The sequence below is a fragment of the Callospermophilus lateralis genome, chromosome 3 (assembly GCF_048772815.1).
Source record: "Callospermophilus lateralis isolate mCalLat2 chromosome 3, mCalLat2.hap1, whole genome shotgun sequence".
NCBI lineage: Eukaryota > Metazoa > Chordata > Mammalia > Rodentia > Sciuridae > Callospermophilus > Callospermophilus lateralis.
In genome coordinates, this window is record NC_135307.1 from 187,038,065 (window position 1) to 187,181,108 (window position 143,044).

General features: G+C 46.5%; 4 protein-coding genes and 1 pseudogene across 4 annotated transcripts; 1 reads left to right on the forward strand and 4 right to left on the reverse strand.

Annotated features, from left to right (window-relative positions):
• Positions 1-17,579: 17,579 nt before the first annotated feature.
• On the reverse strand, positions 17,580-17,948 carry LOC143394486 (mitochondrial import inner membrane translocase subunit TIM16 pseudogene; annotated as a pseudogene).
• A 46,767-nt stretch (positions 17,949-64,715) lies between these two features.
• On the reverse strand, positions 64,716-69,574 carry Fam209a (family with sequence similarity 209 member A). The gene is made up of 2 exons (XM_076851924.1): positions 65,852-69,574; positions 64,716-65,028 (listed from the first exon to the last, which is right to left on the reverse strand). Exons 1-2 carry the CDS (start codon positions 66,098-66,100, stop codon positions 64,765-64,767), a joined length of 513 nt encoding a protein of 170 aa, XP_076708039.1. The 5' UTR covers positions 66,101-69,574; the 3' UTR covers positions 64,716-64,764.
• An 80-nt stretch (positions 69,575-69,654) lies between these two features.
• On the reverse strand, positions 69,655-116,568 carry Rtf2 (replication termination factor 2). The gene is made up of 9 exons (XM_076851923.1): positions 116,445-116,568; positions 109,919-110,013; positions 109,150-109,243; positions 106,686-106,825; positions 103,623-103,701; positions 77,854-77,967; positions 71,541-71,595; positions 71,332-71,424; positions 69,655-70,372 (listed from the first exon to the last, which is right to left on the reverse strand). The coding sequence occupies exons 1-9, from the start codon at positions 116,511-116,513 to the stop codon at positions 70,206-70,208; spliced, it is 906 nt and encodes a 301-aa protein (XP_076708038.1). The 5' UTR covers positions 116,514-116,568; the 3' UTR covers positions 69,655-70,205.
• On the forward strand, positions 91,642-98,410 carry LOC143394487 (putative beta-1,3-galactosyl-O-glycosyl-glycoprotein beta-1,6-N-acetylglucosaminyltransferase 7). Its single transcript, XM_076849150.1, has 3 exons — positions 91,642-92,608; positions 93,759-93,854; positions 98,184-98,410. The coding sequence occupies exons 1-3, from the start codon at positions 91,642-91,644 to the stop codon at positions 98,408-98,410; spliced, it is 1,290 nt and encodes a 429-aa protein (XP_076705265.1).
• An 8,986-nt stretch (positions 116,569-125,554) lies between the features above and the next one.
• On the reverse strand, positions 125,555-141,620 carry Cass4 (Cas scaffold protein family member 4). The gene is made up of 6 exons (XM_076849489.1): positions 141,555-141,620; positions 140,671-141,093; positions 134,948-135,049; positions 132,147-132,227; positions 130,201-131,505; positions 125,555-125,965 (listed from the first exon to the last, which is right to left on the reverse strand). The coding sequence occupies exons 1-6, from the start codon at positions 141,618-141,620 to the stop codon at positions 125,555-125,557; spliced, it is 2,388 nt and encodes a 795-aa protein (XP_076705604.1).
• Positions 141,621-143,044: the final 1,424 nt, after the last annotated feature.

Here is a 143,044-nt window from a genome sequence, read left to right on the forward strand (position 1 = left end):
GCGCACACGGGGCACAGGGTTTTCTTTGCCTCAGAATCAAATATGGCTGAAAGGGCTCTGGGAACTCCAGCCTGCTCTAGAGAGGCAGCAGGCAGAGGGCAAGGGGAGGCCAGGGCCTCACAGGGTGAACTCTAGGAATCAGGAAGTCTCAATGCCTCAAGGTCCTTTCTTCTGTAGGGCTGCCGTGAAGGTGGTGAAGGTGGGCAGCTGTTGTCTGCCTTTCCTGCAAGGTCCTCACTCCTGTCCATTCTCCAGTGGCTGAGACCACGGTGAGGAGCCAGGTCTGGTGCAAATCCTGATGCTGCTGTATCTTGAGCCAAGTGCTTCCCTGTCAGTGGCTCCGTGTTCACGTCGGCAGCATGGAGACCACAGCAGTGCCCATCTCACCGAGAGCAGCTCTGAATGAGAAGGTGTGTGGAGTGTGGAAGCAACACCTGGCTTCAGATGGCCTCACTTACTGTGCAGCAAGTGTTCCAAACCTAATGCTCCATAATACCTGCACGTGCTTATTGTGTTGTCACAACTACACTGTTACAAATGTGCTACACATACTAGTTCCTCTTGCCGCTGAGGGTTTTCTCTCTCATAAGAGGCCACTCTCTCTGTCCCAGGCTGAATCACTTATTTCTTTTTAATATTTATGTTTTAGTTTTCGGTGGACACAATATCTTCATTTTATTACATGCCAGGCCAGCACGCTACCACTTGAGCCACATCCCCAGCCCCCTGAATCTTATTTCTCAGGTGAACCACTGACTCACAAACCAACCCCCCACCTCCAGGGTTCAGGCCCCACCCTCATACTCAGCCACCTCCCTGCACTCTCCTCTGCCCAGGTCACCTACTGGGTTCATCAGGTCATCAGCAAATGAGAAGAGCTGGAGGACCTTCCTTCCTTCTTCACTCAAGTCTCAGGGCCTCTGCTGGGCTGTCAACAGGCAGGAAGCCTGCCCTCTCTAAACTTCAGTCTAGACCAGGAGGCACTCATTCATCCCCTCCACAGTGTTCCAGGCTCTGTTGTGGGTGCTGGGGAGACAGCATGAACAAAAGTGACACAATCCCCAAATGCACAAAGCCTCTGTTGGCCTGTGGGAAGTGTTAGCCAGGTGTGGTGGCCATGCCTGGAATCCCTAGCCACTCAGGAGGCTGAAGCAGGAGGATTGCAGGCTGGAGGCCAGTATGGGCAACTTAGATGCTATCTGAAAATAAAAATTTAAAAAGGACTGGGGATGTAGCTTAGTGGTGGAGCAACCCTGGGTTCAATCCTCATACAAAAATGAAGAAAGTATTAAACTATTAAAATAGAAGCCTGGAAAGAAGAAAGGGAAGGAGAAGGGAGGAAGGGCGGGGAAGAGGAAAGAAATGGAGAAGAACAAAGGCTGAGCAGCAGCTATGCCGACCCCTCGGGGCTGTGCATGAGTATAATGAGGCCTGTTGAAGGCTGACCTAGTCTAGGGGTCAGAGCAGACTTTGGAACCTAGGAGGACAGAAAGAGGAGACCCTAAGACAAAGCTGAGGTCTGGACACAAGGAGCCATCATTGCAGGGAGTTGGGGCTGAGATGCACTCACTCAGTACCCATGTGCTGTCCCCATGGAGCAGTGGCCCAAAGAGGACGTTTAGAAAATGAAATGCTGTTCCAGCCTCCGATGATCTCACCAGGTAGTGGATTTCCTCACGCGTTCAGCAGGTAGCTTGCCAGAACCTCTCACGTGCCAGGGGACAGTGGCAGCACAGAGGTCAAGTCCCTTCCCTGGAGAAGTGCAAAGTTCTTGAGGAGGCAGACTAGGAACACTTTGTACATGCAATCATAATAAGGTCAGGTACATGGAACGGAGGACCAGAGGGGCTGGGAGACAACGGGGACAGGGGCTTTTTGAAAGAGCCACCCAGGCAAATGAGGTGATCCTTGAGCAAAGACCCGAATGAAGCACTCGTTTAAAATCCAAGTGCAAAAGGAAATAAAATGGAAAAAAAAAACAGTTTTCCCACACCCCCATTCCTGGAGATTGACAAGTGTTTTTGTTCATAATCTGTATGATATATACTATGATAAAGCAGATTGCACATGAAATCCATCCTATTAAACTAACGGCCTTTCAATAACAGTAGTGGACTCTTTGTGGACTTTACCTCCTGCACTTTGCTTTCCTTTTTTCTTTTGGTGCTGGGGAGGAGCAACAATGTGCTCCTTTGCATTAGTTGTAGGGTAGCAGCAGTCCTTCATGCAATTGCACGTGTACTTTTGCATCTTTTATTCTTGCTTTTCTCCTTGGTTTCCTTCTTCCTTCCTTCCTTTCTTCTTCTCTTCCCTTTCCTCCTCTTATTCTTGTTCTTCTGCCTCACCCACCTCCACCATACCTTACCACTGGTTTCAGTTTTTTTTTTTAATAGGATCTCACTAAGTCACTGAGGCTGGCCTTGAATTTGTAATTCTCCTGCCTCAGCCTCACCAGCTTCTGGGATTACAGGCTCTCGCCACTGCACCGGGCTCAATGGTTTTCAATTTCACTAACATTTACAATCGTTGCCAATGGAATTTTTTTTTTTTTTTGGCTTTTATTTGGCTTTTCCCATAAGCTTAATAGCTGTGTTGCTGCTTGTTATGTGCCTTGTAGTGTTCTAAGAACTGTGCATGTATTATCTCCTTTAGTGTACACATAAACCCTAGATGGGAGCTCTTACTGTTTCCATTTCATATTTGGGGGATTCCAGGAACAGTTTCATCATTCAGCCTTCAAGAGCCAGACTGGTGGCAGAAAGGGGGAGTGAGACACTGGGTATGAACATGTTTTTGGAGGCTAAGCACACACCCTAACAACTTGAGTCAGGCTGTCTGTTAAAATAGCCTGCGCAGCACAGTGCCCAGGCTGCCAGAGCTAGTCCAGGGGCAGCCTCCTGGAGCCTGCAAGATGCAGGAGTGCTTTTTGTAGGAAAGGTCCAGAAGTGGGCCAGGTGGCCAGAGCCAAGGGCAGCACAGTCTAGCCTCTAAAAATGTCCTACTCACTTAACACTCCCAACAGCAGTCCAGGGAAAGTGCCAGATCTGAGTGTCATAGACAGGACTGTATCATCCCTTAATTTTTGCCAATAAGATAGCCCACCCTGAAAGAAAATGTCACATTTGATTGGCACTGTTCCTTCACTGGTCATGGGGGCTATTCTTCTCTTCTATTTATGCTTCTTGCTCGATTTTCTTTCAGCTTATCTTCTCTTTGATTTTTCCCCCAACTACTTTCATCAATTTTCACTGGTATCTAGGATGTTAATGCCTCTGGTATGGGTAGGGGACCTGAGATGTCTAAGGTATTTCTTCCTAAATGGGGAAATGACAGCCAATCTGCCAACTGCAGATTGAAATGTCACCTGCATTCATAGAATAAATTGACCTCCCTTGTACCTGTGTCTTTTTGCTGACCATCTTATCTGCTTTCTTGCTTCTAGTCCTGTTGTGCTACTCCTGAGTCAATTTCTTTGCCAATGTCAAACTCCACCTTGGCCTCATCTCCCTGATCCAATCTTCCAGAAAAAGTGTGAGAATCCAGATGTCCTGTCCTTCCTACCCTCAAAGCATGCACACATCTTGCTCCAATTTTGGGTGGAATTTCTCAGAATGTTCAGATGTAAAGACCCGATGTCTTTTACCGGTGCGGCTGTGAGGCTGTGAGGAGGTCATGTTTTGGTCTAGGAAGGGTGGTGGGTCTAGAATGTCCAGCACCTCAGGCAGAGCTGGGGGATTAAATCAGTAGCTCCCAAAGGAGGTCATTTACCCTCCAGGGGACAAATGGCAAGGTCTGGAGGTATTTTCTGCAATCAAGACTAGGGAAGGTGCTCCTGGCATCTAGCATGTAGATAATCCCAAACTGGAAACAACCCAAGTGTCTACTAATAGTAGGATTAATATGTAAATTCTGGTATCTCTATATAATGGAGCTCCACACAATAAAGAAGAATGAACTACTGCTGTGTGACAGAGCATTTATGAGCCTTACAGATATACTATTAAGCAAAATAGGTCAAGAACAGGTGACATTCAGGCTGAGGGTTTAACTCAGTGGTGCAGTGCTTGCCTAGCATGCAAAGCCCTGGTTTAATCCCCAGCACCACAAAAATAAATAAAATAAAAACAAAACAGGTACCAGGCACAGTGGCATATGCTGTAATCCCAGCAACTCAGGAGGCTGATGCAGAAAGACTGTGCAAGTTCAAGGCCAGCCTCAGCAATTTGACAAGGCCCTAAGCAACTTAGCAAGACCCTGTCTTAAAATTTAAAATTTTTAAAAAAGGACTGAGGATTGACTCAGTGGTTAAGTGCCCCTGGGTTCAATCCCTGGTGAAAAAAAAAAACAGGCGAGTTTAACCAGCATTGGTGAAAGTCAGGATGGTGGTTAACTCAGCTGCACGGGCAAATGGTATGGAAAGAGCAGAAAGTTCTAGATCTTCATCTGGGTAGTGCTGATGAGAACATATTGACTCTGCATGTTGGTTGAGCTTCACACGAAGGTACGGGCACTTTACTATAGGTACCTTATATCTTAATTTTCAAAAGTGAAAAAATAAAATGCTTGATGCCCAGGAAGAAAATAATTAAATCAAGTGTAGAAATCATGAAGAAATGAACTGGCCTTGTGCAGTTTTTGTTTTAAAAAGGTCTAGGTGGATGTATAGGGATAACTTCTGTCAAGTGTGTTTTCTGATGATATGTTTTTTAAGTCTGTCCCCTGCTGGCCCTGAGACAGCTGAATATGCGTGTGCGGAAGAATGAACTCAGACCCTTCTCTCACTCACACACAAACGCCAACTCAAAATGGATTCAAGACTTAAATAGAAATCCTGAAATGTAAAATCTAGAAGAAAACATGGAGAAAAGCTCCATGACCCTGGTCTGGACAATGAGTCTTTGAAGATGAGCCCCAAAGGCAAGGGACAGATGTAAAAATAGGCAATGAGCCTAGGTGCAGTGGTGCAGGCCTATAAAACCAGCCTCTCAGGAGCCTGAGGCAGAAGGATTGGGAGTTCAAAGCCCAGGTGGCCCAAGGCCACCAGGCTGGTCCCCCCAATCCCCACCTCTGGAGAGCCACCAGCACCAGCCTGGAAGCTCCATAGGCACTGTGACCTCGGCTGGCTTGTCCCTTAGCACTGGGGTCCACAAAGCCAGCCTCAGCTAGGCCAAGGCTCTTTTTTTTTTTTTTTTTTAAGAATCTTTTAATATTTATTTTTTAGGTATCGGCAGACACAACATCTTTGTTGGTATGTGGTGCTGAGGATCGAACCCGGGCCGCACGCATGCCAGGCGAGCGCGCACTACCGCTTGAGCCACATCCCCAGCCCAAGGCCAAGGCTCTTATCAAGGCCCCAAGCAACTCAGCAAGACCCTAACTGTAAATAAAATATTAAAAAGGGCTGGGGATATGGCTCAGTGGTTAAGCACCCCTGGGTTCAAATCCCAGTACCAAAAAAAAAAAAAAAAATAGACAATGAGATTACATCAAACTGAAAAGCATCTGTACAGCCAAGAAAACAATCCACAGAACCAAGAGACGCTATGGAATGGGAGGAAAGGTTGGCCTTTTACTGTCTGAAGCATCAAAGTGGAAAAGGAGCTCAACCCCACCGCAAGGCAGCACACAACCAGGGAAGAGCCGGCCCAGGATCTGGGGGGGCGTTTCTCCCCAGAAGACATACAAATGACCAACAGGTGCGAGGAAAAATCAGACTTTGTTTTCACAGTCTCTGCACAGAAGCTCACAGTGTTTTAAGAGTTCCACCCAGTGTCAGGCACATAGGAGGTACAAAGACTTTGTTTTATGAATGAAAACTTTCCTTTTCTCCAAGATATAGAATCCCTGAGAGCCGAGGACGTGTTCCATCCCCTGTGTGCTCCCTGCTTACAGAACTCACCGGGAGAGGCCCTGTCATAAGTGCTGGTTGGCTATAGAAGCTCTGGCTCTATGGAATGCCCCCTGAGTCTGGTCTTAGTTCCTCACCTATAAAAGGGAGTCAAGGAGGCTGAGCAGGGCCACATAACTCGCCCAAGGCCACAGGCCAAATGCAGACCAGAGCTTCCAATTTGGACAAACCAGGGCTGGCTGAGACTGGAGCCTCCAGGGAGAGAAAGACCCAGCCATGCTGAGGAACAGGAAGGGGAGGTTTGGAAAGAGGTGTGTGAGGGAAAGGAGACCAGGAAGAGCCCAGGAGGCTGAGGAGGGGACTGCAAAGGCCCAGGGCCACCAGGCTGGTCCCCCCCACCCCCACCCCTGGAGAGCCATCAGCACCAGACTAGAAGCTCCATAGGCACGGTGAACTGGGCTGGCTTGTCCCTTAGCACTGGGGTCCACGAAACTCTTCCAAGGGCCCTGAGGTCACAACTGTTTCCTAACAGCATCAGATGTCACTTGCCTCTTGCACTCAACACAGTGGAATTTTCCAGAGGCTGCCTGGAGCGTGACATCACGGCGTACTGAAGGCAGAGACAGATGTGAGCCTACAATTGCCTTCCATTAAGCCGCTGGACATGAAAGGATTTTACAAAAACTTTTTTTTTTTTTAAATTTTACAGGCCAGAGAAGTTTGTTTGTTGATACCATTCTGCATAAAGTCATAGGGAGGGGACCACGGAGCAGGCTGGCACTTCAGCAGAACCCCCAGGACTTTCTCTCTGGCTTCCTTCTTTTTCTGATCCTTTCCCTTCACAGGTTTTAGAAACCTGTCCAGCTCTCGGCTCTCAGAGTGCTTAGTGTGCGTTCCCCTGACTTGCTTGTTCAGGACAGTCCCAGGCCATCGTGGCAGCCCCTGCAGCACTGTGGGCTCCCCCAGTTCTGCCCTGTGACACTTGTGCTGCCCGGGACATCTGTGAGGCTTTGCATTTTGAAGTCCCCACTCCCTACTGTCCAGAATACCACCCTTAGTGAAGACTCACATTTACGTGGCCAAAGAAACAACTCTGTTTTCTAACAAGCCTGAGAACGGGTATGGGTACCTTTCCTCTCTCCCTCTGTGTTCCCATTTTGGTAAATTACAAGAAGATGGCAGTTCCGGCAAAACTATTCTTGTTAAATTTTTTTCATAATTCTTGAAAAATGTGGTTATCTCTTATAAAATAAAATATCTTTTGAGGTTAATATTTAATGGGCTTATTGTCACTTTCAAATAAAAATTTGTTCAATATCTCGGTAAATTTTAATACAGTAAATATTGATAATCCACATAGTCAAAAGCTTTTTGAGGATTTCAATCACGTTTTAAAATGTAAAGAGGTCCTGGGCGGGGGCGCAGCTCAGTGGTAAATGGCTTGCCTGGTATGCAGGAGGAGGTCCTAGGTTTGATCCCCAGGAGAATGAAAGGAAGGGAGAGAGGAAGGAAAAGAAGTCCTTGACCAAAACCTTGTGAACCACTCTCCTTTGGTGCCCTTGGTAAGTACTAGCTACTAGGCAGCCGCTCATTTACTGCAGGATTAAGTGGATAGATGAAGGAATACACAACTGAATCAATAATGATGTACTTGAGTACATTTTGGGATATAGGATCTACTGCTCTAAAGGAAGAGAGGCCGCTTCCCTTCTGCACCTACAGTTTTTTTCTCTGTAAATGGGGCACTAATAGGTCTGCCAGTAGGATGTCCTGCTTAGCTGGTCACTGGGGTGCATACCTGTGGTCCCAGCTATTGGGGAGGCAGAGGAAGGAGGGTTGAGAGTTCAAGGCTAGCCTTGGGCCACTTAACCAAACCCCAACTTTAAAAAAAAAAAAAAGAAAGAGAGAGAAAGAAAGAATGCTGTATTCAATTTAACATCACTTAGGGGCTGGGGATGTGGCTCAAGCAGTAGTGCACTCGCCTGGCATGCGTGTGGACCGGTTCGATTCTCAGCACCACATACAAACAAAGATGTTGTGTCCACTGAAAATTAAAGAATGAATATTAAAAAAATTCTCTCTCTCTCTAAAAAAAAAAAAAAAAGAAAGAAAGAAAAAAAACACACACACATACTTTCAACAAATAATAATTGTATGAAAAAAAAAATTTAACAGCACTTAGCAAAGTACCTGTCTGGAGCCAGCCTGGAAGCATTGGCTCATGAATACAATGGAAGTCCTCAGCCCAGGGATGCCTCGCTGTTTTGCATCTCTGTGGCAACCTGGGGGAGGTGTGTGGGTGGCATTCTGCTGTCTGTCCTTCTGAATTCGAATGTCTCCCTTGGGACTAGGGGGGATGACTAGCAGGTGGGGGAGGTGGTGGCCAGTGAGGACCTTGACCTTTACCAGAGAGTGAGGTGTCCAGGGTCTCTGTGCTTCTGCAGAGTGGGCCCCTGAGCAGGCCGGATTGGTCCCCTCTGTCAGTCACTTGTGTCACCTCAGACTGGCCCCTCAAGCTAAAGAGACAAAGGGGGTGCGGTGAGGGAGTCTCAGGGGCCCAGCCTACTCCTAGGGTCAGCTTTGCAGAGGGGGCGATGCTGAAATCCAAGGGTCCTGGAGGAAGCCGAGGGAGGGGTGGGAGCACAAGCAGAGCTGGAACTCCAGAGGTGGGGGGAGCTCCTTCATTAGTCCACAGGCATCTGCCCCTTTATCTCCAGTGCTTCACAAAGCGTCCCCGCCTTGGTAAATAAGATGCTTTCCTCAGGCTTGGGGGCAGGTGATGGTGGGAGAGACAGTTCCTCCTTCAGGCAGCAGATACACTCTGAGCACCTACTGCCTTCAGGTCGGCCTGGGGAGCTGTGGGGGAAGGAGCAACACAGCCCTGCTCTCTCAGAGCTTAGTGCAGGGGTGAGGTTGGGGGGACTGATAACCACAAAGGCCCACGTGTCTGGGAGTGGGGGGGAGGCCTCTCTGTCGATAATGCCCCACCGCACACCTGAGGGACCTCAGGCAAACAGGTTTATAGCCTGGCCCCTCAGGGCCAGGCAGGTAGCTCAAGTGTGACCATCTTCAACCAGGTGCTAAGCCAATTGCCTTAGGACTCAACTATTACCCTTCTTGGTTGAGACACCTTTTAATATAGCCTGTGGCCCAAGCAAAACCCACCTGCAGGCTGTTCAGGACCTGGGGAATTCTCTGCTGTGAGATTTCATGGATCCAGTTGCCCACAGAATCCACAGGCCTTGCGGAATCACACAGGTACATTCTCCAGGAGGTTAAGCTGGGTTAAAGAGTCTGTAGCTCCAGCCAGTTCAACCAGACACCCCCAGCAGGGTAGAGGAGGGATGTTGCCCCACGGTCACCTACACCCAGTGCTTGAGTGGGTGCATCAGAACAAATAGGAGCCCCTTGGCTTCTCCTTCCAGGAACCACGCCCGGTACCTCTGAGCCCCTTGTCTGTTCGCTGTTTTTATGAAGGGGTCTTTGCTATCTGACCTCCACAGCCTTCCTGGCCATTCTTCTGCTTGACAATAGCCGCGGGTCTTCCTTAGCAGCTGCTCAGTCTGTCAGTGGAAATGAGTCCGTGGGGAGCACCTGTGGTGGATGGTTGTTTTTTTTTGGTCCTAGGGATTGAACCCACCCGTGCTTTACCTCTGAGCTACTCCCCCAGTCCTTTTTTAAATTTCCAGACACAGTCTTGCTAACTTGCTGAGGGTCTCGAAAAGTTGCCCAGGCTGGCCTCAAACTTGTGATCTTCCTGCCTCAGCCTCCTGAGTCACTGGGACTGCAGGTGTGCGCCTCTGCACCTGGTCAGGGAGACAGCCTTTCCTGTATTTCTCAACCACTTGTATCTCTTCTTCAGCCAACCACCTGTCCATGCGCCTTGCCCACGTCTCCACTGGACTGTCTGTCTCGTTTCCCTTTTAGGTTTGGGTCTAGAACTCTTGTGGAACTGCAGAATGTGCTTGGGGTCTGAGGGGAAGCCTGTGTTACTGTTTCCAGATAGAGAGACCTCAGCGGATTGCCCCCACAGCATTCGGTTTAGAACCCTCCCATCTGGAGTGGTCTGTGCTGGACCCTGCCCTGCTGTCAGCTCAGCAGTCTGTGGCAGCACTAGAACCAGTGGTGTGCACCTGCGCTGCTGCGTTCTGGTCACCTCCTCTTGGCTGCATCCTCCAGAAGAGCTTTAGGGTCTATTTGATTTTCTCCACCCCCACCCCCCAGCTCTGGCCTTAGCTAGGAATAGAATCACAGAATCACTCTGAAGTCCTAAGATCTTTATGCTAATGGAGTAGGACCAGGTCACTCGCAGGTCTGGAGGGGATGGTAACTAGCCAGCTCCCTGACACAAAGCCTCAGGCGAGAAAAATAAAATTCCAGACAGGTGACCCAGAGGATGGCCACAAGGGCATAGAGTCCCTGAATGGCTCACCAGAAGCCCTGGCCTGGAGCTGCTTCTGCTCTGGGCGGGGGTGTGGCGGTTCCAGGCTCCAGCACCCAGGGTGGGGTGCAATTTATCTCCAGTTACAGAGTTGTTGGTTATCAGTGCCGATAGGAATCCTTGGAGGAGGTAGCTGGTTCACATATTGATCATTGTTAGGTACTTTGAGAAACTACAGTAGCTTGCATCAACAAGTCTCCATGGTGCACTCGTGGCCTGTCCCCGAGCTCACACCCTGGCCAGGGCGCAAAGCCTGAACACAGGAGCAGAGGGGAGCATAGTCCCAGCCCTGGGCCGGAGGCCACAGAAAGGAGTGCGAGGGGAGGCGGGAGCGGGGTCAGAGCTGGCGCGACTTACACAGGCTTCTGAAAGCGTCACTCGGCTGATATGTGGGCAGCCGCGACTTGCAGTTACTTTGTATATTTAGAAGTTTATTCACTTACCATCTGTCTCTTCCACTGGAATGGGACTTGGGAACCATGGGCCCCATCTGTCCCTAAGGTCCTGGATGATACCCACTGTGAGATGGGCCCTCATTATCGGTGGATGAAAGAACTCAAGAAAGTGGGCTGGGCAGGAAGATTCAATCTCAGGGGCCACTGCATTCCACAGGTAGGCAGCAGCCTCAAACTTCAATGACCCCAGGTTTTTATAAGCGGGTGGTGCAGTCCCCCTGGGTCTGGGGGTGAGGCTGGGATTTCTGTTTCTTCTGAGCTCACAGGTGGTCTGGGGGAACCCACTCAAGGATCTGAATTGGTACCCAGCCTTGAAGGCATTTGTTTAAATATGTGCAGCATTTGCCAGTTTTTCAAAGCTCTTTAGGTCTGGGGCTGGCCTGGTTTCATAATACCACGGTGATGAGGGAGTGGTTCTTACATGGAAGAGATTATCATTAGTTCTGTTGGGAGTGATAACCACGCTGGGACAAGGTAGTTAGAAGAACAGGTGAGCAAAAAAGTGTTTGCATGTTAAGGGTACACAGGGAGGGTGTTTCTAGGTGAGGCTGGGTGTGTTCTGAGACCCTGGGTGGGGAGAATTGGAGGGATAAACCATAAGGGCTAGGAATGCTGGTGGCACTCATGAGGGTCCATGGGGGAGGGGGCAGGGTACAGTCCTCTCCACTTTCAGATGCACTTAAACATTCAATAATAATAATAATAATAGCCTGGTTTTCAAGAGGCACAGGAGGTAGCTCAGCCAGAGTTGAGCAGGACCAAGGCTTGTAATGGCCACCAGCTTCTTCTATTAGATCAGTGTATGGGGCGGGGGTTCTGGGGATGGAACCCAGGGGTGCTTTACCACTGAGCCACATCCCCAACCCTTTGATTATTTTATTTTGAGACAGGGCTTCACTAAGTAGATCTTGAACTTGAGATCCTCCTGCCTCAGCCTTCCCAGGGGCTGAGACCACAGCAGCACAGCCACGCCCGGCCGATTAGCATTGTCATTATTTAAAAAGCTGGTGGCAGTGGGGCCTCTGTGCACCCGGCCTAGAGGGGACTTACTGATCCTGGGTCAGATCAGTCGACATCTTCTTTTTGTCGGTTACCCTCTTCTTCCTTCCTTCCTTTTTTCTTCTCTCTCTTCTTTTTGGTGGAGTAGTGGTTTGATTTCTTTCTCCTCCTGCAGACCCACCCCATGCAAAACCATCCAGCTGGACTGCTGAGAACTCATGAACACTTTCTATTCACAGCAACATCCACGCACAGAGGAGCCAGGATAGGCTCGGGAACCACTGTTTATGGAGGCTGCCTGGAAGGAGGCCGGTAGGAGGATGGGTGGGGACCTGCATCTTTCCCCCTTTGCGACCTTCAGTTGGACTTTGGTTTTAATGCCAGGTACTTTTTAAAACTACCTAGTGATGGGTACATATATTTTTGTTCTAAAATACTCTTAAATTACAACTGATAGCACTTCTCTCTCTCTCTCTCTCCCTCTCTCTTTCCCTCTCCCCCCCCCAGAGGTGAACATGCTGCTGAGGCCAAGGAGACCCTCCCTGGGGTCTCAGCACAGCTCCTTGCTCTCAGACACCCTCCTGGGATAAGCAGGGGAGCCACCTATCTTCTCCCCAGACGTAACCACAATAAAGAAGGCCGTAGGCATCCTTGGAGTCTTTTTTTGTACACCATGATCCTCCACATACAGCTTTTAGAAGAACATTTTATTCTTTGCCTTTTTACATAAAACTACCATCTAGCAACATTCTTTGCCATTCCTCTGCATTGTTATCTGTCCCCAGATTGATCGATCGATCGATCGATCTCTCTTTCTCTTTTATTAGCCTCCCACCCACCCACCCCAGAGCTTTATCAAGGTATAACTGACAAATAAAAACTGCGTCTGTCACAGTGTGCTCCAGAAGTTTGCTGTGCGTGCACACCCGCTGGGTGATTGAATCCAACGACTGAGAAGGTCCATGACTTCACGTGCTTATGATTCTTCTGTGGTGAGAACGTTCAGGATCTATCAGGGCAATGTCCAAACACCCCGTGGTTGGTGTTGGCCACAGTCATCTCCCCAAGCTGCAGACCTAGAACGCACACACCTGCCCAGCTGAAACTTGGTACCCTTGACCATCTCCGCTCCCACCCCAGCTACATCTCATTTCTTAACATCTGCGGAAGAGTTCATCCTGGGGGATTTAGATCATTCAAAAAATCTAAACGGCAATCTTCTGCTGGGGTAGAACACCAGAATGTGCAAGTTTGTTATTCTAGTAACAGAAAATACCCAAGAAGAACCTAGAACTTGCATCTTATTAGCTGGCAGAGAATCTTTGAGGCATTCCCTGGGGACACTGGTGAAGGGAAGGCCCGGGGGCCTGCACTGCCCAGGCAGGAGACCAGGAGTCAAACAAGCTGGCACATAAGCTGCACCCCAGCAGTCCCAGTGCACAGCGGGTTCCTCTCCACCTCCTGGTCTGGCTGGTTGTGGAAAGCGGCTTCTTGTCAACTTTTAGATAGAAGAGCTCACAGGCTCCTGGTTACAAGGAGGCACAGGATCCCTGCAGAAATAAACCTGAATGTGCAGCAACACGTGCCAGCCACTAGACTTCCAAACACCCTCGGAGCCACTGAGAGACTTGCCTGTCCAAGGTGGAAGCCCTCTGGCATGTCATTATGAGCAAGTCTATGCCTTGCCCAGGCACCAGACAGTAGGTTGAGGATCTTCCTGTCAATCTACAAGTATCCATTGAGCACCTACTATGTGCTCTGTTGCAGGACAGTGAACAAAGCAGATTTGGCGTCTGCTCTCTGGAAGTTTCTGGTCTAGTGGGGGAGACAGAGGCAATCAAACGTACTATAGCATTTCAAAGGCCAGCCAGAGAGGGAGGAGGGAAGCTATTTTAAGAGAAATCTCACATGCCCAACTACGCCCCTTGAACTTGAAGGAATTCGCCCACCCTCCAGCAGTGTGATTTTGGATGAGATAACCAGCTGCTCAGGACCTTATCTGAAAAGTAATAAGAATCACAGCTCTTCTTCTTGCCAGCCCTAGCGATGCACCATTTCCCACAAACCCCAAACTACCAGGACCCCATAGACTGGACCTTCCATTGCTGGTCCCTAGGCTGGGCACTGCTCCAGAGCAAACACTGGCACCCATCTGGGCTCTTGTTCCCTGATCCTGCGGCAAATCCTAACTCAGAGCTTTATCTCAGGGAAGTGGGAGTAGGAACAGCGGGAAATCAGACTCTGTTTGTACTGTTTAACCTTATTTACTATAAACATATGGCCTTTTGGTAATGATACTCATTTCTAAAAATTAATGACCTGGTATTGGTGCAAGGATAACCAGAAAATTTAATGGAATAGAACAAGTCATTCACTGTTCCATCTCATCTGTTCGGTGGTTTGGTAAATAGTAAAGGTACCGTGTCCCATTAGTGGAGAGAGGCGGAAGGATCAGTGGGTGATGGTGAGGACAGGTGTGCTTGTTTCAAATAAGTACAAAGATGGCCTAGAGTTAAGGCCCAAAGTCCAGTAAAAATACACCAGGAATTTTTAAAGTTCAGTCGTAGAAATGACCTTCACACCAAGACACCAAGAGAAGAAAAAGGTTGGCAAAATTGGCCACATGAAAGTTTCACATATGAAATATGAAGAATGCTGTACTCCCTCACCCCACCTGGCATCCCAAGGAAGACATTATGGCAAGTCATCATCGCAGCAAGCAGAACTTGGCTTTTCCTTCAGTGTGTATTTTGATTATTTTATTTCCCTTGTAGGGATGCGTGGATTATATGGAAGTATGCTCCACATCAGTGCTGAGTGCAAGTCTGTCATCTCGGCATTTTAATAAGGGCTAGCAGTGTAGTTCAGTGGTAGAACTGTTGTTAGCATGCGAGAGGACCTGTGTTGAGGGCCACAGCCGAGTCGGGATGACACATGGCATTTTTGCCAGAAGTAATGGTTGAGAGGTGACGCCAGGGAGCCATTAAGATGATGACTTTTGAGTTCTCGCAGAGTTCCCTTTGAGTTCCGGGATTCCTGAAGAGTTCACGTTGCTTGGTGAAGTTCTGGTGGTGAGAGTTCCCGTTGGTGTGTGGTGTGTTCCTGGAGGAGCCATGTGGGTGGCGTTTGGGAGAGTTCCCGGGGAGTGTGCTGGTGGAGTTCAGAAATAAAGTTTGTTCCTGCTTGAGTGGCTCATGATTTGTGCCCAGCCAGACTGCGGCAGACCTGGTTCAATCCCCAGCACAGCAAAAAAATAAAATAGGTATCATTGCTAGCCCATGTGTACCTCCTTCCTCTCCCTGCCCTAGGCCCCATCCAGAGCTCCAGCTCCATCTGGGGTGAAGTAGGTAGCTCCCCGGCAGCAGCTACCAACGACTGCAACTGCGCAGGCAGCATCCAGCCTGGTGCTAACTTCCCCCAGGGTTACCCTTGATGTGCACCAGACCAGACCAGACCCGATTCACACCCCCATTTGACAGATGTGATAATTGAGGCATAAAGAATCCCCTAAGGGTCTAGGCTGTGGGACACTTAAGTTCCGATGGCTCCCCAGGTGAGCTGTTGCGCATATGGATTCGGGGCTGAGAATAACAATAGACAACATCAACCCAACAAAGGGCTGAAATACAGATTGTGCCCCAGAAAGGGCCCTGCCCCTTTCCTGCTGGGCAGCAGCCCTTTGACCCTCTTTGGTGTTCTCCCTAAACTCTAGAAGGGCAGTTCTCCAAGGGCGGCTCCCTCTGGCAGGTGCAATCTGCATAGCCAGGGAGGACATTAGAAATGCAAATTTTCAGGTTCCACCCAGAACTCCTGAATCAGGAACTGGTAATGGGGCCCTGACCGTGCCATCAGCCCGGAGATGGTCGCTGTTGGAGCTCACGTGCATCAGACTCAAGCTGTGCGGTTCTCTTCCTCACCCGGCTCCTAGCACACGTCTCCTGACTGCTTATTAAAGTGTCCTGTGAGACGAGCCAGCAGTGAAGTGCTCCATGTAACTCCTTAAACATACCCCTGCTAAAAGCCACTGTGCAGTGGTGTCTGGGGTCTCCTGCACACGGGAGGTGGTCTCTGGAATGGGACCTATAAGCCAGGCAACACTGAGGGCGGGCTTCCTAGCTCAGCACATCAAGGGCTGGAGTCAGAAGTGGCTGTGGGGACGCGGGCTGGAGCCGTCTGCCTGTCAGCGCTGCAGCGCTGCCCGTGCTAATGCACTTGGATGACATACAAGGAAATAATTTTTTTAATTATAAAAAAGAGACATGCATGGCCTGTAAAACCAATGAGAATAGGGCAGAAAAATTGACTTCTTCCCTCCTCCTGATTTTTACGTATTTTAAAAAATGTTTTTCGAAGTGTCTTCCCCACCCCTCGGCCCAGTACCCCTCCCACCTCTCTTCCCTATTTAGTGGTAGTCTTCTTCTCGTGCTCTTCCTCCCTATCCCATTTTGCGCCAGAAGGCTCCTGCACCAAGGTATCCAGGAGTGTCCTCAGCCTGCCAGGCTTCAGGAGTGACTTAAGGTCAGGAAAGTTCAAATATGCTTCCAGGCTTCCAATAAGGATGAGCCCCAGGGCTTGGTTCAAGTCCAAACAAACCCAAGACCAGGGCCCTAACCCTGCCCAAGACCTTCCCTGGCATCCTTGGGCCCTGCCCACTCACCCCCAGGAGCGCGCAGTCTGCCATTGCGGATCCCTCCCGCTAGGGCACCACCTTCTACCCCATCCTGCAGTGGTTCCTGTCACTTCTCTGTCCCTTTCCGTGCACACCTAGCTCCTCTGCATCCTCAGCCTTTCAGAACCTGCGATGCAACCGATGCAGCGACCGCAAGGAAGACCGCGTCCTGGTCAGGTGGGTGGACTCAGGAGGCCTTTGGTGAACAGGAAGCATTCAAACCGCCATCCTGTTCCTTTCACAACAGTGAGGGGAGGACCTGGGCAGGGGGGGGGGGGGCTTCTGTGAATTCCACAGACACTTATTAGGCAACTGTTGCATGCCAGGAACTCTTGTTGTAAGAATCTGGGGTGAGAGGGACAATACCTCTCAAACATGGGTCTTCTTGACTGCCCTTTCTAGAAGGGCCTCCCTGCAGCACGGTCATTAACAGGTCATCATCTTGTTGATCTGTTTGTGCCCATTTACTCTCCCAATCATGATTTCCATTTCCTCTCATTCTCACTAATTTGTTCAAATCTCACTAATGACGACTGTCATCTGATTGCTTTAGCTGACCTTTCCCCTGACCACTAGTTGACCGAACCTCCATAAGTTTACAAGTCACTTGGGTTTTCTTTGCTGTGAATTGCTCACTTTGGTCCATTTTTTTCTTTTATTAACCATACGATTTATTTATTTATTTATTTAGTCATACATGTATGACAGCCGAATGCATTTTGACATATAATTCACACATGGAATGTACATGCATCAATCATATTGTCTGTTCTATTCTGCTGCCCTTCCTATTCCCCCTACGCCTCCCTTCCTCTCCCCTCCTTTCTCTCTATCCAACCTAATGTGACACACTTTTTTTTCTTTTTCTCGTCACAACATCTTATATGTCTTCTGCATAACAATGAGGGTCTCCTTCCATCTTCCATGAATCCCCCTTCTCCCTCTTTTCCCCTCCCACCTCTCTTCCCTATTTAGTGGTAGTCTTCTTCTCGTGCTCTTCCTCCCCATCAGAGAAGACATTCGGCATTTGTTTTTTAGGGATTGGCTAACTTCAGTGTGGTTTTTATTTATTTTTTGTTGTTGTTTTTGTTTTGTTTTGTTTAATGCGGAAAAGCTTTTTTACCAAGCCCTAAGTTAAGAGGTGGCAGGGAGACGGGAGCTGCAGGGTCACGTTCTGGACGACTGCCCTTCCTCTCTCTCCTGGGCCTGGATCCCCAGTTCCTCATCCAGGCGCTCCTTTGACCGACAACCTTGGACTGTAGGTAGAAGGAGCCGCCCACGGGTTTATCATTCACCTTAAAAAGATGTTCCTAGTTCTTCTGGACCTCCTGGGGACTCAGTTTGGAGACGCTGAGAATCTGCTAGGCTTCCTGAAGGCCGAGTCCAGCGGGGTTGGATGCAGCTGCAGACAGGTGCCCAGCTCGTCCCCGGGTATCAGCTGTGGCCCGCTGGCTGCAAACTCCTGCCACAGGGAGCAAAGGCTCTGCCTCCCACCTGCACGCGCATCGCAGTGATCTGTGCCCGGGTCCTGGCCATTGCAGCGGCTCTGCCTCGGGGTCGCAGACTTCAGTTTCCTGGCCCTGCAGGCAGCCGGTCGGGGTGTGTGTATGTGTGTGTGTGTATGCGTGTGTGTGCGTGTGTGTGTGTGTGTGTGTGTGTTTCCTGCTCTCTATTATTCTACAGCTTGGGCAGAATAGCATCTCTTTCTATTTTCCGCTTTCTTAAAATGGGTCCTCACTTTGTTGCCCAGGTTTGAACTGGATGCTTACGTGGAATGTTCATCAAATGCCTTTTTAAAAAATCAAATGTCCTCAGGGCAAAGGCCACCTCTGATCTGCATCTCCAGTGCCTGGTGGGTTCCAGAACTGGTGGTTGAGAAATCCCCAAGTCGCCAGCCACTGTCCCCCAGGTACACACACTTGCTGCACATGCTGATCCTCCAGCGGGCTCCGAGGAGGCCCAGGAAGCTCTCAGCGGCGCAGCGACTGGGCCGGGGTTGCCAGGTAAGGTGCAGGTGTCCAGTTAAATTTGGATTTCAGGTAAACAGCACAGGCTTTTTTTTTTTTTTTTTTTTTGTACAAGTAGGTTTGTGACTTTCATGGGGTGCACTTAAACTGAGAAACAAAATCCATTTGTTATCAGAAAATCAAATTTACGACATCCGTCAATCTCGTCTGCTGTAGATGAATGTTCACCATGAACTCATCAAGGCTTTCAACCCGACTTCCAGTTTACAGGAAACACAGGGAGCCGGCTAGAGGCATCATCAGGGAACCATGAGGTGAGCAGTCATGTGGCACATTCCAAAGATCTGCTGATGAGGTGGAGGAGGGGACAGTTCTGGACGGGAGACGGACAGGACATGACCAGCAGATGCAGTGTGCGAATTCTTGCTGGATGCTGGACACGGGGCGCGGCCAGCAGTAAAACCTTTCTTCAGAACTCTCCAGAGCGTCCGTGGGACCCCAACCGGCCTGGGGATGAGGGGCGCTGTAGGAAGTTCCCTTTGGACGCTCACTGCTGATGAATACTAGCAACTTTACAAAACCCTCAGAAATCACCTCAGGAAGTGAATGATACCTGGGGGCAGAGACACGGTTTTCTTTTTTTTTTTTTTTTCTTTTTGACTTTTGATCTTTTTGTGCTATTGCAGGTTGCTTGATTTGCATCGTGAACATATCTTATTTTTCTAATTAAAACCCAACTATTTCATTAAAAATAAGACCCAGGCACTCAGCACCTTCCTGAGGGGCTCCCTTGGTCCCTTCCTCTTTGATTTCCCAGTAACTCTGGAGTCCACGAATATGGAGGCCCTTCTCCTCCTTATTTCAGGAAGCCCCACCGCAGGCCTGACCGTGGGCTGAGAGGGAACTAGCCTGCCCACTTCTTTATATGTATATATGAGTTGTGGATGGACACAGTACTTTTATTATTTTTATTTTTATGAGGTGCTGAGGATCGAACCCAGTGCCTCATGCGTGCTAGGCAAGCGCTCTGCCTCTGAGCCCCAGCCCCAGCCCTGAGCCTGTCCACTTCTAATGGGACACTTTAATTGGATAAACATCAGCACAGGAGTCCCAGTGCAGGGGACCAGGGCCTGACCCAGGAAGAGGGAGGAGGCTCTTTCCTGGGCCCTCTTTGCCCCTCTCAGCGCCACACACTCTTTTCCCAGTGGCCCATTTGGAGGTCTGGTCAAACTGGGGAGGAGATGGCGGCCAGCGACTGCTCTCCCCAAACCGCAGGATGATTACGAAAGAGGAGGAACCTCAACACAAGTTAGAGTCAAGTCCCTCCGCAGTGCCACTCTTAGGGGAAAGACGACTGGGTGAGGGGACACGGAAGCTGCTCTCGTGGACCTTCTCCAGGGTCTCACCTCAGCCTTGGGCACCCCACCTGTCAAATGGGGACTCCAAGGCACCCAGTGTCATGCGGTCGATGTGGCAGTAAGTGAAATGCCATGTGCAGGAGGGAAGCCAGGCCTGGGATCTGAGTGCACCATCGCTGTCAATGGCCCGTCTCTGTGGCCAAGCTGTGTGCCTCACAGGCCTGTCAGGGAAGGACACAGCTAAGAGAAAGCTGCCAAAGGATGCCTGGGCTCGACAGGATGGCTCTGACGAGAAGAGAAAAAGAGAAATGTGTCGATGAGGGTGTGCAGAAATTAGACTCCTGTTGGTTGCTGGCAGGAAGGTAACATGGTGCAGCTGCTGTGGAAACAGCTAGCCGTGGAGTCACCATGTCACCCAGCAATTCCACTCCAAGGTACAGAGCAAAAATGAATGCTCAAATAGAAACTTGAATGTGAATACTGGTAGCAGCACCATTCACAATAGCCAACAACCCAACCGCCATCCACATAAAAATATAGTACATGCCCACAGTGGAGTACTATGCAGCCATGAAAAGAGAAGCAGTGTGAGTACAAGGCTGTGGAAACCTGGGCTAAGCAGAAGAAGCAGCCGTAGAGCACCTGCTACACCATCTCATTCACATGAAATTTCCAGAATGGGCGATCCAAAGTGCTCTCAGTGGGGACCAGATTTCCTTTAGGGTGGTGAAAGTGCCTTGGAAGTAGATGCAGATGATGTTCCATCAGACGGTGAGGGCACTAAATGAGACTGAAATGTATTCTTTTAGTGGTTAAAATAGCACTTTTGTGATTGATATGTGAACCGTATTTCACAAAAGCCTCTATCCCAGTGTTGAAGTCCTCGGACGCATAGCCGCACTTCACAGGAAGCAAGGAGTAAAATCGCGAAGGGAAACTGCAGTTTCAGCTCAGCGTTTGTGCGGGAGGCCAGGTGGCATCCTGGTTGTGTGGGAACAGGGGTCCCCTCCTCCCTGGGTGACAGGGTGCTCAGTGAGTCCCAGTGCCAGCCCCACCCTTGCTTCGTGCTTGGAATATTCACCTTTGAGTGTCAGACTTCCTTCCAGGTCCCGTGTCCAAGTCCTGGTGGCCACTGCTCTCAACTTTCTGCTCTGGACTCACTGGGTACATTTTACGCTTTCATTTCTTTGCCACATTTGTCCTGTCTTTTCAATGTCCGGTTAATGTCATTTTTCCATTTACTTATCTATTGCAAGGCTGGGGATTGAACCCAAGGGTTGCCTGCCCCTGAGCGACAGCCGGCTCTAATGTCATCTTTTGAATCATCAGTTTCTCCATCCTGTGAGCGGATGCCTTTTGCCATCTAGGGTACCCCCCTGGAGGTGTCCGATTTTGCTTTCTCGGAGGCCCTTTTACTTGTTGATTCAACCTTGGAGAGCTCGGTGTCACCCTGAGAGGGGACATGTTTCTGATGAAGTGGGAGCACAGTGTCCTGCTCCCTGTGCCACCACACCCTAGGGGCAGAGTCTTGGTGGGGGTTCAGGCAGCCTAGGGAGCCCGTGGGAGCCCTCGGGTGGTCCTGCCAGCCCAGTGCCAGCCACATCCGGGAGCTTCTGGCTGTTCCTGTTCTCTCGCTGGAGGTGGGGACCTCCCAGAGTAGCCACCCCTCTTCCTTTCCCTCTCCCACCTGTGCACCCTGCAGCTCCACTGTGCAGGGCCAGCTGGGCCAGCGGAGCCTCTCTTCACGTGGGGAGTCTCTCAGGGGCCCCAGCCCTGGGACTCCGTGGCCTTCGTCCTGCACTAGTTACCTGGCCTCTGCCTGTTCCCACACATCAAAAATGGAAATGACACTGTCACTCAGCCTCTGGGGTTTGAGGAGGGGGAAGGGAGAAGCCAGGCCAAAGGGCCTGGGGCCTGGAGCTCAGCCAGGGCCTCCTTTGTGGTGTCCAGGGTCTGCATGTCCCGGTGGCATGGGCCTCGTGTGCTACCCCTCAGATGGCATGGCCTGCGAGCCAGTGCTGTTCAGGCAGAAGGGACCAACAGACAACCAAAAGGACAAAAGACCCCGCCCCCTCCAGCACCCGCCTCACTGGAAGCCCCCGATAAGTCAGTGAGCCAAATGTCCTGTGGCCAGGGTGCCGAGGCCAGTGGGCAGGGGAGGGCCTGGGTGCTGGAGCGGCATCTCCCCCAGGATCTTGAGTCTCCGCCACGGGCAGGGCTTCCTTGATTTGCGGACTGTCCCGTGGGCCTCTGTCAGCACCCCTGCTGCCCTCCGCCGCGGGGTCAGCGGGCAGGGACTTCTCCACAGGCCCACCGCCACCTCCGTCCCTGCACGTCACAGACCGCGGGGGAAACATCACCTGCCGCGGCACTGACACCCAGAACATGGGAGGGGCTGTGTCCCTGTCAGAGCGTCACTGGAGACCCCTGGGCGCTGCCCGTGTCTCCCGGCTCCCCGCTTCACTTCGCCCTTAAAGACACGTTGAAGGACACAAGTGGGTCGTGGGCGAAGAATGGGGGGCTCCTAGGCCTCAGGAAAGCACATCTATTGGAGGCCATAGCAAGTGCTGCTGTCCCTGGTTAATGTCCTCATCATCCAAGGGACCAGGGGCATTGTCCTGGGGGAAAGGGCCGAGTCAGCAGAGACTGAAAGATGTGATGTCCCCAGTTCCTGGTAGGGTGGCCAGGGGGATCCCCAGGAAGCCTCAGGCAGTGACACTGGTCTGCTGCTGTGGCAAAACAAGGTGGCCTGGCCCCAGCTTGGCCATTAGCACCGCATTTACTTACAGTGGAATTGAATGGGTCTCAGAACCCCCGCGGGAGCCTGCTGTGGTCTGTTTGTTTGAGTGCCCTGTGTGTGGTTTTCTTTTTTTAAAAAAATAAAATGGCCTGAATGACATGTAAATATCATCTTCTTTTTAAGATCAAAGAGGTGACAGAGTGAAGTCTCCGAGCAGCATTCCTAATGGCAACACAGTCTGGCTCTGTCCTGCCAGCCCCTGCCCAGCTCATCCTTGTCCCTTGTGTGAGATTGAACCCCCCTGCTCCTCCTCTGAGCACCCAGAGGCATCCCACTGTGTGGACCTCTTCCCCTCAGAGGACCCTGGGGTCGGTCCAGTTTTTTCTGCTCTTACACAGAGAGACAAGGGGAGCATCCTCTTGAGCATGCACACCTGTCCCTGTGCACACCTGTCCCTGTGCACACCTGTCCCTGAACATGTCTGTCCTCATAAGGATGAAGATCCAGGAACTGTCAACTCTGTAGTCATGGGTCTACACAGATTTCAAATCTCGGTTAAAAACTTGCAGGAAGGGGCTGGGGCTGTGCTCAGTGGCAGAGCGCTTGCCTAGCACATGAGGCTCTGGGTTCCATCCTCAGCACCACATAAAAATAAATAAATAAAATAAATGTTTAAAAAAGAATGCTTAAAAAAAAAAAAACACAGGAAGAGTTGAAGTCTTAATACCAGGACACATATAACCTGGCTCTCAGTGTGTGTGTGTGTGTGTGTGTGTGTGTGTGTGTGTGTGTGAGAGGCGGGGGGGGGGGAGGGGGGGGAGGAGATTTCCTCTTGGAAGTGGGAGACCTGAACAGAAGACAGGTCTAAGTGTTCCTGGAGAACTGCTGAGAAGAGGCAGCATCTAACCAGCCCAGAAAACCCTATCTGACTGGGTGGTAATGGGTGAGGGCCCAGCCCAAGTGGGGTAATTACAGGGGAAAAACCCTGGGGTCCCCAGCCCACGAACCGGACCTGAGAGAGCCCAGGGGAGCAGTCTCTCCATTTTCTGGCTCTCCAGGCTGCAAGCGGACAGGCTGTAGCTCAGGGACAGTGAGGCACTTTCCGTTCCTCCACTTCAAGTCTGCAAGGAGCCCAGGCTTTATAAGCAGGTGACAATGGCAGTGAAGACAATGGCCAAGGCATGCTGGGGCAGCTCCCCTCGGTTACAGAGTGAACTGCTGGCTGGAGGGTCAGGGCCTCGGCCTTTCCAGAGCATGTCCCAGGGTGAGCGGAGCCTGGCCATGTCAGGTGCACACAGACACAGAAATGTAGGGCCAGTTGTTGTCACCATAGTCACTGGAGTGCTACAGAACACCAGTAGCTACTGCACCCCTGTACCTGCTAACCGCCCTCTCTCCATTGACCCCAGCCTCTCACACCCACTAATCAGCTCTATTTTGATAAGATCAACTCCCCCGGACAGGGGGATTAAACAAGGGGTGCTCTACCACTGAGCTACATCACCAGCCCTTTTTATGTTTATTTTAAGGCAGGATCTCACTAAGTTGCCAAGGCTGGCCTCAACTTGGCAGTCCTCCCGCCTCAGCCTCCTGGTTCCCTGGGATCACAGGTGTGTGCTACTGCACTGGCTGTGACATTGACTTTTTAAACTTCCACATGTGAGGACATTTGTTTTTGTCCGTTCTTCTGTGCCTGACTTCTTCACTTAACATAATGTCCTTATTAGAGTTTGGGTGGGAGGTGTCCCCCAAAAGCTCAATGCAAGAAGGTTTAGAGGAGAAATGATTGGGTTATGAGAGCCTTAACACAATCAATGAATTAATCTCCAACATTAATTAATCAGTGAATTAATCCCCTGATGAGGATTAACTGAGCGGTTGCTGAAGGCGGGTAGAGTGTGGCTGGAGGAGGTGGGCATTGGGGGGTGTGGCTTTGGTATATATTTTATTTTAATTTTTATTTTTTGGTATATATTTTATATCTGGAGAGTGGCCTCTCTCTGCTGTCTGGTCATCATGTGAGCCACTTCCCTCTACCACACTCTTCCTCCATGATGTCCTGCCTCTCATCAAGCCCGGAAAAATGGAGCCAGCTGTCTCTGGACTGAGACTCTGAAACTGTGAACCCCAAATGAACTTTTCTTCCCCTAAAATGGTTCTTCTCAGGTCGTTTAGTCACAGCAGTAAAAAAGCTGTCTCATCCACTTTTTCTTTTTTTTGGTACCAGGGATTGAACCCAGGGCTACTGAACCACTGAGCCACATCCTCAGCCCTTTTTACTTTTTATTTTGAGACAGGGTCTTGCTAAATTGCTTAGGCCTCACTAAATTGCTGAGGCTGGCCTTGAACTTGAGATCCTCTGCCTCCGCCCCCCAAGACACTGGGATTACTGGTGTGTGCCACCACCATGCCAGGCTTCATCCACATCTTTGCAAATGGCAGGATTTCATTCTTTTTTTTTTTTTTTTTTGGTTGAATAATATTTTTGTGTGTGTGTACAAATGCCCAGTTTTCCTTATTCATGCCTCCACTGAGGGCTACCTCGGTGACTGACCCTCGGCTGTATAAGCAGAGCTGCAGGAACCAACACAGGCGCGGTGTCTCTTTCACACACCGCCCCTTTCCTTTGCATGTATAGCCAGTGCTAAGACTGCTGGGTCCCAGGGCAGCTCTACTCCTCCTTTTTTGAAGAACCTCTACTGCTTCCCATAATGGCTGGAAGAATTCTCACCCTCACCAATAGTGCATGAGCACTCCCCGTTCTCTGCTATGCAACTTCAACCTGGAGAATTCTGCCTGCTCAGCAGTGCAGCTTCTAGCAAGTCACCTATCTCTCTGATCTGCCCTCCTCACCCAGAATAAAAATAATAACCATATCTTCACTGTATTAGAATTGTGCATATTTATCACTTAAGGAGGACACTTTTGAAACTAACAGAAGCATACTATTCACAGCCATGCGTCTGGACCAGGTATGCCCAAGTACACTCAGGCAGACAGGAAACACAGTCCCTGCCCGTGTGTTCATGGTGTGCACTGGACATATGGAGGTCTCTTCTCCCTCAGAACAGCAGCACTTGATAGAAGAAGAGGTGGAGCCCCGCCCAGTGACCTCACCTGTCTGTGCTCACCTGGCACACAGGTGAAGGAACCAAATGTTTTATCCAGGAATTTTTGATTCCAAAACCCAAGAGTGGAATTATTATACTATACAGAGAATAGGTTGAAATATCTACCCTTCAGGGCTGCTGTAACTGCCAAAATATGTTGAAGTTGCCTTGCCTGCAGGGGGCGCTCCACGAACTGGGGATTATTATCCTTATTGTAATTTGTGAGAACTAAAGCCCACATAATTCCTGTGTTAAGCAACACTGGGATGAGGCAGAAGTCACTTGGCTGCTTGCTTCAAGCTATGTGCTCTGGAATATAAGATTATGTGTTAGCTCTCACTTCCAAGTCCCACCCCTGGGCCCACCTTACAGAGGTCAGAGGTCAGCTGAAACAGCCCAATCCCAACCCATTTCCCAGAGAGGCCCACACCCAAGCCACCCTGCCAGGGCCCTGCAGCCCTGTGGATGCCATTCCCTGGCTTCTCCAGCTGGAGTCTGGGTGACAAGGTGCTGTCTTTGCTGCAGGAGGGACAATAAGCCCAGTTTGGCCTGACTAACAGGTTTCCTGGTGGAATTAAGCCAATGGAAGTGAGGCCTATTCTCGAAGGCATTCAAAAATGCTTTTTGTTTTTATTCTGCAAAATGGAAAAAGCCAAATGTGGTGGGCCCCGTAACGTTCACCAAAAGACGTCTGCGTCGGATCTCTGCGATGTGTGGCTATATTAACCAGACATGACAATAGGGAATTTGCAGGTGCCATTGAGGAGCTGGAGATGGGAGATTCTTCTGGATTTTCCTGTACCCAGAGTCATCACAGGGGTCTGAAAGTACAGTTAGACCCCAGCCCCTGCAGCCAGGTGACCTGGTCCAGCACTAGTCCCTGGTGCCCCCTTACTCCCAAGCCAGGCCAGCAGGCCACATTCCTGATGTCACTCTCAGCTTTGGTCTTTCCTTTCATGAGGATGACACCACTCCCTGCCTGGTAGAGTTATCTTGGTCACACACGGGAAGGGACTCATACAGAGCTCAGAGCAGCTCAGTGAAGGCGGGGCTCACCCACCTCAGCACAGTCAGCAGTGCCCGGTCTGGGTGGTCCTCACCATGTGTCTTCTCAGAACCAAAGGATCAGTGTCAGTTACTGGGGTACAGTTGTACTCTTGCTCTATGTCAGGGGCACGTATCTAAAGTCTTTGTGTGTGTGTGTGTGTGTGTGGGGGTGTTACTGGGATCCAACCCAAGGCCTCTTACAGCCCCTGAGCTACACCCCCAGCCTAAGGTTTCACTTCTCGATGCACACAGCTGGTTGGATGTCCTGCAAAAATCACCCCATTGGACGCTCTGCATCCGTGTCTAGGTACCCTCTCCTGGAGGTCGGGAGGGCGTCTGGCAGGGGCACACAGAAAGGAGCAGAAGGCCACAGTCACAGGACTCCCCACCCCCACTTCCTCTTTGCTCCATGGATTGCACAAAACATTTTGGACATGGAGAAAGACAGGAGCAACAGGGTAGCTCACCGGGTGGTGAGAAAGGGGAGAGGAGAGGAGATTCAAGGAGTTTGAAAACAAAGTTCCAAAAACCTCCCAGAAGAGGAGACAATAAAGCAGGTCCTGGAGCAAGGTAGACTGCCCCACCCCCATGTGGAATCTGTTGTCTAGAGATTTCTGAACCTGGAACCTGGGAGTGGCTTCAGGACACTGGGAAAGCCTTGGAGCCTGGGCTTCTTTCTCAGGCCAGTCCAGTGGGCAGTCCTGGGCCTCTGACGGGGAGGTCCTGAGAAGGCTGAAGCCTGTGGGCCCCACCTTCCTCTCCCTGGCTCCGCGGTTCCTTTAAGGTTTGGGTGCTGATGCACCCTGGCATCCAGCTGCTTTCTAGAAAGGGAATCCTTAATTGCCCGGTGCCTGCTGCAGGGTGGATGCACATATCCACTTCAGCAACTACGACTGGTCACTCCATCCTACCAGTGACATGGTCAGGGTCACCAAGCTTGGGGGCGCACGCCCCAGGGCTGGCCCCCAGGCTGGGCATAGCTGCCTTTGAGTGCTGGCACCCCATTGGGCTCTCAGACCCTGATCATGGTCTCCATGACAGCTGGAACTGGTCATGGAGGGGGGGGTTACTGGGCCTTGTTTCAATACTGTCTATCATTTTTAGAAAAAGAAAAAAAGATACTTATTCTTAGCATTATTCTGAAAACAAGATCTCTCTGGAGCTGAGGAGGTGGTTCAGTGGTAAAAGAATGTTTGCCTAGCATGCACGAGGTCTTGGGTTCAATCCCTAGCACCATAAAACAACAACAAAAATATTTTTTTGAAGACAACTAAATAATACAGTCTTTGTTCAAAGATAACTGAAGACATTGAATAGACAAGGGAGTGAACACCCAAGTATTCATGCAGATTTGGTATATGGTATCAGTGAAAGAAGAAATGGTTATCAAATAAATCACATAAAGTTCCTTTTGGAAAAAATAAAGTCAAGATTTATTTGAAATATTTTTTTAGTTGTAGATGGACACACTCTCTTTATTTATTTATTTTTACGTAGTGATGAGGATCGAACCCAGTGCCTCAGTCATTTGAGGCAAACACTCTACCACTGAGCTACAACCCCATCCCATAAAGACAAGGCTTAAAACAGGAAAAAGAAAAAAAAATGGATTTTTGCCTTAAGCACACCCCAGTTCTCCAGGTGGGTGGCAACACCAACCCAGGGACAGCCCAAATTTTGCCAGAGCCTCAGAAAAAAAGCTCTTCCCTCTTCCCGCTGAGAATTAACCCATCTGCCCTAATTGGCTGCCTCCCAAAACTGAGGACGTCATTCTCAAGGTCGGTGTGGCAGAACTCCTGGGGAAGTTGCTAAACCCGGTGGCTGGGCTCCACCCCGGGGTTTCTGGTTCAGCCTTGGGTGGGGCCCAGGAATTTGATGACATTGATGCTGCAGGTGCAGGGACCACGTTTTGAGAACTACTTTTCCAGAATGTAGGATCTGCAGAGCCCAGCACGTGCCTGGTGTAGGCATGGTCACTGAAACACCCATGTGCATGTGACCCCTTCCACTATTCCCAAGTGCCCACTGGATGCCAGCAACTTTGCCCAGTGCGGGGGCCCCGTTCCTGTGAGTTTGAAGCCAGAAGTCTGTTAGCCGGGGGGAACTGTCACTGAAGGTTGCACACCAGTCCCACTTACAGAGTAGGAGCTTGCCCCCAGCAGGGGCAACAGGGGTGCAGTGGCCCAGTGGGGAGCATGCTGGGGAAATAGGCAGACAGAGAGCTGTGGAAGCCAGCTTGGGTGGGGACTTGCACCCCAGCAGGTTCGTGTGACTTATCTGTGTGCGCAAGTTATCTGTCTATTACCCCAACGCCAGCTGCCAGCGCCGTCCAGATTGCACAGCCTGGAGGGATCGCAAGCCCCGGAGCTGCTTAGCTGGCCCGTCCAGGCTCAGGGTCTCTAGGGAGGCTGTAGTCATCAGGCTGACTGGGATGGGGAGTGGAGGGTGCTGCAGCCCCCTGAAGTCTCGTCCCAGGCTGCAGATCTACTTTTGAGATGTCTCCCCTGCATGACTTAGTCCTCAGGTGAAGCTGGCTGTTGGCAGGAGGCCCCACATTCTCTCCACGGGACCATCCCAGGGTCCTCACACAGGGAGCGGGCTTCTCCCAGAGGGAGTGATTCAAGAAGGAGCAAGAAGCTTCCCTGTCCTCTACAACCTACAGAAGTCAGATTCCATTTTTATTTTTATGTATTTATGTATTCATTCTTATTTATGTATTCACTTTTGTGCAGTGCTAGGGATTGAACCCAGGGCTCTGGGCATGCCAGGCAAGAGTTTCATCACTGATCCATCCCTAGATGGAGCTTTTCTGCAATATCCTGCTGGCTACCCAAGGAAGCCCCATTCCTTGTGGGAGGCGACCGTGTAAGGAGGAAGAAGTCACTGGGGTCTTCTGGAGGGCTGAAACCCCCAGTCAATCCTCTGGCCCCCCAGGATCCATGGGACTCACCCCCAAAATGGCCACCACAGCTGGAAGCTGGTGTGTCCTGTCTGAATTCTGACTCTGATGGTGACTACAGAGTGATCGTCCAGTTCCTCTCTCGACTGGTTTGCTCTTCCTCCCTGTGTATCCATCCAGGACGGTGGGCTTTGGTCTGTTTCTATCATTATTCCTTTTGAAATTCAAGTTGTCTCAGATCTGGAAGTGGGAGCTCAGCAAAGCTGGCTTTGGTGACTTTTGACATGTTCTCACCTGTCTTGGAGCATCTCCCTGCCGTCTGGCACAAGTTCACCTTGCCTGTTTCCTGCCCAGCCCTAGAACCCTCCAGCTGTCCATGAAGTCCTGGTTCCTTTTAGAGAAGGATGATATGTGGAAACCATGATCTGAGCCATGTGCGGTGGCACACACCTGTGATCCCAGGTACTCAGGAGGCTGAGACTCTGTCTCAAAACAAAATAAAAAGAGGTAGGGGATGTGGCTCAATGACAGAGTGCTCGCCTAGCATGCATGAGGCCCTGGGTTCTACTCCCAGCAGCATAAACAAAAAACCTAACCATAAATATGTACACACACATACTTTTTAAAAAAATTTACAGCAAAGAATATTTTTAATACATGCAGGGATACATGTTGTTAGATTTAGTTGGTAGGGTATCATGAATCACAGAAAAGATTTGTGGGCCCTACAAAAATCTTCACCTGGACCTCAGAGGTTGAGAAGAAGTCCACTACCAATGTAAGATGTAAGTTACTGTGAGAGACAAAAGATTTCCCCGGCCCCAAAGAGCCTCAGGACAGTGTGGTCCAAAGAGAAAGCATCTAAACCCACCACTCTTTTACACACCCCGCCCCCGCCCCACCCCTGCCTTTTCTTCATCTATTGAGAACTGTCTCCCAGTCCAGGGAGCTCCCTGGGAAGGGATTCCTGCTGTTCCATGTCCCTAGGCCTAAAGTGCCTTTGAGGAAACAGAGACAAAGGCAGATTCACACAGGGATGCTCCTGTCCATAGGAGTCCAGAGAGTCCCTGTTTGAATCTGCCCTGTGTTCATGGAGTAAAGGAGGCCCCCAGGACCTGTCTCTATGAGTGGACTCCAGGTGACCCAGCAGTTGGACCCTCAGGGAAAGTAGGCTGAAGGCTGTGTGTGGCTGGGCCTGCTCTGTGGGGACTCAGGTTCCAGCTGCCCCGGCCTCATGGTGTCCACCCCAGCCCACCTGCCTCCCTGCCACCAGACTCTGCCAGGACTCCTGAGGCAGAGTTCTTGCTCTGAGTTAATCAGTGGGCGTCATCTCTCAGGGAACTGGGGATTTCCAGCAAGGGATGTCCCGACTCCTCAGGGGCGTGCGGTCCAAGCGCTGGGAAGATGTCCGGATGCAAGCAGGTTCACCTTCCTATCTCTGGCATCTCTGAGTCGAGTACCAGGCTGTTCTGTCCATCTGGGTGTGGGAGCAGCTGTGGTGCATGGGATGTAGGGGGAGGAGGGCCTTCATTTGAGCAGCAGTTTTGCCCTGGTGCTGAGACAGGAGTGACACCATTTTGTATCCTTTATTTCATTTCTCAAAAAAGCGAAAAATGAGGCCAACGGGTTTGTTCTAAGTCCAACAGGAGAGCTGAGCTCTGAATTCGGAGGAGAGCCGCCCTGGAGCACTGTCTCTCCACTTTTTCTTTATTAACCCTCCAGGAGAACTCGAAGCCTCTTGTAACGCCCCACACATGGGTGTCTGAACCCAGGGTCTGGGGTCTGGAGGAGCCTGGTGGATCCTGGCCACCTTTGCCTTGCTTCACACGGAGCAGCATCTCCCTGATCTGGTTTCCTGTCTGTAGGCTGTGAATAAGTCAACAGGCACGGCTGCTGGGAAGATCAGATGAGATCCCAGGTTGGAAAGCACACACTTCACGACCCCCTATGAACACAAGGTCCATCAGAACTGGACGAAGGGCCGTGACCTCACACACAGTTTGCAGCTGCAATGCTGCTGCTGAAAATTGCCGAGTGACCTGGGGCTAGGCCCCTCTTCTCTCCAGCTCAGATTCCTCTTCTGTAAGTGAAGGAGTCTTGGGCAAGATCTTCCCTAAATGCCTGAAATTCTGCACACCCGAGACATGCCCCAGGGGAACAGGCCCAGCTCACGGGACCTCTGCATCAGCAGGAAGGAGGAACTCGGTGGGGGGCCACGACTTCTGTCCTCACTGGCCCCATTCCTGATCCCAATTCGGGGTGCCCTGGGGACTGCCACCCTCCCCCTCTGTCCTGTCTTTGCCTGGAGCTGAGCCGTAGGCCCACAGCTGAACTGAGGCACCCTGAGCAGTGGCTTCTGTCTTCTCCCTTCTCTGAGCCTCATTTTCTCCCCAGGTTGAGGCTGGAGTGGAGCCAGGGCTAGAACACTCGCTTAGTGTGTGAGGCCTGGGCTTGATCCCCAGCACCCCCAAATAAATAAAGTCAAATTTAATAACACCCCAATCCATATGAGGGCTAAATGTCTGAACCACACGAACAACTTGTTTTCTTGTCTTAAGGTGACATTGAAGAGAGAGAGATGTTCTTGTTTCCTCCTTAGAAAAACACCCCTAAACCATCTAGAGCAGAGTTTGCAAACCTCTGTAGCCTTGCCCATCTCATTTCTCCTGGGCCTTTACCCTGGGCAATGAGCACTGCTGTCAGTACGACTCACACAAGGAACCTGGGGCTAGAAACTGTGGGACCAGGGCTTGAACTTGGGCCTTAGGGCTCCGACCCTGGGGGAAGGGTGGACTTGGGTGCAAATCCTGCCTCCTGACCGCATGTGGCCCTGCAAGCCAGGATGGGGAGCATGCAGTCCTTGGTGGTGCCACAAGGTGGCGAGCGGACTCCAGGCGGTTGCAGCTAGGCCTTGACATCAAAGGGGAGGGGACTCACTGGTGTCCCAAACAAGTGTTGATGGTCCTGTCCCATAGCTTCCTTTCTCTTTCCATTTCTGGATCCAGCTTTGAAGAGATTTGCATTTTTTTTTAAAAAAACAGAGGAGGTGTCAGACCTGTTCAGATGTTTAGGTCTACCGGGGCTTCTCTCTGCACCAATAAAATGGGTAAGGCCAGGTATGACCTGGGCCTCCCACACTTCCTCCAACCCCTTCCCCATCCTGCAGATAGACTCCTGCCCTGTGACAACTGTGGCTGAGGGATGGCTCAGCAGGCTCAGTGGCCCCCTGGGAGGTCAGGCTGTGGGGGGTGGAGGTTCGGGGGAGTCGGGACCCTCTTATCCTTCCCATCCTTGGTTCTGATGGTCTTGTGTGTGCTGATGGAGTTAACCACTGGGTCAGGGGTGGGGCTGGAGCTCAGTGGAAGAGGATGTGCCAGCCTGCGGGAGACCCAGTGTTCATCCTCAGCACCACAACAGACAGACAAAACAAAGCTGGGTGTGGTGGCCCCGAATCCCAGCACTTGGGAAGCTGAGGCAGGAGAGCCACCTGAGCCCAGGAGTCCCAGACCAGCCTGGGCAGCGTAGCAAGACAAGGAAGGAAGGAAGGAAGGAAGGAAGGAAGGAAGGAAGGAAGGAGAGGAGCCACTGGAGGCTAATTACAAGAGTTCTGGAAAGCTGTTTCAAGGCTGACTTCATTCGAGCCAGGCACATTGGCATGTGCCTAGAATCTCAGTGACTCAGGAGGCTGAGGCAGGAAGATTGCAAGTTCGAGGCCAACCTGGGCAACTTAATGAGGCCCTAAACAACTTAGCCAGATCCTGTCTCCAAAAAAAGGGGGGGGGGCGTGCTGGGATTATGGCTCAGCAGTAGAGCTCTCGCCTAGCACGGGCTAGCACTGGTGGGACCCGGGTTCGATCCTCAGCACCACATAAAAATAAAGGCATTGTGTTGTGTCCATCTACACCTAAAAAATAAATGTTTAAAAAAAATCGTTAAAAAAAAAAAAGGTTTGGCCATGTGGCTCAGTGGTCAAGGGCCTCTGAGTTCAATCCCCAATACAAAAAAAAAAAAAAAAGTGTCTTCATTGGTTTGTCCATTCATTGGTCAGTATCTGCCCAGCCCCTCCCATTTGCCAAACACTTGGATACAATTACTGGTGATGCAGGTCAGAGCTATTGCCACCCTCTGACTCCTTCCGTGTCCTCAATAACACAAATTTGCCTGGGATGTGCTTAAAATTCGAGAAGATGGTGTTGATTTAATATGAGAACGGCAGAAGCCAGTTCTACAGTCTGTCATTAGAACAATTAACCACCCAGTGGGAAGGGAAAAGCCCAGTTTCCATTAAACACAGTTAAGCATCTATTTATGTGAACAAAGCACATATTTCATTAATCTCTGCTTTTACGATCGGTCTCCATCAGTTTATCGGTCACATACCAAATGAATACTTGTGTTCTCCCAGGGCCATCTAATTTTTTGATACCTTTACCTCATTTCTACCAGTAATACAGAAGACCAGTTCTTGTTGTGCAAACACGGCTTTCCCATCCCTTCTCAGGGAAGAGGGGAGCCATGATCCAGTATTTTGGTCTGCTCTGGTTTTGTTCTGAGAGAACGTGGTGGGTAAGATTTCCCAGAGGAAGGCAAGGAAGAATGGAATAGGAGGAGTTAGCCGAGGGGCCCTAAGAGGGGAGCAGCAGATGCGGAGACCTGGGAGAAGGGACCATATGGGTGGCACTGGAGGAGGGCGAGGTGGGCAGGGCCAGGCGAGGAGGGATTGTGTGAATCCAGCAGAGGAGGAGAGATTTTGCCCTAAGGAAAGAGGAAATGAGAAATGGGTTTAAAGAGGGGACTGGCCTGATTCAATGATCATTCTAGAAAGATTTCAATGAGATTGTGCTGCTTCCAGCGGGGAGGCAATGGTGACTTGGCTCCCGGGAAGCAAAGGGAGATGGAGAAGTGAGATCACGTTGATAACCTTGGCAATGGATGAGGCTGTCCATGAGATCATGGCCAGAGAGGCCCCAGGGCCACATGGACAGTCAGCCTCTGGAGACAGGGTGAAGGGAGGTGGAGCTGCAGACAAAGAAGGAGGCCAAGCAGGAGGAGGAAACCTCCAGCAAGCTCCAGATGGAAACTGATACAATTCCAGGTCAGCAGGGCCCAGGGAGGCTCAGAAGACACCCAGAAGAGGAAGTAATTGCGTCTACTGCACTGAGCCACACGGATGCTGTTGGTGACCTTGATAAGAGTGGATTTGAGGGAGGGACCCAAAGCCAGTGGAGGTGGGCTGGAGATGGGTAGGGGTTGAGAAGATGGAGATGGATCCCTAAGGAAAGCAGAGGCCTGGGGAGGAAGAGGGAGGGTCAGAGGAAAACCGGAGAGTCTGGTTTGCATCAGGACCAGGTCTGCAGGCTGAGTTGAAAGGGGAGGGAGAGATGGACGACTCAGGGGAGGGAGAGGAGAACTGGAGGCCTGAGTCCTCAATGAGGTCACATAAGTGGGACCTGGGACACCAGTGGAGGGTTGGTGGTTGATGAAAGAGCAGGTTGCATATTTCCTCCATATAAAAGGAGAAACCAAGGGACAAAGGGAACGCATGGCGGAGCGAATAGGGCTGACTACTTACTGCACCCCTGGGCACGGGAATCAGGGAGCAAGTCTCCTGGCATGATGCGGCTTGTCTCCAAAGTCTGAAGCAACAGGCCTGAGAGGTGAGTCCTCGGGCCCTAGAGTGGAGGCCCAGCCCAATGCCAGAGCCAGGCTCCCCTGCTCTTGAGTTGGCAGCCTGGGGCCCACTCCCCTGAGAAGGTGGCACACAGGGGAGCTCTGCCCAGCCAGAGGGGAGCCAGAGGGGAAACAGAGGGGACCCTGCAGAGATGGTGAGGCAAGGCTTCCTCAGCAATCCTTCCGGTCTTCTCTCTGCAGAAAAGAGACAAAGAGCCCTAACCCTCACCGACCTGGCTGCTGCCCCCGGGAGCACACAGCCTGGGTGCTTACCTGGCTACTTAAGAAGAGGTATTATTGGTCATTGGACATTTAAAGAAGAAAGGCAGGAGGAAAGGAAGATGAGCAGGGAAGAGTCCTCCAGGGCAAGGCCTTTGGGGAGAAGCACCGAGTGACCTGCTGTGCGTCCACACACGACCAAGCTCTGTGCAGACCAGGCCCAGACGGCGGCCTCCCCTGGGCTGTTTGGAGAGGCCTCGAGGGCGGAGTCCAGGCATGAGGCCACTCAAGCCCTGGGTTGGCAAGGACCACCAAGACCTCCCTCCCTTGAGCACCAGTACTTCAGAGGCTCCCTGGCACCTTCAGGATCACCCTCATCTGCAGGGGAGGGGACAGGCTCTGGGGAGGCAAATGCCCTGCTTGCCCAGCCAGCAAGCCGCAGACCCAGGCCTGCCCTGCAGACGGCAAAGGGAGGCTGGGGAGCAGCCAACATGTGGGTCTCCTGTGGCCCAGCGGCCTGGTTGGGAGCTCTGCCACTTGCCAGCTCCGTGACCCTAGGAGGGTCGTGTGAGCTCCATGTGCTACTCTTTCCTCATCTGTGAGGTGGGTGTGGAGAGGACCTACTTCACAGGGCTGTTACACGTGTAAATGAGTTCACACCCACCAAGTTCCCAGAAAATATCACAAGTGCTCTTTTGTGTTTGGCTATTATTACTACTCGAAGTTATTTCTCTTCCCCCATCTCTATCGGCACCCCCTGAATCAAGCTAATATGGTTTGAATGGGTCACCCTAAAAGTTCCTGTGTTGGAAACTTAATCCCCAGATTTGTATATTAATGGTATTTGCAGGTGGGGCCCTTGGGAGGCAATTAGGATTAGATGAGGTCATGAGGGTGGGGCCCTGGTAATGGCATTAGTGACTGTAAGAGGAGAGACCTGAGCTAGCAGCTTGCTCTGCCTTCCCATGCAATGTCCTCTGCCAGGTGATGATGCAGCAAGAAGCCCTCACCAGAGGCCGAGGAGCTGCCCATGCCATGCTCTTGGACTTTACAAGCTCCAAAGCCATGAGCCAAATAAGCTTTTATTCTCTCTATATTATCTGGTCGCAAATATTTTGTTACAGAACAGAAAACGGACTAAGGCACAAGCTAAGCCAAATAAGCACACAATCTAAATGGAAGAATATGCTTTCTAAGAAGACACAGTTTCGAGACAAATCCTCTACATTCCAAGTAAATCACCAACCCCAACCCCCCTTCGAATTTCTAGAATCATCAGCCTATTCGGTTCTTTGCCTTATTTGCTTCCAGTCCTCTATCCAGGCAATTCTGCAAGACCTGTGTGGAGAATTTTTTTATTATGTTAAAATAGAGGCTTTAGTTCTTTGAAGGGAAAAAAAATGAAGGGCACCTTAAGGTGAGGAAGCAGGTATTAGGAAGAATCATCTGTGTGCACCCAGAATCCTCCAGGCGGGTAGGCAGATAAACGTTTTCTCTGTCTCTTCCATGTGACATAAGCTGAGCCAATCAGAGTTCTTTCTGGCATTTTCAGTTTTTCTCAAGTCTTGGTAGTTCCTGCCTCCTGCCCCCAACCAAGGAGAACGACAGCTCTCATTAGGTCAAGTTCCAAAACTCCAAGTGGGCAATGTTTGCTGATGGGGCATTAGTCAGCTTCCTATTGCTGTGGCAGAATGTCTGAGATGATTAAATTAAAGTTTGAAAGATTTATTTTGGTTTCCTTGTTTTGTATTTTTCTGTTGGCTTGTTTTGTTTTTATGTGCTGGGGGATCAAACCCAGGGTCTCACCCTTGTGGGACAAGGAACCTACTGTTGAGCAACATCCTCAACCTGGAAAGACTTGACTCATGATTTCTGAGTTTTCAATCCATGGTCTGTTGGCCCCATGGCTTTTGGGCTTGTAGGGAGGCAGGACATTCTGTGAGGGAGCACCTCATCAATCAATCGATCAAGTTCATTAACATCAGCCAGTTGTTGAGGAGGGTGTAGTTCAGCGGCAGAATGCTTGTCTTAACATTCATGAAGCTCTGAGTTCCATCTCTAGCACTGAGAAAGAAGGAAGGAAGGAAGGAAGGAAGGAAGGAAGGAAGGAAGGAAGGAAGGAAGGAAGGAAGGAAGGAAGGAAGGAAGGAAAAAGAAAGAAAGAAAGAAAAAAATTCAACACACTTTGGCTTCCAGGGCTACATCATGGAAATGCGGGGCAACTGTGCCTTGCTCTTTGGGACTCTCATTCTCGGTGGCTGGGGCCACCGAGCTGTGAGGTCCAAACAGTTGGTGGCAAGGCTATTTCTTTTTCTGTCTTTTTTTTTTTAATGTGTGTGTGTATGTGTGTTTGTGTGTATGTGGTGCTGGGGATTGAACCCAGGGCCTTGTGCATGCGAGGAAAGCACTCTACCAACCGAGCTATGTCCCCAGCCCTCTTTTTCTGTTAATACACAAAAAGTGGTGAGCCCACTGTTGGGTCTTAGAAATATGCCATCTTTGTCGTGTCCACATTCTTTGGCAGGGCACTGAAGGCGGCTATGAAGCCACCTCAGTGGCTCCAGCAGTGCGACTCCGTGCTTCTTGTTGCTGGTCACTGTGGGCTCTCTTGCGTCTCTCTGGTTGCTGGTACAGTGATGTCAGGGATATTCTTGAAATGTTTGTTGAGTTATCTTCTGTGAGAAGTTTGGAGCTGTTCTTGGTTTAGTCTCATACATTTGTATGAGTTCACATACATTTGTATATTTCTACAGATTATTCCCTGCACAGGGGGCAGAAATCAAAGGGTACAGAAGGGTTGACAAGTCTCCCTCTGACTCCTGTTTTTCCCCACAAAAGCCATGGCTGTTGCTTCATACAGCTTTCTCTCTATTTTTTTTTTTGTTTTTTGTTTATTTTTTGTTTGGGTACTGGGAATTGAACCCAGGGTGCTTTACCACAGAACTACATTCCTAGGCCTTTTTATTTTTTTTGAGACAGGATCTTGCTAAGTTCCTGAGACTGGCCTTGAACTTGCCATTCCCCTGCCTCAGCCTCCCATGTCACTGGGATTACAGGTGTGTGCCACAGTGCCAAGTTCATATGACATTTCAAAGCAGTGGTTTTCAAGTGGGGGACAACTACTCCCATCATAGATGCATTCAGCAATGTCAGGGACATTTTTGATAGTTTCACTGTGGGGAAGGGGGATGCCGCTGGCATCTGGTGGGTACAGGTCAGAGATCCTGCAAAACATCTGATAACGCACAAGAGGGCCCACTCCAACAGAGAATTACCCAGCCCCTATGTCAGTTGTGAGAATTTTGAGAAAGCTTGTTCTAAAGAGAAGCTGTGCAAACATAAGACTTATGAGAGGACTTCTCTTGCTTCTTCTTCTTCTTCTTCTTTTTTTTTTAAGAACTAAGAGACATGCTCTGGTCTCTTTCTCTCTTCTTTCTTTTCTCTTCCTTTTTTTCTTTATCTTCTTCTTCTTCTTTTTGTAGATGGAGAGCATACCTTTATTTTATTTGTTTATTTTTACGTGGTGCTGAGGATTGAACCCAGGGCCTCAAACGTGCCAGGCCAGAACTCTACCACTGAGGAGCAACCCCTGACCCTCTTGTTGCTTCTCTCTCTCTTTTTTTTAACCTGTCTCTCTTTTATTTATTTATTTATTCTAATTAGTTATACATGACAACAGAATGCATTTCAATTCATAGTATACATATAGAGCACAATTTTTATGTTCATTTTTTAGTTGTAATTGAACACAAAACCTTTATTTATTTATTTATTTATTTGTGTTTACGTGGCGCTGAGGATCAACCCAGGGCCTCACATGACCTAGGCAAGCACTTTACCACTGAGCCAAAACTCCACCCCTAGATCACAATTTTTTATGTCTCACTGTACACAAAGTAGAGTCACACGATTAGTGTCTTCATACATGTACTGAGGGTAATGATGTCCCTCTTATTCCACCATCTTTCCTACCCCCCTGCCTCCTCCTTTCTTCTCCCTCCCCATTTCTCTATCAAAAGTTTCCTCCCATGCTCTCCCACACCCTGTCCCCATTATGGATCAGCATCCTCATATCAGAGAGAACATCCAGCATTTGGATTTTTGGGATTGGCTTACTTCACTTAGCATAATATTCTCCAATTCCATCTATTTACCTGCAAATGCCATGATTTTATTTTCTCTTATTGCTGAGTAATATTCCATTGACATTTACCACAGTTTCCCTATCCATTTATCTACTGAAGGACATGTAGATTGGTTCCACAATTTAGCTATTGTGAATTGTGCTGCTATAAACATTGATGTGGCTGTGTCCCGGTAGTATGCTATTTTTAAGTTCTTTGGGTATAAACCAAGAAGTGAGATAGCTGGGTCAAATGGTGGTTCCATTCCAAGTTTTCCAAGGAATCTCTATACTGCTTTCCATAATGGTTGTACCAATTTGCAGTCCCATCAGCAAGGCATGAGTGTGCCTTTTCCCCCACATCCTCGCCAACACTTACTGTTGTTTGTATTCTTTTTTTTTTTTTTTAAAGAGAGAGAATTTTTAATATTTATTTTTTAGTTTTTGGCGGACACAACATCTTTGTTTGTATGTGGTGCTGAGGATCGAACCTGGGCTGCACGCATGCCAGGTGAGCGCACTACCGCTTGAGCCACATCCCCAGCCCTGTTTGTATTCTTAATAGCTGCCATTCTGACTGGAGTGAGAGGAAATCTTAGAGTAGTTTCATTTGCATTTCTCTGACCGCTAGAAATGCTGAACATTTTTTCATATATTTGTTGATTGATTGTCTATCATCTTCTGAGAATGGAATGGATTCAAACTAAAAAACTTCTTAGTAAAAGAAACAATCAGTGAGGTGAATAGAGAGCCTACAGAATGGGAGCAAATCTTTACCACACACAAACATCAGATAGAGCACTAATCTCTAGGATATATATAGAACTCAAAAATCTTAACATCAAAAAACCAAATAACCCAATCCTGTTGCTTCTTTTAAGGACTTAGTGCTTGAATCCAGTGCCCCAGGCCACTGCCACTGAGCTACCCACCAGCCACCCTTGGATTTAACACACAGATGGTCTCTGACTTAGATCCCACTTCGTGGTTTGGGCAATGGTGGGAAGTGGACCCACAGTCGTCTTGTTTTGCACTTTCAGTGCTGTACTCAATAATTACACGAACTATTCAATGTTTTATTATGAAAACTTTTGTGTTAGATGATTTTACCCAGCCAATTTTCAGGCAGAAATGTGCGTTAAGCCGCGCTGGGACGATCCATGGAGTGGATGTGACATCTCCACAGGTAGCCCAATGTGTCCCAGTAAGGTGGGGAGCACTACTGACCAGGAATCTGCTGCTAGACTACCCTGGGAGGGCAGAGCAGACAGGACCAGCATGTTTCCTGAGGCCTGAGGGCGGGGCAGGGTTACCAGGCCTCTGCCATGCAGGGTCCAACAAGACCCAGGAGGCAGTGGAGGCCTGGAGAAGGCTGGAGGAACGCAGGGCTGCGGTACCATTCCCTCCATGGAACAAAAGACAAGAACGGGAGGGGGCGCTCGGGAGCTGCTAGAGAGCAGAACTGCAAACAGGAGAGATGGACAACTTTAAAATTTTGCGTGGAGGTTGACTAGGTGTGCATTTCTTCATTCATGTTTCCACAAGGGGTGGCAAAATGGAATTCCATTAACATTTATTTATTTATTGGTACTAGAGATTGAACCCAGGGGTGCTTCACTACTGAGCCACATCCACAGCCTCTTTTATTTATTTATTTTGAAACATAGTCTCAATGCATTGCAGAGGGTTACACTAAGTTGCCCAGGCTGGCATTGAACTTGTGATCCTCTGGCCTCGTCCTGGCTCATCTGTGTTTAGTTGTCCCTCGAAGACAATGTAACTTTAAGTGCCACAGTATCTGGAGAAGGAATGTTGGGGGGTCCACTGTTTTATTTGGGTTATATGTATGAATAGCAGCCCTGCTTACAGCCGGAGATGGTGAAGGTGGGCCTTATTGACACCACAGGACAGCATCCCAGGAGGACCAGGGACGATGCTCAGAGTTCGCAGGCAACTGGTAACATGATGAAAGATGCCTTTCTTCTAAGCCAAGTGACGGCAAACCCTCATCAATGTCCATTCCAACCTTCACTTTATTCCAATCCTATTTTAGTGACTGTTAAAATATTCAACTGCCAAATTGTTCAGCTTCTCTTTTTGTTTTTTGGGTTTTGAGTTGGAGTCTGGCTGTGTTGTTCAGATTGGCCTCGGACTCCTAGCCTCCAGTGATCTTCCTGTTTCAGCCTCCTGAGCAGCGGGGACCACAGGCTGCTCAGTGTCTGGCTCACTTAGCTTCTTGACTGTGTCCACTAGAGAACTGGTCCCTATATTTCTGGTCCCCCTTTAGCATCACCTGGCGCAAATGCAGACTCTTCCATCTTCCCCTCGGACTCCGCCAGAGGGCCCACTAGAGGCTGCCTCCTGGGAGCTTCCTGCAACAAGTTAATTAAGCCCAACTTTATTCAACTACAGGTATGTCCCTAGTGGGGATTTGGTTGCTGGGCTCCAACAATCTCTGTTTTTCTTACACACACACACAGGCACTGCTGTGAATCTGAATATTTGAGAATAATGATTAGCCTTTATTTTCTCCTGGCTGTATCATGTGTGTGCAAGTTGGTGGCGCCATTTGCATTTAGAGAGTCTAATGTGATAAACCAATGGTTTAACCAGGCTTGAGACTCCCAGGACTGACAGAAGAGACAGTCCCCTGGGCCAGGAGGAGAAAAACTGGTGAAAATGCCACTGAGGTCCAAGATTAAGGGGAGCAAAGACTTTAATTCCTTTTATTGAAAGAGAAAGAAAAGCCTAAGAGGCCACATTTCCCAAACAATCACTTACCCCTCCCCAGGTCATTTGCAATCCCAAGTAGGGTTTTCACCTAAGAAAAATAATCCCACAGAAGAATCTGGAGAGCGCCTGGGAACTAGAAAAACTGGCCCAAGCCTCTTTTGAATCCTCCCTGCATTCAGCAGAAGACCCCCAGCCCAGCTGGTCCCCAGCAAGCAGGCAATCCTTTGCTCCCCCTAGGATCAGCATAATGAAGGGGAAAGATTTCAAGGCCCTGGGGCCCACAGCTGAACAGAACCAGGTTGCAGGGAACAGCGGGTACTGTCCTGGACCACGTCGGGACAGGGCCAGCAGGAGTCCTCTGCAGGTGGCCTTATTGGCATCCTCCCTGGTGCCCTTAGGTTTTGCAGGAGACGCAGGAGGGCAGCCCTGGAGACACGGGCAGTCGGGAAGTGCAATGCAAGCACTAAAACTTGGGGTGAGGGAGGGCTTTTGCTGACCTGAAGATGTTGCTGAGTATGGCGGGGTTGGCAAGCTCCTATGAAGAGCCAGAGAGCAAACGTAGACTTAGTAGCCCATATGTCTTCAAAAGCAGCCCCAGACGACATGTACACAACGGCTGCTGGCACCGCCACAGAGTTGAGCAGTGGTGACAGAGACAGGTGGCCGCAAGACCAAAATATTTACATTTCATACATTTACAAAACAAGCCGTGGGAGGCAGGAGAAGCAGCTTCCGTTTGGAACTGCTACTCTTCTAGAATCGTCAAGAGCAATGGGGCATGCTGAGGCGTGTTGAGGCAGGAGGATCACAAGTTCAAGGCCAGCTTAATTTAGTGAGACCCTGTCTCAAAAGAAAAAGGGCTGGGGATGTGGCTCAGTGGTAGAGCACCCCTGGCTTCAATCCCCAGTAACACTCCCCCCACCCCACCCCCACCCTGCCACACACAAAGAGAGAGAGAGAATCAATTCTTCTTCAAGATGGAGCACAGGGGTGAGCCACTTGTGCCAAGGAGCCCTGGGAGGCCGAGGTCTGGGGTGGTCAGGAGGACTTGGGTGCTGGGCCTGGGACTTGTACTCTCTGGGGCTTAGACCCTGGAGGGCTGGAGAAGGCTGGCTCATGGTCCTTGGCTGCATCTAGGCTGCAGGCCCGGCTCCCCGGGCGGGAAGCATGGCTGGCTTTTGGTCCTAACCTGGTTCCACCTCCCTTCCGAGAGTTTTAACCTGTCACTCCAGCTTTCACTTCACATTCCCATGAGACCTCCCTATAAGATTATGCACCTAGAAAACCCCACACGTACATTTGGTGGGGAGGCTGGAGATTGAACCCAGGGCTTTATGCATGCTAGGCAGGCACTCTGCCACTGAGCTACATCCTCACACCCCCAAATATACTCAAAAAAGCCCCAATAGAATTAATAGGAAGATTTGATTAGGTGACTGAGTTCAAGATAAATATACAAACACAAATTGCTTTCTGACATGCTAGCGAGAAACACCTAGAAATAGAAGAGAAAATTACTTCATTCAAAATTCAGCTTAGAAATAACTTTAATACTAAATGCATAGAGCTTTATGAGGAAAATGATCAATTTTTTTGTAGTTGTTTATAGAAAGAATGCCTTTATTTTAAGTATTTTTATGTAGTGCTAAGGATCAAACCCAGTACCTCACACATGCTAGGCAAGCTCTTTATCACTGAGCTACAGCCCCAGCCCCATCAAATGTTATTATATAACATGACACAAAATTGAAACAGGAGACTCTAATGCCCTTTAGTAAGAGGAAGTCCAAATCTGAAGTTATGATATAATTTGAATACCATTCTAATTAAGATTCCCAAAAGATTTTTTTTCCCTTGGAGAGGTTGCATGTGAATTAAATTGTTTTCTCTTAAAAAAAAAAAAAAAAAAAAGTTAAGTTCTAACCTCAGAGCCTGTGGGTATGACCTTGGGCAGTTGGAGATGTAATTGAGATGCAGGTTAAGATAAAGGTAAGCCCACAGGATGAGAGTGGGTCCACAATCCAATATGATTGGTGTCCTTAGAAGAGGAGAGACAGTCAGAGCCCCTGGATGAGGAGAGCACAGCACCACCACAGGGCAGATGGGGAAGGGGCACCTATAAGCCAGGGAAGGCCAGGATTGCCAACTAAACCACAATAAGAAAGGGACAGAGCACCCCAGGTCCTTCAGAGAGAGAGGGAGAGAGAGAGAGAGAGAGAGAGAGAGAGAGAGAGAGAGAGAGAGAGAGAGAGAACGGCCCTGCTAACCCCTGAACTTCGTGTCCAGCTCATGGAAAAGTATCTGTCTGTGGTGTCTTGCTACAGTAGCCCTCCCAAGCTGATACAGGGTGGAATTAAATTCATGTTGAATGTATTTAATTGAGCTGAAAACCCGATTCAAATAGGCAGCTAAAAATTTCCCTTGCCAAGAAAGAGGATACCTAGCCAGTCCCCTGCTAGAGGCTCAGATCTAACCAATCATATATGGGGGTGGGGGTTAAACTGTGTATGTACTGAACACACAGACTTGTCATTACTTTCTAAATAATGCAGCATAACAACCATTTGTTAGCATTTCCGTTGTGTGGGTTATCATAAGTCACTAGAGATGATTTAAAGCGTCTGCAGGTTGTATGCAAATACACCAGTTTAGGTGAGGTTATAGTTCAGTGTGCTGGGCTCGGGGGATGTGAGTCCTGGAACCAATTTCCCTCAGACCATGAGGGATGACAGTACTTGGAAAATTTTCCCTAAACTGCAAAACATAAAGAGCTGGACCGGATTGTGGGTGCTCTCACCTGAGTTCTGCGGGAAGCCCCCTCCTCCACAGAGAAGCCCCGTGCTGCTGACAGACTGCATCTCCGGGAACCAGCCAGGGCTGGGAGTCAGTTCCCAGCAGTCAGCAGCCCTCTGCCAGCTCCCCTGCTGCCCCCAGCGCACCCACTTCCTCCTCTTGCTCCCTTCCACACAGAAGATGGAGAAAGATAAGGCAGCTTCAGACTCTCAGAGCAGAGGGAGCTGGAACCCAGAAGAAGGTGGTGCGTCCTGGCCACACCAAAGGGCTTTTCCTACCTGGAAATTATGAGAACTTTCTTTTCTCCCGGGCGCACGGGGACCTCATTTTCCAGAGGCCTGACTGGGCAGGAGAGGTGGTTCCCAGTGGTGGGCTGGTGTAGGCACATGGATGCCATCAGAATGAGTGGACTAGAACCTGACAACCGGGGGTTGAGCCTGTCTGTCTGTCCACACACTAGGACCTCATCCACCATGAGAAGGAACGAAGTGCTGACGAGCTAAGATACAAAGGGCCACATAATGTGTACCCTGTGCACATGGACCCCACACAGGAGGGGATCCAATGGAGACAGAAAGCAGGTTGGCAGCTGCCAGGGGTGGGAGCCAGGGTGTGGAGATGGCTGCTTAGGGGTCAGGTGCGTTGTTCCTTCTTCTTCTTCCATTGGTGCAGGGCCTCACATATGCTAAACACTACCTCTGAGGCACATCCCCAGCCCTGGATCATCTTTTTTTAAGGTGATAAATAAATTTTAAAAATGTAAATTCACTGTAGTGACGATTGCATGTGCCTGTAAATGTAAAAAAGTTCCTAACAATTTTTTAGCAAGGACCCCATGTACTCACTGCGCCCTGGGCCTTGCAATCATGGAGCTGTTTCTTCCTGCTCGGGAGGAATGGGGTGTCCCCGATTCTTTTCCTTTTTCTCTTTTGTTGGTGGTTCTGGGAATCCAACAAGCTGAGGCTTCAGTGTGTGTCAGGCAAGTGCTCTACATGAAGCTGCAGAGGAGCTGGAGCCCCGAGAAGAAAAGCAGCCTCCCCATCCCTGCTGTCCCTCTCCCAGGAAGCAGTTCTCCCGCTGGGCTGAAAGCTCTGGAGAACTTGGTAATGCCTCCTTGACCAGCAGCCAGCCTCCCAGGGCCAAGGACACTTGCAAAAGCTAGAAACTGAAAATCCTGGGTCAGGCTGGGTCCGCTCTTGAGCTCCAAGTGAGTGTCTGGCCCTTGGCATGTGCGTGATCTTGCCTCCTTGCCTTGTGGTGGCTGTAGCACAAGGGGACACCAAGACAGAGTCAAGACCAGGAGAGCAGGTAGGAGGTGGCAGGAAGATTCTCCTAGCACCTCCACTTCACCAAGGAGGATACCAGCATCCCAGAAGGTAGGTCACCTGTCCCCATGCCAACTGTGGAAAAGGGATAGCGCCAGGGACTCCTGCCAACTCCGCCACCCAGGACTCTCTCCCAGAGCAGCTGACGAAATCTGTGGAGTCGCAGCGAGCCCTGGCTCAGATGCAGTTCCAGTAAATGGTGACTTCTGCACAGATGTGAGTGGCGCCAGACAGGGGACCTTTGACCTGGTGACGACAGAAGAGGAAACAAGCCAGGGGAGGGACGGCACAGGCAGGTCCCTGTTTCAAGGCACAGCATGTGAATCAGAATGCAGATGAAGCATCTTTGAGGGGTTAAAGAAACTGATTTTTGTTGAAGGGCTTTTGGGGGACAAATGAGTAAGCAGAAGCCTCCGGAAAGTTCCTTCCTCTTGGGCACACCGAGTGCCCCCTGAAGCACCCTTGCCTTTCCTAGACTAGAAGGTCACTGTGACACAGATACAGCTGGGGTTTCCTGGCCCCTGACCAGGGCCAACAGTGGTCACCTGGCCACACTTCCTGACCTGCCTGGGGCTGTGTGCGGAAGGCAGGTAGAAGATGTGCCTTAGTCTCCACTCCATTACTCAGTGTGCAGTGATGTCTGTGGATTTGTCCCATCGCTCTGTCAAGGGTCACACAGGGGGCCCTGTCATGGACGGGGCTGTGTCCCCCAAATGCACAAACTGAAGTCCTACCCCTAGTACCTCAGGGTATGACTGTATGTAGAGACAGAGTCTCTAAAGAGGTGAGTGAGTTGAATCTGGGTTGAGTCTGCAGAGTGGACACTACGCCAGAAGAACTTGTGTCCTGATAGAAAGGGGGAGATCAGGACCCAGAGGTACACAGAAACAGGTGGACCACAGGGAGAAGGCGGCGGTGCACTTGCCAAGGAGAGGGCCCCTGAGGACAGCTGATCTCCAGCCTCCACAGTTGTGACAAAGTGAATTTCTGCTTAAGCTGTGTGTTCTGGGTCTTTGCTATGGCAGCCCTTGCAAACGAATACATCCCTCCAAAATTATGTGCACACCCTCACCCCCAAGACCTGTGACGGTCACCTGGTGTCCAGATGCACACAAGTTAAGGATCTCAAGAAGTGGGTGCTTCCTAAACCCAATGGTGTGTCCTTCTAAGAGAGAAAGGACAAGACAGAGGTGGGGAGGAGGAAGCCATGTGCAGATGGAGGCAGAGGCTGGAGTGGTGCAGCCATGTGCAGGAAACACCTGGAACCGTTGGTCATGGAAAAGGTGGGAAGCATCTCCCCAGAGCTTCCAGAGATGCACAGCCTTGCAACATCTTGATTTTGCAGGCTTCAGAGCCATAAAGGGGTGGATGCCTATGGTTTTAAGCCGCTGGGTTTGTGGTCATTTGCTGTGGCAACCCTAGAAAATCAACAGGTAGAGTTTAATACGTGTGCTCAAAAGTCTAAGCTGTGTTTTTGATCTAGAAACCTAGAGCCCAGCGAGGTCAAGCAGCTCATGCACTGCACACAGTGCCTGGAATCCCAGACTGGAATGCTGGTGGGTCCTTGGCCTGAAGCCCTCTCTCTCCGGGAAGTAGCAGAGACAGAGCAGGGTCTGAGTGGATGGAGAGGAACGGAGGTGCCACAGAAGGATGAACTCACCCTTCGTCCCTCACTGAGGCTGGCTGGGAGGCAGGATCTCCAGCAAGGGCTCGAGGCCTTACTCTGAACACCTCTAAAGTGTTTGCTGCCCATGGAGAGTAACCTCCCAACAGCACTCAGGCCTGGACGGAGGGTCAGCTGCCCACCTTTACTGCTCTGGGTATATTGAAACTCCTGCTGCTCGAGGGTTAAAAACATGAGGATTTCTTTTTCTTTTTTAATTTGTAAAAACCAGGTTTGTTTGGCTCACAGTTCTGGGGGCCATGCAGGGCAGGAACGGGGCACCAGCACTTGGTGTGGCCTTCACGCTGCATCACAACATGACAAAGGGAAGGACCTGGCGCCCTGAGCTCATCTGTCTGGCCAACAGGAGCCTGTTGTAAACATGTGTAAAGATTTGCTTTTCCTTAGTAGAAAGTTCACTGATTCTCAACAGAAAACCTGGGGTAAGACAGAAGTGTATAAATAAAAAAATCAATAATGACATCATCTGTTCACACATAGTGAAATGATGACTACAGAAAAGCAAATAACATCTCTATCTCCTCACATGCTCCCTCTTTCAGGATGTATTACTCTCAGCACAATTTCAGTGTGCAGCAAGGCTGCAATATTGCTAATGAGGGTCCGCACTGGGCCTTGGACCTCTGAACTCATTAATCCTGCATTGCTGAAGCGTGTGCCCTTTGACCTACATCTCCCCATATCCTCCCTGCCCTGCCCCTGGTAATTGACATTCTTCCATTTCTATGTATTGGCTATTTGGCTTTTTTTTTTTTTTTTAATAGTCCTCATGAAAATGAGGTCAAGAACAATGGTAATACTGGACGCAGTGACACATGCCTGTAATGCCAGTGACTTGGGAGGCTGAGGCAGGAGGATGGTAAGTTCGAGACTTTAAGCAACTTAGTGAGACCCTGTCTCAAATAAAGCATAAAAGGGGCTGGGGGTGTGCTTGTAACTGTGGTCCACTTTATGCTTTGAAAATAGCCCTTGATGCTCTCCCACAGCAATTTATTTTTAAAATGGACTGGTTCCTTTCTCTTCCTCTCTCCCTGCTCTTTCCTAATCTCTCCCCTTCCCTAATCTCAAGAGAAAAGGGATTACCTTTATTCCCTGTCCTAGATGGAGTTATCTCCCCTTGAGCACTCACCCACCACAGGAATGAAGTCATCCAGACTTTGGGGATGGCACCAGAAAATCTGAGAAATGACTGTTTCCCAAATTAACAATGAATTACAACTCCAACAGGGAACATGTGGAAAGTAGCCTTTGAGTCACCTCTTTAAAAGCCCCTGTTCCTGCTGATGGGCAGAATCACAGTCTTTGGGACAGGAGTCCCTTGTGTTTCTCCTTTGCTAGCAAAGCCATAAACCTTCTTTTTCCTTTTTCCCAAAACTGTGTCCTTGTTATTGAATTGGCATCGGGGACAAGGACCAAGCTTTCTGCAACGTGCTCAGTGGTAAAAGTGGCAAATCAGAGCTGGCTGTGGCTAGGAGGCCTCAACTCCTCGCCCTGTGAGCGTCTCCAAAGGGCTGTGTAGATATCCTTAGGCCTGGGCAGTAGCGTCCTCCAGGGCAAGCACTCCAAGAAAGCAAGGCCATGGCCATGTTGCACTTTGTTTTTTTATTTTTATTTTTTATTTCTGGTACTGGAGATTGAACTCAGGGTCATTCAACCACTGAGCCACATCCTCAGCCCTGTTTTGTATTTTATTTAGAGACAGGGTCTCACTGAGTTGCTTAGCACCTTGCTTTTGCTGAGGCTGACTTTGAACTCCCAATTCTCCTGCCTCAACATCCCAAGCTGCTGGGATTACAGGCATGCGCCACTGCCCCGGCACCTTGTTACACTTTAGAACTTGGTCTCAGATGTCACCCCCTGTCATCTTTGCGAACCTGTAACCAAAGATGTGTTTACATCTTATAGGGCTGGTTTTAAGATCTTACTAGTTTCTTTGCTAACTAGTGTGTTAATGAAGATCTTGACAAATGGTCATTTTACATTTTATCTGAGAGTTATGATTTTATCTTTTTTGCGGGGGTGGGGGGAGGGTATCCTGGGGATTGAACCCAGGATACTTAACCACTGAACCATATCCCAAACCCTTTTTTTTTGAGACAGGGTCTTGCTGAGTTGACCAGGCTGGCCTGAAACTTGAGACCCTCATGTCTCATTCACAACATACCTTGTTATTTCTCAATGATACAGATAGACCCACCTCAAGCTTTCTAAATACGTTCTGGAATTATGTGTAATTTGTTTGCTGTTGTCTGTTAGCTCTACCCCACCTATAAGCATTGATACTGCTTGAAAGGAAAGCGAGGAACTGGGAGACGGGTGAGTGAAAAATGAAAGATGGAGACCAGGCAGAGATACACATAGATCTGACAAATAAAGGCCATCTCTCTATAGTGGAGGGAGGCAAAACAGGCCTGGGGTTCAGGACTTTTATGGGGCAGGCTCAGGGATTAGAGCTGGGCGGGTCCTAATGCGGTGGTTAAAGGTGGGGTTGGTATGAGAAAGTGATGAGCCTTTCTCAGAAATGCCCTTGGACAGGAAAGTGAAATTTTTCTTCAAATGGCGGCTGTCACTTGGGGTGGCTGTCCAGATTCTAAACAAGGACCTCACTGCTCCTCGTGATGTGAAGGATGCTGCAATGATGGTTCTTACACATGTAAGTGGATTGCACTAGTGAGGAAATCAAGAAATGAAACTGATAAGATCAAGTTTTTAAAATTAATAATTAATATATTAAAATAAAATATAAGGGGCTGGGGCTCAGTGGTATAGCACTTGCTGGCAAGTGTGAAGCACTGGGTTTGATTCTCAGCATCACACATATAAATAAATAAATAAATAAAATCAAGGTCTATCAACAACTAAAAATATATTTTAAAAAGATATAAAATATAAGAGAATATGATCAGCTTCTTCTTTTGCAAACAGGAACTCGACATAGCACATGCGCAGTGGATGCTCGCGCTCTGGGGAGTGCCAGGCTGTTTTCAGATCACTGAACGTTTTTACTAATGACCCAATTTTTGTTACATCTTCCAAGACACTATTATTCCTCTCTCTGATTCCTAGTGAGTGTAACGTGGGATTTCATCGTGGGTTTGATTTCTAGGTCCCTGATGGCTAATGACATTGAACCATTGCTTAGTGGCCATTTGAGTATCTCCTTTAAGGAAATGCGGAGTTCAGCTCTTTGCCCATTTTAATGGAGTTGTTTGGTTGGTTGTTATTGGTGTATGTGCTCTGCATTTATTCTCAATGCTAGAATCCTTGTATGGACTTAACTGTGCCCCCTTCATAATCCCTCAATGTGATGGTGTTTGGAGATGGGCCTTTGGAAGGAGTTAGATTTAGGTGAGGTCATGAGGGTGGGCCCTTGCGATAGGATTCGGTGCCCTTATGAGAAGAGGAAACAAAGATATCTTCCTACCCACTGCCTCCAAGTAGGGCCCTGTGAGCACCGAGCAGGAAGAGGGCCACTGCCAGCAGGAAGAGTGCCCTCACAGCCCCAGCGCTGGCTCCCTGAGCTGGGACCTCCAGCCTCCAGAGCCCTGAGAAGCTAATGACTGCTGTCCAGGCCCCTGGGCCTGTGGTGTGTGGTGACAGCAGCCCTGCGAGACAGAGACAAGCCTTGCCAGATACACGATTTGCAAATATTCTTCCATTTTCTTTCATTTGTCTTTCTGTTTCTTTCAGTTTCCTTTGAAGCACAAAAGCTTTTGATTTGGATGAGCTGACCTATCTTTTTTTGTGTTTACTTGTGGTTTTGATGGCATTGCTTTGTAATGAGAAAAAGTGGAAAAATTTTACCAAAAAAAAAAAAAAAAGAGGCAGACTCTGTGCAGTTTCTTCATGCAGTGCAGTCCTGTCCTCCAGGAGCGACACTCCACTCACGAGGCAGGAGATGGTTCTGCAGTTAGAAATGTTTTTCTTCCTCTTGGTGCTCTTCCAGCTTGCTGGGCAAGGTCTCTCACATTCCCATGAGCCAGATGGTCCAAAAAACAGCTTTGGATTTAAGAGGCATGAATCATCACTTAAATGTACTTAGAAAGTCTAAAATTAGTCTGGTGTAAGCCATCCTGCTTTTAGTTTTCAGTCTCTCTGACTGGCTGTGCCAGCAGTGTTTGCTAACTACAGAAGAAATCCAAACACTGGCAGATGGTGGTTTTGCCATTTGAAGTGGAGATCAGCAAGGGACCATGTGTGTTCATAAACACACAGCACTGGGGAGAAGCTAGGCACCAGCACAGGACCGGCTCAGCTATGGTGCATCCAAACTATAAGGAAAATAGCAGAAGGTACTAAGATCAGAATCGAAAATGCTGGGGGAGAAACTTTTCTCTGTATCTTCTTATGTTCTTTATGTGGCGCCTGCAAATTAAACTAATGAAAGATAAACAGGAGAAAAGGCACAACATTTTTAAATCAATACTTGCATGCACTGAGGTTCATACAAAAGAAGTGACATTCACTTAAGTTGCTAGACATGGGGCTCATATACTATTTTAACAAAGGAAATCAGGCTGGGCTTCAAGGGATGATTCATCATTGGAAAGTGACCTGGAACACATGGGGAACTCATGGAAGATAAGAGCTGGTGTAGCAAGTTCTGTTTACACAAACTCATATCTCAGTTTCAATGTGTTAGGACACAAAGGATAAAATTGGTCATCCGTGACCATATGCACAGAAATGGAGGTCATTGTGTTAAGTGAAAAGCCAGGTTCAGGAAGGCCACGTGGCCTCCTCCAAGCATGGCATCCAGCAGAGTTGATCTCATAGTCGCTGAAGGCAGATGGGTGGTCTTCAGGGTGGCGAGTGGGGGAGGGCGGGACAGGCAAGGCCGGCCCAGAGACACTGAGGTACAGTTAGGTGAGTAACTGCTGGTGCTCTATGGCAGCCGGTGCCACAGATGGAAATGTCCTGTGTATGTCAGAAAAGCTGAAAGAAAGGATTTTGCAAGTTTTGACCACAAAGAAATGATGAGCATTTGGGCAGATAGATGTGCACACCCTGATCGGAACACACAATGTGTACATATGTCAAAAGATCACGTGGCACTCCAGAAATGCGTACAGTTCCTAGGCATCAGCTGAAAATTTAGATTTATGTTCAGGGGCCACGTGGCCCCACTGTCATTTCGAATAATTATGATAACTTCGATTATCAAGCATTTTACTCTGATCCTGGTGCTGGCTGAGGTTGGCACTGGAGACCCAGTGGTGGTGGGCGTGGCCCTCAGGGAGCTTCCCTTCCAATGAGGGGACTCAGTTGGGGCCCCAGTTCAATGTTAGTGAGTGCATGTTTAGGACAGCGTAAGGAGCCCGGGGAGCTCTTCCTGCAGTGTGGTCCTCACCTCTGATGGGTCTCTGTTCCAAGGATCCTCTTGTGGCCTCCCCTGACCACAAGCTCTGAGACCCCTCCGGGGTTTTCTTCATAGCACCTATTCCCTCACCTGGCGGCTGCCACATGTTTACATTTTAGCCAGTGTCTGCAGTCTCCAAGAGGACGACTCCCAGGACTTGACTATCTCTGAATTCCTAATGTCCCCGACTGCTGGGCCCATGGGACAGCGGGTATTTTTGGAAGGAGTGGGCCTCTCAGACAGGGGGCTGAAGCCTGGGGACTACTTGGTGTCTGCCATCCAGGTCACCTCCTCTCTCCTGCTAGTGTCCTGAGTGTCACTCTGTGCTAAAAGCAGCCAATGAACTCTCATTTCTGAAAGATGATTTTTTTTAAAGTTAAAAACTGACTTGCATACAAACATAAAAATGAGTCAAGGGTTTTATTTAGTTTCTTAATTATTGGGTGGGATCAGTGAAATACTAAAGCTGACTTCAAAAACTTTGGAGGAGCTGGGCACAGTGGCACATACCTGTTATCCCAGCAAAGTGAGGGAAATAAGTGGGGGGAGGTCCCATGGAAACAGGGAGATCAGTGGAGTAGAGGAGCAGAATTGAGGAGCGGGGAGGAGGGCAGGAAATGGGAGGAGCAGAGGAATGAAATTAACCAGATTATTCCACGTACATATGTGAATATCCCACAGTGGGTTTCACCTTTATGTGTTTCTCTAAAGCACAAACTTATAAATAAAGAAAGACCAATAGAGTAGGGGGAAGGGAATGGGGGTGAAGGGGGAGCACTGGGGACTGAAATGGAGCAAATTATATTCCATGCTTTCATAATTATGTCAAAATGAACCTCAATATTATATATAACTATAATAACTAATAAAAGAAAAGTAATAATAATAACAAAAATAGAAAAGAAAGTTCATCTCCCAGAGATGCCCAGGAGGGCTCAAAGGACCAAGCGCAAGGGCCAGTGGGATTGGGGCTGGCCAGGACACCACTGCAGGGGACACAGGAAAGGACTCTATCCACTCATTTAGCCAAATATTACTGAGTCCAGGTCTGTCAAGTCCATTGTTGGAAAAACAAAAGCAAAGGAGACAGTCTCTGCCCTCAGGAGCTTGGGCTCCGAGGGAGGCAGGTCAGCTCTGTGTGTCCTGTATGTCGTGTGTGTCGCTGATGGCAGCTGTGACAGGGAGACACCCGAGAGGTGTCAATGCTGGTGGTCTCCCTCCCCAAGCCTCTTCTCTCTGGCACGTTTGCTAACAAAGGGAAGCTTCCCTGTGCTTTGGGCCAACCTGTGACCCTAGCAGACTGGACCCCCAGCTTGCGGGAGGAGAGAGAGTGACCTGGTTAGTCCAAGTCCCTGGGCAGAAACAGGGGTGGTGAGTTGTCAGGGAAAGGTCACTGGACTTTTGTTCTGTTTTTCATTTGAAATCCTTATCGTACAGTCACGTGAAGGTTGGGCCACGAAGAAGCACACACAATGGCAGTCCAGTAAGACCTATCCCTAGGTGACTTTACATCTTAGCTGATGTAAGCACACTCCTGTGTTCAGAGACAGGGACTCTCCTAATGGTGCCTTCCTAAGAATGAAACAACTGCTTTAAGAGAAGCAGGGCTGGGTTTACTCATTTATTTGTGTGTGTGTGTGTGTGTGTGTGTGTGTGTGTGTGTATATATATATATATATATATATTTTTTTTTTTTTTCCAAGACAGAAATCTGCAGGTTGGCATGTGACTTCAGAATGCAAGAGGTAACACAATTTGTGCTTCAAAAGTCAAGTCTCCCTCCACCTCCAATACCAAGCTCCCTCCCAAAGTCTACCAGGGTTTTCAATTTCTTCTGCCCTCTTTGAGTTTTCTAGTGATATCACATGCAGATGTATTTAGTTTAATATCTGATATCTTTCTTCTCCCCTAACCCTGAACTAAAGCCTCCTTTGCACATACAAGTGTAGCATACTAACCCACACTTGGCTTCTTTAATTAATCATGTATCTTTGAATGTAGCCCCTATAAAAATGCAAATAACTCTTTATTCTTTTTCTTTCCTCTTCTTTTTCTCCTCCCTCCCTCTTTTTTCTTAAACAGCTCCAGCAAATTCTGTGGTATGGCTGTCTGGTTTACAATTTATTTAGCCACTCCCAATTGATGGACAGGCAGGTTGCTCATACCTTGTGCCATTACAAACAATACTTCAATAAGCACAGGATATTGCAAAGACATTTGAAAACCTGGAAAAAAATTAAAATTACTCAAATTGATTTTAAAAGGGACAGAAAACCTACCCAGAAAAATTACCTTAGAAGAAATAGTCGTTAAAGAACTCCCTCATCCATGCTTCCAGCCCAAGTGGTTCCAGATGGGAAGTCACAGGTCAGTCAACCTGTGACCAAGTGGGGACATCACTGGCTCACTTACCATGTTTGGGTAGAGATAGGATCAATCTGGGGTTCACACACTGAATTCACCAGTCGCAGAGACATCCTACCACAAGTTTCTTGTTATGTGATATTTGAGGTAAATTATCTGATACTTGCTGCCCAAAGTCCTGGCTGGTGCAGAGGGGACCTAATACAAACGGATGCATGTCAGGAGCTGATGAATGTTGGCAGAAACTTCCTAAGGCAGAGGCAACATTTCAAATAAGACCTGAGGATGAATGTGTTAACCCTTGGGCAGAGGGTGAAAAGTCACTGCCGAGAGTTGCTGTGACCTCCCTCTGCCCACTCATTCTTCTAATTCACTATTTTTCCTTCACAAATAAGACACAAACTTCAAGAGTTTAGTAGTCAGAGATTTATTTTTAACATTGAATCTAAGTTTCTAAATATAGTAGGGACATAAAATTGTCTTTTTAAAGAAATTTTGCTTGCTTTTTTATTGATAAGTTGATATAAGGAAAAATATTGGGTAAATAATTATACAAATGGTACTTAATGGTGGCCTTTCTTTTACCAAAACCCCCTTGGGAGATGGTTGCTTGGCCATCACTGTGTATTGGACCCAGCTTCAGGGAGCAGGGCTGGAGCCCCCTTGCAGGCTCAGGTCTCTGGAATGTGCAGTTAGGCTGGGGGTTACACAGAGCTCGGGCCTGGATTGGGTGAGGGGAGGCGTCTTGCACAGGGTAGGGCTTGTCAGGATGGAGGGAACTTGTGACAGGTGGCTGTGGAGTACGGGGAGGGTCCCAGGCAAGACTTGGACAGTCCACAAGTCTTGGCTCACTGGTTGCTTAATTGGAAGTGAATTTCCCCGAGTTCTCCTTAGAGATGGTAGCATTCTTGAAGCCCATCCTTCCAGGACTGAGCGTGGACCAGCCTCTCCTGGCCTCCCCACTACGCGGTGCCCCTGACCTCTCCCAAGGCCACATAACACTTCTTTTCTCTTTTTTCTTCTCTTTGCTCTTCTCATGCAATGCTGGGCATGGAATCCCGGGCCTCCCTATTCTGCCTGGCCTCCAGTGCCCAGCCCCACTGGGTGTAAGTGCAGTTGGGGCAAGAACCACATTTGATTTTTTAAAAATCATGGTAAAAACCTATAATAGAAAACTGACCGTCTCAGCCATTTTTAATCACGTACATGGGTAGTGCTAACCGACCTCCATTTCTCACCCTGCAAGGCTGAACTGGCACCTGGTGCACAGCACCCCCTTGCCAGCCCAGCCTCTGAGAGCTCTGTGTCTCTGCTCTTCCTCCTCCAGGGACATTGCCTCGTGCCAGTCACGCAGCATCTGTCTGGGTGACTGGCCTCCTGCACTGAGCACAGTGTCCCCAGGGTTCATCCATGTTGTGGCATGAGGGCAGGATTTCCTCCTTTCTAAGGCTGAATAAGACCCCCTCTGTGCCTGTCCCATGCATATTGCTCAATATTGCAGCCATTATGAACATTCAGGCCGCTTCCACCTCTCGGCTACTGTGCATGACCTGCAGTGAACAGGGAGTGAAAATTGCTCTTTGGGACCCTGATGCTTCCAGATTTTTGGATGCACACCCAGAAGCAGGATTGCTGGGTCAAGTGGTAATTCTATTTTAACTTTGTGAGGACCCCTGTACCCTCTTCCAGAGTGGTGATATCATTTTATGTCCCCATCCCCAGGGCACGAGGCTCAGTCCCTGCCTACCCAGCTCTGGAGCCCTCCTCTCGGTGCAGGGCTGTCCCGGGGTGTCCATGCTACTCTTGCCCCTCACTGCTGTGCTCACACCCAGGGAGGCTCACTTGATAGTTCTTTTTCTTTTTGAGATGGAGTCTATTTGTCCATGTTGAAACTTCTGCACCAGTATCCCGAGTAACTGGGGCTACTGGCAAGTGCCACTGGGCCTGATTTTAAATATTTCTTGAACAATGAATGGAGAACCAAGGGAATGAAGAATAAAGGAATCCATGGGAGAGGGGGTTTCTGGAATAATGAAGTGAGAGAGTTGGCTGTGGATCACACTGGTCCAAGAGAGAGATGCAAGACCTGGGAGCGTCTGGTGTCTAAGCGCACGCACATCTGGAAGGCCCTGGGCAGCCTTGGGACCTGCTGGATGAAGCTCAGTGACCCCGGGAGTCTTTCCTCCACAGGCCTGCTGGCCTCCACCTGCAAGGCATCCCTGTTGCCAACGAAGCCGGGCAGGCTGTTTCCTGGGTGTGAGCTTGGGCCAAGAGCAGAGGGTCCAGGTGGAGGGCAGAGGAAGGGGCTCAAGGAAGGAGTGGGGCAGCTGTGGGGAAGAACCTGGAGTTGCTCCAGAGCAGAGTGCCTCTTGGACGCCCTCCTGGAGCCTGACTTCCACATGCCCAGTGCCCTACAGACAGTTGGCGCTCAGCTCCCGTTGACCCCCCTGTCCTGCTCCTCTGCTTCTCGGGTCTCCTTCGTCACTTCCCTTGGGCAAGTCCCCCTGAGTTCCACCCAGGACCTGTGACAATCATAACCTCAGCTGGGGCCAAGCCCCCTGCCCCTCCTCTTCATGTGATTGCCCTCACCAGATTTTCAAAATGGAAGTGAGTCCGATTGCTCTCAGGAGGAGGTGCTGGGCTCCTTGTTTCCACACCTGTGGTCATCTGGGAGAGGCTCGAGGCGCTGGGGAAGGAGCATTTCTGAAGGAAGATAGCATCACAATCCCTTAGGAAGATAATAAGGACAGTGTCACAGGCCTCTTCGACTCATGACTCAAGGGGGGACCTATAAGATGTGGCAACTGGGGCAAAGGAGGGCTGAGGAGCGCCAGCAGGGCCATCATACTGACAGGCGTGCAGACAGACACAGGCCACCTAGCCCACCTGCCCGCCCAGTCCTCTCACTGTGCGTGTTCTACAATTTGCAGTTAAGTAGCTCAGGGGTGACGAAGGTGGAGGCCACCCAGGCTTCCTGAGTGATGCCTGCTTTCCCACTGCTGGTGCCTGTGGACTCCGGTCTGTTTCAGAGCTGTAGGCTTAGCCCAGCCAGCGCAGAGCACATGCCTCCTGCTGCCCACCAGACATGCCCTCCAGTGAGAGCCCCTGGAACAGAGAGACCAAGGTCTCAAGATGGGGTCCTGTCGGGACCATGGTAGGTACCTGGTAAATGGGTGAAGTGCAGGTGTGGGAGTGGCCTTGGCCACTGACAACGCACTCCTCCAACATGCTGGGCTGCTCCTGCCTCAGGGCCTTGGCCCTTCCTGTCCTTCTGCTCCATGCTCTTCTGCAGGTGGCCGGCCTGGTATCCTCCAGCTCCTTCCCAGTCAGCCCGTCTCTGGTCCCACTGATTATAAACCAAGCATCTCATACCCCCCCGCCCCACAAGAACTCATCACACCACACACACTGTACGCACTACACCCACCACACTGCCCCCATGTGCACACACACACTTTCTATTACCTTCCTACAGCACGTGTCCGTGTTGGACTTACACGCGTGTATGTGCGCTCTCTCGCCGCCCTCATTATGATGTAAACGTCATGCAGGTGGATGTTTGTGTGTTTTGTTTGCAGCACTGGGATTGGAACCAGCCTTTCATTGCTCCAGCTCTGAGCTGTGCCCAGCCCTGCCTGTTCCCTTCATCCCCTCATTCCTGGGGAATGAACATGTTCAGGAGTGAAAGACCTAACGATGGGCATTGTTAATGAACCAAGGTTTCACCTAGTGCCATCGCAGTACCCGCTGCATGTTGTTAGTAGTAAAAGCGTTGTGACTGCCATCACTTCAGTTTCCACAGTTGTGGTTCGCAAGGCCCTGAAGCAAAATCAGAAAACCTTGTCTGCCACCCAGTGGCGGCCTCTGGGACCTGCAAGCTATGCAAATACCCACCCAGGGATGGACTTGGCCGTCAGAGGTGTCCAGGGCTACCCAGCCAGCTGTTCAAACCGCTCTACCAACAACCCTGGTGGGAATATGAACCGACACACTCCTTCTAAAGGGAAATTCGGCAATGCCTAACAAAATCACACCCATGACACCTTTGTACCCAGTAACCCCACTTCAATCACAGGTAAGACACACGCATGAGGTCTTGCACCCCACCACAGCTTGTCACTGCGGACTGCTGGAGACCACCACGTTCCCACCCCATCCACCCCTCCCACCTCGAGGCGGCATGAAGTAGTTTGTGGGATGTCCTGTGGAGAAGGGAACCAGCATCCACCCTTCACAGAAAGGAGTGGCGAGAAAACATGCAGGTGGCTGAGAAAGGAATCCAGGAAGAGAGCAGAAAGCAGAGGCTGGTCACCCACAGGCGCTGTGCATAAAGGAGTGGAGAGGACAGCGCAAGGACAAGGGGACAGGAGTGGGAGTGAGGGAGCGGGAGGCTCCAGGGGTGCAGCTTCCTCTAAATCTAAGACTCCTGGCTGGAGGAGTTCATTCACAACTCAGGAGGCGGGAGCGGGAAGGGTGTAGGACTGAGCTGGGGTGGGGCCAGGGCAGAACAGCAGCACCTCTGGGGGTTACCGAGGCTTCAGGAGTGAGCCTAAGTGACTGCACTGCTGGCCAGTGAGGGCCGCCCACCTTCACGCCTCCAGTGTGGCTGATTCCCCTGGAGAGCAGCCTCTGGGACCCGAGGCATCCAGGAGCCATCCCTTGCCACTTTGGAGGTTCCATGGGTATTAGGAGCTCTGTGTTCATGAGGAGGGATGGAGCCCTCATGAACACAGAGCTCCTAATACCACATCATAGTCCCTGCCTGAGGGGAAGGGGAGAGACAAGCAGCAGGGTAACAGGGCTGCGGTGTAGCTCTGCGGTAGAGATCTTGCCTCGCATGCACAAGGCCCTGATTCCATGCCCAGCACCGCAAGACAAACCAGCAAATCATACAGAAGCAGGCTAATGAAGTTACACAGTGATAGATGCTATATAGGAAGGAAATAAAGTAGGTTGATGTGACAAGAGATGGGGCTCCTTTATAGGTATGTTCAGGAGAAGCCTCCCTGGGGTAGGGAGATGACCACTGAGCACAGATAAGCATAGCAAGCAAGGGGCCAGCAATGTGACACCTGGAGGGAAAATGGATCCTGGACGGGGAAGCCAGGGTAAAGGCCTGGTGAAGCTGGTGGAGACTGGTCTCAGCTGGGAGGAGCTGAACCTGCCTGGCCCTTGGGCTGGAAGGCAGCTTTGGACATAGCTTTGAGTACCTTGGGAAACTAAAGAGGGCTTGAGCCAGAGGTGAGGTGCCTTACGCTACAGTTATTTGCATATTATAGGTACTTGGCAGTTTGCTGTCCCTCTTCCTCCTGGGAAGATGCTACAACATAGTATGACACCTCATGGTCAAACACTGACCACTAATTCAAGGGTTTTAAAACACTACTGTGGGCTGGAACAATACCAGCCACATGACTCAGCAAGGGCACTTCTGGGTGTTTGTTCCAGAGAAACCAAAATGCCTGTCCACACAAAACCCACCCAGATTCTCCATAGTTGCTCTGTGCATAAGTACCAGGATCTGGAAGTGACCCAAGTGCCCTGAGGTGGGTCACACTTAGCAGTGGAACAGCAAGAGCCAGGGGTCAGCTCCAAAGGGTGGATCAGTATGTCTGTGCTCTGACTCAACCCCACATGGGGGTTCTGACCCACAGTGGAAGTCTATTTGGCTCAGGGTCCTGAAACCAGAGGTCCAAGAGTACAGTGCTGGCAACTGGCGAGGGGCTGTGCCATCCCAGGGTGGGGGGCATGGAAAAGAGAGCACATGGGAGGGAAAGGGGCTGCTCCCCCTTTACCCACCCCACAGCAGCCTGGGCCCCACACCAGGAGGAGCCCACAGGCTTCACCAACTCGTAATACCATCGCCATGGAATAACTGTCACATGAGTGTTGGAGGGTACAGTCACACCTTAGCAGGTCTAAGGCACTGTGCTGTGTGGAAGAAGTCTCAGGAATTTATAGGTTTTCTGATTCCACGTGCACAACCTCAAATTGACAAAAGGGGACGGGTGGAGAACATACAGTGGCTGTGGGCGTGGCACAGGCAGGAGGGAGAGCTCTGTGCACTGAACACTCTGCTCTGTGTCTGCAATGTGGTGTGGTGACACGATGGAAGGGGACAAGAGGGCACGAAGCTCTCACATGTCCCTCCTATGCCCATTTCCTGGCTTGGATACTTTGGATGTGGAGAGCAGAGGGCACAGGGAGCCCTTTGCCTTCACAACTTCCTACCCATCTAATTCTACCAAAGAAAGAGAATGAACTCCCCCACCAGCAAGCCCGGTAGGGTGAGGAACGCTTTAGCCTCTGAGCCAATGGTCTGCAACCTCTGGTTTCAGGAAACAGGTGTTCTTCTTGACCTTTGCTGAGGTTTCCTCAGTTTCCCTTGTTCAAGGGCCAGTGACCAGGTGGGGGAGGTGAATGTGCCAAGTGAGGAGGTATCAGAAACATCCCGTTGGGAAGCATGCTGTATTCATTTTCTGCTGCTATGCAAACAAATTACCATTAACTACAGTTTCATCCCGATTTCCTGGGTCAGGGGCGTGTCAGGGCCTGACAAGGCTTCCTGCTCTGGCTCTCACTGGGCTGGAACCAGGTATTGGCCATGGCTGCACTCTCTCCTGAGGCTCGTTTCTCTTCCAAGGCACTGGCTGCTGATGGAACGTGCCTCCTCTCAGTGTATGATGAGAACCCTGCTTTTCTCCCTCTGTCCTTCCCTTCCTCCCTATTTTGAGACAGGGTCTTGGTAAGTTGCTGCTGCTGGCCTTGAACTCATGGTCCTCCTATCACAGCCTCCAGAGCTGCAAGGATTACAGGTGTGTACCACTGAGCCTAGCATCTTCCTAGGTATTGACTGGGGACCTCTCAGGTCCTAGAGGTTACCCTCTCGGTTTTGCCAAGGATGCATGATCTCACACTACGGCAGCCCCTTCCTCAGCCTGCTGGGGACTCCTCCATGATTCAACCCCACCATAAAATTACTATCCCACCACATCCACAGCTCCGGCCACACTCAAGGGAGGCTTTCTCTAGGTGTGTGCAACTGGGGTCACCTAAGCATAAGTCATGGATTGACAAACTTAGCCTATAAAGGAGCAGTTGGAAAACTTTCTCAGCTGGGTGACCATATTGGATCTTACTGAAGTCATTAAATGCATTAAATGAATTGGCTGTGTTCCAGTAAAAATTTATGGACATCGAAATAAGAATTCCATGTAATTTTCATGTCATGAAACACTATTCATCCTTCGATGTTTCTCAAACATTTACATTATATAAAAACCATTATTATTGGCTGTGGGCTGGATTTGGCCTGTGAGGGTCCTAAGTGTCCATGGGTTGAATGCAGACAATCTAAAACCTACCCCATATTGAGACCACAGATTACCCACCCCTTTTAACCTATCTGATTTCTTCAGTGAGAATAATTCACATTCCCCAGTTTGCTGGGAAACAGAATTCAGAAGGCAAAACGGCGTACCTTGGCTCCTTCCATTTCTCCCATCCTGAAAGCTAAAAAGTAAGACCAAGACCAAAGCATTTAAGGATCCTTCTCAGACAGTATAACCTTTTTGAGAGGAAGAGACAGGCAGCTTCCCCAAGGTCTACCTCCCGAAGAGTGAGAAAGTCGTCCTGCAGGATGGATTCTGCCAGCAAACCAACTTCTGTGGTTGGGAAGGAGGGTGATGGGAGACACATGGCTTCCCTGTCAGGCACACTGTGTGGACCGAGGCAAGACTGGTTTTGGTGGACACCAGAGCTGACCCTCTGCGGGCTGCACAGGCCTGTCGACTAACCCATCTACAGTTGGCAGCCAGATGAGGACGAGCAGGGAGTCTATAGGTGAGATTAACAGACTAGACAAGCAAGAGAGTGGGCCACAAGAACATGCTAAGACATCCATATTTTAAGTATTATCAAGACCATATCAACTAATTTGGGAATCCTTGGTTGACTCATCTGTATCTCAAGACATAAAAAATACAATTTTTTTTTTGTTGTCACTAGGGATTAAACCTAGGAATGCTTTGCCACTGAGCTATGCCCCCAGTCCTTTTTGGTTTTTTGAGCCAGGGAATTGCTAAGTTGCTGAGGCTAGCCTCAAACTTGTGATCCTCCTTCCTTGGTTCCCCAACTAGCTGGGATGACAGACATGTGCAACCATGCCTGGCTTCTTCTACATTTTAAAAATCCAACTATAGACATATGTAATTGTTAGTTTGATAGGGAAAAAAAGACAATAACTGTAATCTATGGGATGGAATAAACAAGAGGACTTCTGGTGGTAAGAGATGCAAATGATTTTAAAAGGCCTCCCTCTTGACTGAATTGTTTTTCTCATTTTAAACCCACAGAGTTGTCATTTGCAATGTTATAAATCATTAAGGATCGGTTCTCTATGTTGCATTAACAGTACAGAGACAAGAATTTTTACGACAATGACATTAGCATCTTCCTCCAGATTCCTGAGGCTTTGTCATCCCACTGTGCGCGCTTCCTAAAAAGCTCTCAGCCCTCCCACCACCCGCGGTCCAGAAAAAGTGGAAAGGCCAAAACAACTGCTGCCATGGCTACATGGGCCTCACCTCATTTTTTCTTTTAGTTAAAAAAAAAAAAAGAAAGAAAGAAAGAAAAAGAGCTGGGCACAGTGGCACACGCCTGTAATCCCAGCTGCTCAGGAGGCTGAGGCAGGAGGATGGCGAGTTCAAAGCCAGCCTCAGTAAAAAGTGAGGCACTATGCAAATCAGTGAGACCCTATCTCTAAAATACAAAATAGGGCTGGAGATATGGCTCAGTGGCTGAGTGCCCCCAAATTCAATTCTCATACCAAAAAAAATTAAAAAAAAAGAGGAAAATAAAGATCTCACATGCAGGAATTCTTTCTCCAGAATAGTTTAATCGGTTTGGATACTGTCTGTCAACACTTGATTATTTTCCCTCTATTTTGACACACAAATCCATTCATTCAGACTCTTCTTCTCCCCATATCTCATATATTGTGATATTATTGTGTGGATCTGCAGGCATCTCTGAGCTTTGCAGCTTGGTGTTACCACCAGTTGCCATGGTGACTTTGAGATTCCGCACCTTGGACACAAACTTCACAAGGTCCATCTCAAGTTGGGTTAAGGTATGGAATGCATAGTCTTTGCTGGGGGAAGTATTTTGATGTTTCTTTAGTGGAGAGCGAAACTGGCAGCCTCGGAGGCCAGTAGAAGTCTGCTCCTGTCAAGAAAGATATCTGGGGTGAATAATTCCATTGATTTTCTCGGCTTTGACAGTTGGGCTTATCTAAGAGAACAGGTGCCTTGTACTGCTCTAGTCTAGGCTATGGCAAATTGGCCACCTCTGGCCCACAACCTGTTTATATTTATAAAGTTTTATTGAAACACAGCTGTGTTCATTCTTTTGCATATTATTCATGACTAAATTGAGTAGTTACACAGAGACTATAAGACCCCCAAAACTGAAATGCTTTACCTCCTGGCCCATCTCTCTTGGCTCCAGCTTTAGATAGTCTGGATAGAGTATCATGAAGTGCTGGGAGTGTCCAGGAGAGAACACGCCATATTTCTCTGCCACTCTCCTTCAACTGGAGAGCTGTTGGGGACCAGAGCTTACTACTTGACACATTTATAACTTTAGAACAGGCTTCTATTTAATTTACTTGGGATAATAACATTTCCACCAGGTTCCAAAATTTGTAATAAATTGAACATGGCAAAATTGTAAAAATCAGGAGAAAGTTAAGTCTGGCTTTGTGAATAATTTTTTTACCTGAAAAATACTGTAATTTCCTGAATCTATCCTTAATTTGAAAAATCATGAGCCATTAAACAGGTTATCAACTGTTCTGTCCCAATCTCTGTGGCTCTGGGGACCATTGTCTTCACTAAGAATGTCAGGAAGCAAATTTGCCAAATTTCCCAGGATCCGAGGTAGTTCCTCCCCATTCAAGTTCTAGATAGCTCAGCCGTCCTGACCTTACAGACTACAAGGCCTGATTCTGTCCGCCGTTTCTGAGACGGAATCCGGGAGTTGTTCTTACCTTATTCTTCTCACTATCTCCTCGAAACTTCAGTATTACATACAGCAAAACAACAAAAATAAGCCAGAGCCATTTGCTCCCAAGCCAGCCTTGGGTGTGCTCTGGTAGATTCTGTCTAATTCGGAAGTGCCCTCCGCAAGGCACCTTCCCCTGAGGTTCTTTGGCTTTGTCTCTCAGAGAAGAGAACATAAAGGCGTAGCCGCAGGAGAGGCACAGAGGCAAGAACAGGAACCATCTCAGCGTCCGCATGGTGAGCAGAGGTGGTGGAGGAAGCTGCTCATGGTGGGTCTGTCTGCCCTGGCAACTGGGAGACAGGGGACCTAGTGCTGGCCGCTGGTGATGTCACAGAGGGCCTGAGCCAGGGCAGCCTTGGCCATTGTGATGCCTTGAGGCTGGGGATAAGGAGGCTCACAGTGGTAGCTGGAGAAGGACTTCAAGAAACTGGGGGGAGGGGAGGATTTCCAGTGAGAGGGCATGATGGGAAGTCACCTCCTTGCCAGAACATTCTTTCTGACTCTGGTGTTCAATGGGAGGGGCCATCATCATCCTGCTTTCATTTATTTGATTCTGATACTGTGGTGAACAGAGACACTGTGTTCCCATGGAGCTTGGAGTCCAGCGGGAAAGATGTTTGTCCACAGGCCGCACAAGGGGCCACCGATGCATTTCATCTGTGGCCATTGTTCCAGAAATAAAGATTGGCCAGCATTTAAGTGGTAGAAGCAGCTTCATTTAAAAACCCCAAGTTTCGGGCTTCCTTTGAATATGGATGCTCTGGCCTCACGGGGCCTTGTTCTCATGGGCCCACTCTCTGCTCTGGCAGGGCAGGAACTGACCCTGCTGGTGTTCTCTCCTCAGTCCTCACCAGTCCCTGTTGCTTCATACGACTGACTGACCTGCCCAGGGGGAATTCAGAGTATGACTTGGTAAAATTTTGACAAGAACAGAGAACTGTTAAGAGAACAGAAGGGGGAACTTAATGCAATTATTCAGGAAGACTTTCTCGAAGATGTGGGTAGAACTCAAGAGACGCTGCTGAGGAGCTGGCAGGGTACATGTGGAAGGGCTGACATTCGGCCTGTGTGAAGGCCCCAGGGTAAGGACACAGCCTGGAATAAACCAAACCTCCCTGACCAGCGTTTGAAACAAGAAGTTTTAAAAAATGAATGAACACGAAGGCTGGTCAGCGGGGTACAAGGCTTGTACTTGTTCCCCTGGTCACCTATGTCACAATCATGCTAAGGAAGGACCTAGTTCACAGGCTGACTCCCAAACAGTGACTTCCTACTGAATACCAAGTCATTGGAGGTCCACTGGGTACCCTCCTGTGCTGCTGACTGTGTTGCACACTGGGGAGAACACAGAAGTCCCAAAGCCTCACCTGTAAAACCCAAGGGGAAAACAGCAGTGTCACAAGCTGCACCGATTCTCCACATGCACCGCTGTTAGCTGGAGTGGTGGGGTCTCCTGCACGGACTGTGTGTGCAGGAGGTGGAGAGGTGCAGGTCCCAGGGTTGCAGGAAAACAGGCCTCATGCTGCAGGCAATGTCCAATCTGACCGCTGTGGCTTGTGAATGTCCATCTGAGAAGAAGCTGGCCCCAATGTTCCTAGCCTTGGGCCATGGAGTGTGCTGTGACCTGTCTGAAGGCTCAGCCTTGGCATGACACCATCCTACCCCACTGACCCCCGTCAGTGTCCTAAGGCTCCTGTGGGGAACAGCTGCAGCTGCTGAGGACAGCTGCTGAGTACTCCGGGGGTGCTGTGTCTGCACAGGGCCTGAACCGTGCCAAGCATGCCAACAACACTGAGGCCTTGGTAGTGGTCAAATGAGGCTGCCTGTGGGGCCAGTGGATTTCATTTACACCAACGACCCCTCACAACAGAGCTGCTCTGTTCCTGATTTTCATTACTTGCAAATCTTCATGGGAATTTGATGATAGGAATCCCCCAAAGCCTTTTTTTCTACAATGTGTTCACAAGCTTGGTGCTTTTCCATAGCACAGGACCAAGAAAAAGCACGAAGCTCTGGGAAGGTCCCTCCAGGTCAAGAGGTGATGACAGGTTCGTGAGGCTGAGTGAGATTCGACTTTACATCTGGGAAGTAAAGGCTGCCCTGAAGAACCCCTCGCCCCCAGCCCCTCGCCACTGCACTGGCAAGGTGGCTTGGGCCCCAGTGGGTGGAGGAGCAGCCTCTGGTCCAGAAGCCCAAACCTGACAAGTCCTTGTCTGGGAAAGCTTCCAGCCTCTGCTGACTGTTCCTGTGGCAAGGACTCATCAGAGGCAGCATGGTGAGTGACCTGGTCAGGAGGAACCATGTGCACTGAGCACTGCTATCCAGGTGTGGTACCCACAGAGTGGGTGATGGTCACTGTGTCCCCTTCCAGGAGCTGAGACATCCACCCAGTGCTCCGCTGTTCAGGTGAGCCCGAGATCAACACCAGCTACTGGACTTCACCTTAGTTACTGCCTTGCTCATCTGCCTTGGTACAAGCTGGTGTCACACTGGACACTATGGAAGTGGCACAGAATGCAGACAGCCTGCCCCCCCTCACTCCCCTCACAAGAGGTGCAAAGGGAGCTGCCCTTGCTCTACAGAGGCACACACTCTCAGGCCTCAGGGTAGTGACGCCTTTGCTAAACACCCAGGGCTGGAAAGGAATCCCCAAAGTCCCTCCACACACACACCTATGGACACCTTCTGGGCAAGTGGGGAAGGCAGGCCACGTAGCCCCCACACTGGCTGGAAGGCCACAGGCTGGAAGCTTTGAGATGCTCAAGGTTTGAGTAGAGGACACTGGGACTAGGTCACTGGGACTGGGAAAAACTGGACATAGTCAAAAGCTGGACACAATGCCAAATACAACGGATAGGTTAAGGTAAACTTAGGAAAATTAAAAAGGCCATCAAAATAAAAAATACCTCATGATGGCAAAAGCTGTTAATGAGTAGAATTTGACTAAAAGGACGATCAAGTTTTCTTTATAAGTTAAAATAGAGAAGAATAAATTGTGATAAAAAATAATTTAACCAAATATAATTTTTTTTTCTTTTGGTACCAGGGATTGAATTCAGGGGCACTTGACCACTAAGCTGCATCCCCAGCCCTATTTTATATTTTATTTAGAGATAGGATCTCATTGAGGTGCTTAGCACTTCACTGTTACTGAGACTGGCTATGAACTTGCGATCCTGTCTCAGCCTCCAGAGCTGCAGGGATTGCAGGTGTGCGCCAACACACTTGGCTAAAAGTAACTAATTTTTATGAGAATAATTAAACAAAACAAAACCCTGAAAGATGGTTTAACTGGGGTGTATATAATACTGATCTAGGAAATAAAATGGCCAATTCATGTTTATTCCAGAAAAGTTCACAATAAAAATTCCCTTTCCCTTTAGTTGCTGGAAAATGATGTAATCCTGATTAAAATGCTTCTCTGGTAACAGTTAAATATGCTCCTTGGGGCCAAGCCCTCCCATCACTGTGGGGCAGATAAGGGCACAGCTCGGGGCGGAGGCTCTGGGCCCCACTCCCAGCTCTGCAGATACAGTAGAACAAAGAGAACCTTGGGGCCTTCCTGGTGTCGAGGACCCACAGACAGCACTGAGCTCAGGAACTCAGACTCTGCACTGACAGCCTCGTGGGAGTGGAGATATGCTGATGTGTGATATCGACACAGCACAGAAGGGTGGGATACACCTTCTCACCTTCTGCTGAGGGCGAGGACAGTGGAATTCCTGGGACCTCAATGCCTCACAAAAACACTAGGGGAAGGGAGAGCAGCAAGAAAGCAAAGACCAGGGAGCAAAGGCAGGCGTGCTTTATTTTGCACCAAAGCTTTCGGAACTCAACTAATCTCTGCTAGGTCCAAAATGATGAGAGAAGACTCTCCTAATGCTAGACAGCAGGGCCCCGGCTTCTTCCAGGGCTGGAGTGAGGAATGGTTTCCTTCAAAGGCTCCTGCTGCCAGACTGTGTTTGAATTCACCTAAGGCTGTTTCACTTGCTTACTTAATTGACTGTCAGCAGCAAAACAATTTTAGTCAAAATAAGTAGCCACGCACAAGAGTCTTCCATTATTGCAAGCTTACAGGGTACAACCCACAACGGCCTGGCCATGGAAAGGGCCACACCTGCTGCAGGCAGAGGCAGGTGTGAATGCGGGCTGGGGAGAGGCTGCCAGACACTCTGCAAGCCCCCGTCCCTCCCTAGGACCCTCGCAGCAAGAGCGACCACAGTCTTGAAGGTTGGTGAGGACAACTTTATGACACCATCTAAACCAAATACACTAGAGACAACACAGTCCCCAGGACCACACAGAGGAGCCTAGGCTGGGGAAGAAGCCTGAGCTGGGCTTCAGAAGCAGTAGGACGTATGGGTGACCCAGTGTGCCGACTCCTCCTTGGAGCGTTTGGCAGAGCTGTGAGTTGTGAAAAGGGACTTGTAGGTTTCGGATTCTTCGCTGTCGGCGATGGATCTCTTCACGGCCCCACAGGGAGGCTTCCCGGCTTTCCCATTAGTTGCTGGAAAAACGAAAAGCCAAAACCTTTCATACTGGGACTACAGGTCACTCCAACATGGCATTCCCACAAGGGCACAAGTCAGCTGCTTCTCCCTGGACACTTTCCTGCTGCTTTCTGGGAGGAATGCTGAAATATATACCCTTTATGTTTTGTGGTAATGGGGATCAAACCCAGGGCCTCAAGTGCTGGGGCAAGCACTCTACATGGAAACACATCCCCGCTGCCACCTCCTAAAAACCACAGCTCCCAGCACATAAGATCCTGGTAAGAGCACCCTGGTGTGCCTCATGCTCTGCTCCTGCCCATGAATGGCAAGGATGGACTGGTCTTCAGAAGGTGAATGCTGCATGGCGGGGAGGACACAGAAGTACTGGATGGAAACTGAAGTGGTCTGTCCCAGGCCAGGCTACTACCTCACATCAAAGCCAGGATGGGAAATGCTGACCACTGTGCACTTACACAACACAATTAAATTAGGCCTTCTTCTATCTGATCAGTCTGTGCTTTCCTTCTAGTAAAATAAATGCTATTCTCTGGAGTTGAAGATAGGAGCTCCAAGAGAAGCTGACTCTGGCCAACAAGCAGGTGGAGAGAAAAGACTCTTGAGTGCTGTGTGGATCCTATAAAGATGTCCACTACAGAGAGCAGACACCTCCCGTCAGTGCCCATGCTTTTCCACATGACAGTCTCCACGGTAGGTCTGAGTCCAGTTCTGGGCAGCACCATGTGCTCACTGAGCAGGAAAGCACAATTTCCTTTTCCGGGCCCTTTAATCTCGACAGGGCTCCCGGTCAGAGGTATGCTGACAATTCACAGTTCCTCTCAGAAGCTCAATGAACTACTGACAGACACAACTTGGGAAATGCTTCAGTTTTCTCCTGTGCCCAGTCCAATAAAGTGAACATGCCCTTGGAGTCCCTAGCTCTCCATGAGCTCAGGCTCATCTCAGCAGGACTCACCTGTACTTCTGGGTGCTGAGACGGCTTTCTCTCTAGTATCAGGACCCAGTTCCTCAGGCTTGCCTGACTTCATCCTTGATGGCCCTGGGCATTCTGTAAAATTTAAAAAACAGAGGAAGTAAGACCAAAGCAAATCAAAGCACGAACTTATTTGGGACACGGCCCTGCAGTTTTATTTTGTTAAAATATCCCCTCTTCTAGCATCTTACCTTCACTGACTTCTGGTTTGGAAACAGACTCTGCTGCCTTGGGCTTCTTTGTTTTCTGTAAGAAGAAAGAAGTTGCTGGAGGATCTTACCAGGTTCAGTGCACTGCTGCAGTAGTGTGGAGCTCACCCTCATGGGCTGGTGCACAGTATAAGGCAGGTCCTCACTCCCGAGACCGACCACATAAACTCTAACCCTCAGGTCTCCACAGGCATCTGCAGTGGTGCACTGGAGCTTCACAGACACATCTACCTGCACAGCCCTTGTTCAGTTTCATATTTACATTCCAAAAATTACATTCTCAAAAATTTTAAATGAAGATGACGGATTTCAGTTGTAAGAGGCAATGTTAACAGTGACTATTGTATACAAAAGAGCAGTTAAGCTAGTAACACAAACTATAGGCAGCTCTGTGAGGTCTAGCCAGCAAAGCGGGTGCTAAATTCCTCACATTCCCTCATTTCCAAAGTTGTCAAGCTGCTATGGTATTTTTTCATCTGGCTTTAAGACCTAGAGGCTTATGCTAAACATTTTAGCAAATTATCCTAAACTCTGGATTATTGTTGTTAATTTTAGGCACTAGAAGTTTGTTATTCACTATAGTTACTTTGGTCATTAACAACAAAAAGAAATGAACAAATCACTCTAAAATCACACAGCTGTGTTCACAGTGATGCAACTGCAGAAATGATAAACACAACTATGTCCAATTTACTTTAAAATGTTATTTTCCCAAGTATCCAAAAGGTGGCGCTAAAGACACACCCAGCCTATTTATTTCAGAAGGCCTCTCTATCTAGCAAACACTGAAGAAAGATTTCTCAATGGCCCTGAACCTGCAACATACATGCAATATGACTTAGAAGATTGAACAGAACACAAACCCCTGCTCACTTCACACATGCAATGCATGCATGCCTATCTGTGAAGGCTGACAGTCCTTCAAAAAACCAGAGACAACTGTACAGCTGAGTTATTTGAAAAGCAATAAGGAGGTATAGAATAAATATTGTGTTCTGTTTCCAGGTGCAAGTTTATTTGGGAAATATTTTGTATCCTGGTAGCAGTATCTAAGGATTCACAGGAGCTCCAGTGAGTATTTTGCAGAGAGGGGCATGTCAATTCCACCGGGCTTTGAGCAACTTGGCAGGAAGCCTGTGACAGAAACTCAAGTAAAATAATCAAAGACTATATGAAATCTCTAGTAGCTTCCTTTAAAATAAAAATTTCCCTTTAAAAAAAAACTAACCAAAGGCAGCAATGAAGAACAGGCAGATCCCTTTTGATAAGTGTTCTTTGTTGAACATGCCTCAGACTTTTCTTTCTTTTTGCTCTTATGATAATAAATCAGAATAATTTAGACATTAACTTAGAATTCTCTCTCTCTCTCACACACACACACTCACTTGATTTTTAACCTTAACGCAGCACTTAAATGACTAAGCACTCTCTCATTATTTCTCTGGAGTGCTACATTAATACTATAAAACAGCTCCAGACTGTTCTATTAGCATTTGATTATAAAGTTTGAGCACAATTCTTTGTCCTATAGAATCACTTAGCTGGTCCCTAAGAGTGATAAAATGATCAAAGAAGGAAGTGCCAGTGGATCTGAATCTTTATAAATTCCAGGTCCATGTTAAGAATAATAATGTGCCCAACTTTACCAGCTTTTTTGAGCTTAATAACCCTGAATTACATCATTCCAGGATGAGAGGCTCCTGTCTTGTCTTCTGAGACCAAACACAAAAAGCAAAAAATGAGCCTCTGAAAATTCTTTCCTAATCCCATTACTCTCACCTACTGATCGATGCAGGTGCACTTAAAGTTGGTTCTTGTCCCCATATGTCTTCAGGATACGGACACTGATTTTCTAATACTTCCAGCATCTTCTGCCTTAGTTCTCATCACATAAAGTTTGTTCCTATGTTTACCCTGAGCCTAACTTTTCCATAAAGAACAAAAAACTTACCATTCACAAAAGCCCTGCAATACACAACTGACATCTGTAAATAACAAATCATAAAGTGTACAGCTGGACTCAGTCGAGGGCACACACGCTGGATGATCTCTTGACTGACAAACTGCTGAGCTTGCTCATTATGGTCTATCATTAAGAAATACTCCTCATCGCCCGGAGGTCATTCCTCAAAAAAATGAAAAACCAACAAATAAATGAGCTCACACTTCATCTCAAAGCCCTAGAAAAGGAAGAGCAAAACAACAGCAAATGTAGCAGAAGGCAAGAAATAATCAAAATCAGAGCGGAAATCAACGAAATTGAAACAAAAGAAACTATTGAAAATGACAAAACTAAAAGTTGTTTCTTCGAAAAAATAAATAAGATCGACAGACCCTTAGCCATGCTAACGAAGAGAAGAAGATAGAGTACTCAAATTACTAACATATGGGATGCTACAGAAATAGAGAAGACAATTAGAAATTATTTTGAAAACCTATATTCCAATAAAATAGAAGATAGTGAAGACATCGATAAATTTCTTAAGTCATATGATTTGCCCAGACTGAGTCAGGAGGATACACACAATTTGAACAGACCAATATCAATGGATGAAATAGAAGAAGCAATCAAAAGACTACCAACCAAGAAAAGCCCAGGACCGGATGGGTATACAGCGGAGTTTTACAAAACCTTTAAAGAAGAATTAATACCAATAATTTTCAAGTAATTTCAGGAAATAGAAAAAGAGGGAGCTCTTCCAAATTCATTCTATGAGGCCAACATCACCCTGATTCCGAAACCAGAAAAAAACACCTCAAAGAAAAAAAACTACACACCAATATTTCTGATGAACCTAGATGCAAAAATCCTTAATAAAATTCTGGCGAAACGGATACAAAGGCACATCAAAAAAAATTGTGCACCATGATCAAGTAGGATTCATCCCTGGGATGCAAGGATGGTTCAATATACGGAAATCAATAAATGTTATTCACCACATCAATAGACTTAAAGATAAGAAACATATGATCATCTCAATAGACGCAGAAAAAGCATTCGACAAAGTACAGCATCCCTTTATGTTCAAAACATTAGAAAAACTAGGGATAACAGGAACTTACCTTGACATTGTAAAAGCTATCTATGCTAAGCCTCAGGCTAGCATCATTCTGAATGGAAAAAAACTGAAGGCATTCCCTCTAAAATCTGGAACAAGACAGGGATGCCCTCTATCACCACTGTTATTCAATATAGTTCTCGAAACACTGGCCAGAGCAATTAGACAGACGAAAGAAATTAAAGGCATAAAAATAGGAAAAGAAGAACTTAAATTATCACTATTTGCGGATGACATGATTCTATACCTAGAAGACCCAAAAGGGTCTACAAAAAAACTACTAGAACTAATAAATGAATTCAGCAAAGTGGCAGGATATAAAATCAACACACATAAATCAAAGGCATTTCTGTATATCAGCGACAAAACTTCTGAAATGGAAATGAGGAAAAACACTCCATTCACAATATCCTCAAAAAAAAAAAAAATACTTGGGAATCAACCTAACAAAAGAGGTGAAAGATTTATACAATGAAAACTACAGAGCCCTAAAAAGAGAAGTAGAAGAAGATCTTAGAAGATGGAAAAATATACCCTGTTCATGGATAGGCAGAACTAACATCATCAAAATGACGATATTACCAAAAGTTCTCTATAGGTTTAATGCAATGCCAATCAAAACCCCAACGGCATTTCTTGTAGAAATAGATAAAGCAATCATGAAATTCATATGGAAAAATAAAAGACCCAGAATAGCAAAAGCAATTCTAAGCAGGAAGTGTGAATCAGGCGGTATAGCGATACCAGATTTCAAACTATATTACAGAGAAATAGTAACAAAAACAGCATGGTACTGGTACCAAAACAGGCGGGTGGACCAATGGTACAGAATAGAGGACACAGAGACTAATCCACAAAGTTAAAACTATCTTATATTTGATAAAGGGGCTAAAAGCATGCAATGGAGGAAGGATAGCATCTTCAACAAATGGTGTTGGGAAAACTGGAAATCCATATGCAACCAAATGAAACTGAATCCCCTCCTCTCGCCATGCACAAAAGTTAACTCAAAATGGATCAAGGAGCTTGATATCAAATCAGAGACTCTGCGTCTGATAGAAGAAAAAGTTGGCTCCGATCTACATATTGTGGGGTCGGGCTCCAAATTCCTTAATAGGACACCCATAGCACAAGAGTTAATAACAAGAATCAACAAATGGAACTTACTTAAACTAAAAAGTTTTTTTCTCAGCAAGAGAAACAATAAGAGAGGTAAATAGGAAGCCTACATCATGGGAACAAATTTTTACTCCTCACACTTCAGATAGAACCCTAATATCCAGAGTATACAAAGAACTCAAAAAATTAAACAATAAGATAACAAATAACCCAATCAACAAATGGGCCAAGGTCCTGAACAGACACTTCTCAGAGGAGGACATACAATCAATCAACAAGTACATGAAAAAATGCTCACCATCTCTAGCAGTCAGAGAAATGCAAATCAAAACCACCCTAAGATACCATCTCACTCCAGTAAGATTGGCAGCCATTATGAAGTCAAACAACAAGTGCTGGCGAGGATGTGGGGAAAAGGGTACTCTTGTACATTGCTGGTGGGATGCAAATTGGTGCGGCCAATTTGGAAAGCAGTATGGAGATTCCTGGGAAAGCTGGCAATGGAACCATCATTTAACCTAGCTATTGCCCTTCTCGGACTATTCCCTGAAGACCTTAAAATAGCGTACTACAGGGATACTGCCACATCGATGTTCATAGCAGCACAATTCACAATAGCTAGACTGTGGAACCAACCCAGATGCCCTTCAATAGATGAATGGATAAAAAAAAAATGTGGCATTTATACACCATGGAGTATTACGCAGCACTAAAAAATGACAAAATCATGGAATTTGCAGGGAAATGGATGGCACTAGAACAGATTATGCTTAGTGAAGCTAGCCAATCCCTAAAAAACAAATACCAATTGTCTTCTTTGATATAATGAGAGCAACTAAGAACAGAGCAGGGAGGAAGAGCAGGAAGAAAAGATTAACATTAAACAGAGACATGAGGTGGGCGGGAAAGGGAGAAAAAAGGGAAATTGCATGGAAATGGAGGGAGACCCTCATTGTTATACAAAATTACATATAAGAGGTTATGAGGGGAATGGGAAAATAAACAAGGAGAGAAATGAATTACAGTAGATGGGGTAGAGGGAGAAGATGGGAGGGGAGGGAAGGGGGGATAGTAGAGGATAGGAAAGGTAGCAGAATAAAACAGTTACTAATAGGGCATTATGTAAAAATGTGGATGTGTAACCGATGTGATTCTGCAATCTGTATTTGGGGTAAAAATGGGAGTTCATAACCCACTTGAATTTAATGAATGAAATATGATATGTCAAGAGCTTTGTAATGTTTTGAACAACCAATAAAAAAAAAAAAAAAGAAAGAAAAGAAATACTCCTACTGCTTCTGGAATGTGGTTCCGAACCTGAGACTACGAAGCAAGGCCCCACCACTGCACATCCACCAGGACTGTCATCACCAGTGCTGTGTCCATGGGCTCTCTATGGAGAGTAGAAGCCCCACTCACCACAATTCCCCCAGGGAGGGCTCAGGAAGGTGTGGGAGATGGCTCAAGCTTCAGGAAGACTACTTAGCGCCTTGCTACTCCTTGGTCCTGGAGGACTACATCTAGTGGCTTGGGTGGGGGAGACATAACAGGCTCCCAGGGTCCCCCAAGCCTGTTGAAACTTGGCCTGCAGGGAACTCCTATTCCCATTCAAATCTGGGAGGCAGGGGACCTTCAGATTTTCTGGGTTGACGATGACGTTTCATTCTTCCTTTGTTTTTCAAGTTATAAGATTTTTAAATCAATTGACTGTGATAGCAACTGCAGTCACTGCCCTTCTCCAAGGGCTCATGAGGGCTACACTCTCTTGTAAGCATTTATAGACATGATCGTCTGACCCTTCTAATCCTCCTGACAACCCCATGTCAGGTGCAGGTTTTGTCACCACCCCTACTTCACTGATGACTGAAGCTGAGCATGGACAAACAGAAGCACTGTGGTTGGGCTGTGACTTCTAGAGCTTGGGCTTCTAGAGCCCAAGCCCTCCAGGGCTGTAAGAATCCCCTCTCTCACCACACACCCCTAGCAGCTGTGGAAAGGCAGTCAGAAGTTTGCAACGGACTCTGGCATGGAGAAGGAGGCAGGGCAGACCCTGAAGGACCAACTTCTACACCGAGACTCTCAGAAAGGGAGGAAAGAAGCCAAGCCTGTTTCACTACCTTCTCCATCTTCGCTCGCAGTCTTCTCTCCTCCATCCTTTTCTTCAGCATTTCCACATCCTCCTTGGTGCCATTGAGCACAATGACATCATCCTCCTGGAAGGCGGCCCCACACTGGGGAGGGAGAGAGAGAAGACAGAGTTGGTCACAGAAGGGAAGCCACTCTCAGCCCCAAGCGTCAGCTTCCAGCCTTGCAAGGCTCCTATCATGACTCTGTCTGCATCTCAGCTTCACCAGATTTCGGGTCAAAGCCCTGGTCTAGGAGATCTGGTGCCCCAAAGCAGAGGTGCCCTTAGCAGCCTGAGAGGGCTGTCCCAAAAAGGCCTACCCACAAGGCCTCTGGGATCTGGATTCTGGGAGGGCTACTGCCAATTCTTAACTGGTAAGGCGGCACATGGTGCCAGCCTTTCTATAAAATGTGGTTTACACTGAACATCTGCTTTCCTTCTGGGAGTCTAGAAGTTTGGTACATGCTAGGCAGAGGGTACGTAATCAGGCCACAGCAAAACCCCTGGGTTACTGGGCTCTCTAACAGGCTTCCCAAGGAGATATGTCACCCGAATGCTGCTGCATGGCACTGCTGGGGCAGTTGGCTCTGTGAAACCCTTTCAGGCAGGGAGAGAGCACAAGGAAGCTTCACATGAACTCTTCCAGACTCCACCACCTGTCTCGTCCCTTAACATCCCACCATGTATCCTTACTGCATTACTGTACTAGGTCTTAGCTGAGTGACCACTATATGCTAACTCCCGTCAATCATTCTAGAAAATTCCAAGTATAGGGATGCTCTGGGGACCTCAGATATACACTGGCAGAACAGAACTGTGAGCAGAATCTAGACCACCTGACAGTGCCCTGTTGTGTCCACCCTCAGTTCTGTTGGTGAGTGAGCCACCTCCCAGGTCATGTGTGAGCATTCTGTGAGCACTGCTGCCTCCCCTGCTCTGCACCTGCAAGGTCCCGGTACTCTGCCTCTGTCTGTTCCATGCACTAATCAGATCTGAAGCCCTGGTCTGTCCATACTGTCTACACTGCTGTTCTCACTGCAGTGGCCCCGCACTGAACCCGCAGCCCGACCCGGTTGGGACCTTGTACACCGGGTCTGGGGCAGGAAAAAGAAGAAATCATGAGAGCAAAAGGGGAGGCTCTGCCACCCACATTTGGAATTGAGGTTTCTGACTGATCTGCCCAAATAAGGTTACTCTTCCACCTCCCTCGGCCTCAGTTTCTCAGCTATAAAGAGGAATGGTTTGGCCCAAAGGCAGTGCTCCCCAACTGGAGGAAGTTCTGCTCCTCAGGGATGCTCAGTACTGTCTGGAGATATTTCTGGAGGTCACATGTGGGGTGCAGGTGCTATTGGCATCTTTTGGGTAAAGGGCTGGGACACTGGTAAACATCCTACTATACAAAGGACAGTCCTCACCACTGAGGCACCTAGTCCAAAATGCCACTCATGCTGAAGCTGAGAAACTCTGGGCTAGGGTCTAAATACCTAAATGCAACAGACATTTTTAAAAGAATAGGAATTTATAGGAAAACTTGTTCATCACTAGGGTAAGAAATGTCACCTAGAGCAAGAAAAAGGCAGAAGCTATAAAGGTTAACAACTTTTATTATATAAAAATGTCAATCTGGGGCTGGGGTTGTAGCTCAGTGGTAGAGCGCTTGCCTAGCATTTGTTGAGGCCCTGGATTTGATCCTCAACACCACATAAAGAAAAGTAAATAAGATAAAGGTACTATATCCATCTACAACTACAAGAAACATTTTTTAATAAAATTACAACTTAAATGACAAAGTCACAATACACGAAATAAAATATAAGCCAAAAGCTAAAAGAAAATACTTGCAGCAGATACAACATTCAAAGGATAAATTTACAGAACACAATCATGTTTACATAAGAACCCTTTATAAAATCCTCCTGGACAGCATCCTCTAAAAAAAGGCAACTACACAGAAAGGCTCTGAACAGCCAAGCCATAGCCACTGAGCACATTTTCTTGTGACCCTGCCACTCTCAACTCTGAAAACACAAACTAGAGGTTGGTGGCAGTGTCCCGCTGGGATGTTCACACTGTTTTCTGTGTCCGTATCTGCACAAGCACACTCTGGAAACGATCTAGCATGTCACCAGATGAGCCGATAAGAAACTGGCATCTGAACAAGACAGAACACTTTTTAACCCTCAAAGAGACCACCATCTGACAGCACGGGCAACCCTGGAGGGCAGTGTGCCAAGAGAAACAAGCCAGACAAACAGAGAACCACCGCATGACCTCACTGCCATGAGGGACCTAAAAGCTGAGGACACAGGAACATGGTAGAACAATGGCTACCAGGTGTAGTGGGGGGTAGGGGTATGCTGGTAAAAGGACAAACGGGCAGTGATATAGGATGGCAGGTCTGGAGAGCTAGTGTAGCCTGAGGACCAGTTGTCAATGTCATGTTGTACACTGGAAGCTGCTCAGATGCCACAACTCTTATCCTCTCCACACAGATAATTAAGTAAGAGGCTGGAAATGTTCACTTGCTTGACCACTGTAATCATTTCACTACGGACATGTAGTCATCATCTCACACATACATCGAAACATCTTTTTGTATACTTTACACATATAATTAAAAAAATAAGCCTCATTTTGAAAGCACAGCTTTCTCAGTATTAACTGAAGCAGTACACCCTAGGCTGAGTCTCGCTATCCCCTGATGCTTGAGATATGACTAGTACAGTGAGGGTTCCAGTCACTCATTACATTACAAAACTATTTGCTTTTACTGCAATGGGAAGTGTACCGTAAAAAAAGTTTATAGTTTTATTTTACTTTTTTCGCCCTGTAAGAGAGCTGGACACCATGCTAAATAAGACATGGTCTCAACTCTCAATGGAAGCGGGGTGGGATCTCCTAAAAATACCGAGTGAAAGAGAAGTGAGCTCACTCTTCCCACCCACCCTATCTGGAAACACGAACTGTTCTTCCCTATCTTACTCTGTAGCTTTCCAACTTGTAGAATATTCTGGGTCTTTAATGTTTTTCCATCTCCATGATTTTTTTTTACAGGGTAGGGGGGCAAAAATCATTTTTCACTTCTTAATTCCAGGTATTGTGACTAGGACACAGAATGCTGAGTAAGCTCTGGAGAAGAAGGCTTGGCCAGCATTTACATTTCCTATCAAACATGCCTTTCTAAAAAAGATAAAAATATAATTTAACAAAGTTCACATAAAGTGCACAGGTCAATAGCATCTGGAGTTATTTATAGTTGTGCAACCATCACATAATCTAATTTTAGAATACTTTAACACATCCATCAGCACTCATGGTCTCCGCCCTACTTCAATCATAGGCAGCCACTAATCCACTTTGTCTCCTGGACATTTGTTTCTCCTGGACATTTCATATGAATGGATCACACAGTATATGAGTCTTTGTTCTGTGTGTGAACGGCTGCATTCATCAAGTACGATGTTTTCCAGGGTCTTCTATGTCGTAGCAAGTATCAGAACTACATTTCTTTATATTCCACCCACTAAATGTAACAGCTAGCAGACATCCGAGTTGCTCCCACTTTGGCTCTTATGAATAATACTACTGAGAACATTCACGTGCAAGTCTACATGTAAACATACATTTTCACTTCTGTTGGGAAACCCCTGGGAGTAGAATCACTGGGTCATATGTGGACTTCTTGCTCAATCCTGGAGGAAGTGCCTCTCTTCCAAAGACAAACTGCCAAAGATGTTGATCAATTTACATGCTCCTGAGCAATGCACAGGGATTCCTTTTCCCCACATCCTTCCCAACATTGCTTACTGTCAATTATAACATCCTAAATGGTGTGAATGCATTTTTTGTTTGGTTTGGTTTTGGGATACTGGGGATTAACCACTGAGCCACATCCCCAGCCTTTTTTTATTTTGGGACAAGGTCTCATCAAGCTGGATAGGGCCTCACTAAATCACTGAGGCTGGCTTTGAACTTGTGGTCCTCCTGCCTCAGCCTTCTGAGCTGCTGCGATTAAAGGTGTGCACCATCATACCTGGCCTCGCTCATTGTTTTTTAATCTGCATTTCACCTAAAACCAGTGATGCTGAGCATCTTTTCAAAAGCTTACTGGCCAGTTATATCTTCTTCAGAGAAATGTCTTATTTAAATTCTTTGCCAATTTCTTAATTGTGTCATTTGTTTCTTTAATGTTGAGCTGTTCTCTATATATTCTGGATGAGTTCTGTCTTAGTCCATTTGGACTACTGTAACAAAATCATATACACTGGGTAATTCATAAACACAGAAATTTCTTGCTCACAGTTCTAGAGGCTGGAAAGTCCAAGATCAGGCAAAAGCAGATCCAGCATCTATAGGTGAGGGCCCATTCCTCATGAATGGAGCCTCACATGGCTACAGGGGAAGCAGCTCTGTCAGGCCTCTTTTATAAGGGTCTTAACCCATGTAGGAGGGCTTCATCACTTCCAAAAATCTGACCTCTTAGTACTCTTGCACTGGAGATTAGACTTCAGCATATGAACTGGGTGTGTGGGGGGGTACAAGTGTTCAGGCCACAGCAGGTCCCTAATCAGATACAACATTTACAAATGCTCTTTCCCTTCCTGTGGGCTGATCTTTCACTTTCTGGTTGATGTTCTTTGAAGCACAAAAGTTTTAGATGTGGAATAGCCAAGGTTACCAATTTTCACTTTTACCACTATGCTTTTGGTCTTGTACTTAATAAATCATTGCCCAACCCAAGATCATGAAAATCTGCTCTTGTGTTTTCCCTAAGAGGTCAATCATTTAGCTCAGATGTTTAGACCTGTGATCCTCTTTGATTCCATCTTAATGCCTGACATAAGGGGGAGTCACACGTGGGCATCCAGTTACTCTTGCACCATTTACTAAAAAGATTACTCTTCCTTCCCTTGAGTTGTCTTGGCCCCTTAGTAGAAAATCAATTAACCATAAATGTGAAAGTTAATTTCTGGGCCAAATTTATTCCACTGATTTATCCACTGAGTGGATAAGCCAACAAAATTTTTCCTGGTATCTCTAAAGAGCCACTTGATAATATTATAATCATAGATATTAAAAACATACCAAGTAAAGTCTATTACTAACCAAAACGTCCAGTTACTCCGTCGGCCAGTATCTTTGAAAAAAATCCAGGCGGGCACCTTATCATCAAGAGGAAAGGTACTTCTGTGCTATCTGTAGGCGAGTGAACAGTGCCTCCAGCAAGCCTCCTTGTGCCCATCCATGACCTCCTTTCTAGAAAGCAATCTCCACACAAAAAGAGATGTGGAGGCACTCTTAAAGTTGTCAAAGATTTGGTTAGCACCTCTCAACACATAGAAGATAGCAATCAATGTTTGCTCGCCCTCTTCTGCTTTAACTTAGCTGAGTTATTCATTGTGGTTCTTATCTTTAAAAGTGATTATTTTATGCCAACATCAGCTCCTTTTCTAGAGTTTGTATGAAAAGTTTTTCATGACTGAAGATACTTTCCCTTGACCCACAAATCCCTAAGGCTGGTGCCACAGAGAAATTATTTGAGTAATTTAAGGAGATCCCAACTAGATGTTTGATTGGGACGCTTCTGAAGGTAAGTGGCTTGTGTTCAGGTGCTCCAGGAGGCCAGGCCCAGGGAGGAGGACCCCTGGGAAGTCCCGGGCTAGGGGAGATTCAGATAAGAGAGTTCCTTGGGGGAGGAGCATGTCTTTTCCTTGGAGAAGGATTGAAAATGAATCACAGGAATGGAATCAGGTGGAAGAGAAGGCCTAGTGGGGCCTGGAGTTGCGGCTCTGACGTCAGCAACCCTCCTGAGGGCAGAGTCAAAAGGGGAGAGGAGGCAGGTGGCCATCCAGCTAGTGCCTCCCTGCCTCCCCTCCAGGATAACTGCTGCAGTTTCTTTGTGGAGTCTTGCTGCCCCTCTTTCCTATGGTGTTGAGGGTCAACAGACTCCCTCCTCTGGAAATGATGGATTATATGCTGTGGATCCTATTCTGCACACAACTTGACCCTGAGTTACTGTATTTTCAAAGCTGAATAAGCCATTCACAATAAAAAATCAGAAATCATTCATATAAAAACTAAGCTATCTTGCTTGTTCTCTCAAAAATTCATACTCAGAGACCTTGGTTGCTTGGACTTGAGTAGGAACAGTCCCTTGGGAATTGCTCCAGGACCTATCACTTGTCCTGATTTCATGCCTGAACTTGGGAATTCAAGTGCAGTGGCTTATCCCCAAAAGGCAAGTGAGACAAGGGCAGGGAGCAGGTTTTCACCCACCATGCCAAGGGTGGGGCTCTTCTTTAGAGTGACCCTTTGCCTTCAGTCTAGAAAGAGGGCAGGGGCTGCTGCAATGGTGCAGTTGGTCCAAAAGGACTGACCCTTTCCCTTTGACCTATATTATTCTACTAAAGGGTAGGGGCTGCTGCAATGGTGCAGTTGGTCCAAAAGGACTGACCCTTTCCCTCTGACCTATATTATTCAACTATTGCTGAAATTGTAAATTCATTTAAAACCTTTGGTTCCTTTTATTACTGTGACTTAGATGCGCTGAATTGAGGGAAATGATTAAACATGTGAGGCAAGCACTCTACCCCTGAGCTATCTCCTGGCTCTTAACACATGCTAAGAGAGGAAGGGTATATAGTTAGTCTGACAATGTACAAAATGCTTACAACACATCAAAGGAAAAGCAGACTAGTAACTTTACATTTATATGCTCCAGATATTAATTTTTTAAAGTTCTTTTAAAAATCCAGTTTGAAAGTGCCAAGAGGAATGAGTTGTAGACTTAGGAGTATCAGGCTAATATACCTACGTATCTACATCACTTAAGCAAATGGAACAGTAGTTTCCCAATCTTTATCCTTACGAACATTATGTGTAACAAGGAGCTGATTGCATATGTCTGACCTAAGGATTTCACTCCTGTGACAGTTATTCTCTGATTCAGAACCTTGTTTGTTCCCACACAGGACTTCATGGCATGCAGTAAGTGGATGATGCCTGCAAGCCTCTGCATTCTGGAAAACAGTGTCTTTTCTCCATTATGCAGCAAGCTCCATTTGGGAGCCATTTTATCTTTTTGCTAAACGAAAGAATGAGAATAGTCTAAAGAAATATTTCAGTCCAGGAATGAAAAGTATAAAATTTTAAAGCCAAACAGTTCCCCATAAGTTTACAAAAAATTCACACTTCCTACTCTGAGCACATCAATCACACCACACGGTTTGAGAAAAACAAAAACCAAATTTTATATTAATCTGAATGGCCAAAGAGACAGCTCATTTTGGGCTTTAAAAAATAAAAACAAAAAACCCCTACTGCATTCATATTGCTTTTTGTTAATTACACACAAGCCATCTGTCCATTTTATCTCTCATGGCTTTCATTTTTCAAATTTCATTTTAATCAATCTGTATAAAAATTTATATATGACTTTTTTATTCCTCATCCATCTCCTCGGGTTCTTCTTGGGTCAGTGCTTTCCTGAGAACCACCCAGGCAACTCTCTCCATCGTGTCCTCAGTTGTTCCTGCCATTTCTCTTTGGCTTAGAATGACCTCCTCCTTTCTGGTAGAGCAGTGAGAATCAGGTAGAATCCAGCCCAGTCCCCTCCCTCCAGGAATGGCCAGTATGTACATAACTACTGGTCCAGTTCAGCAGCATCCATAGAAGAAACTTCAAGCACACATTCAGGGTACTGGGGACAGCCATAGCAAGACTTCACAAGCTGGCAGGGTAGCCTTTCCATACATAATATGAGCTTTACTTGGTGAATCTTTTTTATTTTTATTGTTTGTACTGGGGATAGAATTCAGGGGTGTTCTATCACTGAGCTACATCCTAGCCCCTTTTATTTTTTACTTGAGACAGGGTCTTGCTAAGAAGTTGCCAAGGCTGGTCTTGAATTTGAGATCCTCCTGCCTGAGCCTCCCAAGCTGCTGGGATCACAGGTGTGCACTACTACACTTGGTTTCACTTTGTGAATCTTGTTAGGTAAAAAAACGAGAACCTCAACTCATGGAAGATGAACGTTTCCAAAGAAGCATGAAGCATACTGGCTCACTACGGAAAGGCTGCATGAATGCCGCAACACCTTTAGTAACGGAGATCGGGTCCTATCTGCTCAGTTAAGGTCTTTCCACGGCACCCTCAGATCCACTCTACAGAAAAGCAGCATATGCACCAGTCACTCCACCAGCAGGTGGGGACAATGTGGACTCATGTGACTCAACTGCCCAGGCCGGTGTCCAGACACAAATGAGGAGATGACAGATCTCCACAGTATGTGACTTTTTTTCCCTTCTTTTTTCTTTGTCCTCAATACTAGGACGGAACTCAAGGCCAGGTGCATGTCAGGTGAGTGCTCTGGCACAAAGCTACCCCGGTTCCCTGATGATGTGACTGATGTCCCTTGCGTCACATTCTTAGTAGATCTGTCTACAGTGAACCTAAAGAGTTCATGAAAAACCCTTTAGAACCTGAGGAGAGAAGGACGTTAAGAGGACAGGAGCCCAAAGGTGGAGGGGAGAGCAGAGCCAACCAAGGGGAGCAGGCAGGACCCGCCCACATTGCTGAGGGAGCTAGAGAGGACAGGGTGCTCAAGGATCACCTTGCTCCCGGAGATGGTGCCTGTGAGCAACACTGGAGCCCCATGCTTCAGCTGGATAGTATTCAGGAAGATGTGAGATTTTTAAATGACTTTATTTATCACTCTAATGAAAAGGGGTCAGATAACTAAATTTTTGCCTCCTATTTTTAAAAGCATTTAACACATCTGACCCATGAATGCCAGGATCTTACCTAACAGGAATGCAAGCTTGCCCTGCTGCTCTTCATCAGAGCAGGGTTTTCTCTTGCCTGGTTTTGTTTTTTTTCAGCAGGTGACCCAGTCTTGAAGAAATGGAGAAGCAAGAACAACAACTATTTTTCCATCTACATGACAGAATCAATGAGAATACAACTCTCTGGGGATGCAAAGGCAGCACGGCCTGCCAGGCAACTCCAGAGCGGGAGCCACTGCCCAGGAAGCCACAGGGAAGAGAAGAGCAGCCCTGCTAGGATCCCCACTTCGCAGAAGGCAGTAGCATTTTCTGGTGAGTGTCTTTAACTTCGCAGGTTCAGGAATGCACACAGGTTAAGCGTAATTTACCTCTGAAGTAAAAGTGTGTTTTTCTTCATTCCCTTTATGGCTTTAAATAAAAGACTAGACTTTGACTAACATTTCAAATGCAGATTTGTGGGCATCTTTTGAAAAACAGTCTTACTTTTTGTTTAAGCCAAAGAAAATAAAAGTGGAATATTTTCACAGTATGAGATCAACTAGATTTTTAAATTTAAAATGCCACCACCTGTTAATTCCTTACAGGGAGGTAATAACTAAGCCAACCTCCAGGCCATGTCCAAATCTTCAGTTCTCATTTTGTGCCAGTAATGAAAACAGAATGTTTTATTGGTTGTGGTCATTTTGAGTGGATATCCTAAAATGAAGTTTTCTTCTTTACATCAAAATGACTTACAAAAGTTTACACATGTCAAAGGAGCAAGCTTGCTGTGATTAAGACTTCCATTTTCCTGGATAGCTGAACAGTTTTTGATTTCAAAACAAGCCCAACTAACACAGTAAACCCAAATGGCTCAAGGAAAAGTGTTCCTGTCCAGGGTGCTCTGTACATTATTCTGAGCCTAAAAATGACAAAAGTAACAGACACAAGATTTTCACTGCTGTGGCCCTGGCTACTTCAGACAGGCACAGTGAATGGAGAGAGACCCAGGCTCTGGTGGTCAGGGACACAGACCTCCAGGGAATGAGAGCTGATGAGATGGCCGGGCTGGCGAGCGCTGAGCAACTGCTGGGGCCAGGCAGGCTCAGCATGGCACCACTCCTGTGCCCACCTAGCACGCTTAGGAGGCTGCCGTCAAAGCCCATATTCCCAGTCTCCAAGCCAAATATCAGGTTCTCAATAAGGTAAATATGATAATGAGCATTGTGGGTTTTTTTCTTTAAATAAATTCTGAAAAACTTTGAGTATTAGATAAATTGTTTCTGCGGATTAAACTTATATTAATGTCTTAAACCAATAATATTTTAGAATATATGACAAGATACTTTAAGTTCATCTTGAAAGATGCCCATCTATTACACATATTTACTTGCTGGAATTACCTTTAAAAGAAAAGACTAAAGAAAAACAAAGTCTAAAAAATTCAGCATAAAAGTGAGTGCTTATGAAGAGCCAGTACAAACCCCCACAACAGGCCTTCCCAACAAATTAAATCTCATCTCAACAAATTTAGAATGCCTGCTCTAAAAAAACGGCCCTGGGGTGACTCATGGCACCAAACCCACTACTGAGGCTTACTGGGAGTGGGGAGGGAGAGCACAGAATGAACATGGATGGTAGGTAAAATGTTCTGAAACGATTCCTGGGAAGTATATTGTGCTTAGACAAAAAAACAAGATGCAGGACAATTCCACTGAGAACTATAATGAAATTATTCCTGTAACTGATCAGAATTAAGCACTGGATAAAGGGGGAAAGTCACGCTCTACCTTTGCTCCACCTTTAAGCCACTGTAGCCATGGCTTTGATCCCTGTCTCATGGCTGCATTCAGCAGTGTTTCCTGACTGTGGCATGGCTTCAGTCCACTGTGTAAGCTTCATGTTATTTGCTATCTGGAAGCTAATTATTCTACATATGTTACAATACTGTAACAATGCTCCTGTTCAAAGGCTGCAGCTATGGGGTACCAAAGATCACTAAAGCACACATGGACTAAGAAAGACAACCTAAGGAAAGGCAGTATGTGGCAAAAGCCTCAAAGTGATCTCACATGCCCAAGAATTTAGAAGCCATGTGGGATTTAATAAAGCCCAGGAACAGGACATGGAGTGGTAAAAATGCCCAGGCTGGACAAAGAACCGGAATGTCAATTCCATATACATATGGATAATGTGTGTCCATTCTTTCTAAAGCCTTTAAGGAAATAGATATTTAAAATTTTGTGGAGAAAAAAAATGGCTCAAAAAATCAGTAAGATTATACTTCTTTAGGATTTCATATTCCTTACACTTGGAAGACACTACCTACTTTTCTTAGAAATTAATTTAATGACAGAAAGTCATAGGTGTAATGAACACATTTCATTATGGATAAAAAAGTTGACTTTACAATAGAGAAAACACCACCTGAGAACAGCTAGAAAATGCTTGCAAAGCAGAACAGAGTCACCATTACCGTAAAAGGGAAAATTGCCAGCCCCAAAGAGTAACCCTGGAATTTTCGCATTATTCCCTGGATGTCATGTTCAAGAGAGAGCAGTAACTATTTATTTTCATCAGCAATGCAATCTACAAAGACCCCATAACAACACCTGACCTGACTGCCTCACAAAGCCTTCACTGAAGTAATAACAGAAAGATAAACTGCAGGTGGCATTCCAGGAGGTAACTATTCTGAATTTCAAAGTGAACCAGAGCCAGAGTTAAGCAGGCAGCTGTAAAAAGCTGCACTGTCAGAATGAGGAGGAGAGGTAACCAGTCTCCACGCCACCAGCTCCCCCTTCCTGCCTGTGTCTATGAAGGGAGGAAAACCACTCAGCCAGGTTCCACCCTGAAGGACAACGGGCTACCCCTGGGGCTGGTCTTCATTTAATTACATAAACTACTGAAAATACCCAATTCCCTGGGCTCTGCCACCTGTGGCCGGTCAGGGTTACATGAGGGAGGGCTACGTGGGGACAATGTGTCTGCACAGAGGGGCTTACTTCTACCACAGGAGCAAAACCCAAGGCAAGAGACAAAACTTCACCTCCCTGCCCCGCAAACTACAGCTACAACACAGAAAGAGATGTTACAAAAAACTACACTATATGGCTTACCTGTAATCAAAGTTTCTAAACACTGTAAAAAGCTTTGCTTTCATTTTAAGAAGGTGTTTTCTTTCTATTCCACTTCTAATTTTATTACACAGCTTTGTTTATTTAAGAGACCATGCATGAAAATGCCAAGTTTTACGTTTATAAAGTACTATGTAATTTATAAAACATCTTTAAGGTTTGACATTTGGGGCAATCAACATTTACTGCACCACCACTGAACATCATGACCTGGCTGGTACATTTGGGCAGGGGCAGCTTTTTACTTTTCAAGCATGCTGCGTAGAAAGAAGCCGTACAATGAAAATAAATATAAAACATTTTAAAAATCCACAATCAACATATATTTATGGATTTCAATGCCTCACAGTCAAGAACTCAAGGATAACTCAAAATGCTATCTGGTCAATCTGAACAGCATGTGTAATGATGAGAGGACAGGCAAGGCATTATGTCAACTCTGGGACAGAACTCCCACCCAAAGTACAGAGGCTTCTGAAGAACAGGACACAGAAAAAGACGTGGCTTTTTATGGGAACAGAGAGACATGACTCAAATGACATTTTAGCTGACAAATTTCCTACCCTAAATTCCTAAGAATGGTAGCACTAATATTTAACTAATTAAAAGACTTTTGATTACTTTTTCCTATGGCTACACCTATTCATATACCTACATATAGCTCAAGATAGGCAACTACATTATCATCAATGTAATTTAAGCAGGCAGCTGTAAAAAGCTGCACTGTCAGAATGAGGAGGAGAGGTAACCATTTATCTAATGAAGTGCATTAGATAAAGACATTTTGTATTTAATCAGTAAAGTATTCCTTTAAAACAATTCATAAACTAATTCAAAAGATTTAGGTTTAAAATCACAAAATTTGTCTTACTTTGTCTTTTGCTTTAACTGAAAAGATGTAGTTTCAACATAATACAGAATAATGGCATAAATAAATGGGGAAAACACTTGAAAATATCTCAACATCTTCAGTCAGCAGGGAGATGCAGAGTCAAACCCCAAGGACCCACCACTCCATGCTTATTAGAACAGCAACAGTTAAAACTGATCTCACCCAGCCCTGAGAGGATGCAAAGCAAGTGGACTCGCATACACTGCTGCTTCAGCCACTCTGGAAAACAGCCTGGGGGTGTCATGGGGGGTGAACGTAGTGATGAGTGGACCAGCTATAGCACCATCTGATGTTTAGCCAAGAAAACGAAAATACCTGCCCACACAGGCTTGTACGCCATGCTTATAGCATCCCTGAAACACAAACTGGCAACCACTTAAATGTCCATCAGCAGAGGAATGCACCAACTGTGCCCTGTCATACGACTGAATACAGAAATAAGAAAAAACAGGGATAAATAAACACAATGACAAGGACGATTCTCAGCAGCATTATCACAAGTGAAAAACACCAGGCAGAGAAAGTACATGCTATAAAATTACATAAAATTCTAGAATATGCAAATGAATCCAGAATAACAGAAAGCCTCCCAGTGACTGCTCATAGGTGGGGATGGCAGGAGGGAAGGGTTAAAACTCAGGGGTGGGGGGAACGCTTGTTATCTTCACTGTGGTGGTGGTTTCTCAGACATTCAAATACATAAAAACTGGCCCTGTTCTAGTCAGCTGGTGGTGTGCAGCTGCAGCCCAGCTAAGCAAGGGGGTTACCTGAGACCAGGACTTTGAGCCCAGTCTGGGCAACATGGTGAGACCTTGTCACAAACAAAACACTGGTAAAATTATGAACTTTAAATACATGTAGTTTTAGCATGCTTTGATAAAGTTGGAAAAAAAGCTGCAACACTCTAAATTCTACCTGTTGTTCTTTTAGGAAATTTAAAGGAAAAACTTTCCGACTGCAGTAATCAGAATGCGCTCAGAACTCAAAACATGAGCCAACTTCGAGCCACAAAGCCTGGGCTCCTCCTGTGTGTAGCAATTTGCATCTTCGTTTTCCTTTACTTAAGAAGTCCAGATCCTGAGGAAGCAGAGGAGGCGCCCACCTCTCCAGAAGTAGTGGAATGTGGCTTCTATCCAGATGAACTATGTTCAGCTTTATTTCAAGGGAAAGAGGCAGCTCCCCAAATCGCAAAATTCTGTAAAAATCCTCAAACAACTGGAATATTTGCTTATTTACGTACACCAGGAAACTGCTCCAGGATTTCCCAAGGACTGCACTTCATAACCAGGCCCCTGTCTGCAGAAGAGGGTAATTTCTCTTTGGCATATATTATAACCATTCACAAGGAGCTGGCCATGTTTGTGCAGCTTCTCAGAGCTATTTATGCACCTCAAAATGTTTATTGTATTCATGTCGATAAAAAGGCCTCAAAGAAGTATAAGACTGTGGTGCAAAGCCTGGTTGACTGTTTTGAAAACATCTTTATTTCAAACAGACAGAAGGTGGTTCATGCTGGCCTTACAAGACTACAGGCAGACATTAATTGTATGAAAGATCTAGTCCACTCCAAATTTCAATGGAACTATGTCATTAATCTTTGTGGACAAGATTTTCCAATCAAAACCAACAAAGAAATCATACACCACATCAGAAGCAAATGGAATGACAAAAATATTACTCCTGGAGTAATCCATCCACTAAACATTAAATCCGAGGCCAGTCAAAGTCATCCTGAGCCCAGTCCTGAAGGAAATGTCTACGTATCTCCAAATAAAAAATTCAAACACAAGCCACCTCATAACCTAACAATTTATTTTGGAAGTGCGTACTACATACTCACAAGAAAGTTTGTGGAGTTCATACTGACTGACATCCGTGCAAAAGACATGCTTCAGTGGTCCAAACACATCCACAACCCAGAGCAGCACTACTGGGTGACCTTAAATCAACTAAAAGGTAAGTGACATCCGACCATACAAATGCCTGCTCAGGTCAGAAGCAACCTCAGGAGTCTCATTCTTAATTGAAGATGCTTTCTATTCAGCTGTCTTCCTGTGGCTTTGTAAATGCCTGCTTGAGGAATCCAGATCTTTGGTTTTAGGGGTCTGACATTAGCAAAGGCCACCAGGTTCCCAAGCAAACATGGCTGCATTTATTCCCTCTGTAGAAAGGAGCCTGGCATTTTGCCTTCACCTCAGCCAGAGCCTTTTGAAAATGCTGAGCATAACTTTTTGGAAAGTTCTTCATTCTTCCCTCACTTGATAAACACTACTGGAGATGCATTAGGGTCAAATGGTGTGCAAACGGCCATTAAGAATGGAAAATATTAGGGGCTGGGGACAAAGCTCAGTTGGTAGACTGCTTGCCTCGCATGCACAAGGCTCTGGGTTCAATCCCCAGAACCACAAAAAGGAAAATATTAAAGCTGGTTATTTTTTGTTGTTGTTGCAAATCTAATACTTTGGATAGGTTCTCCAAGGCAGAGGGAAATCTAACACCCTCTTCTAAGTGGACTTCAGTATTTCCTCTTGGATAGGTTCTCCAAGGCAGAGGGAAATCTAACATCCTCTTCTAAGTTGACTTAAGTATTTCCTCTTTGTAAATGGCCAACTGGCTCCTCAGGAGCATGGCTTTAGGCTTAAAAAGCCACACTCATCAGTCCAGAACACTGGGCAAAGGACCTGGCAGAGACTGCCGAGGCCCCTTTTAAAATCCCATACCTGTTTCAAGTCCCAATTTCAAATCACTGGAGAGGCTGTTCCAGAACAATCACAATCCAAGAACCCCCATGACCACGAAGAGCACCCAACATACATGAATGAGTTACAGGGGAGGCAAAGGGATGAAAGAACACCAGGCACACAGATGCAGAGCCGGGCCCTTGGTCGGCCCTGACATCACCACCAGAGTGGTACACCACCTGCTCACGAGTGCTAGCCCCTGGTAGGACATAACCAATGAGGCGCCTCAGCCAACATTGGACTGCCTCCTGTCCTTCTCACTGACTGCCTGATCTAGAGGGAACAGCAATGACCTTGCAGAAGAACTTGTACTAAAAGTTTAGGAAGCTGGGTCCACACTGTGTGTGCTGGTTGTGTCTCCTTAGATGCTCCAGGTGCTACGCCAGATGCTGGCTGGGAAGGGAACATTCGAGCCATAAAGAGGAGAGCAGAGGAAGGAAGTGTCCACGACGGATGTAGAGGTAAAAGCCAGCAAAGCAAGGCTATGGAACATCATACAAAAATCATACAGCTGCTGCCTCAACAGTGGTGGGGGCCACTGCAACCAGGCTTGACCTGGAGTCAGTGGCCACCCAACAGCATGGGTGTCAATGTGTACATAGTTTTTAATTTAACATAAGCTCCACACAGAAAAGGTACAATTCTTAAACATACATGGGGATAAACTTTCACGAGGTGAATAAGCAGGGCTATAACTGAATAAGTTTTTAGATAAAAGTCACAAGCTATCTGAATTTTTTTTAAATCTGCTTTTAGAATTCAAACCCAACACTGACTAAAAACGAGCCCTGTGTTCGCTGTGCAGTAGAATATAAGACCGAATAACGCAGGTGCCTGATGACAGTGGGGCGAGCCAACTGCTGCCATGTGCAACTGCCTGCTACTTCTTTATATAAACAAAGTTTTACTGGAACAAAGCCACACTCATGTGCTTGTTTTACTGTGTGTTTGTTTTTGTTTGGTACTGGGATTGAACCCAGGGAAGCTCTACCGCTGAGCTACATCCCAGACATTTTTTTTTTTTTTTTTGAGACAATGTCTCACTAAATTGTATAGTCTGGACTCCAACTTACAATCCTCCTGCCTCAGCCTCCCAAGTCACTGGGATTATAGGTGTGCACCACCTCGCCCAGCAGTACCATGTTTATGATAGTGAAGGGCAGGACTGAGTAGGGACCCACAAAGCCCAAAACATGTCCTCTCTGGCCTTTTACAGATAGTCTGCTATGCCCTCTCTGGAGCATCGGGCCTCACACTTGTCTTACCTGCGTGCTTTCTAAAAGAAATACGGAAAAGAGATTATTACATTTTTAAGTAATTCAAAGTTTATCCCCCCCTCCAATCTATTCCTCATCTCTTTGGTGTCCCAGAGGTTTTAGTCATGGGAGGGGATAGATGGACACCCCAAAGTCGGGTTTTGGATGGGGAACATGTGCCTTTATTCCATGAAAAGTCTAGAAGGAACTGATTGGGTGCAGAGGGGATCTTGGCACACCAGGCTAGGGATGCCTAGAGAGAGACACTGGAATGTGACTCCTGTGGACCTCTTCTGGCCCACTGTCCCCATTCCCCCACCCCTAAGATGGCAGCTTGGGAGGTGCAGTAGTGTAGGGGAGAACAAGATGCATGATGGGCAGCTCACAGTTCAATGTCAAGAAGTTCAGCAGAGATGCCAATGCTGTGAGAGCTCTGAAAGGAAAATGGTAGGGGGTGTCCAGCCTTCAGGTGGAGCTGCAAACAGTAGTGAATAGAGAATGCAGAAGACCCAAGCAAAGCTATATGAAGATGGCTGTGGCAGAGCAACCCCTCTGCAAAGACACTTGGGCCCTGCAGTTTGTCCACGAGTAGTTTCCTAGCCACAGGTGGGGAACCACTGCAGAGATGGGACGACCTGTTCTAATAGTGCATTTGGGTATGGCCCCTGGGTTTTGACTAGACAAGCAAAATAAACCAAGTTCAGTTAGTTTTCTAGCTACCCCAGGGCTGGGGATGTGGCTCAAGTGGTAAAAGTGCTCACCTGGCATGCGCGGGGCGCTGGGTTCGATCCTCAGCACCACATAAAAAAATAAAAAATAAAAAAAATAAAGATGTTGTGTCCACCGAAAACTAAAAAATAAATATTAAAAAAAAAAAAAAAGACTGACCCCAAATACATGGGCTAGAGGTAAATGGAAACGTAAACTTTGATGTCAGAATAGTTCAAAGACAAGTAATTCTTGTGGCCTTGTGCACCTCCACTTCCTGAGAGATAGCAGCAGAAGAGCTGGGATTTTTCCCTTTTGCCTTGTTGGTGGGGGTGGGGATGAATTTGTGCACACTGGGCAAGTGCAGCACCAGTGAGCTACGCCCCACTCCTGGGGTAAACATTCCATGAAGTATCTTTCAATGGGTAGACATGATTCAACTGGGGAGCTCTTCATAGGGCAAGAAGGCAACAGCGCAACACAGCAGGTTGACAAACAGACTGCCTTTCATTAGGAAACAGGCTCTCCCTGCCATTATCACAGGCGTGGCTAGGACCAGTACCTAAGTGCTCAGGAAAGCAAGGGGCTTAGATGCTCCCTGAAAATGGTGTGCAAGTGGTGGAAGAAGGGTTGTGGCTACCAATAATACAGTAATGGCTCAGGAATACAGTAATGGCTAAAGATTTACACGGTGGCAACCTGAATGTTTCAACAACGCACTGCCCCTAACTGCAAACAGTTCAGAAAGTTCTTACCATCACTGGCTTCAGGGTACAAACTGTTTGGGTATGGCCCCTGGGTTTGATTAGACAAGCAAAATAAACCAAGTTCAGTTAGTTGGCTGAACAGCAGTCACACAGCCACATGTGGGCAGCATTCAGATCAGCACCGACTCAGGCCAAGCACTAGGGATAGAAATGGTGGTGCACTTTCCGGAGCCTGCACTCATCCTCACAAGCAAGCACTCTCAGGTAGACGCTAGTATCTGACCCCAGGCTCACCTAGTCCTAAAGCTACACCCAAACACACAGGAAAGGCAGAGTTGGGTCTCAAACAAGGTGCATCTGCCCATGGCAACAACACTGGCCAGCTCACATTCAACCCTGCCACAGAATGCCAATATCCCACAATAACCAGCAGCCAAGAGCTCCTTTATTTTTAATTGCCTACACAGCATTAACAGGACCTTGAAAATGTTCCATTTTTTCTATTTCCTTCTAGTTCAAACCCATATGCATCTAAACAACAGTTATGAAGTTATGATCAAGGGGTAGCTGATTCATTGCTCATTTATGTCCTGTTTTTCACATTGCTTATCTTTGAACTTAGACTTTTTAACTACTTAGATATTATTGAGATTCCATCACTTTATACCAAGAGTGTTTATCAGTTATCCAGGCATGGTGGCACACACCTGAAATCCTAGCAACTCAGGAGGATTGCAAGTTCAACACCAGTCCAGGAAACTTATGAAATCCTGTCACTAATATATATATATATATATATATATATATATATATATATATATATATATATATATATATTTTAAAGGCTGGGGATGTAGCTCAGGAATAAAGCACCACTGGGTCCTGTTTCCAGTACCCCCCCCACACACACACACAGACACACACACACACACACACACACACACACACAAAAGTCCATCACTTAAAAAACGTTTCATCATGATAGTAGCTGCCACCAGTGCCATGCCCACCAAGTGCCAGTTCTAGGCCCTTTACATAGACTCTGCTCATCAGGAGCAGAGTTCCTTCTGATTTTATTTCAGTCTTATAAACAACATTAGACTTTTCAGTTTGCAGTACCCCTCTCCCTTTTAAAACACTATTTCCTGGGCCTATATAGGAAGGGCAAAAGAAGGAGCTCAGCAGTGAGAGGGCAGGGTCACCAAACGGACAGGCCTCTGCTCCAGAGCTGAAACCTCACTTCTCACCTGCAAACTGAGGGTGCAAATGGAAACCACATCAGTGTGGTGTCGAGAGGATCAAGAGAGCAGAAGGTACCACACACAGTGTGAGGCACTAGAAATGCCACAGGGTTTGTCTCAAAGGGATCCCATCAGCACTTCTTCCAAATGCAATTTCCCTTTTAATTACACATGACACTCTGCAAAGCCAATGAAAGACAGAGCAATGATCATTAAAACTGACACCTTCTTGATAAACTACTCACGACCTAGGAAAAGACTGAGAAGGTTGTGGAATCAGAACCTAACAGAGTAGGGCAAGGTGGTACACACCTGTAATCCCAGCAACTTGGGAGGCTGAGGCAGGAGAATCCCAAGTTTGAGGCCAGCCTGGGCAACTGTTATTTTGATACTTTGACTCAAAATGAAATAAAAGGGGCAGGGTGTATAGTATAGCTCACTGTGGGTCCAATCTTCAGGTACACACACACACACACACACAAAAACAACAACAACAACAAAAATAACCCCACATAACAACCACCAACACTACAAAAAAACAAAAACCACCTATCAGAATTTAGATTTTACCAGGCAAATGAGTGCTACTTCGACTCCCTGTGCCACACTAGCTAAGATTCCACAGTATTCACCTAAGGACAGCCAAGCAAGTATCAAACATTTTAGAAATCACAAACGAAAATGCTCCTTTTTCACCTTAAATTCAGAACTCAACACAAAAGCCTCGGCTAAAGCAATCACGGAAATGCTATCGGTCTAAACTCTTATGAAGGCGCAGAGGCTGTCAGATGCCATCAGAAGCAGTGCAGCCTCTTTTCTGTGTGAATGTGAACTGGGGGGAAACAACGGCAGCTCAGTTTTCGTCTTTCTTCTTGTAGGCCACTACATCCAAGACACCTGTGTGTACGGACTAGGAGACCTGCCATGGATCATTAAGTCACCTTCTCTGTTTGCCAACAAATTCGAGCCCTCCTCAGACCCACTTGTGGTTACATGCTTAGAGAGGCGGCACCGACTTCAGACCCTAAGGCAGGCGGAAGTCCCCTTGGAACCACATTGGAGTTTCCAACAGGAAACTCGTTTCAACATGAAACTGACCCATTAAGCAGCGTGGATGGTCTTTTGGGGATCACTCTGTTTCCTGACTTGAAACAAGAGGATGATCCAAAAGAGAAAGAATGGGACAAGACCAGTCCTAAAATGAATTCAGAAACATGCTATTGACAAGACTTTACTATTGATTACAGGCCACTTTTATAGCTTTGAGAAAGAAATCACAGAGAAAAAATAACTCAAGCTACCAGTGGTGACATATGGAGAAACATCTGGAGGCAGACAGCTTCAGGAGATGGTTGCTGAAAACCTGGGTTCTCCAAATGCTGAAATCCAGGTTCAAACTGGAGCTAACAGCAACACATCTTGTTCTGAGGGCCTGGAACTCTTGTATAGAGACAATAACGGACAAGCTCCCACTGAAAATGAAAACATGTTTATCTAAAGTTGTCCTTATTGGCTGAGAACAATATAACCTTATTCTGGAGAACCCTAGAAAAATACCCAATCATTAATTTCTCAAGGTCAAATAAGTCCATGTGGAGTGGAAACATCTGAGTGCCCAACACCTGAGTGTAGGGGATGCTGGACAATGAAAATGTGGTGAGAAAGACAGAGGCAGTGAATCTTGATTTTTAACTTTTATATTTTTAATTAATTTAACTTCAGATACTATATACACGTGTGGTGCAGGGCTACCGTGACAGAGCCAGGCCTAAGGCACCGACGGTCTGAACTACCTCTAGCCACAGATCCAGCTCTCCTCCCTCGAAGGGTCCCTGTTTTATTTGTTGCTGCTGTCACTGAGAATTTTATACACACCAGTTGAAAACTTTCTCTAAAAGTGTTCATGGTATCACACAGGATTAAAGTATACAGCCACTAAAGAACACAGCATAAAACAACTAAAAAAGGAAAAGCAGGAGGAAACTAAAGAAGTGAACATATTTCAAAGGCAAACTGCAAGCACCTCAGTAAACTCAACCTTCCCACACATACAAATAAAATCACAGCCCTGGAGAGGCAGGAAGCTAAGGAGAGGAAGAGAGGTTCTGAAGGCAAGCACCACAGGCCAAATTTAAGCGAACCACAGAACAGGAAGATCTTGATTTAAATGAACATTTCTTCCCCTGAAAACGCCCAGAAAACATCAGCAGTACCAGAAAGACGACAGGAGTCTCCTGTAGCACACCACCATTTTGCTTCAGTCTTCCAGGCAAACAGCATTTTCAAAGGTACCAACTGAGACATTCTGACTGCCTGGCTTCACCATAATCATGTGCTCTGCATTTTATAAAAACTCCCTAGTGACTGGATGCAAGCCACATTTAAAAAAAAAAAAGAAACTTAAGTCTTCAATGTACTTGAAACATGGGTGTATGGTGCAGGGCTACCGTGACAGAGCCAGGCCTAAGGCACTGCCTTCACTCCATTTCAGTGTCAATCCTTAGCACAGTCATACACTATGAAGAGTGACCTGATACATCAGAATAAATACCACCAGGGCTACTGTGAGGATGGAATGTGTTATCATAGAAGCAGCACTCAGAATAACATCTAATGCTTTCGCAGAGCAGGAAACTGGAGCACAGGCAGGCAATAAAACCTTCCCAGGATCACTGGGCTTGGAAGCTGGCACTGGAGCAGGCAAGCAGTCTGGCTGCAGAGTCCAGGCCATCACTCAACTCCTTGAGGTCTGTGCCCTCATTGGAAGGGGCACAGACCTGCCCCTGCCATGCAGGCTCCAATACTATCACAAACATAGCTTCCTAAACAATAAAAGTAAGAAAGTAACATAAGAGACAGTGCAACAAAGCAGCTTGGGACCTGAGCTCTGGTGGAGTTTTGGGGGAGGCAATGGATGAACAGGGTGAGAGACAGATGGCCAATCTGACTATGGAAGGCTAAGAGGCCAGGCAAGTGGCAGCCTGTTAGTATCAAACCAAGAAGAAGCCAATGCTTGCTCTATTCTGAACCAGACTCTATGTGTACTCATTTGTAAAGTAAAAGGACAAAATTAAATCATAGGTTAAAAAAAAAAAAAAGTCTGAAATACATTGGCAAGGCCATATATTATGTGATTCCCTGAGGCTGAACATTCATCAAGACCACAGAAATTGCAGAAATCTTAACCTGGAAGAGGCCAGGGTCTGGGAATTAGAATTAGGAGACCAACTTTGAAAATATTTCCTTTCCTAAGTAATCTTTTCCTTTCCACTCCACTTACTTCATAAAATGAATGCAAAAAGACAACATCAGCACACATAGTTTTACTTCTTATTTTAAAACAACCACAAACCCATTCACCCCCCCTAGAAAGCCCAAATATACAAAGCCAAAAAGTTAGCAAGCCAAAAACTACTTATCATACCCCTAACATCTGCTCAACAGCACTTTTCACATTTTACTACTATGCATACAAATCATCTGGCAATCTTCTCAAAGTGCAGATTCTATTTCAACAGGTCTGAATTAGGGCTGAAATTCTGCATTTCTTAAAAAAATCAAACAAACTCTCAGGTGATGCTAATATCACAGATCTATGGATCGTGCTCTAAGTAAAAAGCACATCATTTGTTGGCATCCCATAATTATTCCAATTGCTGCTGCTTCTTACAAGAAGTGAAGAACACAGTAGGGAATACAATTAATTTTTTGGCTACTGATTTGTTTACAGTAAAAATAAAACAAAACAAAACCCCTAGCAACTGTATCTGTCTGGATCCTGTTAACTGAAATCAAGTGCACACACCCTGTGTTTTCCAACATGGGACCAAGGCTATTTCAAACCCTTTAATCTCTTCTAGTGAGCTGAAAAGTCCAATGTCAGTGAAACCACAGACGTGCACACCTGTGATCCCAGCAGCGAGGGGCTGAAGCAGGAGGATTGCAAGTTTAAGGCTAGCCTCAGCACTTAGCCCGAGCAATGTAGTAAGACCCTGTCTTAAAAAATAAAAAGGGTCAAGCACCCTTGTGTTCAACCCTAGTAGTCCGCCTGCCAAAAAGTAGAGAAACCACATGCCCTAAATACCCTTGAGGCTCCTGACATTGTTCTAATGTCAATGACTTCTCTACATTTCAGACATTATCTAAAAAATGAAAACACTTGTCTTGGTTCCTGACACTGTGGCTTTATTTCCCTTCAGTGACATCTGCATGATTTGCTGCAGCTCCAGAAGACGTGTCATTGCTCTTCCCCTCAGCAGAGTTTGGCAGAAATGGCTCTGAGCTTAAGCTTACTCTTTCTGAGGCAGTAAGCAAATATTAAGAAAGGTAATAAAAAATACTGTGACCAAGGAGACTTTCTTCCTTCACCCAAGCAGGTCTGCAGAAGTGCTGCAAAATTATCAGCATAACTCAGTGATGTTCTACAGAGATGTTTGACATCCTGTCTGTGGATCACCTCAAAGCAACTTCTCTATGTCTAGCAAACATGCTCTCCTTGGAGAGTTGGTCCCATGACATGCACACTCTTCCTTCCAGGCCCAGAACAAATGCTTACCCATTCATGTAGCCACTTCCCACCAGAGCACCGCCGTAAGAAAGTGCTCTGGCCCCTGAACATCAAAAATACCTTCACCATATTGGAATTTGGCCTCAAAGAATAAAATGGAACAAGATAGTTCACGTAACTTATGATTCCTGTAGGACTGCAGCCTCCCTGAGCATAGGGCCTGTCATCTAAATCTTGTTCTCCCTTGCAACACTAGTAACAATGTCTTCCAACAGAAGACACCATAAATACTGCCAATTAAACTACATAATCAATTCTTTTTTAAAAAAAATAAAGCTTAATAAGAGTTTCCAAATTCTATGAAGGCTTCATTCATAGACACCCCAAATGCCCTCCACTGACTTCTGTACCACCAATTACCTTTTACCTGCCTGAGCTCTATAAATGAATCACCAAAGATGTTCTCTTCCATGTCCAGCTTTTTTAGTAGAGGGAATAATTTTAAATCTAAAGTATATCTGGGCTAAAGCTGCCCTCTAGCTTTTCAGTGACCTTAGAATAAAATCCATAAACACACCTGGCCCTGTATAATTGACCCCTCTTAACCTTCCAATCTCACCTGCTTCTCCTCTTCTGCCCTCCACCCTGGCCACACTTTCTGTACCCTGAACTAGTAAAGTCCTCTGTCACTCTGAGCTGCTAACGTGCTATTCCTGCTGCCCAAGAGGTTGCTTTCAAGTGTGCACGGCTGACTCCTTTTTCCCTCTAGTTTTGGTCAAACCTCCAGAGATGCCTTCCTGACCTCCACTAGTGTAGTCTCTCCCCGTCACTGCCTTGAGTGCTTCCTTCCAAGCATCCATCACAGCCCATACAGTCTTGCTCCTTTATTGAGTGTCTCTCTCTCCAGCTGGAGTGGGATGCCCAAGGACAGAACCCTCAAGGATTTTTCTTCCAGAATATGCCACCAATAGGTACCTAGGGCATGGCTGCCCCCGTGACAAGTGCTTCATGAAAGCTACTGGCCAAGAATCATCCACAACATGGGGAAATAATACGGGTCTAATGAAATCCAGTTAATACAGGTGTACAGTCAGAAGCTGCTGGCATCCATGACACCAAACTAAATGCCAGGCTTTCCAAGGCCAGAAGAACACCAAAGACATGGGGGTTTGGGGCTTTGGTAACACAACTCTACAGAAGCAACATCATCAGTATTTCCTTTGTGTGAGCTGAAAAGGCTAGCTGTCACACCAAGGCATTTGCTCATTCATGTGTTTGTGGAGGACATGCCCTAGAGGGAACAAACCCCGGAGATCAGAAAATGAACCCATTTTGTTCCCACCTTCAAAAATTCATGTCCAAAAACACACACATAAATACACATTGCATCATGATGAGGTCAGTGGAGTAACACAGTACCAAGGAAAGTGGAAAGAGGACTAGCAACAAAGATTCACCACGGAAGTAAGAACTGAAACCAAGGCTCAGGGGGAGCAGGGCCTCTCCAGGCTGGCAGGTCAGAGTAGAGGGAATGCAGGCCCAGGAGAGAGTGGCACATCCAGGAACAGCCCAGAGCTGACCTGCACAGGCTGGTTACATCAGGTCACAAGAAGCTGGTGAGTCTGTACTTTCACCAAAAAAAAAAAAAAAAAAGAGAGAGAGACAGCAGAGTTTTAAGCAGAGAAGCAACTTATCAGATCTGTTTCAGAAAGAATTTAAGGATCCATAAACGACAAGCAGAGGGAGGGACCTCAACCATCTGATTTCCTCAGCTACTGAAGGGAGTAAGTAGAATATGGCAAGAACTCACTGTGTGGCAAACTTCTGCTTTTATCTCTTTCAAGGCACGTTCGGAAAACACACAACCACAGCATCGAAGGAAGCAAAACCTAGAGAAAGAGTCCAACATGGAGAACAGCTTAGACAAGAACTAAAAATTAGTGATTACATTATCAATTAGCATTTTTCATTTACACAACGACAAGAATCACAAAGATAAATTTATCCTATTAAAAGAAGTATGTCCAAAATTTTTTAAAAAATTGAAACTAAAACCATAAACAACATTAAAAGACAGAATAGGCACTAAGGGAGAAGATGTTTTAAATATATATGAGGTTCAGAGCTTATTTTATTACTATTTGAAGGGATCTTAACAAGCAATAAAAGCACAATAGAAAAATGAGAAAAGGGCATTAACATAAAAAAGAAATATTAAATTCACAAAAAAAATATTAAGAAAAGAACATGAAAAAATGGTTAACCTTAAATGTTAAGGAAACACATTTCAAATTAACAATATGTAATATTATCAGGCAATGGTTAACGAATTAAAGGATATCCAGTGGAAACCATCTGAGGACACAGGTACATTTGTTGGTAGGTGGGCACAACTTTTCAGGAAGACAATTTGGTCATAGCAACTAAAGAATCACTTTAAAAATTTCTTCCAGGGCTGGGGTGTGGCTTCATGGTAGAGCACTCACTTAGAACATGCAAAGGCACTGGGTTCAACTCCCAGCACCGTGAAAAAAGAGAAGAATAAAGAAATGTGCTTGTACAGAAACATGCCCCAAGTACACAAATGTTGAAACGTATTTGTGTCACACAGTGAAGTACGGTACTGTCTGTAACAAAGAAGAGAAGGAAACCACTCCAGTGCTCATCAGTGGGGAATGAATAGTTAAATTAAGGATGAATACCCACAGAACTATTAAGAGTAAAACAAACTGGTATTCCAGGCCATGAAACATGTTCAGATCAGACAGGGAAGTGGAAAAAGAAGAGATTACAAAATATGCATAACAGGACCCCATGATCATGTGGAAGAATCCATGTTTACTCACAGGGATGTTTGAAGAGGAGTAGAGAAGTAGTGGGTGTGATGTGAAGGAGGGGACAGTAAATGCCAGACAACTTACAACACAACCCCTAAAGGTAGGACTGGAGGAGCAGAAAGCACTTCCACACTTTACTTTACACAGCCCCTTACAAATGCACAACAGAAATTTTCACCAATATCCCAGGGATTGTAGCAGAAGCAGACCACCCTGACAAAAATCCAATAAACAAAATGGCAGTAAATTAATGAAATGTTATTTAGGATGAAAAAAAAGTCTTATGGATGATTATCAATTATTACATATTAGGAAATTACTTTTCTTTAAACAAAGATCCAGTGTTTTACTATACTAGAAACTTATTTCTATTTCTCTGTATATTAAAGTCTTTATATAATCTTTATTATGTATATCAATTCATCAAAAAATTTTCTAGTGCAGAGGCTCTATTAATCAGGACAAAAGCCAAAAAAGGCACAACTCAAGTAACTTAGAAGAGAAAAAGGAGAAGAGATTAACCAGCAGAAGAAAAGGGAAGGAACCAGGGGAGCCACAGTCACAGCCACAGGCTGCAGGTAGCTCCCACTCAAAGGCCTGCCACTGAGCTTTGTCTTCTGGCAAGTTCCTCTTCAGGGCTGAACTATGGTTTTCTTAAAAAGAAATGGGAAATCAGACATAAAAGGTCATAATATTTTATGATTCTATGTGTATGAAATAACCAGAACAGACAGGTAAATACACTGAGACAGAAAGCAGACTGTAGCTGCTGGGGGCAGAGAGTGGCTGCTTAGCAGGTATGGATTTTTCTCCCAGGGTGATAAAAAATATTTTGGAATTAGATAGAGGTAGTGATTGCATGACAGTGTGAATGTATTAAATTACACTATGTGTGTACTTTATTTTTTTTTTTTTTTTAATGTGGTGCTGGGGATCCAACCCAATGCCTCATGCATGCTAGGCAAGTGATCTACCACTAAGCCACAACCCCAGCACATGTATACTTTAAAGTGGTCAATTTTATGGTATGTGACTTTCACTTCAGTGTATGTACATATGTACATGCATATATAAAAAATTCATGAAAGTGGGAAAAGATCAGGAAAATGAGTCAGGATCCCCAGAATATTTCTGTTTGTTCCAATCAGTGAGGTTCAAGACAGATGCTAAATGGTTTAAATTCAGATTATTGGAAGAAGATAATCTTCAAAAGCAAAGGTTCCTTGGGCCTTATGTGTTACTTCTCTCCAAGTCCACAAAGCTCTGGGCCATCCAGAGCATGGAGGTCAGTCTCTCTGGCACATTCAGCACACTGCCTGGCACATGGGAAGTGGCCCTGATGTGTTTGTTATGTGAATGAACACACTGTGCCAGGACACCTGAGAGCAAAGGCAGCTGCTCATGGGCAACACAGTTTTTACTTAACTAAGATGCTTTTCCCTTTCCTAAATGAAAACAGGCAAAAATGCTACCTTTCAAATATGTCTCGTAGAGATAGAAGATTCCAGAGGGCAGTCTGGACTACCTGTTATTAAAGATACTTCTACATGGTGGGAAAGGGGCTTAATGGTTCTGCTTGTGAGACATCTTATACAAAGACACCTATTAGCCCATTCAACGTTTCTATTTTTAAATGAGGAAAATGTATAGTTCACTTATATTTGTTATATAAATCTCAACCCCAAGATTTCTGAGGCTCAAGTCAGAGGATGTGTTACCTATAAACTCAAAGCAAGTTAGTGTTACCAGCTGGGTCTTCAGTCTCGTAACAATGTTTGCCACTGCATACATTTAGTAACATTGAGGAATAGGGGTTGTTTCAAGGGAAACTTGCCCCTTCTGTCCCTTAGGAAAAGACAACCAAATAGCCAAACTGTGGTCTTATGTCCCAAGAGAATTTCTCCAGTTCCACTTTACTTTAGGTTTTCCTCTATCAAGAGCAGAGAGCCACAGACAGCACAGCTAAGCAGACGTGGTCAGAGAAGATGGCTGGAAGGGAGAGAGCAAGGCCCACCACTGGGCCAGCCCCCACTCACCTGTGTCGGCCGTTCATCTCCAGGCCCACCACGGGGCAGATGAAACGTGCTCGCTGGAGGTCATCGTGCCTGTCGCCTTTCGTGTTTCCTCTGTCTCCTCCCCAGGCAGGATTATCAGAAAGCTTTAGTTCTGTCACGTTCTGAGAAAAGTCATTAACATTCTAAGAATTCATTTGGTAAATGGATCATTCTTTGCCTTAAAAACCCCCTAAATTAACAGAGAAACTGTTATTCTCATCCCTCCCAAGCCAAACCTCTCTTCCATAGATGCTTCCTTTGACCACCAAGAAACACAGATAAAATATTAAATCATAAACTGTATAGAAAACAGGATTTTAAAAATTCACAGACTACCAAGTACAGATGCGCCATTTATTATGGGGTCATGTCCTGGTGAACTCGGGGTAAGGGGAAAACGCACTGAACACACCTGCCCTAACCAGCACCATAGCTTAGCAACACAGTGCACTAGAGCACAGGGCAGATGGGGAGCTGCTCGATGCCGCTGGCCAGTACCACCAGGGATAGCGCATACCTATCGCTAGCCTGGGAAAAGACCAGAAGTCAAAATGCCAGGCAGGATTTCCACTGAATGTCTATTATCTGCACCAATATAAAGTCAAAAAATCATAAGTCAAATCATCCGAACTAAAAAGCCATCTGTAAATTTGTTGAGTAATTTCTATTTTGTGAGTATTTAAGGAAAAGGATCTTCTCACACCAAAAATTACTGCACAGAAGACTGAGGGTGTATCTTAGTGGTAGAGCACTTGCCTCACATGCATAAGGCCCTATATTTAATCCCCAGCACTCAAAGGAAGGGAGAAAGGGAGGAAGAAATTACTGCACTTTAATAAGGAATACTTCTTTTCCCGTTGAGTCTGCTCCATATTACCGACCATCCATATTTATATAATGATTGAAGAGATAATAAAATCTGTGGGCCAGTACCTAGTGAGTCTAAGACAGAATACTGCCATACTGTATTTCAACAATACAGTATCAACAATATCGGGCTTTCCAGAATGCAGCTTGATAGGTGGTTTGATGCCACGGCTCCACTGCAGCATTCAAGGCATTTCTTCCTCTTTTGATTTTAACACTCTGAGGAGCAGCTAAGTGCCTCAGAAGGAAAGTCACTGCTCATCTTCCTGGGCAAGAGCTGCTCAGAGTATTTGTGGGCTGCAGTGATAATCTTGTGTATCTGCATTATTTCACTTGAATTCTTTTTCTTTGCTGCTCTGATTTCTCTAAGAAATTAGAGTGTATGTAAGTATGTGTGTTTTTACATTAAAGGTTCAGCTATATATAAAACTAAACATTTTGTTTTTAAGTATAGAATTATATGAATTAATTTCAATATAACTGAATTTTTGAGGCAAGATAATTTGTGATACATGGGGTTTTCAGGAATTAATTCTCTTGCCAAAGTAGAAGAGTAACTAAAATCAGCACAGCAATTTCTATAGCACCACCATTAGCTACATTTCAGAATTATTAATCTGCCTAAAGTGAGCATATCCTGTAATCACTCTGAGAATTCAAATGAAAAGCTTAGTATCATAATAAAAAAAGTAAAAGAAAAATCCTAAAGACAGACTGGGAGTCAGGGGAAGGAGTTCTAGTTTAAGCATCTTTCAGACTAGCCATGTGAACTAAAGGAAGTCTTTTTGAGATGGGGGGTATAATAAATTCTTAATTGTCTGATTTCCTCTATGGACCAGATTTGAATGATTCTGTCCTTTCAACAAATTCCTTTACTAAAAAACTTGTTTTTCCACTATAATGGAAGAATTTTAACTTGCCAATCAGAACTTCTAATATATAGCTGAACTTTTAATATAAAAACACACATACTTTGAAAATTTTGTCATTGTATGAAAGTAAATTCCAAATTTAAAATTCAAGTCACTGGGGCTGGGGCTGTAGCTCAGTGGTAGAGTGCCTGCCGTGAACATGTGAGGCACTGGGTTTGATCCTCAGAACCATATACAAATAAATAAGGATATTGTGTCCAACTTCAACTAAAAAAATATTTTAAAATAATAATAATAATAATAAAATTCAAGTCACTGAGTCCTTTTTTTTTTCAGTGCTGAGAATCAAACCCAAGGCTTCATGCATGTTATCAAGGGCTCTGCTTCTGAACTATATCCCTAGCCTTCAAATACCTGAATCTCAATTACAAAAATAATGCTTCCCAACAAGTTTACAAGACATTAAGAATTTTCAAAGGACTTTCATTCACATGAAAGCACAATAGATTTCTAAGACAGAAAGTACACTGGTGGGGGAGGGGACTCCAGACTTGAGATTTACAAGACCTCCCAAGAACAGCCATATTGTAATGGTGGGTTGTGACTATAATCTCAAATTTCTAAATTTACTCTCATGCACGTGAATTCCATAAAATAAACCTCGTTACACTGAGACCGCAGAAGCACTCCAGAGTCACTCTTCTTACCTTAATGCTTTTAATGTGAGATGCTGCCTTCCCAAGAGCCTTTTCAGCAGATTTGTCCAAAAGAAACTCAATGACGGCATCTTTGTTATAAAGTCTGCAAGAATAAGAACTAGTCAAACTATAAGGGCAATAATCAACTTTCAAGAAAACCAACAAAAGAAGAACAAATTTAGTGCAACCCTAAAAGCATTACATTTGATAAAGAAAATGCTCTGCATTACCAAAAAGTATATTGATATTTCACCATGTTTCAACTACTATCAGAGTTTAAAAAGAAACACAAGTCAAGGACGGCAAACTGGCATTCTTAAGGGTTGAATATAACCCAAACAAGAATTATAGAAATTGTGAGATTTAGTATAAAAGTACACATTTTCAACTTATCTTCAAAAATAAAAATCATAAGCTTACAATGACTAGACCCATGTTCTCGAATTATAAAAATTGGCTGGAACTGAGTAGCAGCTCCTCCTTTATAGGACATGATCTCTCCAGTTTTCCCCATTCTCCACCTCACAAGGCTCCTTTGGGCTTTCTGTTTATGATTTAGCACAATTATAACTTGGTCCTTGAGTTTTCAAATCATGGTTTGAATATATCATATTGATTAGGAGATTGCAGAATTATGTTCAGCGACAGGGAATGATAACCTATGCCTCGTAAGTTTGCTTGGGTTAATTCCTATTTCATTATTCGAGAACATTTATATAATGAAGTGTTCCTCAAAATCATTGAATAAACTCATCTTGATGAAGCAAAGAAACCATACCTGCCAAGTTCACAGGCAACTACTGGTCGTTTCAGTATCTCCTGACTTAGAGTACAATAGTTCCACTGGGCCACTAATTCAGCATCTTTGTCAACCTGGCAAAAGAAAACAGAAACCCTCTGAGTTAACATCACCTCTAAAAGTCACAGGAGAGATGGTTCCACATATGAAAGTTCATTTAATAATGCCACACTATGTTCTCATTTTTAAATCAAAGATAATGATTTTTTTAAATTAAAGAACATGAAATGGGAGTTTAGAAGTCCTAATACTATGTCAAATAAAGGTCTATCTAAACACGATACAAGAAAGTTTACATCACATCATTAAACTGTTTATGCAAGTAACAAATATTAATATTTGCATCTCAAAAGTACACTAGAAAGACCATGTGGAAAAAAACAACCAGTACAGATAAATTTCTACAACTGGAAAGACTCCAAAGCAGTAGCAGAATTTAGAGACTAAAAACTGAGAACACAGACATTTTTTTAAAAAAAGGTTCAGGGGGCTGGGGATGTGGCTCAAGTGGTAGCACGCTCGCCTGGCATGCGTGCGGCCCGGGTTCGATTCTCAGCACCCATACAACAAAGATGTTGTGTCCCCCGATAATTAAAAAATAAATATTAAAGAATTCTCTCTCTCTCTCTCTCTCTCTCTCTCTCTCTCTCTCTCTCTCCTCTCTCACTCTCTCTTTAAAAAAAAAAAGGCTCAGTACAAAGTCTATGTAATTTTTTACATAATCACCAGTTGAACAAAAACAAGTAGTTTTTGCTTATTCGTCTATTTATCCACTGCTATGTTTGAATGTCTCCATCAGAACTCATGTTGAATCCCCAGCAATCAGGAAAATGCAAATTAAAAACTCCACTGAGATTTCATCTCACTCCATTTAGAATGGCATTCATCAAAAATACAAATAATAAATACTGGTATGGATGTGTGGGAAAAGGAACACTTATACATTGTTGGTGGGACTGCAAATTGTAGAGCCACTATGGAAACCAGTATGGAGATGCCTCAAAAGACTAGGAATGGGACTATCATATGACCCTGCTATACGACTCCTCAGTATTTATCCAAAAGAACTATAGTCAGTATACTATAGTGATAGTCACATACCCATGTTTAAAGGAGCACAATTCACAATAGCCAAATTATGGAATCAGCCTCTGCGTCCAACAGCAGATAAAAGGATAAAGAAAATGTGGCATGTATGCATGAAGTTTTATGCAGCCATAAGAATGAAATTATGTCATCTGCAGGAAAATGGATTTAGCCAGAGAATATCATGTTAAGTGAAATAAGCCAGACTCAGAAAGTCAAAGGTTGTATGTTTTCTCTCATACATAGAAGGTGGAGGAGGGGAGGAGGGGATTTCATGAAAACAGAAGGGAAGGTTGCTAGGGTATGGCTCAATGGTAAAGCGCTTGCCTCCCACATGTGAGGCACTGGGTTCGATCCTCAGCACTACATAAAAGTAAATAAACAAAATAAAGACACTGCGTCCAAGTATAACTAAAAATATTTTTTTAAAAAACCCAGAATGGAAAACAGTGGAACAGAGAATGGGATTGGAGAAGGGAAGAAGAGAAGGAAAGGAGAGGTACTAGGCAAGGTAAGTGACCAAATTATGATATGTGCATGTATGTATATATTCTAATGAATCCCACTATTCTGAATAAATTATAAAGCACTAATAAAATCACACACACACACAAACACACACACAGACTCATGTTTAAATTATAATCCCCATTGAAAGGTATTAAGAGGTGGAACCGGGCTGGGGATGTGGCTCAAGCAGTAGCGTGCTCGCCTGGCATGCGTGCAGCCCGGGTTCGATCCTCAGCACCACATACAAACAAAGATGTTGTGTCTGCTGAAAACTAAAAAAATAAATATTAAAAAAATTCTCTCTCTCTCCCTCTCACTCTCTCTTACAAAAAAAAAAAAAGAGGTGGAACCAGGTGGGATCTTTTCAGAAGTGATTAGGTCATGAAGACTCTGCCCTAGTGAATACATTTTAATCCATTCATGGATGAATGATGGGTTAGTAAGTTATTATGAGAGTGGATCTGTTATAAAGGCCAGTTTTGGCTCTGTCTCTTGTATCATCCCTCTTGGCATATAGTACCCTGGGCTATGGGGAGCCACAATGAGTGACCATGCCTTTAGTCCAGGACTCATGACTTGGTCTCCCCAACCCCTCAGATAGCAAGGAGGTTCTCTTTGAGGGGCATGCCCCTAGGGTTGAGTTACACTCACCTGTTTCCTTTGTAATCCTACCCTTTTGCCCTGTTCGGGATAGAACGTTCCATGGAAACTCCCTTTGTGTGTCCCTTTCTCCTGCTCTGCTGTTAGACGTGGCCTTTCTAGATGTCAGTCAACCTGCTGACAGCAGACATCATGAAGCTAGACTCAACCACCTGAAACCTGACCTCTTGCCTCATTTGAATGGCTTCTCCCCAATAAAAGGGTTCAGCTCTCTCTGTTTCTTCCCCGCCCCCCGTCACACACACACAGACTCCTAAAGTTGGAGGAGTATGCACAGGACCCAAAGAAAAAGGTATTTCTGTGTGCTGTGTGGTTATTTCGTACAGCCCAGTTCACCTGGAGTGACCTTGTGTGTTTAGTCGTGGAATGCAACACTGGGCCACCTTAGGACTCTGCTAAGAGTATCCATGAGCAAGAAAGAGACTTACCAAATGCAGTCACTTGACAACTGGACTTCCCACCTCCAAGAAATACAAAAAGTAATTCTTTTATAAATTACTCAATCTTGAGAGTATTCTATTATAACAACAGAAAATGGAGTAAAACATCCATGATCTGAAAACTAGGACATAAAGCCCTCCATAGCCCTCAAACTACATTTTTACCTCTATGATACTCCAAGGCCCACTTGTCCTTACTTTTACAACAGCAAACTAAAATACTGTAACAGAACAGCATGATTTAGAGACAACAGAGAAAGAAAAAAATCCCCTGGAATTAATTTTTAAAATTTGCAGCAGCTACTGCCTAAGTGCCCTATGTTCCAGGCACTGTGCTAAGCAGTTGCCATGACAAGCCCTTTAATCCTCACAAAAGCCCTACAAGTTAGTATTTTCACCACTGGAAATAAGAAACCAAGGCACCAAGTTAGGTGACATGTTCAAGGTTATGCAGCAAATGAAGAAACTAGGATAATAACCCAGGCCGACTGGCTCTAGACACCACTTTTTTTTTTTCCCTCTTTGTACCAGAGATTGAACTCAAGGCCACTCAACCACTGAGCCACCTCCCCAGCCCTATTTTGTATTTTATTTAGAGACAGGGTCTCATTGAGTTGCTTAGTGCCTCGATTTTGCTGAGGCTGGCTTTAAACTCATGATTCTTTGGTCTCAGCCTCCCAATCAGATCTGCTGGGATCACAGGGCTGTGCCATTGTGCCAGCCTTTTTTTTTTGAGATGGGGTCTCACCAATTTGCCCAGGCTGGCCTTGAATGCCTGGGATCAAGAGATCCTCCTTCTTCCACCTCCCAAGTAGTTGGGACTACAGCCATGTACCACCGCACCCATAAATACCATGTTCTTAATCACCACTCTATTATTTAAAACAAAAACTATTGTAATTGCTATTCTATTCATTCCTCGGATTCAAGAGCCACAGATCTGGCGGCTTAAATAGTTTTTTTTTTTTTAATCAATATTCATACTGGAAAATCCCAAAGAGAGAGAGAGATCTGCATAATGAAGTAGATCTACATTTTTTACAGATTCAAAAAGCCATGTCGGCAAGCCCAGGATCTACCATTTGGATCCCCTACCCGCTTCAGCCACAGTCCTTTACTGATTCAAAAAACATTTTGGAAAGTTGGGAACAGGGAGAAAAGTGACAAATTACTCCTTCTCCAGGGACTTAAAAAATTGGTCCCTCCCTCCAAATTGCTGAAAAATGTTTTTCCAAAGCTTCTCTTCTTTTTAGGGCAAGGTCCCAAATTAGAGCAATGTTTTGGACCAGATCAAACACACCACAAGTAATAAATCATCACACATCAGTGTAAAAAGACCAACTGTTTTCTTTTATATTTTCATTCACAATACTCAATACTTCCAGAGGTTCTAGTATCAAATGTGTGAGGTTTCCTTCACTCCAACTGATTCCTCTACCCTGCTTGGGTGACCTACCATTCAACTCAAGTCTGACAGTGTCTACCTGAATCTAGCCTCAGATTCCACAGGTTAATAGCTCAGTCCCACAAGACTGCCCTTCTCACTTTAGATGCTAATCACAAGCCCATGTTGTTACCTATGTTGTAAATCTGAGGTTACTCTACCCCACTCAGTTCTGATAACCTGTGGAGGCTCAGAGAACCCAGGAAGACAGTTTTATTAGAAAGATGTATCAGAGGATACAAATGATCAGCCAGATAAAGAGGTATAGAGAGTGAGGTGTAAAAAGGTCTCAAGGCAAGTGCTGTTCCTATGGATATGTTCAGCAACCTAGAAGCTCTCCAAACTCATTTCAGAGGTTTTTCTTTTTCCTTTTTTTTTTTTTTTAATGGAGACTTCATCACATAGGCAAGCCTATTACTAACTTAATCTCCAGCTTCTCTCTTTCCTTTAGTATGTGGGGCAGAGCTATGTGAAAGTTACAAGTTTCCAATCATGGCTTGGTCTTTCTGGTGACCAATCCCAAACCAGGAGCTCATCAAGTTACCATATGAAAACAAGTGACACTCCTATTACCCAGGAAAATTTGGAGCTCTGTGTCAGGAACCATGGAAGCATCCATGTATATATTTCTTATTACTTCACAGTATGGATTTGAAATGTAAGCTCCATAAGGGGTGGACTGACTTGTTCTTTGCTGTATCCATCCCAAGAGCTTAGAACAGCATATATGGCAAATATTTATTGCATGAGTGGGGATAATAGAAATTATTCTGCCTGAGCATTCCTGTTGTTTCAGAGCACCCTTTCTCGTTTCTTACCCACCAAAATGTGTTTCTTGTAAAGCCTCTGATTAACCTCTCCTCTTTGCTTCTGGGTACATGAAAATAAAAGTGAACTGAATTTTTTTTTTTTTTTGGAGGAAGCACCAAATCTCCCATGAGTGTTAACTACGCAGCATCAGCCCATGTACATGTAGGTATGATAAGAGGGCACACTTCATCCTCCTAGGTATTCACTCATTCTCACAGTCAACACTTATTTATTGTCTGTTATGTGACAAACATGATACAGAGGTAAAACATGCAAGGACCTGTCCAAATGGGAGAGAGACAATAAACAAGGAACTACAGTGACAAGTCCTAATAAAGAAAAGTAAAGCACTAGAGGAGGATAGAGAGTGGCTGGAAACTAAGAGTACTTCAGCTAGAAGACTGAAGTGACTGCTTAGCAAAGAACTGGATGAAGAAACAAATGATGTCATTACCTAGTGAAGAAGCTTTCAGGGTAATGCAATAACCTGGGCTGAGGAAAAAAGCCCTGTGTAGCTGAAACAAAATGAAAACGAATGGAGAGAGCCAATGAGGTAAAAAAATAGGCAGGGGTCTGTTCACACAGTTTGATAGGATTTTATTCTGAACATGATGGGACCCACCAGCGTGTTTCAAATACCATATTGACATATGGGATTTATCTTTTAAAAAACTTCTCTGAATTCTGAATAAGAATATAAGGAGTCTACACATGTGCCAGGCACTGTAGTACACAATTTACATACCTTATGATATCAAAGAAAAGTCATTACAAATGTTAACTTTTGAAATCTTGAATAAGTGAATGATAATCTTCGCTTCACTACCTACTAGTATGTGACTGTAATCACATTCATTAACTTCCCAGGACTCAAACTCCCCATAATTAGCATGACAATTATTACATATAATTTGCTCCAATACTTGTGAAAATTAGATTATTTTTTCACTCACTCAGGTATTCAAAATAGTAACTTACCAGAAACTCTGTTCGTTCTAGAGGACAAATGGGTGCAGTTGCGGTCACGAGGGGTTCACAGTGTGGTGGGGGAGGACGTAAATCAATCATAGACGCAGAATTCAGTGTAATAAAATAATTTAAAAGAGAAGGACTTGATTTTATGGGGTAAGGGTACAGTTAGGGAAGACTTCTGAGGAAACGAAGTAAATGCATACAAAGTTCAATCAATAGTGGCTATTTGAATCATCGCTACTAACCGCAGATGGGATTGGAATCCTGACTCTGCCACTTAGCTCTGCACCTTTTCCATTTGAGCCTCAACTGCCACGTCTAAAAATGGGGATGACAGCACCTACTCGTTGGGCTGCTGTGAGAATCACGAAACTGTATGTTGGCGTACTGCCCAGTGAAGGGAAACAGCAAGCACTCAATAAGTGCTACTTTCAATGCTTCTGTCAGTTCTGAATCCCCCAAACAGGGCACAGGAGCGCAGCTGGCGGTCTGGAACCCGCGGCTCCCCGTCAACCTCCTCTCGCTCCCAGGCCCTTCCGAGAGTCCCACCGCTCGCGGGCGCCTCCGGGCCCACACCGCTTACCTTCTCAACCTTCTTCGGCCCCTTGACCAGTTCATGCCGCTTGGGGATTGTACCCCCGTCGCAACCCATCGCAAGGCCGGAGTCAGCGCCAGCAGCCAAACACTGACGACGCCACTTCCGGGGTCTCTGATGAAAACGTCAATCACTTCCGGCGCGCCACGATGACGCACACGCCCATCGTGACGCAGCGGGGCGGGGCGGGGCGAGGTGGATGGGGTGTGGCCGCCGCGCGGTGCTGGGGAGCGGTTGCCAAGCGCGGGTTGCCGTGGAGAGCACCGCCGGGGGAGCTGGGCGTGGCCCCGCGGCGTGCGCGGCCAGAGCGCGGAGGGGCCGCGGCGGGTCCTTTCCTCTTTACCCAATAGGGTTCCCTGTATTTCTGCTGCCAGTCGGCTGCGGGAGGGCGGCGAGGACGGTGACTCGGGCGTGCCATCCCAGCATGTGTGACCGCGAGCGCCTGGAGGACCGGGCTACCAAGGGCGCAAGGAGACGGACCTTTCGTTTCAGTTAACATTGATGTTTTTAAAAGAAGGTGTCTTTGTTGAGCGACAGCTGTGACCTGGTTGCCTCGAGAAACTGATGTTACAGCAGATTCTGGGGAAGTACAACCCTTGAAGGCCTAGAACTTTCTGGCATTGCCATGTGTACCATATGTGGTATATGATGCAACTGAGCATACAGTGAGTGCATACATGCATTTCATTCGCAGTCTCCTAAAACCCACGCTATTTTATTGATTTAACAAGCTACAGATATAATTGACAAACAATACCTCTATTCTTATAAACACATGCGCGCGCGCGTGCACACACACACACACACACACACACACACACCCTCCCCAAGAGACAGGCTCTATTATATTTGTATTGAGAATACAAATCAAACTTCTGCCAGAATCCATGATTGCTGTCACGCTCTTGATCATTTGTTTATTCCTTAAATTATGCATTACTGGAACGTGTGTCCACTGTCATAAGGCAGACCTCCATATTGGAATTTACCATGTTGACCTTAACGAAATGCAAAAATGTTGCAAATAGTCCCCACTTTGCAACAGGTCTCCAGAAAATATGTGGATGTAAAAACTTAAAGGTCTGGAGGCTTGGGGTATCTGTTACTGTAGTGAATGAGAATTAAAAGAAAAACGCTTTCATCAGTTGGTGTCTCATTGATTTATAACATATTTAGTGGCAATCTGCATGAGAACAAGAACTTTGTGTTATTCCCATCTGTACCCCAGTGACTAGAAGGGTGATTGGCATACTCAAGATATATTTCCTCAGTAAACAAACAAAAAAAAATGTACAGACTCATTCCAGAAGGGTTTGGGTAGACTCTAAAACTGAGAAATATAGAACTCTTGGCTCATGAGTTCTATCCAAATCCTCGCACTGAAAGACTTGAGCATCATCTAGCATGGCTCCCAGCAGCATCAAGCTATGTCCCCAGGATGACCCCAGCTTCCATTGCAGGGCTGGCTGGGAGAAAGCGCCACAATACCATGTCAGCCACACATCAGTAAAGCTCAGGCAGCTGGAGCTCTTTCTTCCTCCTCGGTTTCCTCTTTTAGAATACGGGTCTCTAGGCAACCTTGTTTTTTACACACATCTAAAATTTGTGTGGTTTAGTGTCATCAGTAGCAACAATTTTCCGCTGAGAGTTGGCTGCCATGTCAGGCACGTGACTTGAGCCTCCCAATCACACCAGGAAGCAGGTGTGATTATTGTCAGCCTCCTCTTCCTCTGCCTTTGTTGAAAGAACCAACAGAGGGAATTTCCTTACAAGGATCCCTGGATCCTGTCAAGCTGCGGATTTCAAGCAAAGGAAAGAATGAAATCATGTTGGAGAAAAATCATCATCCTCTAGTAACACTGGTGTCCCAACCAACCCCCTTTCCAAAAGTATAGACTGAGTTTTATTTAGGAAAGTAGAGACACATTCAGTGTGTGTGTGTTGGGGGGGGGGGGACAGTCTCAAAAGAGAGATGAGATGCCCTAGGGGTAAAGCAAGGAATATGTGCTCAAGGGAGAATACAGGCCATCTCTACAGGGACAGACAGCAAGCAACCCAGTGGCGTGGTGTTAGTATCTGTAACCATGCAGTGTTAGGGGCTGAACTAGAGAAGAAGGCAGGACAGCGCTGCACAATTTTGCACCAATTTTCTCTTTTCTTGCGCATTCTCCTTGTTTCACCAGAAGATGGACAAGGGTATGTTGCTCAAGATTTACAGCTGTACTTTCTGCATCTCAATAGCTTGTGGAAATTTCCTTTAAAAGTCAGTGTATCTATTTCTTTATCCTAAACCCCTGTGTCAACCCCCACTGCAGAGACTTTTCCTTAACCTTAAGAGTGGCCGAAAGGCGACATCCATCCTCTATGGCTGCTTCAGCTAGCAAAGGGACCCTGGAACTGCCAGGGATCAGAAGTCTCATCCTAACTGCTCTAAAGGAGATGGACACTGGTCTGTTGTAGTCATGAGTTGGAATTCTTGTGCTATATCCTCTTAACATGGAGTTATTGTTATCTAGAAGTTACAAACTTTATTAGGTGTTATAGTTTGCATACTAGGTGTCTCCCAAAAGCCTGTGTGTGAACAATGCAAGAAAGTTCAGAGATGAGGCGCACAGCTCTAATCCCAGTGGCTCAGGAGGCTGAGGCAATTTAGCAAGTCTCTAAGCAATTTCTCCAGACCCTGACTCTAAATAAAATATAAAAAGGGCTGGGGATTTAGCTCAGTGGTTAAGCACCCTGGGTTTAATAACCAGTATGGAAGGAAGGAAGGAAGGAAGGAAGGAAGGAAGGAAGGAAGGAAAGGAGGGAGGGAGGGAGGGAAAGAGAGAGAGAAAGAAAGTTGAGAGGTGAAATGATTAGGTTATGAGAGTCTTACCCTAATCCGTGCATTAATCTCCTGATAGGGATTAATTGGGTGGTCACTGTAGGCAGGTAGGCTGTGGCTGGAGGAGGCAGGTCCCTGGGGGCCTGCCTTTGCAGTATATATTTTGTTCTTGTTGAGCAGAGCTCACTTTCTGCTTTCTGGTGTCATGTCCCTAGCGGCTTCACTCTGTCACTCTCTTCCACCATGCTGTTCTGCCTCACCTCTGGCCCTGAGGAATGGAGCCCGCTGTCTATGGACTGAGATCTCTGAAACAGTGAACCCCAAATAAACTTTTCCACTTCTAGTTGTTCTTGTCAGGTCTTATGGTCATAGCAGTTAGGAGATTAAATAGACAAGGTTGAGCAGTAGGAGCACATGTACCATTTCCAGAAATCCTAATGGTAATCACTGTAGGTAAAAACAGTGTTTCTTAACTTTTTGGAGTCATTGGATCTGTTTGATAACTTGATAAGAACTTTAGACTTACTCCCCAGAAAAATATCTGTTAGCACAAATAAGAAGTTTCACATGGTATACATGTTTGTATTCCATTCACCGGCTCCAGCTATGAAGTACTTTAAATGCTGAGACACTTGTTTCCACATATTTTAGACATCTAAACCATTAGGAATTTGATTTCCTGAGATTTCTATTTAGATTCTTTCCCAAAGCTGCAGTTTAACATTCTGTCTGGAAAGATAAGACATGTAGAGTAAGTAACTCATTTCAAGAGTGAGAATTTAAAAAAAAAACTATATATTAGGATTTTTAAGAAGTTTTACAGTTATCCTTTCAGGTCCCACTTAGGAGAGGTTCCAAAAGAAAGTTAAAATAAAGTGGAAAATTAGATCATTAATGAGATAATTCAAAACAAAAATTACTTTTAATTCCTAGTCTTAGGGAAATAGAATATTCCAGGAATACATAAGGCCTTCCATAAACTGGCCCTGGTTACCATTCCTAAGTCATCTTGGCCACTCTTCTTTCCCTCACTAAGTCCCAGCCACATGGACCTCCCTCTTCTCTTCCTGAGCACAGGAATTTCTGATCCTTCTTGGGGATGATCTCTTAATCCTAAATGCTTGCCCAGCTAACTCTCTGGAGTGACTTAGCACTCTATTTGTGGGTCCCATTCTCAAAGAGATTGTCCCTAACCTTTCCATCTAAAAGAACACTCCCCTGTCACACAGGCCCCTCTTTTCCTTTATCATCTTCATTGCAAATTACTCCTCCATATTGTGTTATAGATTTCAGTTTTGATTTCTTATTTACCATGATTTTTTTTGCATTGATTTTGGTTTCTTAAAACAACAACAACAACACAAAACTCCATCAGGGCTAGGGATGTAATTCAATGGTGGAGTGATTGCCTGGCATGCACAAGACCTGGGGTTTTATCCTCAGTACCAATAAAAAGGGAGGGGAAAAAGGAAAAATGTGTGTGAGGGGAGCATCAGAATACTATTTCTTTTTATTACCAAGTATTTTGGGGCCCTTGTTGCATTATGGGAGGGTGACTTGGATACTGTCCTGGCCCTGGTGCCCCCCGCCATGGAATGATAGCTGCATAGTGTAAGACTTTGCTTTGTTCCCTGCAGCACCTCTAAAGCTCAGCAGAGTCTTTGAAAGATAGGAGGTGCTCAAAATGTGCTTGTTAAAGTCATGGGTGAAGGAAAAACAGTATTAACAAATAGCGTTGATACATTACGAGTGCAAACAGGAATGGCACATTTATAGATTGGGGTACACCGTTAGGGAAAAATAAAAAAAATTTTAAAGTATGTTTTATTAAAAAAAAAAAAAAAAAGAAAGCGTAGTTCCAGAAACATGACTCCACAGGGCTTGTCACATTGGAAGATCTCTTAAGTGGTCTCCTCACCACTTCCATCCTCCTGATGAATTTAACATAATTGAGGTCAAATTGCTACCACCACCACCACCCCCCACCACCACCCACCATTTCCTCTCTCTTCTTTGGGAGGAAATGGAACAGAATTCTGGGCATGAGACACAAATATTTAACAAAAAATTAAAAAATTAAAAAATGGCAGAGTTGAAAATATATGTGTAATTCTATTAGATGTTTTTCAAGAAGAAATCATCCTATTAGATTAATAACTACTCTTTCAAAAAAAAAAAAAGGAAGGAAACACGTTTAGCTAAGGGCAGCACTTTTCATGTTCGTATCCAATGGTTTTGCACTTTGTTGACAAGTGTCCTTGGTTTGAACTCATCTCAAAATGGGGAGGGGGGGACATGAAATAGGACCTGTCATTACCTTTTAGACATTCTGTCACTTAGGAAGGACGGAGCTAAAATATACAAACAGCTGGAACAGTGCTTTAGTAGTAATCATTCAATAAATATGGGCTGCTGTTATCATCATTGTGTAAAAAAAAATTTGTCCACTGCAATAAAAACTTGTGGTTTGCCTCCAAGCAACAATCTTTTCTTCTTCTAACAACATGGCTGACTTTTGCTAGGGGGTTGTGTTGGAATTCAGTTCTCCACAGCTGCTTTTTATTTCCATACATCATTCCCTTTTGTATTGTTTTGCTTTTGTGTTTTTGTGGTGCTGGGGATGGAGCCCAGGGCCTTGTACTTGCTAAGCAAGTGCTCCACTCCTGAGCTACATCCCCAACCCTGTTGCACATCTTCTGAGCAAAGGACCTGCTATTTTTTCCTGGACGATCTTTTCAAGGATGTTGGTAGCCAACAGCCTTGGAAGATAGAGATAGTGCCTCGCTCCAGAGCACTGGGCAGGCTTGTCTGCTTCCAATGTAATAAAGACGAGGTCTCCTCTAAGTGAAGCGTGGCCAGCTCTGCTCAGAGCCCATTATAAGAGATTGGGGATTTCTGTTTTGGGTTTCCTCTGCTTTGAAACAAACCTAAGTGTGAATGGCCTATACCTGAGCCCACCTCTGACTCACCCCCTTGCAGTTGAGGGATGAGGGAACAGGGCATGAAGGTGAAGCTTCTTGTGGTGCTGAGGGAATCTCAGGTCTCTGTGCAGATAGGAGTCCACATTTCAGCTCTGACCAGCATCCTTAGGAAGTCCTGCCTGCAACATTGGCCTTTGATTGACATGTAGGAACTTGGAACTCAGGAGGGTTTCCAACATCCCCAGAACAAATCAGAATGTCTCACTTCACCTAAGCTGTACAGACAAGTGTGGTTTGTGCTAAACATCTGCTTTCTTCCTGAGAGTTTGGAAATCAGTTGCGCGTCAGGAAGAGACTGCCTATGTGATCAGCGCCCGATAATGACACTGGGTGCTGTGGCTCTCACAAGCTTCCCAGATTGGAGACTCCTCACAATGATGTCACAGCTCATGGGGGGGGGGGAATCAAGTGTGTCCCTTGTCATTGCACTAGGAGAGGACTTTAGGAGCTTGTGTCTGTCCCCCTACATTTCACCCTGGTACCCTCTTCTTTTTGCTGATTTTACTTTCTGTCCTTTCACTGAAAAAATTCAGAGCTCTGAGTACAACCCTAATCTGCATTCTGTAAATCCTCCTCATGACTCATTGGGCCTGAGGTCATGTTGGGGACCAATGACACAGTCTTTGATACCAGAATCTCATGTCTTTTGTGGAATCAAGGCAAGTCAACTGGTATTATGGTTTAGACATGAGGCATCCCCAAAAGTTCACATGCAAGACAAAGCAAGAATGTTCAGAGGTGAAATGACTTGCTTCTGAGAGCTGTAACCTAAGAGTGGATTAATCCACTGATATGGATTCAGTTGGTGGTAACCATAGGTAGGTAAGGCTTATTGAGGCCAAAGGAGAGCTCCATAAAGAACTTTCCCTTTGCTCCTCATAGAAACCCTAAATAAATCTTTTAGCTTCACTGTTCTTACTTGAGTTTAAAAAGTCGCTAATTTGGGAGGCCACAGAGCTGGGCAGTACAATTTTAGTCCCCTGTTGGTTTTGCTGTAGATCACACCTCTGGTGTGTGGGTTGTGATAATAACAGTTGCCTAGGTTACTCTTTAGGGACTTGAAGAGTACTAGCTCTTCATGGGCCTGCAGATGTCCCATAGGTGACTAGAACAGGAGCAATGGCTTATCAGTCTGTCCTCTTCACTGCCTTAACCTTTGGGTCAGATTCTACTCTGTTCTGCATGTAGATATGTTGAACATTGGGGAATGTTTTGTCCAAGACTATAATACAGGATTAACTCCACCTAGATTTGCCTAATCCTGCTCCCACCCTCGAATGGCTGTGCAGCTATTCTGCCCCAAATTGTTTTAAGATACTTGAGTCAATAAATTTAAGACAAACTAGATATGGTTTTCCAACACCAGGAATAGAATCCCTGTTATGGTTTAGTTATTAGGTGTCCCCCAAATGTTTATGTCTGAGACAAATCAAGTAAGTTCAGAGGTGAAGTGATTGGGTCATGACAGCCTTAACTTATTGGGTGCATTAATCCCCTGGAAGGGATTAACTGGGTGGTCACTGTAGCAGGAAGGCTGCAGCTGGAGGAGGTGGGTCCCTGGGGGCATGCCTTTGGGGTCTATACTTTGTCCTTGTTGAGCAGATCTTTCCCTCTGCGTCTTGGTTCCACGACCTGAGCTGCTTTCCTCTGCCACACTATTCCACTGTGATGTTCTGCCTCACCTCAAGCCCTGAGGAATGGCCTTCTATGGACTGAGATTTCTGAAACTGTGAGTCCCCCAAATAAACTTTTTCTCCTCTAATTGTTCTTGTCAGGTCTTATGGTGACAGTGGTGAAAAAACTGACTTCAATCCCAATTGATGAAGCTTCTGCTGTTCAAAGAATGTGGCCCTCTAGGGTCTCTCTGTTCAGCTGTAGAGACAAGTCTCACAAAGGAGAGAGTCTTCTTTTTTTAGGATCCAGAAACTAACTCAATAAAACAGTCAGCTTTCTACAACCAATGTCTTAACATGCCCACCAAGGACAGAAGAGTGGATGGCCACTGGACCTGGTTCCCCTGCAGGGGACCCAGCTGGAGATGCTGATTTCAGGCTACAGAGGTATTTATGTGGCTGAGACACATATGACAACCACAGACCGTCCCCAGGATGGACAGGATTATGTAACCATAGAAACCTGAGCAGAAAGCCTCCGCTGCAAGGGGTGGAAGAGGAGGTGGTTTGACGGGAGGAGAGCTCAGTGTCATTTCCATGTCTGTGCCCAGCGATGGGTATCCTGTCCACACCACACCTTCCTGCCTGCACCCCACAGGGGATGGCTTTGTGCCACATGCTGATCTGACGCATAAAACATGGCCTCTGCAGCATCTGCCTACAGACTTCAGTGAGAAGCATTTGAAGGCCAAAAATAAACATCAAGGGCTTGACTTTGGGACCAGAACTCAGGCAGTGTGGACCAAAGGCTTGCAAAGGATTGCTGAAAATGATGCTTCAATTCATGGTTATATTTAAATATTATTATAAACGGTCACAGAGTTGCAACTGTTGAAATATAAACTTTTTTTCTAATTGAGCAGTAGAACTTCTCAATACAGAATCTACAATATACAAAATAAGTTAATAGGGAACACAACAGAACATGTGTGGCAAGAATACACCATGCATCTTTAACCACAGTAAGAAAACAGCAAATATATATATATATATATATATAGTTTTGGTGCAAGAAACATCCACAACTTGTACCAATCTCACGGAATTAATTCAATCCAAAAATTTTTAAAAATTACATTTTCTAATGGATGCAACAGAAATGTATCTTTTGAAACTGAGCTTCCTTCTCTTCCCTGGACTGTATTTTCTCCCTGCCTCTGATTTATTGTAGATGCATTTCTTAATCACTTTATTGTCTGTCTTCGCTATTGGACTGTGAGTTCATGAGGACATAGATGCTGAGAAACTGCTGTGTCTCTAGCCTTAGAACTTGACATATAGTTAGTGCCCAATAAATAAGTGTTGAATGAATGAATGTAAACCACACACACATTTAACCAACATAGAAATGACTTCTTTGTTGTTACTTCCAACAGTGACCCTGCATACCCTAGATGGCATGTCTTCCTCATAAGGTCTTTACATAACACCTGGCTCTCTTTCCTGCCCCCTGGGGGTAAGCCAGTGTCTTGGAGTTGCTTGGCTGCTTGTACTACAGGCTCTGGGCACAGTGGCTGCTGCGGCCCATCCTGTATGCTCTGCGGCACTCCCCAGGGGACAGAGTTGCCCAGGTTGTGCTGAGAAGCTAAGAAGTAATCTGAGGGAGGAGGCGGCAGTGCCTCAATCCAACGTCCCTCTGAATTGTCGTGTGTGATGCTCCAGCTTCTTGGCCTCAGCCTGGAGGTGCCCCAGGGCTGCAGGGCTCGGGTACTTGAGAACTGCATTCTTGGTGGCCAGCGCCAGGTCCTTCAGCAGCCCGCAAAGGTGGCTGCTGCTGCAGAGGATCTCGTTACGCACATCCTTCTCCTGGGTCTCCTTGCACAGTGTGTCCACCAGCTTCTGCCCCACCATGATGACCAGCTTGCTCTGAGTGATAAAGATCTCTGGAGGCTGGCTGTTGCTGAGGCTGCTGTGGAATACGCTGATGGCTTTGAAGAGCGCCCCAAAATAGAGGCGGCAGTGTTCAGAAAGGTGCACTTTCCTCCCGGGGTTCTGCTGACTCAAAGGCTGGGCTACAAGAGAGCCAGGATTCTAGAGAAGAAAAGGAGGAAGCAGGTAAGAGACAGATGGATCAGCAAGCTGTGGTTATCTTCCCTTTCCTATTTTTGCTTGATTGGCAAGGCATTTTAGAAGAAAAGGCACAGTTTTTGGGGGGACATCTAAAGAAAATAATGTTAATGTTTCCAAAGCACTGTAGCATATATTATAACATAGTATATGTAATCTTATGCATTATAATACATACTATATATAATTTTATTTGACCATCAGTAAACCATAAGAAACCCACTCTAAGGGACATGTGGACAATAACTAAATTTATAGCTTTCAAAAGTGAAGAAGGAGGGCTGGGAATGTGGCTCAAGTGGTAGCGCGTTCACCTGGCATGCGTGCGGCCTGGGTTCGATCCTCAGCACCACATACAAAACAAAGATGATGTGTCCGCCAAAAAAAACCCCAAAAAACTAAAAAAAAAATATTAAAATTCTCTCTCTCTCTCTCTCTGTCTCTCTGTCTCTCTCTCTCTCTCTCTCTCTCCTCTCTCTCTCTCACTCTCACCTCTCACTCTCTCTTAAAAAAAAAAAAAGTGAAGAAGGAGTTGGGAGTGAAGCTCGGTGAAAGAGCCTGTGCTTAACATGTGCAAGGCTCTGGGTTTGACCCCAGCACCAAAACACAAACAATTGTGTGCATGCAAGAAGATGTAACAACAAGTAACATTATTATGTTTAACAATATGCACCAATAAAAATATGAAAGAGAAAAAATAAAAGGGAAAAGAAAAAAACCAATAATAACAACAACAAAAAAAAATGTAGAAACTTGACGGTGAGATTTTAAAATTTTCCCAAAGAATAGATTTTAAGACATTTACAGATCCTTTCTAATTCCAGTACCAGAGGTACAGCCAATGGGGTTAAACATACTGACCTACCTACCTTAATATGAAAATGCTTACCTTGTTTGCTAATAAGGTCTCATCAAAATTTTACTTTCAGGAAAATGGGATCAATGTTTCTCCCAGGACAATATGCCATCGGAGAATTCTCAGCACCTGAGTTTGGTGGTGGTCACTCTTGGTAGCAATACAAGCCAGCTTTGGGTTTTTTTTTTTTTTAATCTAGTTTTATTATTTTCAGTGCTGAGGGTTGAAGCCAGGACCTCTGCACAAGCTGGGCGAGTACTGTACCAGTGAGGTACATATACCCTGCCCTCCTTTGTTATTTTATAAGTGAGGAAACTGAACTCAGGGGCCATTCAATTAGTAAATTCAGCTGGAGCTCACAGTCAAATGGCAGAGTCTGAGACTCTCTCTCCCTCAAACTCTGCCCTCTCTTGTCTACCTATGACAGCACTTCATCAGAAAGGACCCGCAAAATGAATGTCAGAAGGGGCTGTGACCCTCAGGGCTGGTGAAGGGGGAGTCAGACAAGAAGCAAGGCATACTTTGGAGGAATCTATTCATTTTTATGATTTCATATTTGGAAAATGAAGACAATGAATTTTTTTTAGTATGAAGTGAAAAGAGGATGGGGTGTTGGTTAAGAGGACTCTGTGAGCAGGGAGGATGGGAAGAGGGAGGCAGAGGTTAGAGGCATGAGCAGCATGAGCCAGGAAATCTATCTTAGAAGTACCAACTGTAGGTAAAGGAAGAGAGTACCGCAGCTCCTGACCGGGGTGTGGAGCCTGCAGAGGTGGTTCTAGTTGTTGTCTTATGGACAGGCAGCTGCCGGCCGTGTGTGGGCAGGGGTTGGGGTGCCACCGGGGCTTCCCAAACACAGAGCATGGTCCCCTGTGGCCAATGACACCCTGTCCCCACTGAGGAAGCACTGTCAGTGTAAAGCAGGGGCTTTCCGGGGTGGCCCCTGGACCCAAAGCATCAGGAGCACCTGGGGGCTTGTCAGGAAGGTAGATTCTCTGCACCCACGCCCACCAAATCAGAAACTTGGAGTTTCAGCAAGCCTTACAAGTGACTGTGATGTACTGTCATGCTGGGTGGCCTCTGGTCTAAGGCATACTTTGCCTTGAAAGGACAGCATGACCTTTAGCAATACAGAAGGCCTGACGCGCAGTATTTGGGGTGTGGGTAACTGAGCCTGGGTTCTTGCCCCCCTTTGCCTCAGAGAAGGCGCATGACCTTGTCTGCATCACCCTCCCCCACCTAGCATGCCCCTTAATCTGGGCTGTTGAACTGGTTCACTGTTTCCCAAGCAGCCAGCCTCCCTCTTGACATCTGCTGGCTTCACAATGAGTCTCTGGATGGACCCATCGTTTCACTTTAATAATTTAAAGGAAAATTTCAAAATTTGGAATTGGAAAACTATTGTCATTTGCCACAAATCGAAGATGACCAATAACAATAACATCTTTGATTTAAAAAAAAAAAAAAGAAGAGGTGTTGAAGATAGAACTTCAAACCAAAGTGGGTTTTGTTGTTGTAATCAGAAACATTAATTGATGAAATCACAGAGAATGTGACCATGTTATCTAATGCCATGTTGGACACACCCATGATGAACTTGCAGTTTTCCCTGGTGGTCAGGGTTAAGGGCCATGATACATACACTGGAGCTCTACAGGGTTCTTTGTGTTATGAAGAAAGAGAAGAAGAGAAAACCAGATCTCCCCCAAGTGGGTCATGGCTATAGGATGAGATTGCTATAGCATGATAAAATATCTCTAGGGACAAAACATGTAACTAGAGGTGTTGGGGAGTGAGCAAGACAGCTTACCATTGTATCTAAGTCTTTGTCTTCTTCTAACTTTTGTTCCAAGATGCATGTTTCTTTTTCTTCTAGGTTAGGTAATGCCTGAAAAATAAAATTCCAACTTGGATGATTTTTCCATTATTTCAAACTATTAGTTCAGGTTAATGCTCAAGCGCTCCTACCTGTACTGCTGTTCCTGGTTCTGCTACTGACACCTGTTGTCAACCAAAATAGACTTTGGCAGCCCAAGGCTAACCAATATGACTTAATGTAATGACCCATAAAAAAGTTATGTTTAAATTTTTTAATTAAAAAAAATTTACCTGGAAATGAAAGATGTTCAAATTTCTAGGATATGTTAAAGCTGTTACATCATCAGGCATGTCAACAGAACCCCACGGTTGGGACCCAAAGAGTCAAACCATCTCCACGCAGCCCTCAAGTGCCCACTGGGCTCTTGGCTGCACTCTGAACTCAAGGTCCTCTTCCTGTAAGGTCTAAAGGCTCCAAAAGGAGTTTCTAGGTAGGACTGGAGTCTGGAGGCTGATCAGACCTGGAACAACTCAGAAGATTGTCTGAATGGGGGCTGGGGTGTAGCTCAGTTGGCAGAGTGCTTGTCCAGCCTGCACAAGGCCTTGGTTCATCCCTCAGCACAGTCCAAACCACAAAAACAAACAAAAATACAAGAATGTTTGAAGGTACTTCTTTTTCTATGAAACATGCTGATGATAACAAAATGTATAACATTCAAAAACATGAGGATACTTGGTGGCAAAATTTGAAACTTAATGAACTTTAAAAAAAATTTTTTTTTGGTACCAGGATTGAACTCAGGGGCACTTAACCACTGAACCACATTCACAGCCCTCCTGAGGGAGGAGGTGGCAGCGCCTCAATCCAATGTCCCTCTGAATTGTCGTGTGTGATGCTCCAGCTTCTTGGCCTCAGCCTGGAGGTGCCCCAGGGTCTTTTATTTAGAGACAGGGTCTTGCTGAATTGCTTAGGGCCTGAGGTAGGCTTTGAACTTGCAATCCTGTCTCAGCTTCCCAAGCCGCTGGGATTATAGGAGTGCACCACTGTGTCCGGCAAAACTTAACAAACATTTTTATTTTTTTTTTTATTTTTATATTTTTTTTAATATTTATTTTTTAGTTCTCGGTGGACACAACATCTTTTGTTTGTATGTGGTGCTGAGGATCGAACCCGGGCCGCACGCATGCCAGGCGAGCGCGCTACCGCTTGAGCCACATCCCCAGCCCCAACAAACATTTTTAAAAGAGTCAAAAAATACTTTCTAATTCTAGGATCAGAGGTAAACCTGAACCCCCAAAATTTTTTAGAGGAAATCCAAATATACTACTCTATCTGGCTTAATATTAAAATCCAACAAGATTTTATCAAGAAGTTTGCTTTCATGCATTTTATTCTCTAGGAAATGAAACCTTTGTCTTTCGAGAGCCTAAGAGCTATTGGTAGAGCTTCTTGGCACCTCGCTTAGTGGTGATGGCTCTGGACGACTTCAGAAGACCCACTTTATGTCCCTGGGACCTCTAAACTCACCTGTTCAGAGGCACTTGTCCCATTTTTCTTAAGTACTTCAGGGGAATGGTAGTTTTCCCTTGCTTTATTAAAAGGAGTACTCTTTTGGTATGATTCTACTTCTCTTTGTGGAAGCTGGATGCATTTTTTACACGTAGATTCTGCATTTGGGGACAACTGGACGGTCTCTTCTTTTTCACAATTCTGCTTAAAGAGCAGCCTCCCGTTGGCAATGACAATGGAGGAAAATCTCTTGACATCTTCTGGAACCATCCGGGCCACCATGACAAACCTCTCAAGGTCATCGAGGCTGTTCTGAACTTTGTCTGTCACAAGAACTTCGAGGGACCAATTGCAGCTGTCCAGGTTTTCCTTTGCTTCTAGCAGGATCTGGTAGGAATTGGAGATTGTCTGCAACTGATCTCGAATTCTGGCCCTAAGGTGACTGTCAGTGACGTTGCAGGTAGACCCATAAACTCCTCGGGCAAAATCCAGAAATTCTTTTAAAGCTCCTTCTATGTGGTCAGCGGCCCTGTGGATCCCATCGATGTTGGCCTCCAGAGAGTCTCTGAACCTCCACTTCCTACTTACAAAGAGCAGCAAGCTTGCTGCAGAGCTGACCACTTTGTGCTGTAGGCTCATTGCTGTCTCTTTGGCTAAGTTCAGATCCAGGGAGAGCTCCTTGGCCGACTCCTCCAAGGAGGAGCTAGAGGAGGAGTCAGTTGATATGGAGGAGCAGGAAGAAACCACGCTGGCTCTGCTGTCCGAGCTGGCAATGGATGACCTGTCCGGTTCTGGAGATAGGGAAGTTTTTCGTCTGGAGAACTCGAAGGAATCGTGGCCCCGGGGGTTCTCTGGAGCCTCCTTGGCTTTTCCCAGTTCTTTCCCTGCCTGGGACGCACTTGGCATTGCTTTAGGGATGTCATAAATATTGGGCTTGGTGTTCTGCTGCTCCACTCGGGGAATCAGAAAGCTGGAAGGCACCTTGTAGCTGGCGCCTGCATCTGAAGAGAGTGTGTTCCTGGGCACTAGGATGGTGTAGGAAGGGACATCTGAAAGGCTGGGATTCTTCTTCGTGGGCACCTTTTTAACTGGCTGTGAAGGGAGAATCCTGACTTTGGTATCTGGAGGTCTGTGGAAAGTAGAGCTTGAACTGGGGACAGCATTTGGCCCTGCTTCTTCCGCGAAGCTGGCTAGAGGTGCATTTCTGACATTGGCCTTGCCCAGAGACACTGGAGTGTCATAAATCCATTCTGATTTCTGAGGGTTTGGCAATGTGCTGTAGCCTTCTCTTCCAAAGGCCATCACCGGTTTCAGAGGAATGTCCTGTAGAAGACCCACATGTAGTCGCCCATGTTAGCAGCAATAAAAAGAGGGCTTACCCTTCAGGTCTGACTGTTTCTCCTCTCTCTAGTCCCTTCTGTGGCTCCCCATCACTGTTAGCACCCCTCACAATTTCGATCCCCCCCTTTTTGAGCCTCTCTTCTCTTATTTCCAACATACTAGCCCCCCACCATCTTCCACCCTGTACTTATAGGTCCAGTCCCCTGGACTGTTTGCCTCACCTGAACTCAGAACACACATCACCCCACCATATTTTAAATTTTGCCAAAACTGGTCCCAACTCTTTCCTTTCCATCTACTATATTTTCTATATTGCTCATGGCACTGCTGAAATGTCACCTTCCTCTGACTGCTTTCTAGCCACCAGGAGGTGAGTGGTTGTGCTCCACTGTGCTCCCTCCATGGTATACTGTGCCACCACAGGCCCAAAGCAACATGCCAACTGACCAGAGGCTCAACCTTTGAAACCATGAGCCAAAATAAACCTTTCCTCCTTATGAGTTGTTTACCTCAGGTATTCTGTCACAACAATGGAAAGCTGACGGACACATCAAGCTAATAAAGTTTCCCAGCAGACATTTAGGCTTCCACGGCACCACAGCTCGGCACCTGTTCATACTCACGCCTGCTTGGCTGGCTGGAAGGTGGAGTGCTGCCTTTTGGGGACTGGGCGGTATGTCATATAACTGCTGCTTCTCCGGCTCCTAGGGAAAGACCGCAGAGGAGGACAACTTAGATTTTTTTCTTCCTAATGGCTATCATCACAAACTCTCCACTCTCCAATGTTTTTTTTTTTCCTTTCCCAATGAAAGAAACAAATCCCTGAACACTTTGGGGCTGTCAGTCATGGTGCTCTTCCATGTGCTGCAAGGATGTAAGTTCAACACTGGACGAGGTGGTGTATAGGGCTCTCCTTCCCCAAGGACTGAGGGAAGCCGTAGAGAGCTAACTGCAGTCACCTGAACTGAAATTGGCCACTCATCTAAAGGCAGTTAGCCTTAGGATGGAAAGAAGCCAGAAGGGACAATGTCATGGGAGTCTAATACATATTTTTGTTTGTTTTTCACGACAGAAATTCTCCTGTCACTCATGCTGTCATTCTGAATATATGTGTCGAGTGACTACTAACTACGCCGAGCCAGGTGGAACTGTGCACGTACAGTGATGACAGCAATAAAAAGAGAGCTTGGATTACCCCTTTGAAAAATGTGCATCCTACTGAAGACCTACTGAGTGCCAGAGGCTGAGCTTGTCATTCCCCTGCCAGGCTCCTCCAGAGGCTTGAGATACAAATGTTTTATGTTACATATGAAAAACGTATACAGTGATCAGAATAGGTGTATATTAGAACTTATTAAAAAATAAGTTCCAAGTTCTAAGGCAAGGCAACACCAGAACAGGCTTTGCCAAGAAAGAGGGAAAGAGCTGGGTATTAGAGGGCTTCTTTGCCGAGTCGAGCTGAGTCTCCTGCAAATCCTTCAGGGTTAGGGACAAGTGCACTCCACAAGTGAAGCATTGAGGGTTCCAATAGGATCCTTTGATGACTTGATTTGATGACTATGCCCTCAACATGGGGTCATAGTGCAGGGGGCTGGCTCTGGCTTTGGAGAGTTAAAGATTAGAGGCTGACAACCAAGCAGTGTGTGGCTGTGCTGTGATGGCCTGTCCTTGGGGACAGGACCAGAGTGAAGAAAGCACAGCCAAAACCCTCGGTCATCTAGGCCAAGTATTTAAAAATCATAATTAATGCAAAAATCATGATGAATGAAATGACAACGTTCTAAACAAAGACAGGACCCGACAGGCTGGGGATTAGGGCAAGGTAAGTGAGGCCATGGATTTAAGTGTGTCTTCATTTAAGAAGCTTACACCCGGGGAGATGCTGGTGCTCCCTTGTCCATCCTGGCAACGGGAGCATGTGTGTTTCCATGGCCCAACTGGGGTTGCATGGGAGCTGAGCATGAGCAGGGCAGGATGGGGGAGGGAATCTCAGGAGGATGCTTTGGAAATAACCTGCCTGCCTTGGGGCTAAGGGAAGAGGCACCAGCCAGAGCAGGTACATTTGCACCCTGGGTGGGATTTGCAGGTAAGCAGTGCTCAGTTAGGAGGTGGGGACAGCCCCAGAGGAGAGTCAGCCTGAACACTTGCCACCAGCATTCAGCACCTGCACCATGTCCCCAGAAGAGCCAGTCAGTAGGGCCTTTCTCCTGTCCTTTCTCCCTGCCTGTGTCCTGAAGCCCTGAAAGAGTCTGAGACCTCCCAGAGAGTGGGAAGGGAATGGCGACCTTGAGCCATGGAACCAGCAGAGAACCCAGTCAATCCTGAGGTCCCATTGCTGGAGCCCAGGCCCAGCAAGCAGGCAGGAAGGGAGGGCAGAAACTTTGGCCTGAAGTGAATGCACATTTGATTGTTGCCTGGATGGGATGTTAAAATTCCCCATGGAGACTGGGGACTCCAAAGTGACTTCTTTTAACTGAGTGACGAGGAAGTCACAGAGCTGCTCCAAGTTCTGTTTAGACTAGTACTGTGGTCTCAGTCCTGGCTGCACATTAGCATCTCCTGGAAGCTTTGAAAGTCCTAATGCCTGAGCCCAGACCTGACAGGGCAGAATCTCTGGGGATGGGCCTTGGGCAGCAGGACTTGGGAAAGCTGCCAGGTGACTCCATATGTGCTGGAGTCTGAGAGCTGAGAAAGGAGCGAAGCTGTTTTTGATGTGCCTATTATGTACAAATAAGTTTAAAAACAATAGTAACTTGCCGGGCGTGGTGGAACACGCCTGTAATCCCAGCAACTCAGGAAGCCGAGGCAGGAAGATCGCAAGTTGGAGGCCAGACTGGGCAACTTAGTGAAACCCTGTCTCAAAATAAAAAAATAAAAAGGGCTGGGATGTAGCTCAGGGGTAAAGCAACCCTGAGCTTAATCCCCAATACTGAAAAAAAAAAAAAAAAAAAACCACCTAAAATTTCTTCCCCCAGAGATAATGAATGATCAATGTTAAGATCACCAACCTTAAAACTGTGGTGCATATCCTCCAAGATACTGTTTATTTTAGGAGTTCAGGGAATAAATAGCTCAGTGATAGAATGCTCTGAGACCCTGGGCTGGGTCGCCAGCACTGCCAAAAAGATATGATTCCTTAAAAATGTATGTGTGTAGGTGTCTATATTCATAATGAAATATCTATTACAAATGAAAAGTAAAAATTTAAAAATGTCTGGAATTCCAATAGCCACAGTGTTCTCCCCAGCAGGCCTGGATCCTGCAGAGCTTGCCTCTCAGTGATGATATGACCTTCAGAGTTAGGGGACTGAAGCCCCTGAAGGCCTCCGTCAGGGAAGCTGAAATCAGCTGTCTGTGAGATGCCCAGACTCCATTCAGCCCAGGCCTGGGGAATCAGGGAGCAGGGCCACCACGCAAGGCTCACCTTAAGGGCTGAGGGGACCCGGCTCTGCACGGGCACGTCGTACACCTGGGAAGGCAGAGCTGGCAGCGAGGCCCTCGAAGGTCTGGGAAGCACAAAGAGGGTCTTGGAGAGAAAAAGAAGGATGTCAAGGGAAAGGAAACGTTAAACTGATCACAGGGTCATGTTCAAAGTTATCTCCCAAACAGAGAAGTCAGCTCGTGGGCGCTGTTGAGTGTCAGCCCAGCACTGCTAAGTGGCAAATGCTTTACCCCAGAGACTGGCAGCATCCGGGTGCTGCGAGGGTGGCCCCCTGGTGGGGGAGAGGCTTCCTCAAGGGGTGGACGAAGGCTGCCTGCCCTGGGAAACAGCTAGAATGCAGAATCTTGGGCCCCACGTCTGGCAAATCTCTGGTGCAGTGGAAATAAACGGACCTAGTGACCCTGAAGCTCTCTAGGGATCCGGGCTGGACCTCTGACACTGGGCTACTCACACATTCACCCAGCCACATGGGCAGAGGGGACTTTCAGAGTGTTGGTGAATGACTCCCAAGGTCCTGGGGAAATAGGCCTCAGGTCGGGCCTCTGGGGGAGTAGGAATCACAGATGACAGCACTTGCTGACGTGAGTAGAAGCAGAAAAGACCTTGGCCATCTGAGTGGTTGAAAGTGACAGAGGGAGCCAGGGTGGGCAGCGGGGAGGACTGGGGAAGGTCAACAGCGGCAGGGAGGTTAAGGAGCGGGGCTTGCATCCTACACAGAGCAGGACTGACAATCAGATTTCATCTACCTAGTAGCACTGGTTCAGCGACTGCCACCCATTCCATACCTATTAACCGCAACTCTGGGTTCCAACTAGTCATTCAGAGCCGACTGCTGTCTACCCTGGGCACAAAGCTGGGTGCTATGGAGTGTGAGACACCACCCCTAGCTTGAGATCTAAATCATCCGGCATGTTTTAAAGTACTCCAGTTGCCAGGGCTCCCACCTCAGACCTCTCGAATCAGAGCATTTCTGGGAGCGGCCTGGGAATGGAGTTTTTTTTTTTTTTTAAATGGGGTAGGAGATGCTTGCTGCCTGGGGCTTATGGCCTAAGGGGGAAATAAATAGGATCCAGACACACCTAGGACATAGGTTGGTAAGTGAGATGGGGCCAGGAAGAGAGGAGAAGGAGAATGTGCCTCTTGCCCTGGCCCCAAGGAACCTGTCACAGAGTAACGGGCTTTCCCATTTGAATCCTAGGGGTGGTCAGGAATGAAATATGGAGACAGGGAGGACAATGCAGGCTGAGGAGGCAGCTTGTGAGGACCAGGTAAAGGTCCTTCTATTTATTACAGTGTCCTTTGGACCACGCAGTGGGTGGCACATGTTAAGTGCGATGCTAATTTGAACGTGGATAGCACGGGATGGTAAAAGATAGCTCAGGACATGAACACCTGCCCGGGCCCTTCATCAGGCTGCAATCACAAGTGCAGTTGAAACAGCCGTCAACTAACAGGACACACTTCTCCCAAGGACACACTGTAGTGCCAAGTGTCAAAACAGCCCCTTCTTTGAGTGATGACTGCTTTCTTACTCTCAAAAAAATGAGGTTCTCCACAGTCCTGGGCTCTGGGAAGCACTGGCTCTCAAGTACCTTTATTAAGAAAGAAGTGTCAAAAAATAATAATAAAATAAAATCAATAAAAGATTTAAAAAAAGAAAGAAAGAAAGAAAGAGAGAAAGTGTCCTGCTCATGCTTGGAGGGCTGAGTTACAACAGAAGCAGAATCTGTTGTTCTGGGCTTCAGATAAGGGGAGCCCCAGCATTCTACCTCTGCCTCCACTTTATGGTTGCCAAAGAATTCCTGTGCTAAGGTGCTAAGCCCTTTGAACCTAATATGAAACAGCCATGATTCTGTTTCACTAAATCCCGCCTTTCTCTGAGCCCATAACTAGACCAGCTTTTCCTCTGTGAGATACCTACAGGGTCCTCATTCTGCAGTTTTCTTCATTTCAGTTAATAAACCTGGCTGAGTCCCCAGTGGTTCCAGGTTTTTTGGTCCAGGACAAATCATCAATGGTCCCCATTGGGGATCCAATGTCCCCACTAGGAAAGAGAGGCCAGGTACTGTCCAAGCCCAGGGACCACACAGGAGCATCCCTCACTATTGACTGCCATTTCTGTACCTCCTCCCTCCTGGCAGCTGGCAGCCCCTGCTCTCTCACACTACAGACCCTTTTCAAATACAGTTCCCTTATCCATCGTTCCCCAGGACTTCCCCCATTTTATTCATATGGCCGATGCCATGGGTCGCACATGTTTGCAAGAGCACACACACACACACACACACACACACACACACAGAGGAGGGACTTTCCTGAAAATGACATTTGAGATGGAAGGATGCCACTTCAAAAATGCCCAGTGTTTCTTGGAAAATGTAGGTTCCAGATAGCAATTTGGGAACATGTCTGAGAAACCTGGTTTCGAGAGGCTTAGAGAGGCAGGAGGAACTCCCGTTCAGGAACCAGTGGGTCTCAGAGCAATTTCATGAGGAAATCTGGCCCTTTGCTGAAATACCAAAGAGTCCCCTCTTTTGGGAATTTCAACCAAAATCAAATATCTTCTTCTTTTTTTTAAGTCAGGCTTATATATCATATTAAGGAAGTTGGAACAAAAAGTAAAGCAAAGCTCAGGATGGTGGTTACCCTGGGGGAAGTGGCAGGGAGAAGGCTCAGGGCTTCTGGGTGCTGGTTCTGTTCCATTTCTTGGTTGATCCCTAGTGACTGAGTTACGTCCTTAGGACCTGAAGGTGAAGCTTTAACAAAGAGGTAAATGGAAAGAGTAGCTCCAGCCACAGCCGGGTGAAAGGAGATCACAGGATGGTGAGAATGGCGAGGACAGGGCTCTGCCCTTGGGGCACTGCAGTCTGAAGAACATGGAGAGAGCTAAGAAGCTTTAGTGCCAGCTCTGTGTTCCCAGGTGCAGGAGCTGGATGGATAGTTTCACCTCCTTGGGATCAGTTTTCTCATCTGTAAAATGGAGAGTTGATCTAATCCAAAGGTCCTCAAAAATCTCTTCCAGTTATGGAGATGTCTGATTCTGATGTGTAGATGCCTCTCTTAGGACAATTTGAGGATAGGGACAAATTTCCACCACCTTGGATTTTAACCTTGGGCCACTCTGAATCTAGAGATGGTCAACAGAAGTACAAATTGAGTCCATGAAATGACTTGCCTAAGTGGTGGCCCAAGCCGGTGATCTCTCCGCTGGAGATGGCTTGAAGCCAGTGCCTGGTTCTACCAACGTCTGCTTCCACTTGGAACAACATGTATTTCCTGGGCAACCTCAGACTTAGGGTTAAAGGCTCAGTAATGTGAGCAGGGCAGAGATGCATGCCTTTCCTGTGGACTGGAACATTCTCAACTGATTAGCTAGTTCCACCCTTTTCAGAGCAGAAAAGCAGAGCAGAGGGGACGTGACGTTAGTTAGAATCACCACACGGTACATCTGGAGCTGACTTTAGAAATGCTCCTCTGACCTCTCCTGACCCAGAGGAGGACAGAGAAACACAGGGGGTCTGTCATGTTCTGAGTGTCCTTGAGTGACAGGCTGCACAGGAAGCAAGGGAGCCAGAGGGCCAGACCACCAAGTGACAGAGAACACACAAAAGGGCAAGAATGTAGCCAGGACAGACAGGGAAGGAGCTAAAGAAGGAAAAAAAAAAAAAAAGCAGGAAAATTCCCCAGTGGTTCCCTGTGGTCACCTGCTGAGTCCTGCTCAGTGGCAAAAGGGCCCTGAATTCCCCTGGGTAGCTGCGGCTTCTCCTTGCCGCAAGGGCATGGAGACATGCTTTATGGAAATGGTTGACAGGATTCATGGAAGGAACCCTCTTACAGCCCCTGACCATCTCTCTGAGTTAAAGTTCACTTGTAACTTGTCTTTTCCTTTATGTGAATGTGATTTCAAGGTAGCAGTGAGTCACATTTCTGAAGTATTCTATTGAGTAGGGTCACCTCATTCAGTTGGCAAAAGTTTCCCGGAGCATCTAATAGAGGAGCACCAGGCACTGTGCTGGGTGGGTGCAGAGGGTGCTTGGCCGAAGGTGGGTTTGCATCTGTTTTCCTTTTAGGGAGAGGGGAAAATGACCCCTGATTTTTTTTTTTTTCTTCATTGGTTTTGGAAAGAATTTGAAATCAATATCACCCAGTGTCACTGTCCTTAGAAGAAACACCATCAAGGCCTCACTCCGTCTCAGCTGTTTTGACAGCTGCTGAGAGGCCAGCCCTAGACACAGCCAGTTGTTTCAGAAAAGCAAGGTAGTGCTCACCCCATGAAGGCCCAGCCAGCTTCCTCCTGGCGTCTGGAGTCAGCACCCGTGTGTAGCAGCTGTTCTGAGTAACAACTGTCTGGTTCTACGCCTTGCAGCCCAGGAAGTTAGAGAATCTGAAGTATTCAAAACCTTTGAAGGCACCAACCCCTTTTCATTTGCAGGCAGCATCGAAGGCTGATACGGAGGAAGCCCGAGAGGAGTGCAGCACCTTCCTGGGGTCCCCTGGGCACACAGGTCAGGAAAGTGGCCTTTTCCAGGACACAGACCTTGCCAAGACCCCTGCCAGAGCTGAGGTCAGGTGGGATGTGTCATCTGAGCTGAAAGCCAAGCATCATGGCAGGCAGGAAGTGTCCAAGGCCATTGGATGCTGCAAATGCGTTCTGCTCCTCCTCTTCACCCAGGCTGGGCTTCACATTCCTTTCTTTATTTTATAATAAAGTTTTCTTTCGGCTTTTACTAAGTGCTCCTTTTCCTCTGCTTTTAAAGAGCTGATATTATAAAAGCTACAGATGTCATACATGTTCCATAGAACATGCAAATTAACCCCCTAATCTGTTTGCTCATCAAACACTGATGGAGGACACACTCCATGCGAGGCTTGGTGCCAGGTGCTGGGGACACAGGTGGGAAAGAAGTAAAAGTTCCTTCACTTTCTCCTTAGCCAATTCCACCTCCTGAGGGTAGCCCTCCTTGTGTGTTTCTGGGTCTTTCCTACATGTGGGCAGAGATGGGGCACAGATCTTAGACATGTACATGGACACAGGATACTTTCTTTGAGGCATCATTTGTCTGGTCTTTGATCATATTGTTTACTTATTAATAATATTATTTACTATTTAATAACACCTTATAGAAATGACTCATCTTTTTTTTTTCTTTTTTAACAACTGCACGGTAGTTTGCTGTGGCAATGCACTCACTAATCCTCCCATACACTAACATTTAGGATTTTTTTCCCCTAATTCCAATGATTCTGGAAGGCCAGGGCCTCCTCATTCCTACCAGTATTTGCCTTCCCGTGTGCTTCTGTAGCAATTCTAGAAGCAATATTTCCAGGTGAAAGGGAATACACGTTTTAAATGTGGTCACCTGACTTGGATGTGACAGAAATCCAGGCCTATCATTACCACTAGAGATCCCAGTGATGCCCTGATGTCCCCAGGCCATGAATGCCCACAGTGCTTTCATGCACTGCTGCACTAAGCCTTCCGTCTTCTGCAGTGTGGCCAGTCTTGGGCAGCAGGCCAATCCTAGGCTGCGGAGTGTATGAGTGACAAGAGGGTGGGGTCCTGGGCCAAGCACACGGCTCCTCAGTCACGATCCCCAAGGATCTAGGTTCCCTTTGGCACACTTGGGTGAACAGACAGTGGTGACTTGAGTGGCTCTGAAGCCCACACCCCCTGCCCCCTCCCTCTTATTTGGAAATAGTCTTACCTGTTTTGGAAAGCTTAAAGTCTTTTCACAGACGATTCTGGCGGTGGGAGTTGGGTCGGGGAACTCGTAGACTTGGGCAGCAGGTGGCAGGGGCTCCTCCACCCAGCTCTTCATCGGCTCATACACAGGGCCTGGGGATGGAGTGGGCAGCACTGTGGGCACCTGGTAGGTCTCCTCTGAGTTGGTGATGTTTTTTTCCAAGCCTCCTGGGAATGGGGGACAGGATCTATCCTCAGGGACCTCCGTGAGGATTTGGAGGCGGTTGGCAGGGGCCAGGCCCTGCCTCCCATGCAGCCGACACTTCCACCAGCCCTCGCTTTCCGGCACATTTTGCTCCAGAATGGTCAGGATGTCTCCTCTGGAGAAAGCCAGCTCATCGGAGCAGTCAGGATGGTTGTCATAAAGAGCCCTGGCCAACAGTGTCTGGAGGAGCAGGAAGAAAGAATCCACTGTTATTACGATTGCCAGCTACTCCACACCACAGGAACCTGGTGCACGCTCACGGTTTCTCCCATTTCTTCCTCCCCAGAGGCTACTGCTCCTGTTCTTTGCCTGGCCTCTGCCTTTGTATCCCTGAGGTCTCAGGTGAAATGCCATGCTCTCAGGGGAGGTATTGTGTCCCCTGAGACCAGGCCAAGTAGCCCTAAGGCAACCTCATGGCCCTGTTTAAATTTGTGGAAGCTCTGGCCTTGCATGCCAGGCTACCTGGGCACCAGCTCTTTGTCAGATGGTACCTTTGTTTGGAATTGCCAAGGAAATTTGGAGATTTGGAGAGTGTCTTAACCTGTCTGGGAAACAGACTCAAACTGCCAAATCTGCTGCAGCCCACTGTGACTCAGGAGCTGTGTGCTTGGTCCAGACCCCAACTCTCTTGTCACTCCTACCCTCCGCAGCCTGGGATTGGCCAGCTGTCCAAGACTGACCACACTGAAGAAGATGGAAGGCTCCATGCAGCGGTGCGTGAAGCCTCCTATGAGTGGGCAGCTTCTGTGCAATCGGAAGGGGTGGCCTCCCTGGCCTCCCTGTTAAAGGTGCTCCCCTTGAACTCATTTTTACAAAAAGGTAGAACTTCCTAAAGAGCCCTGGGTGCACACATTGTGAGAAGCCATTCCTACTGTGGAAATTTCCTCCTGTTCCTTGGTAGACCAGAAATCTTTAACAGAGGGACAATAGAACTTTTTCACTTATCCGAGGCCAATGGGTCTAGAAGGTTAAACTGAAAAGCAGGGAACTGAATTAGAGCCACCAGACACTGACAGCCCTTCTCCATGTCAGCGCGTGTCCCTCCACACCTCAACAAACATCTATTGAATAATCACTACATAGGGCCCCTTCCCAGAGTGTGGGTTTTCAGAAACAGAAATCTCTACCACTCTTCAGTGACTCCCCAGTGCCCTTTGGATGAAAACCAAAAGTCTGCAAGCCTTCGAGACCTGTATGAGCTTGCGCCTGCGCACACTTCTAGCCTCCCGGGTCTCGATTCCTCACTGGTCATCCATGAGCACCACTCTTCCTGAGGGTCTGAGTCCTTCACACATGCTGTTCCTCTATTGCAGTCATTCAGTGAAATCCCACACATCCTTCTAAATGTCACTTCCTCAGAAAATGGATTCCCTCACACCTTCCCCCGAGCTATTAGTTTTCCCATAGTTTCTCCCCCAAACTCTTTTTTTTTTTTTTTTGCACACTATCTTTCCCTGTCTGTACTTATCACATTTGTGTCTAACTCACTGAGTGTGCAATCTTCTTTAGTGCCTGCACTCCCGGACATGAGCTCCAGGCCAGCAGTTCTGCACCTGCCTTGTTTCCAGCTGCACCCCCAGGGTTCGGCACCTAGGAGGTGTTCATCAGCTACTTGTCAAGCTGATGGGTGGACAGGGCTGAGGCATGTGATGCCCCAGCTTCAGGACTTTAGGAGGTCAAGAGCCACAGCACCAACAGAAGAGCCCCTAGAGCAGGGGAGGAAGAAGCTTTCTTTGACCCACTCTCTGCCCACCCTCTGGGGTGACCTTCAGTAAGAATGAACATCAAGACATCCAGCAACCAGAGGCCAGCCCCCAGGCCCAGGGAGCATGCACACCGAGTCCCTGCCCTGAGCGTGTTGTGAGTGGTTCCCCATGAATGAGGGTGCTCCTCTCATGAGGGAGCAGAGAGGATGCATGTAAGGGAGCAGAGTTCAGAATCTATGACTAAAGGTCCAGAGTAGTCAAGTTACATGCAACTTTGTAGATTTCAGTTAAAGAGGCAAATGATTTCTGTCCCATAGGAAAGATAATCTGAAAGGCTACATTTTCTTACCTTGTAGGTCTTTAGTTTTATAAATAGCTCTGCAATCAAATTCTAATATCCTTAATTAAATTACCTATGAATACTT

Excerpts from the sequence above, each read along its gene's own strand:
- LOC143394487 (XM_076849150.1), top strand. The coding sequence starts at position 91,642 with ATGAGCCAACTTCGAGCCACAAAGCCTGGGCTCCTCCTGTGTGTAGCA. Across the intron at positions 92,609-93,758 it reads GACCTTAAATCAACTAAAAG|ATGCTCCAGGTGCTACGCCA; the intron begins GTAAGTGACATC and ends GTGTCTCCTTAG. Across the intron at positions 93,855-98,183 it reads TGTCCACGACGGATGTAGAG|GCCACTACATCCAAGACACC; the intron begins GTAAAAGCCAGC and ends TTCTTCTTGTAG.
- Cass4 (XM_076849489.1), bottom strand. The coding sequence starts at position 141,620 with ATGGAGCCTTCCATCTTCTTCAGTGTGGTCAGTCTTGGACAGCTGGCC. Across the intron at positions 141,094-141,554 it reads CCAATCCCAGGCTGCGGAGG|ACACTGTTGGCCAGGGCTCT; the intron begins GTAGGAGTGACA and ends CTGCTCCTCCAG. Across the intron at positions 131,506-132,146 it reads TTCCAGCCAGCCAAGCAGGC|GACATTCCTCTGAAACCGGT; the intron begins GTGAGTATGAAC and ends GGTCTTCTACAG.
- Rtf2 (XM_076851923.1), bottom strand. The coding sequence starts at position 116,513 with ATGGGTTGCGACGGGGGTACAATCCCCAAGCGGCATGAACTGGTCAAG. Across the intron at positions 106,826-109,149 it reads CTCACATTAAAAGCATTAAG|AACGTGACAGAACTAAAGCT; the intron begins GTAAGAAGAGTG and ends GACTTTTCTCAG. Across the intron at positions 77,968-103,622 it reads AAGCAGAAGTTTGCCACACA|TGTGGGGCCGCCTTCCAGGA; the intron begins GTGAGTTCTTGC and ends CTCCCTCCCCAG.
- Fam209a (XM_076851924.1), bottom strand. The coding sequence starts at position 66,100 with ATGCGGACGCTGAGATGGTTCCTGTTCTTGCCTCTGTGCCTCTCCTGC. Across the intron at positions 65,029-65,851 it reads GAGATAGTGAGAAGAATAAG|GAGCAGACTTCTACTGGCCT; the intron begins GTAAGAACAACT and ends CTTTCTTGACAG.